At 38.5% G+C, this 144,179-nt stretch overlaps 3 protein-coding genes and 1 non-coding gene across 4 annotated transcripts; 1 reads left to right on the top strand and 3 right to left on the bottom strand.

Annotated features, from left to right (window-relative positions):
* Positions 1-95,512: 95,512 nt before the first annotated feature.
* Positions 95,513-96,376, bottom strand: LOC121982678 (dehydration-responsive element-binding protein 1F-like). The gene has a single exon (XM_042535796.1). It carries the CDS (start codon positions 96,294-96,296, stop codon positions 95,646-95,648), a length of 651 nt encoding a protein of 216 aa, XP_042391730.1. The 5' UTR covers positions 96,297-96,376; the 3' UTR covers positions 95,513-95,645.
* Positions 96,377-98,795: 2,419 nt separating this feature from the next.
* Positions 98,796-99,678, bottom strand: LOC121982677 (dehydration-responsive element-binding protein 1F-like). Its single transcript, XM_042535795.1, has one exon. The coding sequence runs from the start codon at positions 99,642-99,644 to the stop codon at positions 99,006-99,008; it is 639 nt and encodes a 212-aa protein (XP_042391729.1). The 5' UTR covers positions 99,645-99,678; the 3' UTR covers positions 98,796-99,005.
* Positions 99,679-104,166: 4,488 nt separating this feature from the next.
* On the bottom strand, positions 104,167-108,455 carry LOC121980302 (serine/threonine-protein kinase D6PK-like). The gene is made up of 3 exons (XM_042532288.1): positions 108,220-108,455; positions 105,595-107,485; positions 104,167-105,202 (listed from the first exon to the last, which is right to left on the bottom strand). Exons 2-3 carry the CDS (start codon positions 107,337-107,339, stop codon positions 104,344-104,346), a joined length of 2,604 nt encoding a protein of 867 aa, XP_042388222.1. The 5' UTR covers positions 107,340-107,485; positions 108,220-108,455; the 3' UTR covers positions 104,167-104,343.
* Positions 108,456-133,615: 25,160 nt separating this feature from the next.
* On the top strand, positions 133,616-133,721 carry LOC121983608. The gene has a single exon (XR_006112638.1). It is a non-coding gene; the product is annotated as a small nucleolar RNA R71 (small nucleolar RNA).
* The last annotated feature ends 10,458 nt before the right edge of the window (positions 133,722-144,179 follow it).

Raw genomic sequence — 144,179 nt, 5'->3', positions numbered from 1 at the left:
CTACGACCTGTTTGTGAACATATATGGAGCGAGATATATATAAGTAGTAGTTAGGAACAATAAAATAAATTGAAAATAAAAGTGCACGGGAATCGAAGCCGCGACCTGGAATTTAGTTAAAGCTGGGCTGACCAAGTGTGCTAGCAATCGTTTGTTATTAAAGAAGGAGAAAAATTCCATTTAAGCTATAGTTGGAAACGAAAATAAAGTATAAGATTTAAATCCTTTTCCTAAAACCTAAAATTTCTCCTGAAATTCCCTTTCTCCCTCACGAACGACGTCGGCGCCAATCCTACCCGAGCGAAGGAAAACGAAGCCCTAGCTTCGTCTCCGGCGGCCGACCGAAGGGGATTTCCGCGAGCTCTTCTCGTCAAGAAGGACCCGTGAACACGAAGAGAGGCCACGATTTCAAGAGACCCGAACCCTAGAAGTCTTCCTTCTTCGGCTGTGAGTTCAAGAACACGATGTAAGTGCTTACTCACCTACAGTAGGATAGCTCCGAGGTTTAAATTTTGTTCCTCTTCTCGTTTCCGAAGCTTTGCATTGTTTTCCTTTTTGTTTCATTGTCGTAGCACAGGACATGAGGATTAGTTGTGGTAGCAAATCATTTTTTCTTGTGTTCCGGATCATGTATTGCTGAGTAGTTGCAATTTGGGTTCCTTTTTGTTTAGTTGTCGTGTAAGTCATTGATAAGGGTTTGCTGCCGTGAGTTTCAAAGGAAGGAAGTGATTAGATTAAGCATGTAGGATTGTGTTTTAATTCCTTCTTATAACATGTTCTAATGCTTTGTTCGGTTTTGGATTGTTGCTAACAGTGAAGCAAGAGTTGAGTTGAATTTTGAGCATGTGTGCTGTTTTCATGGATCACTGCTGTTAACAGTGATGATCTATATGCATGTAACACCTTAGTATTTGTCTTTCCTTCTTGCGGCCATGGGTAGAAATATAAGTCTAAATGGGTATGTAGTAAGGTTGTTTTGTGCCTATTAGACCTTTCCTATTTAGAACTTATGAGTATGATTAATTCATTTCCGTGAAGTTGGTTCAGCACCTTGTAAATGCTGTTTCTGTTGGCAGAAGTTGTGTTCCGATGCTGTTGCAGTGTGAATCTGGAGGAAAGGGAAATATGTATCATGTTGATTATTTTGATCGGTCGGATTAAGATTGGTTTTAGTTCTCAAATGTTGTTTCCAGAAAATTTCCGAATTGATCTTGTTATGAGTATGTTCTTGTGCCGGTTTTGGGTTTTTGTTTGGTATTCTTTGATTGGCTCAAATTTCTGGACAGAATTAGGTAAGTTGATTTCTGATTTCTATCTTGTGTTGGTTCTTCAAGATAGTTTATAGTTTTGGGAGACAAGTAGTGATAATCCTTTGATCTCCACAGTATGCTTAGCTTGATTCCCTCTGCATGCCCTAGTAGTTGTATTTGTTTTACTTTCATAGTTTGATCTCCACAGCATGTTTAGCATTACTTTCACAACATGTTTAAGTTGTTTTATTCTTTGCAGCATAGCCTAAGGAGCATGGTTGTGCTATGAAACCTTAGAATTTGTAGATAGAAGGGATGGTAAAGTGCCCCATTTAAATCTGTTTAGGGGTTTATGAGAAGTTCTAAGCAAAGCAAGTTCAAGGTCATGATAGGATCCCAAATTTCAGTATTTGAGGATTAAAAGCACACCAAGTGTTTGAATAAATGTCAAGTCATTTTATTATAAGAAGTATAAGTATTTAAGCAAGTTTTTTTTATAGAAGTTTAAGTTCCAATAAGTAGATATTTTTGTGCCATTGTGATCTACGGTTTCTTGTTGATGAGAGATGATAAGGTTTAATTAGTAGAGATTAATTCCAGGCCACTTAGTATTTAGTAATTTAAGTTAGTTAATTAACAAGGTTTTGAGGTTGTTAAGCATTTGTGTAATATGTAACAGATTTATTGAAGTAATACCTCTGAGTTAAAAGATCGAACGACAAAGTATTAAAGATAGATTGAATTACTTAGTGTCATCTAAAGCTTGATTGATTAACTAGTTAGTTAGTCTAAGTAAAAGGAGTATTGGAGTATTAATCCGTTTAACAAGTATTAGATGAATTTATTGGGATTAATAATTCGATTAAAAATAAACTAGGAGATTGTTGGCATACTCACTGTAGATGCACCACTATGGTTTGGTAGTAAATATGTAACATGGCTTCCTCTGTAAGGAAATATCGAAAAGGATGACATGGATTACATGTTTTCTGTAGATATACCTAATATGTTTTGTCATTTATATGGTGGGTTAAGTAGTAGATGATGGGTTAAGAATAGAACAACCCTTCCTTTGTGCATTTCTGTAGATACGGACAGCTTCACTTGGAGCATAGAACAACCCTTCTCCTTGTGAAATTCTGCAGACATGAATAGCTCCATTCGGAGCTTAGAACATCCACTTCTTTTACAGATTTTATTAAGTGTATAATGCGGATTTGGTTAAGTGTATAATGCAGATTTAGTTAAGTGTATAATGCAGATTTGATTAAGATCACAAGTGCAGATTTTATAAGTTTAATATGCTGATTTTTGTTAAATTTAGTATAGTGCAGATTTTTGATATTAGATGAGTGGGGAAACTGAGATAATTGAAATCAATTTGGAAGTTTTAATATAGTTTAGATCTCCTCATAGTGCAGTTTTAAAAGATTATAGTGAAGTTTGATTAAGTCTTTTGAGTGCAGATTTTTATTAGGAAGAGCTGTGCAGATTTTAATAAGTAGATTTTTATGAGTATAGCATGCAGATTTTTTTTTATATGTATAGTATGCAGATTTTAATAAGCAGATTTGTATAAGTATTGTTTGCAGAATTTAAAGTGCAGATTTCATTGTGTTATTAGCTGGACATAAGTAGTTTCCTCTGTAGAATATTAAGTGCAGATTTAGTTTAGTTCTTTAGCAAATGCAGTTTTCATTTATGCTATTAGTATAGCACGAGCAGTATTTCTCATTTGCTATTAGAATAACATGAGCAGTATTGATTCCTATTTTTAGTCCTTTACTACTAGATACACATGAGCAGTTTCCTTTAGTTTTCATTTGCTATTTTAACAAGCATGAACAACCATGTATTCTAGTGGAAAAATAAGAATCCTATTAAATACTTTTAGAAGTATTAACAAGTAAAAGAAAGAAAAAGAAAAGAAAGAGAAAAGCCAAGGCCTTAAGTAAATTCCAAAGTCAAGACTTTAGGGATTTTGGCACACAAAGTGTCTATTAAAATGTCAAGGTAATTAAAGAAGAAGTAATTAAGTATTTTACTTTTAAATGGCATGTACCGGACACAAGGTCCATTGGGTGGGCTCCTAGATCGCCCCTAGGCACAAGATCGCCTAGAAGTACCTTAGTAGTTTCGGGATTAGCTACCTCGACTCATATTAAGGATGCGCGCAAATTGGTACAATGCCGGCCCAAGAGAAGTTGATTATTATTTTGAAGTATTATAAGTATAAGTTTTTGAACAAGTAAAACGAGTTTTACATAAACATAAAGTATTAAAGATTAAGTTAGAACAAATGAAATAAGTTTCATATAGTTTTGAAAATCAGTAAGTTTAGTTCTTTATTCTATCATGTTTATCTAGTGGATGAGTAGTTTTCATGTTTACCTATTAGATGAGTAACATGATTAGCTATTAGAATTATATGAGTAGATTCCTTAGCTTTTCTTAGCTATTAGTTTGACATGAGCAATTATGTTTATGCTTTATTTCTTTTTAGAGCATATAGTTTCTAGTTCTTTCTGTATACATGCATATTCGTGTTTTTGTGAGTTAGATAGCGCTTACTAAGTAAATTTTGCTTATAGACTGCACTTCCTCTTACTGCAGATATAGGAAAGGAAAAGATATAGAAAGGAAGGCGACAAGGAGGTGGTCAAAGGATGTGTGATGCCAGGACTATGGAAGCCTTGGGATTAAGAAAGAAGTTTTCTTTTAGTTTCTATTGTCTTTTGCTATGTTAGAAGTATTTGAGATAGTACATGATATTTTGATGTGATTAGGACATAGTAGATGAATTGTGATATAGTGTGATGAGTTGTGGTATTGTTTTCTTTATTTTGGATTTATTATACTGCGTGGTTGATTGATATGTGTTCCAGCCGCTTGTGGCTGAGTATATATTGCATGTATTGTTGAATATGGTCACCGGTACAGGGGAGACTCTGTCGAAATTTTTCGGTAGGGTTTCCATGTGATTTTTAATCATACCGGTTAAGTAGAGTTAGTAGTTAAGTAACGGTCATCCTTAGAGAGTAGTAGTAGTAAGAAGGGTGGTCGTTACAATATGTGTTATAGCGACAATAATGGTAGTAGTAGAATAGATCCCTACTTCTCCACTATGTGACACCCTTGAGATTATAAATTAATTTCAATTTTATCCTAATTGACCATTTAGCTATTTACTAAAAATTTTAATTAATGACTGCTTCTTTAGCATGTATCCTATGGCTATATATGATTCGGTTTATGGAGCATAACTAAGAAAGTCACTGATTAGAATGAATAGATTCTAGCTAAAAAGGAAGATTAAATAGATTTATATCTTTTGATATTATTCATTGGTCAACCCATTTTTGTTATGTAAAGAAATGATTGTGAATATTTGAATATGGAATATGATCTTGACATAATAGTCATTATAAGGGATTAGAGATATTTATATTGATGTAAATGAAGATTATTTAATCTAGGTAAATAGCAAAACATGAATATCTCCAAGATAATGGTTGTGAACTACCTGGAGATTGGATGTTTCCTGGATAATAGATATGTAACACTAGGAGAAAGGCTATGTGCTATTATGAGAGTGACTAAGTGTCATTATGAGAGTAGCTAAGTAAGGTGTAACAACTTTCTTAGCCTAGATTGCTCAGTGTGCTTATTGTCACATGAACCATTTTCTCTTAGTATGGATTGGATGTTCTGAAATGGTCGTTGTGACTAAATTCATATATGGTATTTGTGGCTTGACTTGGATGAGTGGGAGATGTTAGACGTGGAAGAAGTAGGAGGTGTGGGCAGTTATAAAAACTCCCCACATACCTCACTTGTTTCTTTATTTATGTTGTGTCCAAGTGCAAGAGGGCATGAGAGATATGATCCTATTTATCTTCAAAAGAGGAGCATCCAAGTGCAATTTTGGATTTGGTTTGTGACCATTAAAGAGCTCTTCATTTTTGCAATTGCTCTTCCGATGGCAGCACAAATCTTCCGATAGTGAGCACAAAGAACGGAATTCATCTTCCCAGATCACAGTAAGTGTTTACAGTTTGGTTTTTATCAATTCATGCATTTTATCAAATACTTAGATCAACCAAGCTTGCTCAATATATCATCGTTTATTATTGTTCACCTAGTGAATTTACCACTTATCAAGTTGTCATAGACTATATCTTCCTAGAAATTTTTTAACCCTCAAATATTTTGTGCCTTCATTCACTTATCACCTATGAGCTCACCTTGTTTTCTATGAAATGATTGATGTGATGTCCGCAAGTATATGGGTATCATCATGTAATAAAATATCAATCTCACAAGGATTGTTAATTAAACACTAGTTAACTTCAGACAATGAATTATCTAAACAATTGAAAGGTGGTTCACAAACGCTAGAAGAGAGAATAAAGAGAGGGAGATAAGGTTGAGAGAAAGAGATAGAAGAATTGATCTTGAGAGGGGTTGAGCTTAAGAGGATGTGAAAAATAGTTTGGGAAGTGATTCTAGGATTTTAGTTTTACTATGATGCTAGTTAATGTCCCTATGCATTATTCATCTCCTTACTGTAGGATCGAAATAGTGCGATAGAGGGGGGGGGGTGAATATCATGCTTTTAAAAATAATTCTTTTACTTGTTAAAATCAAAGTCGTGCAGCGGAAAATAGAAAACACAATTCAACTACTTGGTGCAAAGCCTAGGTCGACTCCTAATCCAAGGCCCGCAATCCTTGATCGCACTGATGGGCAATCCACTAAAACTCTTCTTTCCGAAAAATCTCAAAAAGAAGCAGTGCATATAAATGAGTAAGATAGTAACAACCTACTATCTTACTAATAGATAAGTACAATTACAAGCCAGTAAAATTATACCGACTTAAGAATGAGTATGCAACTTGTCGGCACTTCTTGGAGCAGTAGCTTGCGTGTGAAGAGTAGTTGTAGTATGGATAGTATCTTGCGTAGGGATAAACTTCGAACCAATCAGATTTTGTTACCCATCCTCGGACCTCGAGCTCACTTTTATAAGTCGTTGACATTCAGTCGACCGATTCTTGGATTCGGTCGACCGAACCAGCTCCCTTCCAACTTCACTGAGATTTGATGTTGATTCGATCTTCAGCATTTAATGACAATTAAGTGTTCGGTCGACTGATCCCCTTGTTGGATCGACCGAACAGAGATCATTCCCTGTTCGTTGAGATTTGGAATTCATGGCCATTAAGTGATGATTGTTCGGTCGACCGATCCCCTGGTTCGGCCGACTGATCAATTGTTCTTCCTTCTTTGCTTTTGCTCTATCTAAACTATGCTGAGTCATCAGGGCCCTCTGGTTCGGTCAATCGATCAAGCTTTGATCAGACCCTACTTTGTTTTGGTCTGAACTGATACCTGCTCTGAGTTGGCCTTGTTCGGTCAATCGATCATCGGGTTCGGTTGATCGATCAAGCCGAACTTGTAAAACAGTGTTAGGCAATAATCCTACAAAACAAATATTATATTAGCACAGTAATAATATATTTAATGCATGAGTAATAATAATAGATAATTCAATTGTCTTGATCTTAACTTAGAAACCTTCTTGGTTTCTTCAATTGGATCAGCAATCTTAGATTGTTCCTTTCAGGAACACGACCTCACTGTCGCTCCTCTAGTTGTTTACCTCAACCTACCTGCCAAACATTGATCTTCCATATCTGTTTGGACTTTCCCTACTTAGTGTCTGATCGCCTGATCCACTAAGACTTTTCCTGCAATACTACACTAGCCAACAGCTATAATATTAATACATAATACTATGGTAAACCTAAACTTAGATTTATAGAGATCCGTTGGTCTAGTAGACCGTGTGTCCGATCAACCTTGCTTGGAGTTCACTCCTCCAAGACTTCTTGCTACCTAAGGTTATCTCCGACTAGGATTTTCATCATCTAGCTTCACTCACCATAGCCTAAGGTTACCAACCCCTAGGGTTTTCTCAACTTGGCTTCACTCACCAAGACTCAGTATTCAGCTACCCAGGCATCAGGTCCTCCGGACCTATCAAATACACTTGGCTTCCACCTTCTACCGAGATTTTCCTTGCCTCAGTATTCAGCTACCCAGGGATCAGGTCCCCATACCTATCGAATCCACCTGGCTTCCACGATCTACCGAGATTTCCCTTGCTTAGCTTGCAACTAGTGCGTCCCTTATCTAACCACAGTTAGGACTAGTCACTTGGTTGACTTCCCACCCTTGCCTAGTCACGACTAGGACTTCCCATGATCAAGCTCCATTAAACTTACTTAAACATATTTGTCGGACATTAAAACCTTGGAGGTCGATTGCACCAATAATCCTCCCCTTTTTGATGTTTGACAAATATGGTTAAGTTAGGTCTATTCATAAGATTTAGATTTCTAACTTAAAACCTTCTTCTCCCCCTTTTGTCATTCATAAAAAAAAAATCCTTCATAAATATCATTGATTTCTATGGTATTCCCTAAGCTTTGCACCAACAATGAAGTAATATCTCCCTCTTGAAAGCCACTAATAAGATGTATTTAGGGTTTTCAAAATGAGTATATTTTGAAAAAGCATTGGTTTAAAAACTTTGCAATATCATTTTCAAACATTTGAAACCAATATTCAAAAAATATTTCCACATTGATTTTAAAAATATTTTCAAGGAACTTTTAAAGAACTAATTAAAAATTTTCAAGAATATTTCTCAAAAAGATATTCAAGGCTTGAAGTATTTTTGTAAAACCAAAATTAATGCATTCAAAAATTTTCAAGTTATTTTATAAAAGTTAATTTCAAAAATATTTGATAAGTATTAAGAGTTCTCAAAGATAAATTTTAAAAAGATTTGTAAAGAATTTTTATCATCCATCCTTTTCAAGGAGTTTTTTTAGAATATTTTTCAAAACATGACGATTTTGAAGAAAGTATTTAAAAAACAGAATGCTTAAACTCAAAACTTTTCAAACCCTTTTTGAAGATATATTTTCAAAAATATTTTAAATTGAAAAATATGACTTTCAGTATAGTCTCCCCCTTAACCAGACACTCTTTTTAAATATTCTTCTTACTCACAAGGAAGACATTCCTATATGTGTCTAAGGGTCATGATTGACTTAAAGATCTAAAGACTTAGGTGAGGAACAACAATAATTTATATAGTTAATACACCCAATCAATCATCAATCAAAGTTTTAAAAAATATTTTTAATAAAATATATTTATAGGTGATCAAAAACATTTTCAAACAAAATATTTCAAATTTGAATTTTCTTAGTATTTCATCCATTCTAAATTTTCAAAAATGGTAATCCTATAATTATGTGAAATGACATTAAAAATTTGGTTTGAATTTTAGTTTAACTTTGATTATTTTAAGTTAAATTTGGGTTGATTATTAAGATTAATTAAATTGATATTAATGGTAACATTATTATTATTATAGTATAAATTAATTGAATAATGTTTTATTAATTTATTAGATTAAGATTAATTAACTAATTAATCAAGGATTAATTTAAAGTTAATTAAGTAACTTTTTTTTAAAAAAAAATAATGATTATTAATTGAGTTAATGTAATTTTAATCATGATGGTAAATTTATATAGGTTGATTTTTAGATTAATGATTGAGTTAACTTAATTTGGAATAATTCAAAGTTAGTTTCAATAGATTTATTAATTAGTATTTTGAGTTCTATTTAGTATGATTATTTTATATTTTAATTTATTTTTAATTAATTAAAAAAAATTAATTTATAATTGTTAGATTAATTATTGCTTATTTCAATTAAAGTTGATTATTATTTTATTTGTTGATTAAAGTTTCATAATTAATAGTTATGGTTTAATTGATCATGAATTATTATTAATTAAGGATTAATTTAATTAGTTTCTTAGGAATTAATTAGATTAATTTTAGTTAAATTTGTTTAATGTTAAAGTACTTAATTTGTTGATTAAAGTTAATATTTCAAGTTGAAATTCATTAAGAATTATTTAATTGTATTAAGTGAAATTGTAAACTTAAGGATTAATTTAATTAAGTTAAACTTATTAATTATTGATTTAAGATTAGTTAAGGTTAAAGTATTTTATTTATTGATTAATGTCATTAAAGATTAATTATGTCTTTTAAGGTAAATTAGTTAATGATTAGGGTTAATCAATTAATTTAGTTTTAATTTAAAGTTGATTTAGTTTGCTTTTAAATTACACTTGAGTTAATTTAAGTTTAACTTAAGTTTAAATTAAGTTTATTTTAATTTTAGTTTAAATTAAGTTTAGTTTTATTAAATTAATTTGAGTTTTATTGAAGTTTGAATTAATTTAAAATTGTAATTAATTTTAGATTTTAAGTTATGTTTTTATATTTAAATTTAATTAGGTTTTTCATAATTAGGTTTAATGTTTGAATTAAAATTTTAAAATAATTTTTTATTTAAGTTCTAAAATAATTTTTCTTTAATTAATTTTTAAAATAATTTTAATTAAGTTTAAATATTTTTTATTAAGTGTTAAAATAATTTTAATTAAGTTTTAAAATAATTTTTTAATTAAGTTTTAAAATAATTTTAATTAAGTCTTAAAATAATTTTGATTAAGTTTAGTTAAGTTTAAAAAAAATATTTAAATTTAATTGAATAAGTATTTTGAAAAAGGTTATTGAACTCATGTTAGATTTAAACTTAGCTTTGGGTTAATCAAGCAAACTTCCTAAGGATATGTTTTCAGTTCAATGGCGAGGTATATAGCCTTCTTGTGTATCAACGGTGGACTACTTGTTGAATACTTTCCAAAATAGTTCTACCCAAAAAACTTAATATTAAGTTTTGATCTAACTAGTCCATGTTTGACTGGGTAGATTCAGTCAGATCCATTAAGTTTAGTGCACCAGGTAGAATACATAGGATTTAACCTAGATATGCCTTCGACAAAGTTTCCTTGATGTACTATCATCCCAATCCATTCCAATACTAAGTTATTAGGATTTGGTAAACCTTTTATAACTAACCGTTCTAAACTAACATTATAAAGAGAAAATACATAACATGGTATATAACAGATAAATATGCATGATCATGGCAAGTCAATCAATTCAAAGAATTCATATTATTATTATTATTATTATTATTATAGTTGTCTTATTATTGTTTATTATTATTATTATTGTAGTTATTTTATTATTATTGTTTTATTATTATTATTATTAGTTATTTTATTATTGTTATTATTATTTACTTTTATTATTATTATTATTATTATTATTATTTATTTCATAATTAAAGGGCACATGATTATAATTAGGTCTGTGGAAGTTTTGTTTTATATTTAGTTTTGATTTATAACTTAAATCTAGATTTCATGAGTTGATAAAATTATTAATAATATTTTCTAGTTTATCAATTTTATTTTTCAAAATATTATTTTATTTTTTTAGTTTTCTAAAATTTGATTTTGTATTTAATTTATAGTTTAGTTTCTTATTTTTGTTTTCTAAGTTTTTAGTTAAATTTTGTTTATTGTTAATTAATTTTAGACAATTATTATTTTGATTTAAATTCAAATTATCTTGAGTAAATAGATCTGGGTCTTGATTAATGTTTGGGTTGATTTGATCAAATTTAGTTATGTTTAAATTAGTTAAATTTTTATTAATTAAATTATTTTTGTTAGCTAATGTTGGATTTTCATACTTTTTTAAATTCATAGTACAATTTAAATAAGAAAAAACTAAATCATACAAACTTTCATGTAATTTAAATTTATTTACCTTAATTGCTCCCCCTGTATCATTGGATCTTCTTTCCAAACATTGAGATTTGTAAAGACCCATTCTTTTGCATTTGAAGCATTCGATATGGTCTTTCCTTTTCCGGACACTAGGTATCGGTTCCTCCTTTGCCTCTGGTTTTGCGGATCAGTTCTTTGGGCATTTAATTTTTGTGAACCTTAAATTTAGAATTGACAATTTTACCTTCTGAATCCTCCTTAGGATTCTCCCCCTTGACCATTGTCGTCTGTAACGACCACCCTTCTTACTACTCAACTACTTTCTAAGAGTGACCGTTACTTAAATTGTCACGCCCCCAAAGGAGTCCCTGCCAGACAAAAATCCGACAGCATCTCCCCTGTACCGGTGACAATATGAAACATCACTACAAACAAAATACATCAGCCACATGCGGCTGGAATATTTATATACACAACCACGCAGTTATAATAACAGCCCACACGGCTGGAATGAAACAATCACAACCACGCAGTTATATATAAAACAGCCCACACGGCTGTACCAAAAACCAACACAGCGGAAAAACGAAAACGGAAAGCCCAATACAACACAATCAACACACTGCTAGCCGGCTAGGCTTTATACAACAACCACAACAACAAATACAACAACACACCATATACAACAAATATCGAATACGAATAAAGATATACCAAAACCCGAAACGATCGTCGGATGTGACGTAGGACCCGGCAGACAAGATACTCCGAGCGACACTCCAACCATCTACCTGAAAACATAAAGATATATATGCGGTGGTGAGTATAGGTAACTCAGCGGGTAATAGACAAGATAGTGCATGGTCCATAAACAACATGGAGATCACAAATATACAGTCTCAGTAGGGAATAAAGAACATGACCATACTATCATAATCGCTGCACCTAAACATAACTGACATAATAACCTGACATATAAACTGTACAAACCACAACTAACATAATGACAGATACATACCCTATCTGGAATCAACACCTGGTACAACGGTCAGTAAACTCACCGGATCTGCAACAGACATACCCCTGACACCTGTGCAATATAAATACGACTGCATATACATGTAAAATAAATGACATGTATGCAGTATGACAACCATATGCAACAATCATATCGCAAACAAATGCAACATACCACAAACACATGCAACTAGTATCTAGTAGGCATGTATGCAAATATAACCCCCAGATGCACCGTGCATCATATGCAAAAGTGCATGCATGCTCCATGGTCACCCCCGCCACCTCTCCGAACACCACGACCCCTGTATGGCCGAGAGGCTTGGGTCTGTGACGACTGTACTACCCTCCAGCCCACTATATAGTGGTCGAGGCGGACAGTCCGCTAATAGCTATCTAGCTAAATAGCATCAGGGTCCCTGACTGCTCACAACGCCGGATCTCACTAAACCTCGTGACCGGGTGGCATGACAGGACAAGCGGCAACTGCTCCAGCTACCACTACCCATGAGTGGCCGAGTGTGCGGCGCTAAACCAAACCAACTGACGACTCTCTCACCACAAGGGAGACAATGGTCATCAGATGCAATGAATGATGAACATGATATATATATATAAAATCATCATCCATGCAATAACTCCAAACCTCATAAATACCTCCAACATGAGTATAATCATCATGATACCTCCACGTATCCCACCAAACATATGTACACACTACACATGTATAATCAACCAAAAATCTCCAATAATCCCACCAGACACATGTACACAAAAGATAAGTACAATCAACATATATCCTCCAATAACAATACAACAGACATGTGTATATACTCTAAACATACAATCAACACAACTCCTCCAAAAGTATATGACAAATACGCATGTACACACCACATGTAAATGCACGGTCAACTAGATGACTCCTATAACACATACCCATCTATGTACAGTCCACATCATATACCCAATCAGCATGGGAATACCAACAACCCGACAATCCCTACAAGTCATACTCTACACGTGTAATCACAACAGAGTAGATATCAAGAGTGGAGACTATATATGAATTAAAATAGATCATCACAAGGGTCAAGCATAAGTATCATGCAGGAAGAACAGCAACCGATCATGATATAAGATAAAGCAGCCTAATTCATCCAATACTATCCATGCACTAAGTACAAGAAAATCTACATAGAGGCCAAGGAAGAAATACCCGCCTTTATCTATCGATCATGATAAAATAAATCCCACATCGTGATGAACATCCCACATCAAAGTCCTGCATAAATCAATACATATATTTCATTTAGCTAAATTCATATGAATTAAATAGCTAAATAAAAGTCCTAATCCAATTAGGATCACTCCAACCAATTCTAATATCTGATTAATCTTCCAATTAATCCTCAATCCAACTTCTCTTAAATCCAAACTCATCATAAATCCACAACAACCTAACATCATCATCTACAACTAACCAAACTACCACATCTGATAATCCAACTAACAACCAATCTAATGATCCTAAGAATGATCACATAACAATCTACATCAACCGATCATCATATCCACAAATTTCCACCCGATACAAACCCTAATCAATCCAACACATACCAATAACGATCATATATCCATCTACATAAATCATCCACCAAATAACCATTACAAATCAACTCCAAAATTTACCCAAATCTAGAGACTTCAATGTTGACTCATCCAAAGAAGCATGCTACTGGAAACTCCTGGCCAAAACTGCAACAAATCCTTCTACATGCTTTCATGTGCTCTAAACCAGACATAACCTAAGAACCATTAACAATACCGATAAAATAGAGCAATAATAGGAAAAATCTAAAGGTACATCGCCAAAGGAAACTCACCTTGAGGCATGGCCACAAATCAAGAGCTCCCACCCCCTACTAACATCTGCTCACAACCACCAAGAACTCCTACACCAATTCTTCCCAAGATCAGTCCAGGAAACAATTACACAGCATTGAATTTGCTGGAACCTTAACAAACAAGACCACAATTACCTCAATTGAACCCTTACCTTTTCACCCGAGAGCTACCCAAGACCGAAGCTATAAGAATTGGAGAAGGATAGTGGCTGGCACAGGGGAAAATCCACCATACCGATCCAACTCCTCCTAGTCCAGCACAGATAGCAAGCATCACAAAGGGGAAACTGATCTTTGAAGTTGCAAATTCCGGATGAAGCTTACCATGAATCGGTTGCTTCTCAGTGATGTCGCTCCCTTCAATCCGGCTGATGTAGAACAACTGGTCATTCTCCAGCAACCAGATCCCAGAGGAGGAACAAGGAGGTCAACCGGCTAGGGAGGCGACGCGACCCCAAATCCCTCACCGTGCCCTAAAGCCGATCCCCTGTCGATCGGGAGCAAGAAACGACCAATCAAGAGATCGCTCCACCGGAGACAACTTGGTCAGCGTCAACCCTTCAAGATTCCGGCGACGGTCGTCAGGCAGCGCGGTGAGAATAGGATCGTCAAGGAAGAATCTCTCCGTCAGTGTCGGGTTCATCCGCACGAGAGAGGAAGAGAAGCAGGGAAAGGAAAACTCTATGCCTCGGGAGGGAGAGGGATGAGGGAGGCTCGGCCGAGGTTACACCGGCGGGCGGTGGCGTGCTCGGCGTCGCTGAGAAGAAATCGCCGGAGAGGGCAGTGCGTGAGGGAGAAGAGGAGAAAGGCTCGGGGTTGAGGAGAATGAGTCGAAAATTAGGGATTATAAACTTAGGTTTAGGTAATTAAAACCTAAGTTAATTCCTCAATCAAATCCCACTTTAATTGGGCATTCCAAACAGGCTTTATCCGTGCCCGCTGTTCGATCCCCTCAAAACCCTCCGTACGAGCTCCGGGAAATTCCCAGAAAATTTCTAAAAATTCCTGAAAAATCCAATAAGATTTTCCGTCCAATAACATTTATTATTTAATTTTACGGTATCTTACATAACTACTAACTCTACTTAACCGGTACAATTAAAAACCACGAGGAATCCCTACCGAAAAATTTCGGCAGAGTCTCCCCTGTACCGGTGACCATAATCATTAATACATAACATAATATACACATCCACAGGCGGCTGGAACATTTATCAAACAACCACATAGTTTATAAGACACAACAACTAAAAAAAAATAAACTATTCTAGCAATAACAAATGAATAAAACTCCAACAATGGAAAATAACCAAACTAACAATGCGGAATGAAAATACAATCTCAAAAGACATAAACCATAAGGTACAACTCAACTATTTCTATCCACTAAACATGAAAACTCAAAACTTCCCAGGTCTCTCCATAGTCCTGGCATCACACATCCTTCATACACCTCCTTGTAGCCTTCCTTTCTATATCTTTTCCTTTCCTGTATCTGCATTAAGAGGAAATGCGAACTATAAGAAAAATTTGCTTAGTAAGCGCTATCTAACTCACAAAAACACGAATATGCATGTATACAGAAAGAATTAGAAACTATATGCTCTAAAAAGAAGTGAAGCATAAACATAACTGCTCATGTCAAATTAATAGCAAAGAAAAGCTAAGGAATCTACTATGTAATTCTAATAGCTAATCATGCTACTCATCTAATAGGTAAACATGAAAAACTACTCATCTACTAGATAAATATGATAGAATAAAGAACTAAACTTACTGATTTTTAGAACTATATAAAACTTATTTCATTTGTTCTAAACTTAATCTTTAATACTTTATGTTTATGTAAAACTCGTTTTACTTATTCAAAAACTTATACTTATAATACTTCAAAATAATAATCAACTTCTTCTTGGGCCCAGGCATAGTATCATCTTATGCGCGTTCCCTAATAGGTTGGGGTAGCGAGCCACCAATCCTAAAAGTGCAGACCTCGGTCTACTAGGGCCAAGACCTCGAAATTGGACACCTGGATTTGTTTAACGACAACCTCGGAAGTCGGGTACTAGCCTCTTCTTAAAAGTAAAATACTTATAATCTTAATTACTTCTTCTTTAAATGTCTTGGCATTTTAATAAGCACCTTGTGTGTCAAAAATCCCTAAACTCTTAACTTTGGGATTTACTTAAGGCCTCGGCCTTTTTCTTTCTTTTCTTTATTTTTCTTATACTTGTTAATACTTCTAAAAGAATGCTTCTTTAAAAAGAAACTGAAATGTTTAAGTAAATTCTAACTTTAAAATGCTTAAACCAAAAATCTGCCTACTATGCTAATAAAATTCTGCATATTAAGCTTAATAAATTATGTTCTAAGATTGGAGTTCTGCATGCAACACTTATCAAAATCTACAAACAATACTCATAAAAATCTTGCGTACAATACTTATAAAAATCTGCACTATATTAAATTGCATGTTTTAATCTAGAACTGCAATGCTAAACAAAACTAAAACTGTAAAACGTAAAATTGCATACTTAAGAACTAAAACTAAACTGTCTGTTTATAACACATGCACCCAAACTAAGGCATAAAACTCATGACATGCCAATTCAAATTTGCATACATAAAAACATAATGCACAACAAACCCGAATGCATTTATACTAGCATAAACATGCACGAAAACAAAACATGCAACTTAATCATGTTCAGGGAATTAATAAGGAAAACCACAAATTGCATGCTAAAAGGAACAGAAGCTGCTCCTGTTCGGAACTCATGGGAATTCAACTTGCTGAATTGTAGCATAGGAAGTCAAGCTTGCTAAATTGAAACCTAAGGAATCAAACTTGCTGAATTGAAACCATAGAGTAACCTCAACCTGATCAACTCTAAGATAATAATTAAATCCGAACCCTATAAAATCCGAATCAAAGAACCACAAGCTAAACAAGCAGACAACCAAACAAAGATTTGCTACTGAAAACCTAGGAAAACATGGCTGATCTTCATAATATACCATTCTACAAGATCAAACTACATGCTTTAAAGGAAACTAAACTCTTCCTTGTTCCTTGCCCAACAACAGGAATCCACATCTCTACTTACCATAATTCAACCAACCAGTGATGTAAGGAAGACTTCAAATCAAAAGCTATAATACTAATTCCAAAGCTTGAAGGAATCAAGAGAATTGCTACTAGAAACCAAAAATCTTCATTGTTCTTCACGCTAGGTACCACAGAAATCAAAAGAGAACAGAAATGTTGTAGGGCAAACATGCTGCGGCAGAACTTTAAAAGCCTCACTCCTTACAGGAAATAAAGGCTGGACTAAAATTCAAGAACTACTCTCATTCCTCTAGAAATCCCACTTCTATACAGCCTTCCGAAGACAAAGAAAGGAATCAAAAACTCCTAACAAACTCAAATTTCTGTACAGCATGTTCCAAAGCAAAGGAGGAGAAAACAAAGCTTGGAACTACTCTACTGCAGGTGAGGAAGCACTTACCGATGTTCCTTGGACTCACAGCGGAAGAGGGGTAGCTAGGGCTTTGGGAAAACTCAAATCTCCGACCTCTCCTTGCGTCCACAGCTTCCCTTCGACGAGAGGATCCGAAATGGTGAAGAACTCTCGACGTTAGCCCCTCGCCGGCCGCCGGAGGTGAAAAACCCTAGCTCCGGCTTGCTTCCGCCCGAGCTCTGCCGTCGCGAGCGAGAGAGAAGAAAAGAGGGAGGAAAGGACTTAGGGTTCTCGGGCAAAATCCAATATCAACTTATCCCTCTTATAACCTAGCCTTTCTGTTATGGTTTAAGACCTAGTCATTATAAATTTGTTTATAAAACGCTTGCAGAACAGTTGGCTAGCTGCGTTTCCGCTGAACCCCTAGTCGTGGGTTCAAATCCTCTGCCGAGCCTTTTTTATTCCCCTTTTATTTTAAATACGCCTAACTACTGCTTAAATATAATTCATCCTCTATTTGATCAGTAATGACCATTGGCCCACTTGGTTAGTCGGGTTTTGACCGAGTCAGAGGTTGCAAGTTCGAACCTCGGCTTGGACATTTTTTGTCAAAACTTCCTTCGTCTAGTAAAAATATCAAACGACCTCCAAAAATTGCATAAAAATACTCTAAAAATTTCTAAAAATCTCTAGAATATTTCTAAAGTATTTCTAAATATTTTTAAGGACTTTTAGAACTCCTAATGAGGAAAATTGGGTCGTTACAATCCCCCATACCTTATAAAAAGTTCGTCCTCGAACTTAGAATAATTCTATAGTACGTTCTCTGTAACGACCCGCCTTCTACTAACGAAGCTGTAAGGCCGATCGTCACATTATGCTGTGCTAACTAATCCATGACCATCATTAAGTCTAATTGTGGAAGTTGTACTAATTAAAATTTTTGCTAAACTATTATCATTTCTTGGTTCTACATGTGCTAAGGGTTGTAATCTAAGCTATTCATGTCATTATTACCTCCCCTTATGGTCAAGGAACTTAACTATGGGTTTCTAGCTAATATCAGGCCTCCCAATCGATCCACGGATCGATTGGAATGGTCGAATCGATCCAGTGATCGATTCAGCAGGCTACTGTGCTCGGCCGATATTCTGGATCGATCGGCTGATCGATCCCAGGGCCTTCTGTTCGCGACAAAGAGCGTTCGGATCGATCGGCTGATCGATCTAGAGGCCTACTGTTCGCGAGACGAATTACCCAGTCGATCCTTCGATCGATTGAAAACCCTCGAATCGATCAGCTGATCGATTCGAGTTTCTAATTTCATGCCAATGGTCTAATTTCAGCACTTGCTCGTGCCAAGACTACTTATTGTTGGAACCCCGAGGTGTTTTGATGTGATCAAACAAGTTAAGCTAGGTCCTGCGTAGTTTAACCCTTGTGTCTAAGTGTGCAGGAACTTAGGAACACAGGAAGTCGAGCGGAAGACGCGGCTAGCGAGAAGGACGGCACGGGAGAGAGCCGACGGGCTCGGTGCGTCCGAGGGACGAGGTGTCCGCGGAAGAGTACACCGGTGGACGAGAAGAACGTGCGCGGCGTTCGAGGGACGAGAAACCGGGAAGGAAGGCTGCTCGAGGAGAAGGCCGGAACTTGGGTTCGGGTGAGCCCTATTCCGGATGGCCGAGATCACCCAAGCTAGCGAGACTGGAGCGAACAAGACCTGGACCGAGGAGAACTGAACCGGAGCAAAGAGCCCGGGCCAAAAGTCAACTGTGTTGACTTTGGGCTCCGGGGCGCCCGGAACAGTCCGGGGCGCCCGGAACCCTTCCGGGCGCCCGAAAGTTGATTTTCGAGCAGATCGAGCTTTGACTCGATCTGAACGTTGGGGGATAAAATTTATCCCCCCCAGGGTGCCCGGAACCCTTCCAAGCGCCCCGACCAAGGCTATAAATATAGCCTTGGTCTAGAAGCAAGATCATTCAATCAAGAACAACTACTTGTAATCCAGTGCTTTCATTTGTTATTTCTTTCTGTGCTTTCAATGCTGTAAGAGGCTACTCCGCCCAGAGGAGAATCAATTAGTGCGCCTTCTTTGCCTTGGATTAGCAATCCTCTGATTGCAAACCAAGTAATTCCTCTGTGTCTATTTTCTGTTTTAATTAGTCTCTGCCCTTTTAATTACAAGTTCTTTTAAGTTAGTTGAATATCCGAGAAGGGTTTTTTGGTTTTATCTTGTAGGGCAATTCACCCCTCCCCTCTTGCCGGCCTCTAAAGGGACCTACAAGTGGTATCAGAGAGAGGACGCTTCAGGAGGACTAACCGCCGATCGAAGCAACAAGATGACCGGACCAAGTATCGTCCCACCAAAATTCGAGGGGAACTTCGCAGACTGGAAGCGTCGTATGGAGGTATTCCTATAAACAGATTTTGAAATTCGGTTTATTATGAAATATGGTTTTATAGCTCCAGTAGATAAAGATGGAAAAGAAAAAGAAGAGAGCGATTGGACAAAGAAGGAGCAGAATGAGTCGGTAGCAAACAGCCGTGCGGAACATCACCTGCTGAGTGTGTTACATCGGAAACTATGTATCCGCTAAAGAACTTTGGGAGAAGTTCTTGGAACTCCACGAAGGCACGTCCGAAGCAAAGCTCGCTAGAAGGGACATCCTCCGTAACAAACTGATGAACATCCGTCTGGAAAAAGGTGAGAAAGTAGCCAGTCTACACGCGAAGGTAAAAGAACTAATTACTAGTCTCGAGAACCTCGGAGAAAAGGTATCAAATCGGGATACAATACGCTACGCGCTCAACGCATTTCCTCGAACTCCGGAGTGGACTTCAATCATCGACGCCTACTACATCTCAAAAGATTTGGAGGTAAGTACATTAGAGGAATGTTTTTCTACCCTTGAATTACACGAAACTAGATGTGCAGAGACATCAAAGGACACAACCCAGACTATGGCGCTAAACGCAACCAACAAGGATGAACCCGAGTCAGACTCCGAAGACGACAAAGAAGCATACATGGTAAGAAACTTTAAAAAGTTTTTTAGATCTAATAAATTTAAAATGCAGAATCAAAAAGGTAGAAGAAAGGTGCGGTGCTACCAGTGTCAGAAGGAGGGACACCTAAGGGAAGACTGCCCAGAACTCAAGAAGGTCAAAATGAAGACACCCAAGAAACACAACCTAAAAGCAACTTGGGACGACACTTCTTCATCCGAATCAGAAGCTCAAGAATATGCTGGGATAGCGCTGATGGCAAGTTACGAAGGGCAAAGCTCGTCAGAACCTAGCATCGATGAAGGGGGAGCGACCTCAGATGAGAGCAGCGAAGCAGGGGGAGATTCAGACTTCAAGTCTGATATGGTAAGTGAGGTATGCCTCTTACCCCCTGATCAACTTTACTCTGGCATTAAGGCAATGACTAAATCCATGTATAGATTAGAAAATGAAAATACCAAATTAAAAAATGAAATTCTGGAAACAAAAAGAATTTTAGCAAAATCATGTCTAATAGAGGATTTTGATAAATTGAAAATTCACAATGAAAAACTAAAAGAAGAAATAGAAAGATTGAAAAAATATAAAAGTTCAAATATTTCTACTTTTAGAAATTATAGAGGTTTAAATTGGTATTATAGATTTCATCAAAGTCAAATTAGAAATATATCAAAAATCTATGTACCTAGGAAATACTTGGTTAACCCTTTAGGTAGGAACCTCTACTGGGTTCCAAAAACCTGTTTAATTTAACTTAGCATTTTCAGCAAGGAAATTAAAACGACTAATTTCATTATGAGGCTTTGTCTAAGGAAGTGGTTGTTGCTCCAATAACCAAGAAGGCCTAGTGCCTCGCCACGACCTGGAAGCCAAGTATCGAAATGAAAAGTTTAATTGACTAACTGAAAAAGCATTAATTTAATTTACCTAATGCTTTAAAAGAGTTATTCAATTTATATATTTAAAATTAATTTATAATAATTTTTTTTGGAAATTAAATTTTTTTTAATTGACTTAGAAAATTTCTGAAAATTATTGACTTAGAAATTTTTTGAAAATTGACTTAGAAATTCTTTTTGGAAATTGACTTAAATCTTTTTAAATTAACTTAGATATTTAGGAATTTTTCTATGAATATTGTCTTAGATATTCTCTTTTGAAACATTGCCTTAGAAATAAATATTAATTGCCTTAGAAATTTTTTTTTTCACTTAAATTTTTTTTTACCTTAGTCTTGTTTAGAGAACCCCTATTTTTTATGTGATCAAAGGGGGAGAAGTATGTTAAGTCTAGGGGGAAGTATACACTTATTAAATTGAAATATCTTTGGACTTAATTACAAATAAATTATTTTTACTGCATCTGTATTACCCTAGCTTAACTTGGGTTGCTCACATCAAAAAGGGGGAGATTGTTGGAACCCCGAGGTGTTTTGATGTGATCAAACAAGTTAAGCTAGGTCCTGCGTAGTTTAACCCTTGTGTCTAAGTGTGCAGGAACTTAGGAACACAGGAAGTCGAGCGGAAGACGCGGCTAACGAGAAGGACGGCACGGGAGAGAGCCGACGGGCTCGGTACGTCCGAGGGACGAGGTGTCCGCGGAAGAGTACACCGGTGGACGAGAAGAACGTGCGCGGCGTTCGAGGGACGAGAAACCGGGAAGGAAGGCTGCTCGAGGAGAAGGCCTGAACTTGGGTTCGGGTGAGCCCTATTCCGGATGGCCGAGATCACCCAAGCTAGTGAGACCGAGGAGAACTGAACCGGAGCAAAGAGCCCGGGCCAAAAGTCAACTGTGTTGACTTTGGGCTCCGGGGCGCCCGGAACAGTCCGGGGCGCCCGGAGCAGCCCGGGGCGCCCGGAACCCTTCCGGGCGCCCGGAAGTTGATTTTCGAGCAGATCGAGCTTTGACTCGATCTGAACGTTGGGGGATAAAATTTATCCCCCCCAGGGCGCCCGGAACCCTTCCAGGCGCCCCGACCAAGGCTATAAATATAGCCTTGGTCAAGAAGCAAGATCATTCAATCAAGAACAACTACTTGTAATCCAGTGCTTTCATTTGTTATTTCTTTCTGTGCTTTCAACGCTGTAAGAGGCTACTCCGCCCAGAGGAGAATCAATTAGTGCGCCTTCTTTGCCTTGGATTAGCAATCCTCTGATTGCAAACCAAGTAATTCCTCTGTGTCTATTTTCTATTTTAATTAGTCTCTGCCTTTTTAATTACAAGTTCTTTTAAGTTAGTTGAATATCCGAGAAGGGTTTTTTGGTTTTATCTTGTAGGGCAATTCACCCCTCCCCTCTTGCCGGCCTCTAAAGGGACCTACACTTATAACATTTCTAAACTAAATGTCAAACATTCTAACATCACAAAAATAGTATTCTAAACATGATAGGGTGCATGATTAACGAGTTCATAACATTTAACATGCTAAGGTGTAAAATAACAAAATGCTAAAAGGTTCTAATGCTTAAACAAGCTTGCTGAAATTCCCTAAGATCTTTATTCCAAGTTTCATCCGCACACATCTTCATCGCATTGCCCTCCAGCCTCCGCTAGTCCATCTTTCCTTTACCTTTATCTGCAGTATAAGGAAAAAGTATCTGTAAACTTTCGCTTAGTAAGAAACCATCTACCTCACAAAAACATGCATTCGATGCAATATGCTTTTAAAAACATGCTATTTAAAACATGTACTGATTGAACTAAAACATGGCATGCTATCATACAATACATAGCAATCAAAAGCTAGTCATGGCATACTATCATCTAAAGCATGTGTAACATGAACTGAACATAGAGCTATCATACATAATCATAAGAGTGAGCTGAGCTGAAGCATGAACTGAGCTAAACTAAACTAAGCTAGTACTGACTTTAAACCGTATACACAACTGATTTGTGAGAGTTTAAAAACTATACATGTAATAGATGAAAATATATAATCATGCTGCTAATGGGCCCGGCAACTGTACATGCTATGCACGCATCCCTAACTAGATCCGGGTTTGCAAGTCCCGAATTTAGTAGGGCTACTAGGTTATCTGAACCTAGGGACGACTGTGGGAGCCCAACCCAATGGATATCTAATCCAGTACAGTGCCACTGAAAAGTAAAATACTAAACATAAGCTAATAAATTCTTGTCTTGCTTTTACTAGGTTGTCTAAACCTAGAACTAGGTTATCTAAACCTAGAGGCGACTGTGGGAGCCCACCCATTGGACATCTAGTCCTATAAAAGCTGGAGCAAGACTAAATAAGATATAAAATGCTTCTATTGCATTTATCTAAGTTACTAAAATGCCTAAGTTGTATTTTTCTGTGCTAAACATTTAATCGAACACTTGGTATGCGCTAATTCGCATCCTTTGTGTCGATAGTCTACATATTACTAAACTAAGACATGGAATTCACATGAAAGCTACTTATACTGCAGGTGAGGGGTTCCTTACCTCTTGTTCAGATTTTCTTATGATTCTAATCGCTAGATTTCCGGAGGAGACGATCCTTTCGACGATCTTCTCGCGTCTATGCGTTCCTCTTGCGGAGGGGAGCGTCCTCGTGTCGAAGTCGTCGTCGGAAAGTGCCCTTGGGCGGAACCCTAGCCTTCCTTGTGGTTGGCGCCGAGAGAGGAAGAAAAGAGAGGTGGGCGGCGGTGAGGTTTTGAGGAGAGGAAAAATCACGATCCCAAATAACCCTTCACTTAATTATTTCTTTTTTATATTAAGTGGAAATTTCCGGCCCAACTTGAATATAAATTTAATTGTCTCCCTTTCCTTTCAGCACGGCCCTGCTAGGTTCACTTGGTTACCATGGTTCACCATAAGTCGTAGGACCCAATAGGTCTCGGGTTCAATTCCCACGTAGGCTATTTTACGGTCCTATTTATTTTTGCTACTTCCGCTACTCTAAAAATTCCATAAAAATATTCTAAAATTCCAGAAAAATCATAGAATATTTCTAAAAATAATTTTGAGAATTTTCGAGCGTTACAATCCCCCATACCTTATAAAAAGTTCATCCTCGAACTTAGAATAACTCTGGGTACTTTTGTCTCATACTAGCTTCTGTCTCCCAAGTTGCCTCTTCTGCTGTGTGACTGTGTCAAATGACTTTGACTAATGGTACTTCCTTGTTCCGCAATTTCTTAACTGCTCGGTCTATTATCTGAATAGGCCGACTATCATAGCTGAGGTCTTCGCGGATCTGTACCGACTGGGGCTCAATCACCTGGGTGGCATCTGGGATATGCTTCTTCAGCATAGAGACATGAAATACATTGTGAACAGCTGACATTTCCTGAGGTAGCTCTAGCTCATATGCTACCTTGCCAACTCTTCTGCTGATAAGGTATGGTCCCACATATCTGGGACTTAGCTTGCCCTTCTTCCCAAAACGCATTACTCCCTTCATGGGAGCTACTCTAAGGAACACTGACTCCCCCACTGAAAACTCTAAAGGTCTGCGCCGTGTATCAGCATAGCTTTTCTGGCGGATCTGCTGTATGGCTGCTGTGGTATCTGCCACTAGATCTGTCTGAAGTTCTAATTCTTTCTGTTCACCACTCTCATACGAGCAAATTGGAGATCTACACCTCCGCCCATACAGAGCCTCATAAGGTGTCATACCGATAGTGGCCTGATAGCTGTTGTTGTATGCAAATTCTGCTAGACTCAGATATTTGCACCAACTTCCTTTGAAATCTAGGGCACATGCTCGGAGCATATCTTCGAGTACCTGATTTACTCGCTCCGTTTGACCATCTGTCTGAGGATGGAAAGCTGTGCTGAACTTTAACTTCGTGCCCAAAGCTGACTGTACACACTCCCAGAAGTGTGATGTGAACCTACCGTCTCTGTCTGAAATAATGGTTCGGGGGACTCCATGTAATATAACGATCTCCTTGAGATACAACTGAGCTAGCTGTTCCATGGAGTAAGATATCCTTATGGCTAAGAAGTGGCCTGCTTTAGTCAATCTGTCGACTATTACCCAGATGGTGTCAAAACCATTTGTGGTTCTGGGTAATCCCACTATGAAATCCATAGAAATGTCTTCCCACTTCCATTCTGGGATCTGAATAGGCTGCAAAACTCCTCCTGGTCTCTGATGTTCTGCCTTAACCCTCTGACAGGTTAGACAGGTGCTGACATATCTAGCGATGTCTCTCTTGATCCCAGACCACCAAAAACGTTTCTTCAAGTCCTGATACATTTTGGTGGAGCCAGGATGCATCGCATAGGGAGTCTTGTGAGCCTCATCTAAAATCTTTCTTCGTAGTTCCTCCTGATCTGGAACACATAATCTATCACCAAAGTACAACACCCCACTAGTGGACACTCTGAATTCTCCACTTTCTGTTTCTGCTAATCCTTGCTTGATTTTCTGAATTTCAGGATCCTGCTCCTGAGCTGTCTGGAGATCACCAAGCAAGGTAGACTCTAATATCATAGTAGAGAGCTGTCCAACAATGAGTTCGAGACCGAAATCTGTGATCTCTTTCTGTAGGGGTGGTGACATGGCTGCTAGGGATAGTAAGGTAGCACTGGACTTTCTGCTAAGTGTGTCTGCTACCTTATTTGCTTTTCCTGGGTGGTAGAGGATGTCTATATCATAGTCTTTGACCAGCTCTAGCCATCTGCGCTGTTGCATATTCAGATCCTTCTGAGTGAAGAAGTACTTCAGACTCTGATAATCTGTATACACTCTGCACTGAGCTCCATACAAGTAATGTCTCCAATTTTGAGAGCGAAGACTACTGCTGCAAGCTCGAGGTCATTAGTAGGATAATTCCTCTCTTAGTCCTTGAGTTGTCTAGAGGCGTAGGCGATCACCTTGCCATTTTGCATCAATACTGCTCCTAGTCCCAATTTAGAGGCATCACTATATATATCAAAGCTGTCTGTGTTTTCTGGTAGAGTCAGAATAGGTGCGCTGGTCAATCTCCTTTTCAGCTCCCTGAAACTGTTCTCACAGTCCTCTGTCCACTGAAACTTTCTGTTCTTTCTAGTAAGAGCTGTCAGTGGGGAGGCTATCCTGGAGAAGTCCTCTACGAATTTTCTGTAATAACCTGCTAATCCCAGAAAGCTTCTGATCTCACTGGCGTTCTTGGGTCTTTTCCAGTTACTCACAGCTTCTATCTTACTGGGGTTTACCATGATACCATCCTTTGAGATGATGTGACCCAGGAAGGACACCTGATCTAACCAAAATTCGCATTTCGTGAACTTGGCGTATAGCTGGTTCTGCTTAAGGGTCTGCAATACTATTTTCAGGTGCTCTACGTGTTCTTTCTGAGTTCCTAAATAGATTAGGATGTCATCGATGAATACGATAACGAACTTATCTAAGTATTCTCTGAATACCCTGTTCATGAGGTCCATGAAAGTAGCTGGAGCATTTGTCACGCCAAAGGGCATGACTACGAACTCATAATGTCCGTATCTGGTTCTAAATGTTGTCTTGGGTATGTCCCCTTCTTTGACCTTCACCTGATGATAACCTGATCTGAGGTCTATCTTAGAGAACACTGCTGCTCCCTTTAGCTGATCGAACAGGTCATCTATTCTGGGAAGAGGATACCTGTTCTTGATCGTAACTTGATTCAGTGCCCGGTAATCTATACACAGGCGCATGCTCCCGTCCTTCTTCTTCACGAACAATACAGGCGCTCCCCATGGTGAGTGACTAGGGCGTATGAATCCTTTGTCAAGCAGCTCCTGTAGTTGCTCATGAAGTTCCTTCAGTTCTGCTGGGGCCATACGGTACGGCGCTTTGGAAATAAGATTTGTACCGGGAATGAGTTCTATCTCAAATTCAATCTCCCTGTCTGGTGCTAGACCTGGTAAATCCTCAGGGAAGACTGCTGGGTAGTCACATACGACTCGGACCTCTGCTAGCTGTTGGTCCTTGCCCTGACTGGTACTGACTACATGTGCTAAAAATCTCGTACATCCTGAATCCATTAATCTCTATGCCTTCATAGCTGAGAGAAATTTCTTGGGCTTTCTCTTTGGTTCTCCGATGTACTCAAACTGCACTTCTGCTTCAGGTTGGAATATGACTTTCTGTTTACGGCACTCTATGGAAGCACCGTATCTGATCAGGAAGTCCATCCCAAAGATAACATCGTAGTCAGTCATATTTAGCACTATCAGATCACAAAAGAGTTCTCTGTCTGCTATAATGACTGGCACTGCTCTGAGCCAGTGCGTGGATGCCATAATTTCTCCTGAAGGTAACGTCATCAGAAACTGGAGGTATTGCTAACTTCTCAGCAAATGCCCTGGATATATATGAATGGGTTGCCCCAGTATCGAATAAGACGTTGTACTTTGCTGTAAAATACTAATCTGACCTGTAACAACTGTCAAGGCATTTGCTACGTCCTCTCTGGTCAGTGAGTAGATCCGTGCATTCGTCATAGCTGGAGGGGCTTCTAGTCTGCCCTGGCTGATGTGTGGACCATCTAAGGCGGCCTGCATCTGATACAACTGTGCTGGCTTGGCTTCGTACTAGATCGGCTGTGGTGGAGGAAAGCTGGTCTTGTTCGGACACTGCTTGCCCATATGCCCTTCCTGTCCGCATTCAAAGCATCCTCGTGTGCCCTTACGACAAACTCCAGGATGGAATTTCCCACAAGTAGCACATTTTGGATAGCTGGGATGTTTACTAGCTAGTCCTCCTTTTGGGTAACTCCCTGGTTTGCGCTTGTTGTTGGAGTTCCCTTTCCAGATAGAGCCATGGGAGTTGTGACCCTGCTGTTTCTGAGTACCTGAGCCTCCTTGACCTTTAGATTCTGAGAGGACTTGCTTCTGCTGCTTTATACTGTTCTGGTAGTGCTCGGTGGTCAAAGCACTGCTGACTAGTTCTTCGGTGGTTTGTGGCCTGTGAACGCCGCCAGCCACGTTCACTGCTATTTCCGGCCTCAGCATCTTGAGCATCAACCGGACTCGTTCTTTTTTTGTGCTGACTAGTTCAGGGCATAGACGAGCCAATCTGTTGAATTTCTTCACGGCTTCCTCCACTGAAAGGTTGCCCTGGCGAAACTCAGTGAACTCGTCGTAGTGGCGGTTTGTGACCCGCATGTGAAAGAACTCCTCGAAGAATTCTTTCTCGAAGTCAGCCCATGTCATCTGATTTACTGGGCGCTTCGCTCTAATTCTCTCCCACCACATGCGTGCATCTCCTGTCAAGCAGAAGGAGGCGCACTTCACCTTTTCATCCTCTGGCCAGTCCAGAAGCTCCATCGTACTTTCCAGTGTTTTGAACCAGGCTTGAGCATCCCATGGTTCGCTGGTGCCTGAGAAATTCTCTGGCTTGACTCTCTGCCACTGGATCAGATAGGCTTCCCTCTGTGTTCTTGCTTCTGGGGCTACTGGTACTGTAGGCTGGACTGGTGGAACCTCTAAAACTACTGGTGTCGCTAAGTTTGGTTCCGGGGTGACTGTGGGGATATTCTGCTGACTAGCCTTCAAGGTGGCTATCTCCTGTTGCTGTTCAGCTAGCTGCTGCTGTAACTGGGCCACTAATGTTGTAAGGTCTGGGGGAGGCACTGAACTGTCTGCCTCGTGCTAGGGCTCAGTAGCTGGGGCCCTTCTAGCTGGGCGTCCTCGTGCCATTTCTAAAGACATAGAGGATATACATAACTAAGGCAATCATGTTTATATAACTACTATCACTATCATGTTAGGTACTATCATCAATCAACATGCTACATTATCTATAAACATGAAAGAAAGAACATAATAAAGAGAGAGACGTTTCTTACTTGGAAGCTGCAGGTTCAATGCTGATGTGTGTGTAGGAAGTATGGAAACTGCTCTGATACACTCTGTAACGACCCGCCTTCTACTAACGAAGTTATAAGGCCGATCGTCACATTATGCTGTGCTAACTAATCCATGACCATCATTAAGTCTAATTGCGGAAGCTGTACTAATTAAAATTTTTGCTAAACTATTATCATTTCTTGGTTCTACATGTGCTAAGGGGTGTAATCTAAGCTATTCATGTCATTATTACCTCCCCTTATGGTCAAGGAACTTGACTACGGGTTTCTAGCTAATATCAGGCCTCCCAATCGATCCACGGATCGATTGGAAAGGTCGAATCGATCCAGTGATCGATTCAGCAGGCTACTGTGCTCGGTCGATATTCTGGATCGATCGGTTGATCGATCCAGACTGGTCAATCGATCCATTGATCGATCCCAGGGCCTTCTGTTCGCGACAGAGAGCGTTCGGATCGATCGGCTGATCGATCCAGAGGCTTACTGTTCACGAGACGAATTGCCCAGTCGATCCTTCGATCGATTGGAAACCCTCGAATCGATCAGCTGATCGATTCGAGTTTCTGATTTCATGCCAATGGTCTGATTTCAGCACTTGCTCGTGCCAAGACTACTTATAACATTTCTAAACTAAATGCCAAACATTCTAACATCACAAAAATATTATTCTAAACATGATAGGGTGCATGATTAACGAGTTCATAACATTTAACATGCTAAGGTGTAAAATAACAAAATGCTAAAAGGTTCTAGTGCTTAAACAAGCTTGCTGAGATTCCCTAAGATCTTTATTCCAAGTTCCATCCACACACATCTTCATCGCATAGCCCTCCAGCCTCCGCTAGTCCATCTTTCCTTTACCTTTATCTGCAGTATAAGGAAAAAGTATCTGTAAGCTTTCGCTTAGTAAGAAACCATCTACCTCACAAAAACATGCATTCGATGCAATATGCTTTTAAAAACATGCTATTTAAAACATGTACTGATTGAACTAAAATATGGCATGCTATCATACAATACATAACAATCAAAAGCTAGTCATGGCATACTATCATCTAAAGCATGTGTAACATGAACTGAACATAGAGCTATCATACATAATCATAAGAGTGAGCTGAGCTGAAGCATGAACTGAGCTAAACTAAACTAAGCTAGTACTGACTTTAAACCATATACACAACTGATTTGTGAGAGTTTAAAAACTATACATGTAATAGATGAAAATATATAATCATGCTGCTAATGGGCCTGGTAACTGTACGTGCTATGCGCGCATCCCTAACTAGACCCAGGTTTGCAAGTCTCGAATTTAGTAGGGCTACTAGGTTATCTGAACCTAGGGACGATTGTGGGAGCCCAACCCAATGGATATCTAATCCAGTACAGTGCCACTGAAAAGTAAAATACTGAACATAAGCTAATAAATTCTTGTCTTGCTTTTACTAGGTTGTCTAAACCTATAACTAGGTTATCTAAACCTAGAGGCGACTGTGGGAGCCCACCCATTGGACATCTAGTCCTGTAAAAGCTGGAGCAAGACTAAATAAGATATAAAATGCTTCTATTTCATTTATCTAAGTTACTAAAATGCCTAAGTTGCATTTTTCTGTGCTAAACATTTAATCGAACACTTGGTATGCGCTAATTCGCATCCTTTGTGTCGATAGTCTACATATTACTAAACTAAGACATGGAATTCACATGAAAGCTACTTATACTGCAGGTGAGGGGTTCCTTACCTCCTGTTCATATTTTCTTACGATTCTAATCGCTAGATTTCCGGAGGAGACGATCTTTTCGACGATCTTCTCGCGTCTATGCGTTCCTCTCACGGAGGGGAGCATCCTCGTGTCGAAGTCGTCGCCGGAAAGTGCCCTTGGGTGGAACCCTAGCCTTCCTTGTGGTTGGCGCCGAGAGAGGAAGAAAAGAGAGGTGGGCGGCGGTGAGGTTTTGAGGAGAGGAAAAATCACGATCCCAAATAACCCTTCACTTAATTATTTCTTTTTTATATTAAGTGGAAATTTCCGGCCCAACTTGAATATAAATTTAATTGTCTCTCTTTCCTTTCAGCACGGCCCTGCTGGGTTCACTTGGTTAACATGGTTCACCATAAGTCGTAGGACCCAATAGGTCTCGGGTTCAATTCCCGCGTAGGCTATTTTACGGTCCTATTTATTTTTGCTACTTCCGCTACTCTAAAAATTTCATAAAAATATTCTAAAATTCCAGAAAAATCATAAAATATTTCTAAAAATAATTTTGAGAATTTTCGGACGTTACATTCTCTACCTTGTACATGCATTAGTTAGCGTCCATAATCTAATGTACTAAGAAAAATCCTATCAAAGGTATCTTAGGACCTCCTAACCTACATACAATGAACATAAGCATAAGCAGTGACATAAGCATGACAGCATAAATGTAAGCATGGTAGATGAACTAAACATAATAATAGACTCGATCACAAGCATGTCCATATGCATAGGCAAAAACATAACATGAACATAACGTAGGCCTAAACATAAACGCAAATATAACATAACATGACTTGAACATACTTGCATGCATACTTATATACATACTACTGTGGTGGCCTAGTTGCACTTAGTAGTACCGTAACATAAGTTGTTGATCAGACAACTACTCTAGCGCTAGGTTGGTAGGGGTCCGAACTTAGGACCGGAGTTCCCCTTTATTCTGGCGCGCTCACTGGGCTTAGGTCCCCGGATCATACCACCATCCCAGAACATATCTTGTTTGATTCTGGCACGCTCACTGGGCTTAGGTCCCCAGATCATACCACCATCCCAGAACACATCTTGTTTGATTCTGGCGCGCTCACCGGGCTTAGGTCCCCGGATTATACCACCATCCCAGAACATAAATTGGCAAGATCCCTACTGTCTTGTCCTCTATCTTGACATCAAGTTATGCTAAGAAAAGACTTGATATCTTCTCTATCCTTTCTAAACATACTTATGTATATGAATAAAAGAGAAACAAAACTTCTATCTTACTAAAGTGCATATAAGCAATTACTCCATACTGCAAATAATAAAGAAAGCATAAAAGGAAAAACTTAAATACTTTCTTACTTGAAGACGGCAAGGTTGGTGCTGATGTGTCATGCTGGAGAATGGGAACTGCTCTGATACCAACTGTAATGACCACCCTTTTTACTACTCTACTACTTTCTAAGAGTGATCGTTACTTAACTACTAACTCTACTTAACCGGTACAATTAAAAACCACGAGGAATCTCTACCAAAAAATTTCAGCAGAGTCTCCCCTGTACCGGTGACCATAATCATTAATACATAACATAATATACACAGCCACAGGCGGCTGGAACATTTATCAAACAACCACGCAGTTTATAAGACACAACAACTAAAAAAAATAAACTATTCTAGCAATAACAAATGAATAAAACTCCAACAATGGAAAATAACCAAACTAACAATGCGGAATGAAAATACAATCTCAAAAGACATAAACCATAAGGTACAACTCAACTATTTCTATCCACTAAACATAAAAACCCAAAACTTCCCAGGTCTCTCCATAGTCCTGGCATCACACATCCTTCGTACACCTCCTTGTCGCCTTCCTTTCTATATCTTTTCCTTTCCTATAAAATACCAAAAATAGGCGAGTATTAATAAGAGAATTTTTCGAAATTTTTGGGAATTTTTGGGGAATTTTTCGGAGCTCGTACGAACGAGTTAACGGGGACAAAAACGGGGCCCGGAAAAGCATGTTTAGGCTACCCAGTTTTAATAAGGAAAAGTTTTATTTTCTTTTCCTTTTCCTTTTCTTTTTATTTTTCTTTATATTTTTCTTTATTTTCTCTCTTCCTCGCCGTTTCTTCTCTCCCTCACACACCCGAGCCGCAGTTTCTTCTCCTTGCGCCCGAAGCCTTCTCCTCTTTGCCCTAACCGCCGGCCATGGTAGTTTTCCCCGCCTCCATTGTTGTTATATTTTCAGGTTGAGGATGTCCGGAGCAGTTCCAGTCGCTAGTCCCCATTGCACGTAGTGCTAGTCCTCTGCTGATCACGAGTTGTTGTTTTAGTTTCTCTTTTGACTATGTTTAGACTTGGTTTGTTTGATACTTGGATATTGTATGGATTCTTATCGTAAATGGATTTTGGTATGATTTGGATATGTTTTACTCCATGCCTGCCTGGACGGCAGAAGAGGTGAGTTTGTCGGATTTTGAGCTTTACGAGTGTAGTTGAGTAGGGTTGTTTTCGAGTCATCGTAATACTGTTCTATTTGTGTACTATTAAACTGCGTGGTTGTGTCAACCAGAGGCTGAAATTGATATTAACTGCATGGTGATTGTTTTATTATTGTTGTTATTCCAGCCGCATGTGGCTGAGGTATATAGTGATTGTAGAAAGTTTCAGATTGTCCCCCGTACAGGGGAGGTGTTGCCGAAATTTCTTCGGACAGGGACTCCTTCGGGGCGTGACAATTTAGTGGTATCAGAGCTTAAGTTTTACGATCGTTGTTTTCGTATTTTCGATATTTAGGATAACCTGATACCAATTTATATGGTATCAGAGCGCCAAAGTTTGGCGATACTTGTTTGATTTTCGTGTGTTGGATTTTCGAGATTTATCTGATACCAATTTATTGATATCAGAGCAGGGTGTGATACCTGCTTTTAGTATTCTGGATATATTGTGTTAGCCCAAGTTTGCGAGTCAAATTGGGTAGTTATTTTGGTTGCACGGATTTTCTATTACGTTTATGTTTTGGACTTTCATTTCGGATTAATATGGATTTCCGCCGATGTTTCTCGTTCGGAATTTTGAGGTCAAAATGTTGGGGACTGGACAGCGACGGAACATCTCCAGATGGTAAATAGGTATGATGTGTTATTTTATCGTTGATACTTATAGTAATATCTGGTATATAATAAGTGATATACACGTGTTGGACATGTGTTTGGGGCTCTCGTTTGAGATTTACCATTTATTTTGCTTTTAGAGATTTTGCAAATTTCTTTGCAATGCAGACCATATACTGTTTTAGTTTGTCCTATATCTGCGTATAGGACTTATATATATGGTCATATTAATGTTATAGCCTGCAATGCCTAGGCAACGTGTTAAACCATTTGAATAGAATAACAATATTTTACCAATGAAGGCAAGTGTGTTAAATTTCCTAGTACTATTGGGATACAAACAATCGAACAAACCTATGATTCAATTTTGCCAATCTTTAAGAAGTGCCCTCAACCAACTTGTTTATCTTCCTTTTATATTAGACCATCTACATTTTCAGTTAGATGAATATCCACCTATGGCCACAGAATATGTGGCCGCCTAGCCCTTGGTCACATAGGTTGTTGATAGATGAATATAAGGGTTCACATATGCAACAAATGATGTGATCCCTACTGCAAACGTTTAAGAAACAGTTTTGAAACCATGTTCCTTGGTTTTGAATATCATAGATATATTGTTTTTCTTTCCAAGTTGATTTGGAAATTTGCAATTTTCTTTTATACAGACCACCTATTGATTCTATCTCCTTGCATTTTCTACTGAAGGAAAATGCAAGTCCTAGTCTGATCCTATGTTCGAAAACAAGTCTGACAACCTTGCTTGTACAGTTCAAGCTTAGGTGATTAGCACAATTATTTCTTGCTTTGATGGAGCTGAGGAATCTAGCTGAGTCATGTTGTTCAAGAGCTTCACTGTAAGCTCCTGCCATTCACGGCAATGTATCTCAATGGATGCAATCTTAGCAATGACTTGAAAAAAAAAATGTGCCATGCTACAGGAACTAATGATCCAAGTGGTTGTACTAAGGACTCTTTCACTTGAGATTTGATAGACAAATCCACACTAACCCAACGCTGAGTAAGTTAACCCTGCCCGGTAGGCAATAACTATTATAGACTGGTCGATCAATAGTCCTTGACCTCTGCCCCCTTTTGCTAAACCAAAAGAATGAAACATTAATATCCCTATAGTGCAACATTATGAACACTAGGCGTTGTAAATGGAAAATGGGAGGCAATTGTCACCGTTGCTTTGATTTCATGCAGGTCTGCAATAACTCTTTTACGCTTGCACATTGGTGTTTCTCCAACACAAATAAGTTAAAGCATTTTCAAAAGAGATAATCAACAAACCACTTATAGATATAGCTCTACAACTTTCTTTGATATCAACCAACAATATGAAAACTGTAACCATAGATAATTGACGAGGTATCATGACTCGTGAAAATATGTGCATTTCTGAGGGAGATAAGTAGACTACCTACTCTTAGACTACAGCGACTGAAAATTTCTCTACCGTCCGGTGATACCTTGGACGTCACCGAAGAGGTCAGAGGTTGCCCGTTAGACTTTGGCAACATGATACTTACGGTAGATCTTCTAGTATTGGAGATGGTCGAGTTTGATATCATTCTTGGCATGGACTGGCTGTCAGTATATCATGCTACCGTTGATTGCCAGATGAGGGTGGTCACCTTCCGGCCTCTAAACCAACCCTCGTGGGATTTCACTGGCATCAGAGATGACGGCATATCGATCATTTCGGCGATTCAGGCTTAGAAGCTGTTGTCACATGGCTGTCAGGTTTTCTGTTATCTTTGATTAGTACTGAAGACAGCAGTAGTTTGCAGCTCTCCGATGTTCCTGTAGTCCGGGAGTACCCAGATGTATTTCCAAAGGAGCTGCCAGGTTTGCCTCCCAGAAGGCAAGTCGAGTTCGCGATTGAGCTGATTCTGGGGACCGCACCGGCATCGAAAGCTCCTTATCGTATGGCACCAAAAGAGTTGAACGAGCTGAAGGTTCAACTCCGGGAGCTTCTGGATAGGGGATTTATTCACCCTAGTGTTTCTCCATGGGGTTCTCCAGTGTTATTTGTCAAGAAAAAAGACGGCACCATGAGGTTATGTATTGATTACAAACAGCTTAATGCAGTGACCGTCAGAAATAAATATCCATTACCACGGATCGAGGATTTGTTTGATCAGCTCAGAGGTACATCAGTGTATTCTAAGATTGATCTGCGATCCGGATATCATCAGCTGAGAGTCAGAGACTCATATATTCAGAAGACAGCTTTCCGTACCAGATATGGTCATTATGAGTTTTTGGTAATGCCATTTGGACTTACCAATGCTCCAGCGGTGTTTATGGACTTGATGAACCGCATCTTTCTGGAGTATTTGGATCAGTTTGTTATCGTCTTCATTGATGACATATTGGTCTACTCTCGTTCCGAGGAGGAGCACGCACAGCATCTTCGCACAGTTTTGGAGATTCTTCGACGACATCAGCTGTACACGAAGTTCAGCAAGTGTGCGTTCTGGCTATCCTCAGTCGGTTTTCTGGGACACGTGGTCTCTAGCAGAGGTATTTCAGTTGATCCCAGAAGATCAAGGCTGTCACCAGTTGGGAGCAGCCGAAGTCAGTTCAGGAGATCCGCAGTTTTCTGGGATTGGCCGGATATTATCGACGTTTTTGTAAAGCCCGAAAAATTCCCAAATTTATTTTAGAATTATTCTATGATTTTTCTGGAATTATTAGATATTTTTCCGGAATTTTCCGAGTAGCGGGAGTAGCAAAAACAAATAGGTCGCAAAATAGCTTAGGCGGGAATCGAACCCGAGACCTATGGTGTAAGGGATAATGTTAGTAACCAGTTGAACCCAGCAGGGCCGTGCTGAAAGGAAGGAGAACCAAATATATTTATATTAGAGTTGGGTTCATTAAACCACTTAATATAAATAATAAACTTAAGTGGGGTTTGGTTTATTTTGGTTCGGCACCTCTTCACCTCACGACACTTTCTCTTCCAAAACCTCACCGCCGCCTCTCCCTTCTTCTCCTCTTCCTCACGCACGGCACACCAAGGCAAGGGTCCATAGGATCATCTTCCGGCGACGACTCCAACCCGAAAGGGGCTCTTCTCCGCGAGAGGAACGCGAAGACGTAAGCGGTTCGTCGAGCGGACAGTTTTCCGGAAACCCCTAGCGAATAGAATCGTAAGAAAACCTTACGATTGAGGTAAGAAACCCTCACCTGCAGTATAATTGCTCTCGCTTGTTAGTTTTGGCGTTAGTTCAGTAATTTTATAGTTTTCAGTTTTAGGGCATGCTTTTAGTGCACGCCAAGCATTCGGTAGAATGCCCAGTTCAGAAGGATGTACCAATAGGCGTCCTAACAGCATATAAAATGTAATAGAAACATTTTATTCAGTTTATTATTAGTTATTACAGCTATATGGATCAGATATCCATTGGGTGGGCTCCCACAGTAGCCTCTAGGTTCAGATAACCTAGCTCTAGGTTCAGATAACCTAGAACAGCAAAGTAAAATTAAACAGTATTCAGTATTTTACTTTTATTCAGTTGGCATCGTGCTTGGATCAGATATCCATGGGCTGGACTCCCACATCGTCCCTAGGTTCAGATAACCTAGTAACCCTGCTGGATTCGGAACTTGCAATCCCGGGTCTCGTAGGGATGCGCGCACAGTAAGCACAGTTGCCAGGGCCCCAGCAGCATGTTTAGTATTTTCATCTATTATATGTATAGTTTTCAAATTTGAAACCAGTGATGAAAACACTAATTTAGCTTTCAGTTCAGTTTAGGTTCAGTTTACATGATTTGAGTTCATGTACAGATTTAGACATATGCATGACTAGTTCAGTTTCATGCTCAGTTATATGTTATGCCATGTTGCAGTTCCAGTTTATGCTTTGTTTGATATGCCATGCCATGCTTGCATGTTCAGTATGTTTTCAAACAACATGATTTAAAATCATATTTGCATCGTATGCATGATTTAGTGAGGTAGATGGTTTCTTACTAAGCTTTATAGCTTACAGGTACTACTTTTTCTTATACTGCAGATACAGGTAAAGGAAAAGTGGTCTAGCGGAAGCTGGAGGGCGATGCTACGATGGTGTGTGTGTGCAAGGGGTTGGAATAAAGATCCTAGGGATCTAAACAGCTTAAATTTCAGCATTTAGGTTTCAGTTTGCTTAATGTTCACTTTTGAGCTCGTTAAATGTTTTAATCCAATAAAACTATGCACTATTCAGTTTGTCAAGTTTAGAATGCATGTAGGTTCATGTTAGAATGTTTTTCATGTATTTAAAATTCATATCTGTGAGTTGTGGCACGTTTTAGTGCCGGAAAGTCCTGAAATCAGAAACTCTGATTTCATATCAGAGTTGGATCGGTCTGCCGACCGATCCGTTACAGTATCAGGATCCAGGATCGGTCAGCCGACCGATCCAGAGGCATACAGTATACTACTGTATGCTATCTGATCGGTCGTCCGATCGATCCAGCACCGAACAGAGAGTTCGGGACGAAATCAGTGAGCAGCTGGATCGGTCGACAGACCGACCCAGAGGCGAACAGAAACATAAGAAGTGCACTGATCGGTCTACCGACCGATCAGGGTGCTTCTGGATCGGTCGGTAGACCGATCCAGTTGTGAACAGAACGCAGCAGAAGCACGGAGGCTCACTGATCGGTCTCCCGACCGATCCAGAGGGTGCCTCCGTGCCAGTATCAGCTGGAACGATCTGTGAATCGTTCCGAAGGCTCAATCGACTTACGGATCGGTTGAAATGTCTGATTACAGCTAGCAGGACCTTCAAGAGGCATAGATTGTCTCTCCTAGTATGTGTACAACACTTAGGTACTCTTAGAATGTCAAGTTGAGACTTTACAGTAATTAGTTTAGCAAATTTCAAATTTGCTCAGTTTTCCGCACAGCATTTTCAGTAGTTAATGTAGCGATCTGGCTCACAGCCTAGTACCCAGGAGTTGGGCCGTTACAGTTTTGTCGAGGGTTTCTCGCATATTGCTATGCCGCTGACATGCCTTACTAAGAAGGGCGTGAAGTTTATATGGACAGAGGATTGCGAGACCAGCTTTCAGGAGCTGAAGCGGAGATTAGTGTCGGCTCCAGTTTTGGTTTTACCTTCTAGAGAGGATAGATTTGTACTCTACACCAACGCTTCTCTACAGGGTTTGGGTGTTGTTCTGATGCAGCACGACAGAGTAGTCTCTTATGCTTCTCGTCAGCTGAAGGAGCATGAGAAGAACTACCCAGTTCATGACCTGGAGTTAGCCGCCATCATATATGCTTTGAAGATTTGGCGTCATCATCTGTACGACATTACATTTGAGATTCTCACTGATCATAAGAGTCTCAAATACATTTTTACCCAGAAGGAGCTTAATCTCCGATAGAGGAGATGGATGGAGTTCCTGAAGGACTACGATTGTACCATTAGCTACCACCCGGGTAAAGCTAATGTGGTTGTCGAAGCACTCAGCAGGAAGTCCAGAGGGACTTTGGCTTGCCACCGAGTTTCAGTTACAGACTTGGTTCAGGGTTTCTCCGAGTTAGACCTTGAGGAGCATGGATCTACAGAACAGGGTATTCTGGTTACCATGGTTGCTCAGTCGTCGATCAGGACGAGGATCCGAGAGGCCCAGGCTGGTGAGCAGCATTTTCAGTTCATTAGCAGTCAGATAGCTTCCGGGCAGCAGACTGAGTTCACACGAGATGAGGAGGGTATTATATACTTCCGAGGCAGATTATGCGTACCTCAGTCTCATCCGGTTTTACAGGAGCTACTTCAGGAGGCTCATCGCTCTCGATTTGCGATCCATCCAGGCGGGACCCGTATGTATTGAGACTTAAGGCGTTCCTACTGGTGGAACGGCATGAAGAAAGACATCGCGGATTTCGTAGCTAGATGTCTTGTCTGTCAGCAGGTGGAGGTTGAACATCAGAGACCTGCCGGGTTACTTTAGCGGATTCCTATTCCTGAGTGGAAGTGGGATCACATTACCATGGACTTTGTGGTGAGTTTGCCTAGGACACGACGAGGTCATGACGCGATTTAGGTAATCATTGATCGATTAACCAAATCCGCGCACTTCTTAGCGATCCGGGGGACTGATTCCCTGGATCGATTAGCAGATCTGTATTGTCGGTGTTTGAGTGTATACTGAAAGCCTAAGCTTTGTAAACATTCATTATGAATAAAGAATCACATTTGGTCAAATTGTCTACATTTAGTTGTAGTTGTTCAATTAATTTATACTGTAGATAACATAGTATGTGGTGTCACATGCAGAAGATGATGTTGTCAGTACCTTATAAATTATAAACAGTAGCTCACGACCAAAATGGAAAGGAACAAACCATTAGAAGGTCGTAGTGTAATTAGGTATCAGTTTATCTTGACTGTATAATTACACTAGTACACTTAGAGTGTATTGAGTAGGACCATTTGAGGTCGTTTCTTTTATACTGACTTTATAAAGAAACAAAGACCTCGGTTATTATGGAAGTGTGTGCTCTTAATCCTGATATAATAACAAGCACATATATTAGATATTTATTTCTTTAATTTATCAATGGGTGAGATTTAGTTCGATGAATCAATAAGCCCGATAAGTTGGGAAATGGTATCACTTATAGTGTGTGTTGTTGATTATAGAAGGAAACTGTGTCCTAGAGATACTAGGTTGATAATGTCCCCAAGAGGAGCTCATAAGGATTGTCATGTTAAACCCTGCAGGTGGACTTAGTCCGACATGACGATAAGGTTGAGTGGTACTACTCTTGGACTTAGATATTAATTAAATGAGTTGTCAGTAACTCACTTAATTAGTGGACATTCGATATCTTAAACACGGGGAGACTAACACACTCATAATAAGAAGGAGCCCAAAAATGTAATTTGGGATTGGTGCGGTAGTTCAATGATAGTTCTCTAGTGGAATGAATTATCATTGATAAAATTAAGTTGTGTGTTCGGGGCGAACACGGGATGCTTAATTTTATCAGGAGACCAAAACCAATTCCTCCTCTCGGTCCCTATCGTATCCTCTTAGTTATAGAGTTCTATACCAACCTATACCCACCTTCTATACCCACCCAATAGGAGCCGACCAAGCTAGCTTGGGAAACAAGCTAGGGCCGGCCTAGGTATAAGATTGGGTGGCCGGCCCTAGCTTGAACCCAAGCTAGTAGGGCCGGCCAAAATAAATTAAAAAGAATTTTAATTTTAATTTTTATTATGTGGAAGAAATAATTTATTAAAGAGAATTTAAATTAAATTATCTCTCTTGTAAAATTTACAAAAGATTAAAGAAAAAGATTAGATCTCTTTCCTTATTTGTAGATTGGTGAGATATTTTATTTTCTCTTTAAAAATTATTCACATGTTGTAAAATTAAAATTATAGAAATTTCTTTTATTAACCATGTAGAGATTTTTAAAGAGAAATTTTAATTTTAAAATTTCCGGAAACAAATTAGGAAGTTTTAATTGTTGATTGAAACTTGTCCAATTTGTTCTCCAATGATGTGGCCGGCCAATGTAGATTTAATTGGGAAATTTTATTTTTCTCAATTAAATCATGTCAAGGAAATTGAGGAAATTTTATTGTAATTAAATTTCCTAATTTGCCTAGGCCAAGGAATATAAAAGAAGGGGAGACGGTGTCTTCATGAGACACAACATCTATTATTTCTCTCCCTCTTTTGTTCCTTGGTGTGGCCGGCCATCCTCTCCCTCTCTTCCTCTTGTGGTGGCCGAACCTCTCTCTCTCTCTTGGAGCTCTTGTGGTGGCCGGATACTACTTGGAGAAGAAGAAGAAGAAGAAGAAGGAGAGAAAGCTAGCATCTCTTGGAGCTTGGTTAGTATTTTGGTTTTTCTCCTTGGTGAAGTTTTCCTTTGTGGTCGAACCTTGCTTGGAGGAGAAGAAGGTGGTTGGTGGTTTCTCATCTCGGTAGATCGTTGTCCACACAACGTCTGAGGTTAGAAGAGGAATGCGGTAGAAGATCAAGAGGTTTTTCTACAAGGTATAACTAGTAATTTTTATTTCCGCATCATGCTAGTTATTTATGGAAATAATACCAAATACAAGAGGCTTACGTTCTAGAATTTCGAATATGTTTTTCGATGCTGTGTTCTTTTGTTTTTTCTTTTCCTTGTGATTTGATTGTTCTTTTTGGTTAACCTAAAGTTATTTTAGGAAATTAAATATTAGCTTTCTATAAAAGGTTTTGTCTAGTCGGTGGTGGTTGCTCCCATATCCAAGAAGGTCATGTGCCTCGCCACGTCAGTACTGGGAACCGATTATGGAAATTAATATTTAATGGAATTAATAACTTAAGGTGATTTGGGTTGAACGTGTTAAGTTCCGCAGGAGACCCAAGTCAAAACCTAAAAGAACGAATAGATTAAGTTTTGGATCAAACGTGTTAAGTTCCGCAGGCGATCCAAAATTTAATTTAAAAGAACACATGGTAGCTAGGAAAAGGTTCAGACCTTTGTACAAAATTTTTGTACAATGGAACCTATAGGTTTTCTGAGTAGCAACCAACAATTGGTATCAGAGCTAGGGTTTTGCCTCTGTGTATTTGGTATTAGTTTAATTATGCACATGTCATACATAATTTAGGCAGGATAATAGTAGGATATGCTAACTTTGTGGATGCAGGATCCAACTATTATGGCTTTTAGTTATTATGTGTGTGATTGGACCCTTGGACATGTCAAGGGCATTTATATGTGTGTGCATGATTGTATTAAAATACAGCAGGAGCTGTATTTAGTTTTATTAGGATTTTATTTTTGATCTAGATACATGTACATTCCTTTTATGGAATATAGGATCAAAATGTAAAATTCTATTTATGTCGCGGATCGAATCTTGCAAAGCGTGGAACCTTCTAAGGACCAGAGGCGCAGCGGAACTAGGAGCAAGATGGATGCGACAGCGAGACCCGGTGGCGGTGGCCAAATATGGCAGCAGCTTGGGATGACAACACACGGAGGACAACTAGAGAAAAAAGCCATAATAGTTGAAAATTAGATTTTCTATTTATTGCTTTTATATTGTGCTGTGTGTATGTGTTAGTTTACATGCTTAGTAGGCTAGCATAGTTAAAATTCCTCATTTATAAATAACTAAGTGGGAGAGGGATTTTTAAATAAATCCCATGGTCTCCATTACTGGTTTGTAAGTGATGCAAACAAGCTTGCGCGTTGGCTCTGAGTGCCTTCCTCCATAACGGATGAGCTTGTTTGTGGATCACTAGTACAGACTTCCATTTTTGGATGACTATAGGAAATTAATTAAGAGCGTGTGATCTTCCCCAACGGAAGGGGCATAATCTTATTAATGGACTCAGTGTCAAGTAATGGTATACACTTAGACACCCCTAATAGTATCCTCTCCATCGGAGTCACTGCTATTATTTGTGTGACCAAAATATACCAACTATTAATTTTATTTGTCAAAAAGTTAGGTTGACAAGATAATAAAATTAATGGGTTAAAACCCTCCTTTTACAAATGTTGAATTTGTATACGTCCACACTAACGTGGCATACAAAATTCACGGTATTTTGAGGTGTTGGTTAATTTAAAATAGTATTGTTTGAGGAATCAATATTATTCTAAATTTAGAGTTCTGACCAAAAGTTATTTGTGATTCTTAGGATGTCTTTCAACCCACTGTCCATCATACTTCAACAGAATAGACTTACTGGACCAAACTACATAGATTGGAAAAGAAACCTAGACATTGTTCTTACTGCTGAAAGCTATAAATATGTACTGACTGAGCAGTGCCCTGATGCACCTACTGGTGAATCTACCCAAGAGGAGATTGAATATCATAGGAAATGGGTAAAAGCAGATGAGATGGCGCGGTGTTACATTTTGGCTTCAATGTCAAATGTATTGCAACATCAACATCAAGATTTACCAACGATTTATGATATAATCTCAAGGAACTCTTTAGTCATCGATAGAGCTTCTAGGCAAGAAGCCATGAGAAAGATAATGACAGCCACCATGCAAGAGGGTACTCCTGTGAGGGATCATATCCTAAAGATGATGGCTTATCTGAACGAGATACAGATCCTTGGAGGAGAAATTGATGGGGAAACCCAGATCGATATGATCCTCCAAACGCTACCTAGAAGTTTTGAGCAGTTTCGCCTGAACTATAATATGAATAAGAGGGTTTATTCATTAGCGGAACTACTGACAGAACTTCAAGCAGCAGAAGGATTATTTCGTCACAATGCTCAAATTCACTATGCTGAAAATGGTTCTACTTCTAAACCGAAAGGAAAGAAGAAGAAGAAACAAGAGTGTTCAGCAAAGAAAGTGAATAAATCTCAGAGTACGGGATTTAAAGCTGGAATGAAGAAGCCGAAGGGCAAGTGCTTCATCTGTAAGCAGGCAGGACATTGGAAGGCGGACTGTCCTCGTAGAAACCAAAACAAAGGTATATCTCATATTCTAGTTGTTGAAACATGTTTAGCGGTGTTATCTACCAGCACCTGGTGTGTAGATACGGGAGCCACTGATCATGTCTGCAATTCCCTGCAGGGGTTCCAGGAAACCCGACGACTATCTGAAGGAGAGATTACCGTCTACATGGGCAATGCTACTAAGGTGGCAGCTGTTGCAGTGGGAGATGTCTACTTATCTTTTAGTAGAAATAGAAATTTGATTTTAAGAAATTGTCTTTATGTACCCAGTTTTAGAAAGAATTTAATTTCAGTTTCTAAACTGTTTTTAGATGGATATTCAGTTTCTTTCAGTAACGATGTAGTTATTAAAAGAAATAAAGTGATTATCTGTTCTGGTGCATTAGTTGGCAATTTGTATACTTTAAATCCAATTTCTTCCACAAAGAAAAACATGGAAATTTATAACTCATCTTCTAACTCAAATAAGAGAAAAGAACCTTCGGAAATGAACCAAGCATATCTTTGGCATCTAAGGCTTGGTCATATTAACTTAAGTAGGATTCAGAGGCTTATAGCCGATGGACTTTTGAGTTCATTTGAGTTGGAAAATTTTCCAACTTGTGAATCTTGCTTGGAAGGTAAAATGACCAAGAAGCCGTTCAAGGCCAAGGGGTATAGAGCCAAAGAAGTGTTAGAGTTGGTTCACTCTGATTTGTGTGGTCCTATGTTTGTCCAGGCAAGAGGAGGTTTTGAATATTTTGTCTCTTTCATAGACGATTATTCAAGATATGGATACATTTACCTAATGCGCCGCAAGTCCGAGTGCTTTGATAAGTTCAAAGAATACAAGGCTGATGTGGAGAAACGACTAGGTAAAAGTATCAAGACACTACGGTCAGATCGTGGTGGCGAATACCTCTTAGGAGAGTTTAGGAATTACTTATCAGAGGCCGGGATTCAATCCCAATTGTCTGCACCTGGAACACCCCAACAGAATGGTGTAGCAGAACGAAGGAATAGGACTCTTATGGAGATGGTTAGATCAATGATGAGTTATTCAGAATTACCAAATTCGTTTTGGGGATATGCTCTGGAAAGAGCAGTATACGTTCTGAACTTAGTACCTTCTAAATTAGTTTCTTCTACTCCCATAGAATTGTGGAATGGGCGAAAGCCCAGTCTAAGACATATTCAGATTTGGGGTAGTCCAGCACATGTGCTAAAACCAGATGCTGATAAGTTAGAATCCCATACAGAAGTTCGCGTGTTTGTAGGATATCCCAAAGGAACGAAAGGTGGTTTATTTTATAGTCCTAAAGATCAGAAGGTCATTGTTAGCACCAATGCCCAATTTTTAGAAGAAGACTATATAATGGATCACAAGCCCAGTAGCAAAGTTGTTTTAGAAGAACTTAGAGAGGACATGTCTACTTCAGTACCAACAGTACAAGATGAAGTACCACAAGAGACTGCAACACGTGTCACACATGATACACAACCACAGACAGTGCCTCGTCGTAGTGGGAGGGTTGTAAGGCAGCCTGAAAGATTCATGTTTTTGGGAGAGTCTTCGGACTTGATCCCGGGTAAACATGAACCTGATCCACGAACATACGACGAAGCACTCCAAGATATAGATGCAGCATCTTGGCAAAAGGCAATGAATTCTAAAATAGAGTCTATATAGTCTAATAAGGTCTGGGAGCTTGTAGAACCACCTGATGGTGTAAAAGCCGTTGGATGCAAATGGATCTACAAAAGGAAAAGAGGGACAGACGGGAAGGTAGAGACCTTCAAAGCTAGGCTTGTTGCGAAAGGGTACACTCAGAAAGAGGGAATCGATTATGAGGAGACCTTTTCACCGGTAGCCATGCTTAAGTCTATCCGGATACTCTTATCCATTGCTGCTCATATGGATTATGAGATTTGGCAAATGGATGTCAAGACAGCTTTCCTTAATGGAAGTCTTGAAGAGAACATTCATATGAAGCAACCAGAAGGGTTCATTGAAAAAGGCAAAGAGCATCTAGTGTGCAAGCTCAATCGGTCCATTTATGGACTGAAGCAAGCTTCAAGGTCTTGGAACATCCGGTTTAATGAAGTAATCTAGTCGTATGGATTTATTCAGTGTCCGAATGAGTCTTGTGTATACAAGAAGTGTAACGGAAACGTGGTGGTATTTCTTGTACTATACGTAGATGATATTTTGTTAATTGGCAACAATGTCAAGGTATTATCAGACGTAAGGGTATAGTTGTCCAAATAATTTGATATGAAGGACTTAGGAGATTGTGCACACATTCTTGGGATCAAAGTTATAAGGGATCGTAAGAAAAGAATGTTGTATCTGTCACAAGCTTCATATATAGATACAATCCTTGCTCGTTTTAGCATGCAGGATTCCAAGAAAGGTTTCTTACCTTTTAGACATGGAGTAGCTCTATCTAAAGAGATGTCTCCAAAGACGTCAAAAGAGATAGAGGACATGAAAGCAGTTCCTTATGCTTCGGCTGTAGGAAGCCTAATGTATGCAATGCTATGTACGAGACCTGATATCTGTTTTGTCGTGGGCATGGTTAGCAGATATCAGAGTAACCCTGGACAAGGACATTGGACTGCGGTAAAGCATATATTAAAGTACCTGAGAAGGACAAGAGATTATATGCTAGTTTACCAAGCAGACGATCTGCTCCCTGTGGGTTACACGGATTCAGATTTCCAATCAGATATGGATAACAGTAAGTCTACATCAGGCTATGTGTTACTTTAGGAGGTGGAGCCATTTCATGGAGGAGTGTTAAGCAGAAATGCGTTTCGGACTCAACCATGGAAGCTGAGTATGTAGCAGCCTCTGAGGCAGCTAAAGAAGCAGTATGGCTCAGGAACTTTCTAATAGACTTAGATGTGATTCCTGGTTTGCCCAAAATCATCACAATTTATTGTGATAATAGCGGTGCAGTTGTAAACTCGAAGGAACCACGAGCTCATAAGGCAAGTAAACATATAGAGCGCAAGTACCACCTGATACAAGATATCGTGAAGCGAGGAGAAGTTGTCATCGCCAAGATTGCATCAGCAGATAACCTGGCAGATCCTTTCACTAAGGCCCTTCCGGCGAAAGCTTTTGATCGGCATGTGGAGGGAATGGAAATCATATGTATGGTAGAAGATATGGCAGCTTAGTCATTAGTATAAGTCGGAGATTGTTGGAGTGTATACTGAAAGCCTAAGCTTTGTAAACATTCATTATGAATAAAGAATCACATTTGGTCAAATTGTCTACATTTAGTTGTAGTTGTTCAATTAATTTATACTGTAGATAACATAGTATGTGGTGTCACATGCAGAAGATGATGTTGTCAGTACCTTATAAATTATAAACAGTAGCTCATGACCAAAATGGAAAGGAACAAACCATTAGAAGGTCGTAGTGTAATTAGGTATCAGTTTATCTTGACTGTATAATTACACTAGTACACTTAGAGTGTATTGAGTAGGATCATTTGAGGTCGTTTCTTTTATACTGACTTTATAAAGAAACAAAGACCTCGGTTATTATGGAAGTGTGTGCTCTTAATCCTGATATAATAACAAGCACATATATTTGATATTTATTTCTTTAATTTATCAATGGGTGAGATTTAATTCGATGAATCAATAAGCCCGATAAGTTGGGAAATGGTATCACTTATAGTGTGTGTTGTTGATTATAGAAAGAAACTGTGTCCTAGAGATACTAGGTTGATAATGTCCCCAACAGGAGCTCATAAGGATTGTCATGTTAAACCCTGCAGGTGGACTTAGTCCGACATGACGATAAGGTTGAGTGGTACTACTCTTGGACTTAGATATTAATTAAATGAGTTGTCAGTAACTCACTTAATTAGTGGGCATTTGATATCTTAAACACGGGGAGACTAACACACTCATAATAAGAAGGAGCCCAAAAATGTAATTTGGGATTGGTGCGGTAGTTCAATGATAGTTCTCTAGTGGAATGAATTATCATTGATAAAATTAAGTTGTGTGTTCGGGGCAAACACGGGATGCTTAATTTTATCGAGAGACCAAAACCAATTCCTTCTCTCGGTCCCTATCGTAACCTCTTAGTTATAGAGTTCTATACCCACCTATACCCACCTTCTATACCCACCCAATAGGGGTCGGCCAAGCTAGCTTGGGAAACAAGCTAGGGCCGGCCTAGGTATAAGATTGGGTGGCCGGCCCTAGCTTGAACCCAAGCTAGTAGGGCCGGCCAAAATAAATTAAAAAGAATTTTAATTTTAATTTTTATTATGTGGAAAAAATAATTTATTAAAGAGAATTTAAATTAAATTATCTCTCTTGTAAAATTTACAAAAGATTAAAGAAAGAGATTAGATCTCTTTCCTTATTTGTACATTGGTGAGATATTTTATTTTCTCTTTAAAATTATTCACATGTTGTAAAATTAAAATTATAGAAATTTCTTTTATTAACCATGTAGAGATTTTTAAAGAAAAATTTTAATTTAAAATTTCTGGAAACAAATTAGGAAGTTTTAATTGTTGATTGAAACTTGTCCAATTTGTTCTCCAATGATGTGGCCGGCCAATGTAGATTTAATTGGGAAATTTTATTTTTCTCAATTAAATCATGTCAAGGAAATTGAGAAAATTTTATTGTAATTAAATTTCCTAATTTGCCTAGGCCAAGGAATATAAAAGAAGGGGAGAGGGTGCCTTCATGAGACACAACATCTATTATTTATCTCCCTCTTTTGTTCCTTGGTGTGGCCGGCCATCCTCTCCCTCTCTTCCTCTTGTGGTGGCCGAACCTCTCTCTCTCTCTTGGAGCTCTTGTGGTGGCCGGATACTACTTGGAGAAGAAGAAGAAGAAGGAGAGAAAGCTAGCATCTCTTGGAGCTTGGTTAGTATTTTGGTTTTTCTCCTTGGTGAAGTTTTCCTTTGTGGCCGAACCTTGCTTGGAGGAGAAGAAGGTGATTGGTGGTTTCTCATCTCGGTAGATCGTTGCCCACACAACGTCCGAGGTTAGAAGAGGAATACGGTAGAAGATCAAGAGGTTTTTCTACAAGGTATAACTAGTAATTTTTATTTCCGCATCTTGCTAGTTATTTATGGAAATAATACCAAATACAAGAGGCTTACGTTCTAGAATTTCGAATATGTTTTTCGATGCTGTGTTCTTTTGTTTTTTCTTTTCCTTGTGATTTGATTGTTCTTTTTGGTTAACCTAAAGTTATTTTAGGAAATTAAATATTAGCTTTCTATAAAAGGTTTTGTCTAGTCGGTGGTGGTTGCTCCCATATCCAAGAAGGCCATGTGTCTCGCCACGTCAGTACTGGGAACCGATTATGGAAATTAATATTTAATGGAATTAATAACTTAAGGTGATTTGGGTCGAACGTGTTAAGTTCCACAGGAGACCCAAGTCAAAACCTAAAATAACGAATAGATTAAGTTTTGGATCAAACGTGTTAAGTTCCGCAGGCGATCCAAAATTTAATTTAAAAGAACAGATGGTAGCTAAGAAAAGGTTCAGACCTTTGTACAAAATTTTTGTACAATGGAACCTATAGGTTTTCCGAGTAGCAACCAACAGTCGGGAGATCATCAGACTACATGGTGTTCCGCTGAGTATCATTTCGGATAGAGATCCATGGTTCACATCTCGTTTCTGGCAGAGTCTGCAGCAGGCCTTGGGCACACAGCTCCGTTTCAGTACAGCCTTCCATCCACAGACAGATGGACAGTCAGAGCGGATCATTCAGACTTTAGAGGACCTGCTGAGGTCATGTTATATAGATTTCGGAGGCAGTTGGGAGGACCATCTGCCGTTAGTAGAGTTTGCTTACAACAATAGCTTTCATTCGACTATCCAGATGGCACCGTTTGAGGCGTTGTATGGTAGACCTTGTCGGACACCCGTCCTCTGGGATGAGGTTGGAGAGGCCCAGATGTTGGTGTTGGAGCAATCCCAATGGTCCGTGCGACCATGTGTTTTGGTATTTGAGCAAAGGGTTTAAGTTAGGTTCACCCTTGTATTTGATATGTGTATTTGAGTTGTGCAGGTTTGCAGGATACACATGTGACTCAGGTTGATGGCTTCGGGTCTGGTGAAGGATGGAGCATCCGAGGGACCGTGGACAAGGCAGCGAGGACAAGGGCCGAGGGAAGCGACTTCGAGGCATACGCGAAGGATGGCATTGGGGACGAGCCACGGGCTTGAATGCATCCGAGGGACGAGAGCCAAAGGAAGTAGGCTTGAAGGCAAGAGGTCAAAGCTGCAAATGAAGTGTCAAATGAGTCATAAGGGTGAGGGTACGAGTGCACGAGAGATTGTACTCGGAGTAAAATCCTAGTTTTAGGGTTTTACTGTAGCAGCACTGTAGCGCTACTGTAGCAGTACTGTAGCAGTCGACTGGGGCAGTCGACTGGCAGCGAACAGAATGTCTCTGTTCGTATGGAATCGAGCCGTTGGGATGTAACAGTCGAATTTCCACTGAGGGCAGTCGACTGCATGTTTTGGCAGTCGACTGGTATGCGGGGTTTTCAACCCGCAGCCTATATAACCAAGGCTTGGAAGCTTGGTTATCCCTGACGAAATTAGACTTGGTTAAGGTCTAATTAGTAGTCTACAAGTGCTCAAAGATTTCCCTTGTGTCCAAGAGGTCTTGGTGAGTTTGTGGCGAGGTTTCTCCATCCACAAGGAGGTTGAGCTAGCCGGAGTTTGCCGGGGACTAATCCACCGACGGATTGAGGGATCGTCCACCTTACGGACACGCCGTGGAGTAGGAGTAAGTTATCTCCGAACCACGTAAACGAACGTGTAGCTTGGTTTGCATTTCCTTTCTTTGTCTTGTATTTAGTTTAGCTTGTTTGTATTAGTTTGTATTTCCGCTGCGCAAGCTAACTAGTGTAGGAAGCGAGTGATTTGGGGGCGCCATCTATCCAACCCCCCTTCAAGCCGTCCACCGATCTCCCAACAGTTGGGACCTCATAGAGCTCAGCAGGATGCAGAGTTGGTCCATACTATCAGACGGAGGATGTCAGAGGCGCAGGACCGCCAGAAGAGTTATGCTGATCGGAGACGCAGACCACTAGAGTTCTCTGTTGGCGACCATGTATTTCTATGAGTTTCACCCACGAAAGGGGTGAAGAGATTTTGCCTCAGAGGTAAGCTAGCTCCGCGGTACATTGGTCCTTTCGAGATCTTGGAGAGGATCGGAGCGGTAGCTTACCGGCTGGCACTACCACCGTCCCTGGCAGGAGTCCACGATGTATTCCACGTATCTATGCTGCGGAGATATGTGTCTGACCCGACGCATGTGCTGACAGATATTCCAGTTCCAATTCAGCCTGACATTACATATGAGGAGGTTCCGGTAGGGATTCTCGACCGGAAAGAGCGTCAGTTGCGGAACAAGACTATCCGGCTGGTTAAAGTCGGATGACAGCATCATTGGGATGAGGAGGCTACTTGGGAGCTCGAGGATACGATCCGAGCTCGTTATCCCCATCTTTTCACTTGAGGTATGTGATTTAGTTTACCGTTCAGCATTTATACTTTATATCTGTTGTTAGTATTTGCTGATGGTAGATAACGAAATTTGGGGACCAAATTTTTATTAGTGGGGGAGAATGTAAAATATTGGAAATAGGCGAGAATTAATAAGGGAATTTTCCGAAATTTTTAGGAATTTTTCGGGAATTTTTCGGAGCTCGTATGGACGAGTTAACGGGGACAAAAACGGGGCTCGGAAAAGCCTGTTTAGGCTACCCAGTTTTAATAAGGAAAAGTTTTATTTTCTTTTCCTTTTCCTTTTCTTTTTATTTTTCTTTATATTTTTCTTTATTTTCTCTCTTCCTCGTCGTTTCTTCTCTCCCTCACGCACCCTAGCCGCAGTTTCTTCTCCTTGCGCCTGAAGCCTTCTCCTCTTTGCCCTAACCGCCGGCCACGACAGTTTTCCCCGCCTCCATTGTTGTTATATTTTCAGGTTGAGGATGTCTGGAGCAGTTCCAGTCGCTAGTCCCCATTGCACGTAGTGCTAGTCCACTGTTGATCACGAGTTGTTGTTTTAGTTTCTCTTTTGACTATGTTTAGACTTGGTTTATTTGATACTTGGATATTATATGGATTCTTATCGTAAATGGATTTTGGTATGATTTGGATATGTTTTACTCCATGTCTGCCTGATACCATATAAAACAATTACCAATACGATCATTTGAAAAATCTTTAAAAATCATTTTAAAAATCCTTTAAAATCATTTGAAAAATCTTTTAAAAATTCTTTAAAAATCATCATTTAAAAATTCTTTTAAAAATCATTTGAAAAATCTTTTAAAAATCATTTGAAAAATTCTTTAAAAATCATTTAAAAATTCTTTATAAATCATTTGAAATTCTTTTTAAATTCATTTTAAAAATTCTTTAAAAGTCATTTGAAAAATCTTTTTAAAATCATTTGAAAAATCTTTTAAAAAACTATTTTAAAAATAATTTTAAAATTCTTTAAAAATAATTTTAAAAATTCTTTTAAAATCATTTTAAAAATTCTTTTAAAAAATCATTTGAAAAATCTTTTTTAAATCATTTGAAAAATCTTTTAAAAATCATTTTGAAAAATCCTTTTAAAATGATTTTAAAAATTCTTTAAAAATTATTTTAAAAATTCCTTAAAAATTATTTGAAAAATTATTTTAAAAATCGTTTGAAAATTATTACAAAAAATTATTTTAAAATCCTTTGAAAAATTATTTCAAAAACTTATTTTAAAATCCTTTGAAAATTATTTCTAAAACTTATTTAAAAATCCTTTGAAAAATTAGTTCAAAAACTTATTTGAAAAAATTTCACTTAAATCTTTCAAAATGCTTTGAAAAATCTTTTAAAAGTATACTTTGGAAATTATTTAAAAATTTAAAAATTACTTCTCAAACTTAAATTTTAAAATCCTTGAAAAAATTGTGGTTCCAAACTTATGGCAAATTTTCTAACTTAGCTAAACATTTACAAGAAAACTTATTTTAAAAGAGCTAAGTGTTTATGTCTATACTCTTTTTACTCTCTTATTTATTTTGATATATGGCAAAGGGGGAGAGTATAAGGAAATTTAAAAGAAACTAAAGAAAATTTAAAATAAAAAGAAATTATTTTAAGGGGGAGCTTCTATTAAGGGGGAGCTTTAATGTGCTTATGTTTTATTTATGCTTGTGCTAATTTATGCTTATCTTTATTGCATTTTTTTCTTAATTTTAAATTTTGGTTGTCATAATCAAAAAAGAGGAGATTGTTGGTGCAGGAAGCATCCGATGATCGAACTCAAGTTTTGATAATGGCAGAGATATTCAAAGTTAAGTTTAATTGTTATCTAATGTATATGATTGAGTGTTTCAGGAAAGTCCTAGCTGTGGTTAGGCAAGGGGAAAACCCTAGGGGGTGGTACCCTAGGTCATAGGGGGTGGTAACCCTATGCGGAAAGTCTTGGCGGGTCGAAGATTCGGGCAAAAATCATAGGGGGTGGTAACCCTAGGTTAAAATCCTGGTGTCGCGAACCGGGTAGAAGTCTAGATGGGTCGAGGACCAGACATCCAGCATGAAGATCGGAAGCATCGGACGCCGAGCAAAAGTCCAGTCGATCTGGAGGATCGTACTAGCAACAGGTAAATCTCCTGAGAGGAGTAGGTGAGGATGTGTTCCCCGTAGAGGGAACAGTAGGCGTCGGGTCGACCTAGGGTTTCCAGTAGGAAATCCGAAGTCAGACCCGGACAGTCCGATGATTGTCAAACTCTTAATTTATCATGTTTATATCAGTTCTAACTTTGTCTTGCAGGGTACCATATTGTTTTGGACTAACATATCTTGCAAGTACAAAAGGAACAAGTTAAGCCTCGGATGAACAGTGTCCGAGGCGCCTCCATGGAGCTTGGAGGTGCCTCGGGTGTAAGCCGAAGTCAGCTGTCCAGAGGAGCTGGAGGCTCCTTCATTGGGACTGAAGGCGCCTTGGACCAAGGCGTGAAGGCACCTTGAAAAGGCTTGAAGGCACCTTAAACTAGATAAGGTGCGACCAGGTTTGTGCTAATCCACGCGTGCGACTCAACGTCCTGGAGGCGCCTCCAGCACTGTATAAAAGAGGGATTCGAGCAGCATCCAAGAACAACAATTCACAAGTGATCCATCTCCAACGTGCTGCTAACGAAAGCTTCCGATCAAGCTGCGACAAGTTCCCAACAACCCGGTGCTCCGTTTTCTATAATTTAGTTGTCGGTATTACTTTAAAGTTCTTGTGTACTCATTCTATACTTGTACTGAATTTTACGAGATCATAGTTGTTTCCCAATGTAAACGCTCAACTAGCGTGGGCCTTGGAGTAGGAGTCGTCATAGGCTCTGAACCAAGTAAATCACTTGTGTTCGCTTGTTGATTGTTTTATTTCCGCTGCGTTTATTACTCGAGTTTTGCGATTCCGAAATGAGTGAAAGCCACGAGCGCTATTCACCCCCCCCCCCCTCCCCTCTAGCGCTTTCGATCCAACACACATAAAATGCTTTTTCATGAAATTCATTGAGGGCATATATCGTAGATGCCTACAAAATTTTAAAAAATTTATCTAAATTGAAACTAGATGAATTATTCTGCAAACTAGAATTACACGAGCAAACTAATGCCAGAACCGAGAAAGGTATTGCCTTGTTTGCAGGTTCTTCCATGGAAAGGACAAAGACCAACCCTGAACCTGAAGATGAGTTCGACCAAGATTCTGAAGACGAAGAGTACCTGGTGAACCTGGTAAGGAAGATGTTCACCAAGAGGAAGAAGAGCTTCAGCAAAAAGGACCTGCAGAAGATCAACTCCCCATCTGAACCAAAGAACATAACTTGCTTCGGGTGCAATAAGAAAGGTTACTACAAGAACGAGTGCCCAAGATTGAGGAACGACAAGACAAAGACAACTAAGAAGAAAGCTCTCAATGCAACATGGGATGACTTGTCTTCAGAAGAATCGGAGGCCGAAGATCAGAAGCACCAGAGTCACCTCGCGTTGATGGCCCGCGAAGCAGAATCGGAGGACGAATCGGAAGACGGGTCCGAACCCGAATCGAGCCACGAGTTCATACTCATTTTCGAAGGTCCCAAAGAGGTATATTTGAATTTAAATAAGAAATTTTTTAAAATAATTTCTTGTTTAGATAAAAAATTAACTGGAATAGAAAATGAAAATAAATTGCTCCTTAAGGAAAACCAAAACCTCAAGGAACAAATCACAAATTCTAATCCAATTCAAGACCTAACACTTGAGGAGGAAAATTTAACACTAAAAATAATAAATAATAAATTAAAAAATATTTTAGAAAAATTTACAACAAGATCTAAAAATTTAGATCTTATTTTAAATAATCAAAAAGTAGTCTACAATAAAATCGGACTTGGCTACAAGTCAAGTTCAAATAAAACGTTTAAATCATTAATAACCCAACATAAACAACAAAATAAAGCTTTGGTTCCGAAAGTGTGCTTAACCACGCAAGTAAGAATTAACCAATATTACATACCCAAAGATAAAATATACTATGTAAAATCTAATAAATCAAATCAAAAACTAAAACATAAACCTAGACCAACAAAATCAAAATCAAAAAATTTAGAACCTATCAAAAATCAGATTATCATCAAGTTAAATATAATTATAAAAGTAACAAACATAAACATAGAACTAAAACTTAAAAATACAAGCCAATAATTCAAGGGGAGGCTCCAGAATAGCTGACACCTCCAAAAATAATCTACCCGACAAGGTAACTAAAACTAACCTACCCGGCAGGATAATTAGGATTAGAGTAAAAAGGGATAACAGTTTAACTTGACCTATGGTACTAGTGAAGTTTTGGATAATAGTAGGTTAAGGAAGCTTAGTCTATGCATGTCTAGGAAGATATGGCTTCGACATGGTGTATTTGGCTAAGTGGAACTAACTAAAGCTATCCCTTACAAATCCTAACTAGTTAGACCAAGATTTTATACTAAGTTCAGTAGATAAAACTATTTGGAAAACCTCAAACGCATGGTTACTCTAATGATATACAAGTGACTCGCCATAGCCCAGAAGTTTATCCAAAGAATGTCTATTTGTTGAGCCCAAAGCTAAACCTAAATCTAAAACAAAGTTAAACCAAACCCTAAAATTGAACTTAACTTCATCTCACAAAAATTATAGGTTTCCCTGATTGAAAACATAGATCGGGTGAGATGACTAAGGAATTCGAACCGAATCAAATCAAATCGAATCAAATTGAATCAAATCAAATCAAACCGAATCAAATCGAGCCAAATTGAATCGAATCGAACCAAATCGAATCGAATCGAGCCAAATCGAATCGAACTAAATCTAATTAAATTAAATATAATTAAATTAAGTTAAAATTAAATTAAAATTAACATAAAATGAATTAAATTAAATTAAATTAAATATAATTAAGTCTAATTGAATCAGATCTAATTAAACTAAACCAAATCAGATTAAATTTAAATTTAAATTATTTTAAAAATTATTTTAATTTAAAATTTTATTTTAAAATTATCCTAAAAATTTATTTTTAAATTAATTTAAATTAAAAATTTATTTTAAAATAATTTTAACTTAAAAATTATTTCAAACTTAATTTAACTTAAAATCTTATTTTTTAAAAAAAATAATTTAACTTAAAATTTTATTTTAAAATTATTTTAACTAAAAAAATTATTATTTTAAAAATTATTTTAACTTAAAAAATTATTTTAACTTAAAAATTATTTTAACTTAAAAATTATTTTAACTCAAAAAATTATTTTAAAAAAATATATATATTTTAACTTAAAAAAATATTTTAAAAATTATTTTAACTTAAAAAATTATTTGAAAAATTATTTTAATTTAAAAAATTATTTTAACTTAAAAAATATTTTAACTAATAAAAAAAATTATTTTAACCTAAAAAAATTATTTTAACTTAAAAAAATTATTTTAACCTAAAAAAATTATTTTAACCTAAAAAAATATTTTAACTTAAAAAATTATTTTAACTTAAATATATATATATATTAGAAATTATTTTAAAAATTATTGTAACTTAAAAATATATATTTTAGAAATTATTTTAAAAATTATTGTAACTTAAAAAAAAAAAACCCGGTCAAAAACTAGGGGTGAGCGCCCCTGGTATTGCCTTCCGGGGCGCTCGGAAGGCACTCCAGGCACCCTGCCCCGGCAACCATTCTGAGCGTCCGAGTGGCCGGACTGCCCTATATAAGGGGCAGCAAGGGTGCCCCCTCTTCTTGCACATCACCGTTCCATTTCCTGCAAAGGTTCTCTCCGAGCCTTAACGCGAGAGGGATTGATAATTAAAATTTTCCTTCTTTCTTCGATTATTACGCCACTGTTCGTCAACCGAGGTCGTCATTTCTAGTAGTCTTATTTAGGATGCCTCAGTAAATTTTTTTTCCCTTCTCAAGTTTCTAAAATGCTTCATTTTTATATTTTATGTTTAGTTTAGTTTTTTTTTATAATTTAGGAAATGTTATAGATCTGGTGCTGGGCCCTCTACTGCTAGTACCGACCCTAGGTTCCCTACTGACGAAGTTAAGATTAGGTTTGAGTTTACCATTTATATGCCTATCTGGACTAGATGTTTAGATAGATAATTTTTCTTGCGCTCCTGCATTCCAACTGTAGAGGTCATTGACTACTATAGCTTGTAGAACCTTGTTTACTGTACCAGTTCAGTAAACTTTGGTTTGTGTGCTAAATTGTATAACAACTTAGTCAGGGTAGATGATCTTACATATACTACTAGGGTTGCAGGTACTGATATTATGCTATCCCCTACCATCATCCGGACCTCTTTAGGCGTACGACCATCTATGTGCACTTTTCAATGCTATCTTCCTAGGGATCTACCATTTGGTGATCCTTAATCGCACATTACTCTTGATACGATTTATTCATATTTTTTTTAGGAGAGCGAGTACCCACTGTTACTATGTTTAGGTCAGTATCCCTTCGAGTTCATGACTATGTACTCTATAGGGTTTTAGTCTCCTGCATTTTGTCGTTGACCACTCGCGACATCATGATGATGCGTCCATTCTATTCTTTTCTCCTTTATGCCCTTTGCCATAGATTAGATATAGACATTAGCCTACATATCTTTCAGACTATTATCTACTCAGCTGGAGTCACGACCAGCGCACGAGTTCACATGCCATACTGTCACATTTTGACGGCATATATTGCCTCCCTACGTATTGACGTCACCAAAGGTGATATCCGAGTCCTGACTAAGTTTGACATTGTAGGATCTAGGAACTTCTCTTTAGGAGGTATCCAGATAGATGATGCGGGTATCCTATCTTGGCGGAGGGGGGCACAGCACCAGCCTGACCCAGATGTCCAAGAGGAGGAGGCAGAGCAGGATGAGTTCATGGTTGCACTATTCGGCGAGGCTGCTCTGGCCCTGACACCGCCCCTAGCCCGAGCACCACATCCCGCTCCTCGCACTCTAGGCGACCGAGTTGTCAAACTTGAGCTATCTATGACGAGTCTCCGTCAGGAGGTCTCGGATTTTCATTGAGGTATGCGGCAAGAGGTCACCAACTTACGACGGGAGATACGGCAGGAGGTCTCTGACTTACGACGGGACGTGCGACAGGAGATCTCCGACCTTCGACGTGACCTATCCAGCTCCCGAGAGGATGATTGGGCCCGTCATACTGAGCTGATAGAGTTTTTACGCTCCTTGGGGTCTGGACCACCCTCCTCATCATCCCGATAGACTAGATCGTTACTATATGTATTTTATCGTGACTATTGTATTTTGACTTAGTTATATTTCGTCTTAGATATTGACTTATCCTGTTTTGATTTATTTCGACTTAGTTATATCTCGTCTCAGATATTAACTTATCTTGTTCTGATTAATAGACTAGGATTCTTAAATTACAAAAATTATTTTCAAAAATAGTGTTTTTAAATTCTAAGATAAAACTTTCAAAACTTCCCATTTTTAGAATTTCAAAAATCAATTTTAGCCTTAGACTAGGTTAATCCCTTAGAAAGCATGTTCCTATAGGACTAGAATTTGAGCATCTCACCAACACACTAGGACTACCCTTGTTTGTGATTGTTGAACATAGAAAGGGGTGAGATGCATAGGCAGATTACCTTGGCTTAAGATGCTTATTTCAGTGCATCGATATAAGTTTATGCGTTAAATACAAAACACATATCAATCAGGTTAAGTTATTTAGTTTAGTCAAACACTAACTGATTACAGTTGATTTAACCTGACTAAGCAAGTGAAAGTTGTCATCCTTTGATAGACAGTAAGTAACTAAATCGGTTAGACAATTTTTTATGTCAGGTTCAAGGGGAGAATTAATTATTTTTCATACTTATTTTGAAATTAGTTTTTGAAAAATATTTCCTTAAAAATATTTTAAATCCTTTTAAAAAATAACTAAGTTTTTTTTTAAATTGGATCTTACTTAGTTTTGAAAATTAGATTTGAAAATTGGATTTTACAAACTTAGTTTTAAAAATTAGATCTTAAGTGGTTTTTGAAAATTGGATTTTACAAACTAATTTTGAAAATTAATTTTATCAACTGAGTTGAAATTTGGATTTTATAAACTTGGCTTTAATAATCTCACTTTTGTAAAGATGGTATATTTGAAAATTAGCCTTTATAAAACTTATTTTTGAAAATTATGTTTAAAAAGTGTTTTAAATTTGCAAAGCTTATTTTGAAAATTAGGTTAATTTTACAAAGTTTATCTTTAAAAATTACTCTAAAATTTACAAAGTTACCTTTCTAAGTTAACATTTAAAAAAAAAACTTAGCTATTTTTTGAAAAAGCTAAAAGCTAAAGTTTAAAATAAAATGTTCTATGTTTTCTACTTTAGACTCCCCCAAGTCAATCTGACTTTAATTCAAATTCTTTATGTAACACCCCACCCTCCTCACTACTGGTCTGTGAGGGCAGAGCGCTACTGGACTACTAACTTTACTTAATTAGAGTTGTTCACATGTTGATAGTAATTCCTAAAACTCTCGGAGAACTCAAAACATACAATTAACTAGCAGCGGAAGACTAAATGACTCATCTAATACATTCTTAATAAATGACAATCTTAATAAATTCTTATGCTAGGTCCCAAGGCTTCTATAGTCCAGGCATCACACATCCATCTGCACCTCCTTGTCGCCTTCCTTTGCTATAACTTTTCCTTTCCTTTATCTGCAGTAAGAGGAAATGCAACTATAAGCAAAATTGCCTAGTAAGCGCTATCTAACTCACAAAAACACTGCATGCTTCGAATTAAAAGAAGCTAAACTTGCTGACTCTAAACATAAGTGAAGTTTGTTTCATTTGTTTCAAAACTTATACTTTAATACTTCAAAATAATAATCAACTTTCTTCTTGGGCCCGGCAACTGTACTTGCTATGCGCGCATCCTAGCTAGACCCGAGATAGCTGGTCCCCAATCTAGTAGGGTTTACTATTGTAACGACCCGACCCATTTGGCGACCCTCGGGTCGTCGGCCGTGCCGTTACTACTAGGTTATCTAAACCTAGGGACGACTATGGGAGCCCAACCCAAGGACAACTGAGAGTCCAGCACAGTGCCACTGATAAAAGTAAAATACTTGTTATCTTTTAATACTTCTAATATATAATGCCTCGACGTTTTAACGAGCACCTTGTGTGCCAAAATCCCTAAAGTCTTGACTTTGGGATCAACTTAAGGCCTTGGCCTTTTTCTTTTTTTTCTTTATCTTTCTTATACTTGTTAATACCTCTAATAAAAGAATGCTTCTTTAAAAAACTGAAATGTTTAAACAAATTCGAACTTTGAAATGTATAAACAAAAATCTGCATACTATGCTAATCAAAATTCTGCATTCTATGCTACACAATTTCTGCATACTATGCAAACATAAATTCTGCACTATAATACTTAACCAAACTGCACTATAATCTTTTTCTTTAAAAACTGCACTATAAGTTCCACCAAAAATCTGCACTACAGGTTCCACCAAAAATCTACACTATAAATTCCACCAAAAATCTGCACTACAAGTTCCACCAAAAATCTGCACTATAAACTTTAAAGAAATCTGCACCATAAGCTCTTTAAGAAATCTGCACTACAAGCTCTAAAGAAATCTGCATTTTAAGCTCTAAGAAATCTGCACTACAAGCATAATTAAAATCTGCACTATAAACTTAATTAAAATCTGTACTATAGGCTTAATTAAAATCTGCACTATAAGCTTAAATAAAAATCTGCACTATAAGCTTAATTAAAAATCTGCACTATAAGCTTAATTAAAAATCTACACTATAAGCTTAATTAAAATCTGCACTATAAACTTAAATAAAAATCTGCACTATAAGCTTAATTAAAAATCTGCACTATAAGCTTAATTAAAATCTGCACTATAGGCTTAATTAAAATCTGCACTATAAGCTTACATAAAAATCTGCACTATAAACTTAATTAAAATCTGCACTATAGGCTTAATTAAAAATCTGCACCACAAGCTTAATTAAAATCTGTACTATAAGCCTACATAAAAATCTGCACTATAAGCTTAATTAAAATATGCACTAAAGGCTTAATTAAAAATCTGCACTATAATCGCTTCTCATGCTTCGAATTCAAGAAGAACAAAGGTCCGAAACTACTCCTACTGCAGGTGAGAAGCACTTACCTTTGCGTTCTTGGGCTTACAACCGAAAAGAAAACTTCTAGGGTTTGTGGGAATTACAAGCTTCGACCCCTCCTTCGTGCTCACGGTTTCCCCTTGACGAGAGGATCACAACCATGTGAAGATCTCCCGGAAATCTCCCTTGGCCGGCCGCCGGAGAGGAACCCTAGATCCCCCCCTTTTTTCCTTCGCCCAAACAGGAGATGATGTGCCGTCGGGAGAGAAAAGGAGAGGAGAGGTTTAGGTTTTGGAAAATAATCCCTAAGTTCTCCCATTTTATAACTTAATATTTCTGTTAACTATCTTAAATAAATTCGCTACCTTTTCTAAACAGACAAATCCAACATCAACTTATCCCTTTTATAATCCAATATTCTGTTAACTATCTTAAATAAATTCGCTACTTTTTCTAAACAGACAAATCCAACATCAACTTATCCCTTTTATAATCCAATATTCTGTTAACTATCTTAAATAAATTTTGCTACTTTTTCTAAATAGAACCGCTTGCTTGACCACTTGGTCAGCCGGATTTTCTTAAGGCTTGGTTCGGCCGGAGGTTGCAGGTTCGAATCTCAGCTAATTTTCTTTATTTTTTGCAACTTGTTTCTTTTGGTAAAAATACCAAACGAATTCCAAAAATTGCATAAAAATACTCTAAAAACTTCTAAAAATCTCTAGAATTTTTCTAAAGCATTTCTAAATATTTTTAAGTACTATTAGGACTTGAAATGAGGAAATTTGAGTAGTTACACTTTATTGCATTTTCTTTTACTTCTTTAATCGATTATTTTTTCTGTGTTGTTTTTGATGAATGTCAAAGGGGAAGGGTTAGGTGGTTTAAGTTAGTTAAAACAAAGTTAAAACAATGAAATACCAAATATAAAACAAGACTAACTTAAAAATCTTATATTTGTTTGTTTTACTTGCATATTTTTCACTAACTTAACATAAATTGTCATTGCATAAAAAGGGGGAGATTGTTGGTGCGGTTAACACTAACAGTCTAACTCAAGTTTTGATGAGTGACAAAGTAGGTTAAGTTAGTTTCGTTGTGATCGGCGCTTTGACCAAGTATGAAGGAGAAGCCCAGACAGGTCGACGGGTTGACCGGATTTCTGGTACGAAGCCCAGCTAGGTCGACGGGCCGACCAGATAGTTAGTACGAAATTCAAACGAGTCGAAGGGCTAACCACGTCTGGCACGAAATCCAGACGGGTCGAAGGGCTGATCGGACGTCTGGCATAATGTACAAACGGGTCGAAGGGCTTACCGGACATTTGGCAGGTAAGTCACTGGAGGGGAGTAACTGTGAGGGCGCGTTCCCGGGAAGGGAACTTAGGCATCATCCAACTTAGAACCATTTCGGAACTCTAAGTTGAGATCTTGACTAGATTCCGGTCTCGGTGAAATGAAATCTAATTAATACTCCGCTTGATTATTATAACTGTACTATGTTAACACTTTGTTTTGCAGGGTAGTTTTGCATTTTACCTCGGACTAACGTTTTCTTGCAGGTTGCTAGAAAACAGAGGTCCGGACGCCCTGAATGCAAGTTCTATCCTCATCATCGCTTCGCCACGTGGAGCTTCATGGTTGGCTGAGCTACGTCACACTCCAGGCACCCGGAAGGGATCCGAGCACCCGGAGCCTCCTATATAAGTGTTGGGACCGAAAAGTAGCTAGAGGGGGGGTGAATACCTCTTCGCGTGCTCGTCGTCAGCGTTGCTCATTTCTTCAGAGATATGCAGCGAAAATATAAGAAACAAAAGCATACAACGCTAACAAGGATGGTTTACTTGGTATCCACCTCACAAGAGGTGACTAGTCCAAGGATCCACACCTACTCACGCACCCTCCACTATAAATAACACTCCTTTATGGTAACTACCAAAGGCGGAGAAGCCCTACAACACTCTCAATACAAGAAGAAGAAAGGGAAATACAAGATAAGCAAAAGCTTACAAGATGTACAATAAAAACCCTAACCCTAACTTCTTCTTCTTGTTTTTGATCCGCCTCTTGACTTGGAAAAGCCTCCAAGAATTTTCAAGAACTGGCGATCTGGAGCTTGGAGAGAGCTATGGAGGTCCTGGAGAGTATCTGGAGTGAATCGGTGAAGTTCTGAGCTCTGTCGTAGAAGCGATGCCGAAGGAAATGAACGCCTGCGGCTTAAATCGACGCTAACGATCGAATCCCGATCGATTGGAATGCTCCCAATCGATCGGGGAGGCTTTGGATCGATCCACGGATCGATCCAGAGCGCCTCTGTGCTCTGGAAAAACACCTGGATCGATCCACGGATCGATCCAGCACTTATCGCGCGAAGCAGCAGCGTCCCAATCGATCCACTGATCGATTGGGACCTCTGGATCGATCCACCGATCGATCCAGAGGGGTTCTGTTCGCGGGGACTCACCGGATCGATTGGCGGATCGATTGGGCATGATCCAATCGATCGGCTGATCGATCCAGATCTGTTGGATCGATCTACTGATCGATCCAAATCTGCTGGATCAATCGGCTGATCAATCCAGATCTGCTGGATCTGTAACGACCCAATTTTCCCTATTCTGAGTTTCAAATGTCCATAAAGATATTTGAAATGTTTTTAAAATATTCTAGAGATTTTTAGAAATTTTTAGAGTATTTTTGCGTAATTTTTGGAGGTCGTTTAGCATTTTTACAAAACCAAAGAGGTTTAGGCAAAAAGCGTTGGAAGCGAGGTTTGAACCCGGGACCTCGGGTCAGACTGACCCAAGCCAAAACCGGCCTGACCAACTAAGCTAGGAGATTTCTGTTAACCCTATATAGAGAGAATTAGGGATATAGTATAGTTTGGAATAAAACCCTTATATATAAAAGGGAATTAGGTTTTGGATTTTCCAAAAACCCAACATTTTCTCCCAAAATCTTTCTTCTCCTTCTCCCTCGCGACGGCGCGATTCTTCTCCTCTCGTGGCGGAAACGAAGAAAGCGGGCTTACGGCTTAACTCCGAGGGTTCGGCACACATCCGAGCTTCTCTCGGCAAGGTGAACGCACGGACGAGAAGGGACCGAGATCTTCAAGCTCCATCCGAACCCCTAAATTTCCTCTTCTCGGTTGTAAGTCCAAGAAAGCAAGTAAGTACTACTCACCTGCGGTAGGAGTTGCTCCGAATTTACTTTGGTGTTTCCTTGTTTTCTTGAATTTTGCCGTGAAGAATCTTGGTTTTTTGGTTTGCTGCCGTGAACCCTAAAGAAAGAAGATAAGAGTTAGTTCGGTTTAGGCATGAAGGACAGATTTGATTTAGGTTTTAGTTTTTTTTTTTTTGATTCGGATTAACCTGCACATCCTTTGCTGCCGTGAGTTCCAAGAAGAACATGTATGATAAGTTTTAAGCATGTCTTTAGCTCTTAAATGTTGTATCCATGTATGTCCACCTGCTGCCCTTAAATTCCAGTTCTGAATTCTTTGTTATTCTGGTTAACATGAACATTCATATTATAAGGATTAGGAATTTGCTTGTTTTGCTACCTTATTTAGCATTCCAGTATTTGGTTCCTTGCTAAATCAGTAAACAGGAACAGCCACATGTTCAGCACTACGGTTTGGATTTTTCGTTGTTATTTCTGAGCAGGTTCAGCTAGTTAAGTGTACAGATCAGATTTTCTTATTAATTTAATAAGCATGCATAACCTGTTTTAGCAAATCCTGTTGGAGATTGATTAGTGGAGCAGCAGTAGCATTCACTGCCACTTAATGAGCATGCACAACTTAGTATACTAGTATGTTTAGATAGATTGTTTGTTGCTGTTTTAAGGGCAAGAATGACCTTGTTATAACAATTCAGAGTTAGCTTATTTTGCTACCCTATCCAGCATTTCAATGATTAACTTTGCCTTATTTTACAGCATGTTTAGAAAGTCCAAGTTAGTCTTCTTTTGTTCTATTTTGCAGCATGTTTAGAAAGTCCAAGTTAGCTTTCTTTTGTTATATTTTACAGCATGTTTAGAAAGTCCGAATTAGCTCTCTTTTGCTCTATTTTATAGCATGATTAGCAAGTTTGAATTAGCTCTCTTTTGCTCTATTTTATAGCATGATTAGTAAGTTCAAAGTCGCTTTCCTTTGCTTTGTTTAATAACATGCTTAGAGGGTTCAGATCGGCTTCCCTTGTGTTATTTTCATGTAGCATGCTTGGTTAGTTGTAATCCTACACTTGTTAGATATATCTACAGGATTCTAATAGGCTCTAATAAAGGATTATAAGAAGCATGAGTAAAGAAAAAGACTAAAGTCTAGTTAAAAAGAGATAACAAGTAAATTAAAGTAAGAGGCTAGTACCCGACTTCCGAGGTTGTCGTTAAACAAATCCAGGTGACCAATTCCGAGGTCTTGGCCCTGGTAAGACCGAGGTCTTTATCCTCATAGGGCTGGAGGCTCGCTACCCCAGTCACTATTAGAGAGCGCGCAAAACAAAGATGGTACTAAGCCTGGGCCCAAAGAAGAAAAGAAAAGAAAAGAAAAGAAGAACAAGAAGAAGAAAGTGAAAGAGAAATTAAAAGATTAATTTCTAGTATAAGAAAAGTAAGAAGAACAAGAAGAAGAAAGTGAAAGAGAAATTAAAAGATTAATTTCTGGTATAAAGATATAAGAAAATGAAACAAATTTATGCTTAGAATCAATAAAAGTTTAGTTCTTTAATTCTAAGCTTACAGTAGTTGTTTCTGTTAGGACCAAAAGTAGCTAGAGGGGGGGTGAATAGCTCGTCGCGTTCGCTCGGTGCTCGGCGTTGCTTGTTTCTTCAAGAATATGCAGCGGAAATACAAAGAAACAATCACACAACGCTAACACGGTTGGTTTACTTGGTATCCACCTCACAAGAGGTGACTAATCCAAGGATCCACACCAACACACACACCCTCCACTAAATAAAACTCTCCTTTATGGTAACTACCAAGGGCGGAGAAGCCCTACAAGACTCTCGGTACAAGAAGAAGGAAAGGGAAACAAAATACAAGCACAAAGCTTACAATGAATGCAGAAAACCCTAACCCTAGCTTCTCTTCTTGCCTTTGATCCGCCTCTTGACTCGGAGAGCTTCCAAGAATCTTCAAGAACTGGCGATCACGAGCTTTTTGAGTGCTGTGGAGGAGCTGGCGAGAAATCTGGAGTGAATCGGAGAAGAGATGCTGCAGCCAACGCACGCCTGCAGCTCAAATACGACGCAACGGTCGGATCCCGATCGATTCGAATATTCCCAATCGATCGGGGAGGCTTTGGATCGATCCACGGATCGATCCAGAGCGCCTGGATCGATCCACGGATCGATCCGCTTATCGCGCGAAGCAGCCGCGTCCCAATCGATCCACCGATCGATTGGGACCTCTGGATCGATCCAGAGGCTCTCTGTTCGCTGGGACAGGTCTGGATCGATCCACTGATCGATCCACTGATCGATCCAGCACTTGATTTTTGTCCAAAACCAAGTCCCAAACCTCCCAAACCAACATCCGGTCAACCTTGACCTGTTGGTATGTCATGCCTAGCATCTAGTCACTCCCTTGACCTGCTAGGACTCCCTTACCAAGTGTCCGGTCAATCCCTTTGACCCACTTGGACTTTTCTCTGTGCCAAGTATCCGGTCAATCCCTTTGACCTACTTGGACTTTTCTCTGTGCCAAGTATCCGGTCAATCCCTTTGACCTACTTGGACTTTTCTCTGTGCCAAGTATCCGGTCAATCCCTTTGACCTACTTGGACTTTTCTCTGTGCCAAGTATCCAGTCAATCCTTTGACCTACTTGGACTTCCCAGCACCAGATGTCCGATCATCCTTGATCCATCTGGATTTTCCCTTGCCTGGCTTCACTCACCAGGACTTTCACCTAGCTTCACTCACTAGGGTTTTCCATTTGCCTAGCTTCACTCACTAGGACTTTCACCTGGCTTCACTCACCAGGATTTCCATCTGCCTAGCTTCACTCACTAGGACTTCCTTCTGCCTGGCTTCACTCACCAGGACTTTTCTTCTGCCTGGCTTCACTCACCAGGACTTTTCTTCTGCCTGGCTTCACTCACCAGGACTTTCATACTGCCTAGCTTCACTCACTAGGTCTTTCATTTTGCCTAACATCCCAGTTAGGACTTCCCAGTCAAGTATCCGGTCAACCTTGACCTACTTGACTCTTCTTCAATCAATATCTTATTGTCAAACATCTAAACCCAAACCAAGACTCAGCTTGGTTACCCAGGTCAACCTTGACCTGAGGGATATTGCACCAACAATCTCCCCCTTTTTGATGTTTGACAATACCACAATAACACTTACAATCCCATATGTAAGTTAGGCTAATCCCATAGCCTCCTTCTTCATGCCACTAGGTAATGAAAGCATAAATTAAGCTCTTCATTCTCCCCCTAAGAGGGCAAACTCCCTCTAGGTAATGAAAGCCTAACTTACTCCCTTTCATGAGTCCTTTCATTTTCCCCCTATGACCTTCCCATAGGTAATGAAGGCCTAAGCTTAACCATACATTCTCCCCCTATTGGCACACATCAACCCATCGTTGGACACACATCAACGTATGCTCCAATTCTGGGCACACTTCAACAAATCCATTTGTTGAAGACTCTCCCCCTGAAGAGTTGCTCATCGTGATCACAACTTCACTCATTGTGATCACCCGATAATGAGATCCCATACCCGTCATTATCACCTTAACTTCTCCCTCAATGTTGACAAATACCCAACCTTGAGCATTTTCAACCACTTGAGTTTCCACTTGAAATAATGAGGATATCCACTCCCCATTTCTCCCCATTTCAAGTTTAAATGCTCAACCTTGAGCAAGTTCACAACAGAAGGTTAACCACCTTCCAAGGTTCATGAAAAAATAATTTTCATGTCTTTAAAGAGTCCCTCCCCCTAAAGACATGGTGGTAACTTCTGTCATTGCACCAACAATGACTTGGAATCCCTAAAATATTAGGAAACCCAAATTTAGAAGTTTTGAGGTTCAAATATTCAAAATTTGAAACACACCTCAACCTAAACTTCAACTTAGCCTTCCTTAACCAACCCATCCTTGTTTTCATATAAAAACACCCTTTTTATGGATACAAATGTATTTAAGGGGTTTGGAATGGTTACCTAGACTAAAATAGGTTCAAAGATGCTGAAATCAGGCCTCCCCAGCCAAAACCAGCAACTTGGATCGATTGAAGTTGGGTTCCAATCGATTGAACCTTGCTGAATCGATCCACTGATCGATTCAGACTCCCTGGATCGATCGGCTGATCGATCCAGCGAGCTTCTGCTCGCGGGAATTGTCGTTTGAATCGATCCATGGATCGATTCAGAAACTCCAATCGATCCATGGATCGATCGGATAGTTGCTGAAATTCCATTTCAGTCAACTTCAGAAACCCCTAGAAAATTCTACAAAAATCCAAAAATTATGAAATTTCGTGTAGACATTATTTAGGGCGTTTACTATCACGGAAAAATAGTTTTCTATGAAAATACTTCATATTTTCAAAGATTGACACAAACTTGAAAACTTGCAAAAACTTTAGTGTTTCTCTTCAAGTTTGTGTCTAACTATTCAATGGTGATTACTATCAAAAGATAGCCTTCACCAAGGTTTTCCAAAAACATTTTAAAAACATTTTCAAAACCAATATCCCATCACATTCCTTGGGCTTAATGCACATGACTTGTACATTAGCTTTCCCAATGATGGGAAAACACATAACTATGTGTTTTGATGAACCTAAAACTCAAAAGAATGCACTAAATCAACATCTTGAGTTTTGTTCACCTTCCTAACATCTCACTTGTATCTATTGTGGACAAAACACATACAAGTCATCTTAGAGGTCTTTGTGAGATGTAAAATTTGGTTTTACCCTATTCTAGGGATCATGCATATCTATCTAGGCATTTTAGAGATATTAGACATCCACCCAGGATGTCACTTGTCAATAAGTGTCGTTAAATGCCATTCGTCCTTAATTACAATGAATTAAACTTAATGCATGATTATGTTATGGCATACATCAAAAGAAAATAATTTTCAAAAGAAAATATCCTATTACTACATGATGTATGAATGTCATGACATGGTATTTTTGGATTTTTCATAATAAAACATGAATGCAAAACTAGACATGATGTCATGGCATATTATGGGCAAACAATCATGGCAAGATTTAGCATAAATAAAATATACCTAGATTAACTATCTAAGTATCCTTAAAGTCTTAGCTAAACTTACAACTTAAACCTAGATTGCCCTAAAGTGCTACAAGAGAATGCCAAAGCCTAAATTTGGCATTTCTAATTTCCTTGATTTAATGTATGCCAATTGAAAATAAACATGTCCTCAAATGTTGGCATATTCCATTTTTCCTCAAGAGTAGCACTTTTAAATTTAAGGCCCGGATTGCCTTAAATTGCCTAAGAACATACCAAAATCTCAACTTGATAGTTCTTATGAATTTCCCAATATGTGCCATTTAAGATTACAATCAATTCTTCCACCATTAGGCACATTTTACTCTTTCAAGGAGTAATCAATAGGTCCATTTCATTTTCAAAGGTTAACTAAAACCTTGAAAATGCTCCTTGAGTGTCAATTTCCTCAAAGTTGGGTTAACTACCCTTCTAATCGGAGTTGACACTCTCTAACCCATCTATGGGGTAGAGAAGATGCTCCTAGAAACCCAACACCTATTGGTGCTCCTTGGATGCTCTAGGTACTCACTAGGGATAACTTCCCTAGATACCTTCCTAGTGACCTTGTTGGGTTTCTTAGAAGCCTTGGTCACATTTTCTAGGTCAACTCTAGGGATAACCTCCCTTGTGACCTTGTTTGTGACTTTCTTAGACTTCTTAGAAGTCTTAGTCACATTTATTGCAAAAATACTCTTAGGGATGACTTCCCTAGTATTTTTGGCTTGACCACTAGACCTAGGGTTTGTTCCATAACTATATGGAACTCTATGGTAAGAGGGCACATCCTTCTTAGCCTTTGGTTTGTATCCCAAACCTCTATGGCCATTGGATGACTTTTGTACCCATAAACCTAGGTTATGCTCATTTTGCCCTTTTAGGATATTTTTCATCCTTTTTAGGGTCCTTTCCATTTTATCAAGCCTTGACCTCAAGACTTAATTTTCCATCACTAAGTCCTTAGTTTTTGGTTTTCCATTAAGTTCATGAGCATTTTTGTTTCTAGGCTTGTAGCTGCAATCCTTAGAGTTTTTACCTAGACTTTTACCTACATTCCTAGTCTTAGGTGTAGTAGTTTTAGCATGAAAAGCTATATGTTTTTCTTTAACGCTATCATGCTTTCTATTTTCATGGTAAATAGCATTAAAATGATAGAAATTTGACCTAGCATGCTTTTTACCATTTTGTAAGGGAATAGGCTCAATGAAAGTTACCTTCCTTTTTACCTTAGAGGCTCCCCCTTGACTAGTGCCTCCTTGAGCCGTGACCACCTTCTTCCCCTTGGGGCATTGACTTCGGTAATGCCCCTTTTGATTGCAAGAGAAGCATATGATATGCTCCTTGCTCTTCTTCGTTCCGGGGATGGTCTCCTTGGGTTTCACCTTGCCCTTTTGTGCCACTTGGCCCTTCTTCTTGGTCAATTTAGGGCACTTGCTCTTGTAGTGCCCATGTTCCCTACACTCAAAACAAATTATATGATTTTTATTATTAATTGAAATATTCATACCTTTGCTTGTAGGGGTGGCATCTTTTTCTTTGGATCCAGAGGTAGAAACTTCCTTTTGATAGGACCTTGATTCTCCTCCATTTGATTTTTCTTGACTTGTGGAGGTAGAAGCTTCTTCCTCCTCTTCATCTCTTGACCCGGATGTAGAAGCTTCTCCTTCTTCTTGATCCGGTGTCACCAAGGATTGCTCCCCCTCAATCCTAGAGGTGGAGGCTTCATCATCTTGAATATGAAACAAGGAGTATGCTCCCTCCTTGTTCCCTTCGTTGCATTCCCTTGAAGATGAAGCTTCTTCTTGAACTTCTTCTTCGGAGGTTGAGCATCTCTCAACCTCGGAGTCCTCCTCTTGGTCTTGATCCAATGAGTCGCCCTCTTTGGATTCTCCTTGATCTGGTACAGTGGAGGGGATCTCATGAATTCTTGCCAATTTGCTCCAAAGCTCCTTGGCATCTTCAAACTCTCCAATTTGTTCCAAGATGTTTCTTGGCAATAAATTGACCAAAAGCTTGGTCACTTTGTCATTGGCCTCACATCTTTGGATTTGGTCTTTGCTCCACTTGCTCCTTTTGAGTACTTTGCCCTTGGAATTTGTGGGAGCTTCAAAACCTTCCATGAGAGCAAACCATTGCTCTATCTCCATCATAAGAAAATTTTCGATTCTTGATTTCCAAGAATCAAAACTCGTAGAAGTGTATGGTGGAGCCACCCTTGTGTCAAATCCAAGCCCATCTTGGAATTTCATCTTGAAGTTGAGCTTGATAAAATCTTGAACTTGAAGAATTTGCTCCAACTTCTTCACCCTCTAGCTTTTCTTGTTATACTTGACCCTTCCGGCGATGATTCCGGTGAAGAGCGGCCTTGCTCTGATACCACTTGTTAGGACCAAAAGTAGCTAGAGGGGGGGTGAATAGCTCGTCGCGTTCGCTCGGTGCTCGGCGTTGCTTGTTTCTTCAAGAATATGCAGCGGAAATACAAAGAAACAATCACACAACGCTAACACGGTTGGTTTACTTGGTATCCACCTCACAAGAGGTGACTAATCCAAGGATCCACACCAACACACACACCCTCCACTAAATAAAACTCTCCTTTATGGTAACTACCAAGGGCGGAGAAGCCCTACAAGACTCTCGGTACAAGAAGAAGGAAAGGGAAACAAAATACAAGCACAAAGCTTATAATGAATGCAGAAAACCCTAACCCTAGCTTCTCTTCTTGCCTTTGATCCGCCTCTTGACTCGGAGAGCTTCCAAGAATCTTCAAGAACTGGCGATCACGAGCTTTTTGAGTGCTGTGGAGGAGCTGGCGAGAAATCTGGAGTGAATCGGAGAAGAGATGCTGCAGCCAACGCACGCCTGTAGCTCAAATACGACGCAACGGTCGGATCCCGATCGATTCGAATATTCCCAATCGATCGGGGAGGCTTTGGATCGATCCACGGATCGATCCAGAGCGCCTCTGTGCTCTGGAAAAGCGCCTGGATCGATCCACGGATCGATCCAGAGCGCCTCTGTGCTCTGGAAAAGCGCCTGGATCGATCCACGGATCGATCCAAAGGCTCTCTGTTCGCTGGGACAGGTCTGGATCGATCCACTGATCGATCCAGCACTTGATTTTTGTCCAAAACCAAGTCCCAAACCTCCCAAACCAACATCCGGTCAACCTTGACCTGTTGGTATGTCATGCCTAGCATCTAGTCACTCCCTTGACCTGCTAGGACTCCCTTACCAAGTGTCCGGTCAATCCCTTTGACCCACTTGGACTTTTCTCTGTGCCAAGTATCCGGTCAACCTTTGACCTACTTGGACTTTTCTCTGTGCCAAGTATCCGTCCAATCCTTTGACCTACTTGGACTTTTCTCTGCGTGTCCGGTCAATCCTTCGACCTACTTGGACTTTTCTTTCATGCCAAGTATCCGTCAATCCTTTGACCTACTTGGACTTCCGACTGATGTCCGATCATCCTTGATCCATCTGGATTTTCCTGCCCGGCTTCACTCACTGGACTTTCACCTAGCTTCACTCACTAGGGTTTTCCATTTGCCTAGCTTCACTCACTAGGACTTTCACCTGGCTTCACTCACCAGGATTTCCATCTACCTAGCTTCACTCACTAGGACTTCCTTCTGCCTGGCTTCACTCACCAGGACTTTTCTTCTGCCTGGCTTCACTTACCAGGGCTTTCCTTCTGCCTGGCTTCACTCACCAGGACTTCCATCTGCCTAGCTTCACTCACTAGGTCTTTCATTTTGCCTAACATCCCAGTTAGGACTTCCCAGTCAAGTATCCGGTCAACCTTGACCTACTTGACTCTTCTTCAATCAATATCTTATTGTCAAACATCTAAACCCAAACCAAGACTCAGCTTGGTTACCCAGGTCAACCTTGACCTGAGGGATATTGCACCAACAGTTTCATTACTTTCCTGTCAGTTAGTGAGCATGTTTAGTATTCAGTTTTATTTCTGTATACCATGAGTATATGTAGCTTTGCTTTTAGCATTTCAGTTTTAGTATTGTTGCATTCTTTTTATGCACTTCGAGTTTTTGTGAGATAGATTAGTACTTACTAAGCGTTTTCGCTTATAGATCTTTTGTTTTCTTTCCTCCTACCGCAGATAAAGGAAAAGCTAAGATATGAAAAGGAGGCGACAGGATGGTGGTGGTGATGAAGATGTGTGATGTTTGGACTGTGGAGAGATCCAGAGAGTGCTAGCAAACTTGCAGGACCTAATGATTAGAGTTTATGCTTTAGTTCTTTTCTTTAAATACTGTTATGAAGTTTATGTGATTGTGATTGAGTTTGATTCGTATTGTAGCTTATTTATGTCTTATTCTGGGAGTTGTGTTTAGTTCTTGTTGCTAGTCTAGTCTTTTGGTTATAGTATGAATTTATTACTGCGTGGTTGTGAATAAAATGTGTTCCAGCCGCATGTGGCTGCGTATATATCTTGTGTATTATAGATTTGGTCACCGGTACAGGGGAGACTCTGCCGAAATTTTTCGGTAGGGTTTCCATGTGATATTTAATCATACCGGTTAAGTAGAGTTAGTAGTTAAGTAACGGTCATCCTTAGAGAGTAGTAGTAGTAAGAAGGGTGGGTTGTTACAGGATCAATCGGTGGATCAATCCAGATCTTGGTTTTTGCCCAAAACCAAGTCCAAAGCCCCCTAAACCAACATCTAGTCAACCATGACTTGTTGGTACATAAGACCTAGCATCCGGTCACCCTTGACCAGCTAGGACTCTCTCACCAAGTGTCTGGTCAATCCCTTTGACCCACTTGGACTTTTCTCTTCTTGCCAAGTATCCAGTCAATCCCTCTGACCTACTTGGACTTTTCTCTTTCGTGCCAAGTATCCGGTCAATCCCTTTGACCTACTTGGACTCTCACCAGATGTCTGGTCAACCTTGACCCATCTGGATTTCTCCTGCCTGGCTTCACTCACCAGGACTTTCCCAATTGCCTAGCTTCACTCACTAGGTCTTTCACTTGGCTTCACTCACCAGGATTTTCCTCCTGCCTAGCTTCACTCACTAGGACTTCCTTCTGCCTGGCTTTACTCACCAGGACTTCCTCCTGTCTGGCTTCACTCACCAGGACTTTCACCTAGCTTCACTCACCAGGACTTTCACCTAGCTTCACTCACTAGGATTTCCTTCTGCCTAGCTTCACTCACTAGGACTTTCACCTAGCTTCACTTACTAGGATTTTCCTCACTGCCTAGCTTCACTCACTAGGTCTTTCCTTCTGCCTAACATCCCAGTTAGGACTTCGCAGTCAAGTATCCGGTCATCCTTGACCTACTTGACTCTTCTTCAATCAACCTTGTATTGTCAAACATTGACACTCAAACCAAGACTCAAGCTTGGTCAACCAGGTCAACCTTGACCTGAGGGATGTTGCACCAACAATCTCCCCCTTTTTGATGTTTGACAATACCAACACTATCACTTACAATACCACATGTAAGTTTGGCTAATCCCATAGCCTAAACCTTCTTCATTCCACTAGGTAATGAATACATAAGTTAAGCCCTTCATTCTCCCCCTAAGAGGGCAAACTCCCTCTAGGTAATGAAAGCCTAACTTACTCCCTTTCATTCTCCCCCTATTGGCACACATCAAACCATGCCCCATTTTTGGGCACACATCAACAAATTCACTTGTTGAAAACTCTCCCCCTGAAGAGTTGCTCATCGTTGTTCACAACTTCACTCGTTGTGATCAACACGATAATGAAGGTCTCATACCCTTCATTATCCTTAACCCTACATTCTCCCATTAATGTAGTCAAATGTCCATCCTTGAGCATTTTTAACTTAACCACTTGAACAATGAGGATATCCACTCCCCATTAAAGTTCAAACGCTCAACCTTGAGCATGTTCTGAAAAGAAGGTTAACCAACCTTCCAAGGTTCATGAAAAATAGTTTTCATGTCTTTAAAGAGTCCCTCCCCCTAAAGACATGGTGGTAACTTCTATCATTGCACCAACAATGACTTGGAATCCCTAAACCTTTAGGAAATCCAAATTTAGAAGTTTTGAGGTTCAAAAATTCAATATTGAAACCAACCTCAACCTAAACTTCAATTTAGTCTTCCTTAACCAATCCATCCTTGTTTTCAATATGAAAATACCCTTTTTATGTATACACGTGTATTTTGAGGGGTTAGGAATGGTTACCTAGACTAAAATAGTTTCAATATGCTGAAAATAAGCTTTCCCAGTCAAAATCAGCATCTTCGATCGATTGGAGTTGGGTTCCAATCAATTGAACCCTGATGAATCGATCCACTGATCGATTCAGTCTTCTTGGATCGATCGACTGATCGATCCAGCGAGCTTCTGCTCGCTAGAATTGCCTTCTGAATCGATCCACTGATCGATTCAGACACTCCAATCGATCCATGGATCGATCGGAGCTCTGATAGTTGCTGAATTTCAAATTCAGCCGACTTCAGAAAACCCTAGAAAATTCTACAAAAATCCAAAAATCATAAAATTTCGTGTAGACATTATTTAGGGCATACTTTATCATGGAAAAATAGTTTTCTATGAAAATACATCATATTTTCAAAGATTAACACAAGCTTGAAAACTTGCTAAAACTTTAGCGTTTTCTTCAAGTTTGTGTCTAACTATTTAATGGTGATTACTATCAAAAGATAGCCTTCACCAAGGTTTTCCAAAAGCCTTTTAAAATAATTTTCAAAACCAATATCCCATCACATTCCTTGGGCTTAATGCACATGACTTATACATTAGCTTTCCCAATGATGGGAAAACACATAACTATGTGTTTTGATGAACCTAAAACTCAAAAGAATGCACTAAATCAACATCTTGAGTTTTATTCATCTTCCTAACATCTCACTTGTATCTAATGTGCACTAAAACACATACAAGTCATTTTATGTGTCTTTGTGAGATGTAAAATTTGATTTTGCCCTAATTTAGGGATCATGCATATCTATCTGGGCATTTTGAGTGGTAAACATCCACCAAGGATGTTACTTGTTGATTCACTTGTTAAACAACTGCCACTTGTTTATTCCACTTGTTAAGCAAATGCCGCTTGTTGAACTAATGCCATTTGTTCTTAATTTAAAGAAAATAAAATAATGCATGATAATGTTATGGCATACATCAAAAAGAAATAACGTTCAAAAGAAAGATTCCTATAACTACATGATGTATGTATGACATGACATGGTATTTTTGTATTTTTCATAATAAAAGAATGAATGCAAAATACAAACCTAAATATGATGTCATGCATATCATGGGCAAACAATCATGGCAAGATTTAGCATAAATAAAGTATACCTAGATTACCTATCTAAGTATCTTTAAACCTTAGCTAAACTTAAAAATTAAACCTAGATCACCCTAAATGCTTCAAGAAAATGCCAAAACATAAATTGGCATTTCTAATTCTCTTGATTAACTTATGCCAATTGAAATCGAGTTTATTCCTCAAATATTGGCATATTTCACAAGAGTACCATTTTAAATTAAGGCTTAGATTTACCTTAAATTACTAAGCAAATACCAAAATCCCAACTTGGTAGTTCCTATGATTCTCCCAATTTATGTCACTTAAAATATCATCCAATTTATCAAATTGTGACATATTTTACTCTTCCCAAGAGTAAACATAAGTCCATTTCATTTTCAAAGGTTAATAATAACCTTGAAAATGCTCCTTGAGTGTCAATTTCTTCAAAGTTGGGTTAACTACCCTTCTTCTTAGAGTTGACACTCTCTAACCCTTCTATGGGGTAGAGAAGATGCTCCTAGGAACCCAAAACCTATTGGTGCTCCTTGGATGCTCTAGGTATTCACTAGGGATAACTTCCCTAGATACCTTCCTAGTGACCTTGTTTGGCTTCTTAGAAGCCTTGGTCACTTTTTCTAGGTCAACTCTAGGGATAGCCTCCCTTGTGACCTTGTTAGTGACTTTCTTAGACTTCTTAGGAGTCTTAGTCACATTTGTTGTTGCAAAGATACTTCTAGGGATGACTTCCCTTGTATCCTTGACTTGACTTCTAGACTTAGGGTTGGTTCCATAGCTATATGGAACCCTATGGTAAGTAGGTACATCCTTTTTGATTTTAGGTTTGTATCCCAAACCTCTATGGCCCTTGGATGACCCTTGTTATCCTAAACCTAGATTTTGCTCATTTTGCCCTTTAAGGATATTTTCCATCCTTTTTAGGGTCTTTTCTAGTTTGTCAAGTCTTGACCTCAAGACTTGATTTTCTATCATTAAATCCTTAGATTTTGATTTTTCATTACACCCATGAGCATTTTTGTTTCTAGGCTTATAACTATGGTCCTTAGTGTGATTGCCTAGATTTTTATCTATCTTCCTAATCCTAGGTGTGGTAGTCTTAGCATGATAAACTACATGATTTTCTTTAATTTTATCATGCCTCCTATTTTCATGGTAAATAGCATTAAAATGATATAAACTTAAATTAGCATGCTTTTTACCATTATGCAAGCGAATAGGCTCAATGAAAGTTATCTTTCTTTTTACCTTAGAGGCTCCCCTTTGAATTGAGCTTCCTCCTTGAGCCTTGACCATCTTCTTCCCCTTGGGGCATTGACTTCGGTAATGCCCCTTTGATTGCAAGAGAAGCATATAATATGCTCCTTGCTCTTCTTTGTATTAGGGATGGTCTCCTTGGGCTTCACCTTGCCCTTTTGTGCCACTTGGCCCTACTTCTTGGCCAATTTAGGGCATTTACTTTTGTAATGCCCATGTTCCCTACATTCAAAGCATATGATATGATTTTTATCATTAATTGAAATGTTTATACCTTTGCTTGTAGGGGTGGCATCTTCTCCTTTTGATCCGGAGGTAGAAGCTTCCTCTTGATCCGAAGATATTCCTCCATTCGATTTTGCTTGACTTGCGGAGGTGGAAGCTTCTTCATCCTCATCTTCTCTTGACCCGGATGTGGAGTATTCTTCTTGCTCTTGATCTGGTGTCAATGAAGATTGCTCCCCCTCAATCCTAGAGGTGGAGGCTTCACCTTCTTCTTCATCCTCTTGTACATGAAACAAGGAATATGCTCCTTCCTTGCTCTTTTTATTGCACTCCTTTGAGGATGAAGCTTCTTGGACTTCCTCTTCTTCGGAAGTTGAGCATCTCTCAACTTCGGAGTCCTCCTCTTGATCTTGCTCCAATGAGTCGCCCTCTTTGGATTCCTCTTGATTCGGTACAGTGGAGGGTTCTTCATGGATTGTTGCCAATTTGCTCCAAAGCTCCTTGGCATCGTTGAATTCTCCGATTTGAGCCAAAATGTGGCTAGGCAATAAGTTGACCAAAAGCTTAGTCACTTTATCATTTGCCTCGCTCCTTTGAATTTGCTCCAAGCTCCATTTGCTTTTCTTGAGAAGCTTGCCCTTGGAGTTTGTTGGAGCTTTAAAGCCTTCCATTAGAGCAAATCATTGCTCTATCTCCATCATAAGAAAATTTTTTATTCTTGATTTCCAAGAATCGAAGCTTGTGGATGTGTACGGTGGAGCTACCCTTGTGTCAAATCCAAGTCCATCTTGGAATTGCATCTTGAAGTTGAGCTTCTTGAAATCTTTGACTTTTGATGAATTTGCTTCAAATTCTTCACCCTCTAGCTTTGCTTGTTTTGTTTGTCCCTTCCGGCGATGATTCCGGTGAAGATCAACCTCGCTCTGATACCACTTGTTGGGACCGAAAAGTAGCTAGAGGGGGGGTGAATAGCTCTTCGCGTGCTCGTCGTCGGCATTGCTCGTTTCTTCAGAGATATGCAACGGAAATATAAGAAACAAAAGCATACAACGCTAACAAAGATGGTTTACTTGGTATCCACCTCACAAGAGGTGACTAGTCCAAGGATCCACACCTACTCACGCACCCTCCACTATAAATAACACTCCTTTATGGTAACTATCAAAGGCGGAGAAGCCCTACAACACTCTCAATACAAGAAGAAGAAAGGGAAATACAAGATAAGCAAAAGCTTACAAGATGTACAATAAAAACCCTAACTCTAACTTCTTCTTCTTGTTTTTGATCCGCCTCTTGACTTGGAAAAGCCTCCAAGAATCTTCAAGAACTGGCGATCTGGAGCTTGGAGAGAGCTATGGAGGTCCTGGAGAGTATCTGGAGTGAATCGGTGAAGTTCTGAGCTCTGTCGTAGAAGCGATGCCGAAGGAAATGAACGCCTGCGGCTTAAATCGACGCTAACGGTCGAATCCCGATCGATTGGAATGCTCCCAATCGATCGGGGAGGCTTTGGATCGATCCACGGATCGATCCAAAGCACCTCTGTGCTCTGGAAAAACGCCTGGATCGATTCACGGATCGATCCAGCGCTTATCGCGCGAAGCAGCAGCGTCCCAATCGATCCACTGATCGATTGGGACCTCTGGATCGATCCACCGATCGATCCAGAGGGGTTCTGTTCGCGGGGACTCACTGGATCGATCGGCGGATCGATTGGGCATGATCCAATCGATCGGCTGATCGATCCAGATATGCTGGATCGATCCACTGATCGATCCAAATCTGCTGGATCAATCGGCTGATCAATCCAGATCTGCTGGATCAATCAGTGGATCAATCCAGATCTTGGTTTTTGCCCAAAACCAAGTCCAAAGCCCCCTAAACCAACATCTAGTCAACCATGACTTGTTGGTACATAAGACCTAGCATCCGGTCACCCTTGACCAGCTAGGACTCTCTCACCAAGTGTCTGGTCAATCCCTTTGACCCACTTGGACTTTTCTCTTCTTGCCAAGTATCCAGTCAATCCCTCTGACCTACTTGGACTTTTCTCTTTCGTGCCAAGTATCCGGTCAATCCCTTTGACCTACTTGGACTCTCACCAGATGTCTGGTCAACCTTGACCCATCTGGATTTCTCTTGCCTGGCTTCACTCACCAGGACTTTCCCAATTGCCTAGCTTCACTCACTAGGTCTTTCACTTGGCTTCACTCACCAGGATTTTCCTCCTGCCTAGCTTCACTCACTAGGACTTCCTTCTGCCTGGCTTCACTCACCAGGACTTCCTCCTGTCTGGCTTCACTCACCAAGACTTTCTGCCTAGCTTCACTCACTAGGACTTTCACCTACCTTCACTTACTAGGATTTTCCTCACTGCCTAGCTTCACTCACTAGGTCTTTCCTTCTGCCTAACATCCCAGTTAGGACTTCGCAGTCAAGTATCCGGTCATCCTTGACCTACTTGACTCTTTTTCAATCGACCTTGTATTGTCAAACATCGACACTCAAACCAAGACTCAAGTTTGGTCAACCAGGTCAACCTTGACCTGAGGGATGTTGCACCAATAATAAGGAGGGTGAGCCCTTGAGCAAAGAACAACTCACAACAAGATCTTCCAACTCTTGCTCTGCTGTGATGTGCTTCTGCGACGCTGAATTTTCTCCGACAACGCGTTGTCTTTTTCTTTTATTAATTATTGTCGGCACTTCATTTCTTTTAGCATTCCTGTACTTTCCCTTTGTAATGACTTTTTTCGAATTGTTAGTGGATTGTCCAACGAAAGCACTCAACGAGTGCGGGCTTTAAAGTAGGAGTCGACGAAGACTCCGAACCAAATAAAAAATTACTTGTGTTAGTATTGTTCTATTTTCGATTTTATCTTTTCGCTGCGTACTCGATTTTCTATAATAATTTTCTAAATCGCTATTCACCCCATAAGAATCCATTCGAAGAGTTAATTGAGACAATAGTTGATGCAACTCACGCTCTCCGCTCATTTGGTATTAAAGACTAATCATCCATAGAGACATTGCACAATTTTTCATTTCTATTTTGAAAGATAGTGAGAAGAATTTCAAATTTTGAAGATTAAAGTTGAAGACCTTCTGTTTTATTGGAAGAGTAAGCTGTTTGGTCCGTGCAATAATTAAATTAAACAATAAAATACTGTGAAAAAAACATTCATGCAAATTCTAATTACATGTTTAGTATAGAAAGATATCTCTTAATATGTAAAATTTTTATATATCTAGGAAGTCGGATCAATCTCAGCACGACGTCTTTTACAATATCCACATAAATATAGTCATATCGTCAGACTCACTAGCATATATATATATATATGACTAGCTATCATGCATATAAAATTAAACTCTAACCATTAAGATTATCTTATCAGTTAAAATATTATCAAGTCTTATTTAATAAAACTTGATATTATCTAATAACATTAGGTTCGACTTATTTAAAAAATTCAAATAAATATTAAATTAATCATTAATTTGATAAGTTTAAGTACTAATTAGATTAATTCAATAATCCAATTAGATCCCAATAACCAATAAAATTTAATTAGATTAACCCATAATCTTTTTCAACGTGGATTTTGATTGCATTCCCAATATAAGTAATTTCTCGTCCAACAATCAACATTCCAAACTTTTTATTTCATTAAAAGAAAGTACCCTATAATATACTATAGTTAGAATTTGAATAATAAATTCTTAATTAATCTACTAAATGTCTTGACCGCTACATCACATCACAAAGGTGATGAAGGCTTGACATCATATGTTAAATTTTTCGAAGCAATTAATTTTAAAAATGATCGATCCAATTTTATAAAAAAAAATTATTAATCATCAAAATTAGAATTAATAAAAAAATACTTATAAACGTCCATTCAATCCCATATTTTTAGATTCATTTCTCATTTAAGAGAAAGATCTTCTACGATGCATCATAATTAAAATTAAAATTTTAATTATTTTTTTTTTATCCGATTGAAGGATCAAAATGAAGCTTCCTTTTCAACGACGGCATCGACGTGGTCGGCCTCTTAAACAATTTAAAATTTTGAGCTGGGCGGTGTGTCTGTATGAATGCGGGCTACAGGTGCCGCCGCCTCCACGCCCGACTCGTTGAGAGCAGCCCACGTCTGGTCAGCGGCCCAGCTAATTAGGAGCGGCCCCTGGAACATGGGGCCGCCGCCGCTACGCGCCAGTGGTTGAGGTGCCGTACGACGCACCGCCACGTATGGTCCGCATGAGACGATCAACATTGTTAGCTACGAATTTAATGCCCGAGGACGGAGTTGAGAGATAGAAGGAGTCGGCGCCGCTGCCACTTTCTCAGCGCGGCCGTCGGCCACCTTGTTCCGTAGCTGACGAGAGCGACTGATCGCTGCTGTTCGCCTGAAGACAACGCCGACCGTCGTCCGGCGACTACTCGAGGGAATCTTTCAGCTTCCTCTCAATTATTATTATTATTTTTTTTATATATATAATCTAGATATTGAACGGATCGATCCACCGACATTTTTTTACTGACCGTGGCAGATTCCTCTTAATTAGCGTACAGAACGAACAAGAGTAGACCTAAATTAAAAAATATTAAATATAATTTTTTAAAATATATATAAATTTAAAATTTTATCAAAAAATCGTGCAATATGTTTTTATCAAAATTATTGTCGCTCAAGTTCATTTATATTTTTTAAAAATCAAACGACTCAATAATAATTACATAATACTTTTAGTTCAAAATTATTATATAATTATTTTTATATTAAAAATTTAAATACATAGATGCACTTTTAAGTTTAATTATACTTTTTAATGATCAAATAATTCTAAAATTATTGTGTAATAGTTTTGATCATTCATGTACTTGATATTTTGATTAAAACTAGTCTTTTTATGTAATAATTTTGACCAATATAATTTGAATCGATATACAAATGGTCAAAGTTATTACATTGTTATTTTGAATTGTTTGATCACTTTTTAGAATGCATTTCATATATTTAAATTTTAAGTATATATATTTATGTAGAAATTTCAACCGATTGAAATTGTTCTACTTTTGTAAAACTAGTATTTTATATAACAATTTTGATCAATTAAAATTGCTATACAAATAGTAAAAATTGTTGTATAAATTATTTTAAACTATTTAGTCACTTTTAAATATAATTAGACTGCAATGAAGTCGTAGAGTGCGTTTAAATTTGAATTTTAAATAAAAATTATTTTGTAGCCGTTTTAATTCAAATGGCTCCTTTTAAAGTTAATTGGACACTTTGTGTATAAAATAATTTAAAATATCATATATATTTTTAATTTAAAATTTATATATCGTTTTATTCTCTATTATTTTATTAAATATATATCTGTCGTATTTTACTTAAAATTATTATGCGAGTTTGGTTAGACATATGTGTGGATCAGATGGCTGGCCTAAATTTATGGTTTTTTTATTCCAATAAACGGTTAAAGGAGAGAAAAATGTCCACACCAAAAACATATTTGTAGGGGAAGATAAGAAGAATGTGAAAAAAAAAATAGACAATAGAAATAAACAAGTAGACAAAAAAGAGAATAATGAATTATCTCGACTATGACCATTAAGTGAATTTTGATGGATGTATGTTTCCAGAAAAAAAACTCTTGTAGGTCCTATGCGATCGATAAAAAGGGATGAATTATCTTGAAAAAATTAATAGTATCCTACTCAAAACTTACAGCTTTGATTACAACAAACACTTTAATAAAATAAATTAAAATGCATTAAAAAAAAGTACGAGACAAAAAGATTTACTTGATTTACAATCATAGAGATTACTAATATAAGGCAAATGAAGCTCAACTAATCAAACTTCTTCTTTGACACAAGTTGAGGCGGAGAAACCTCGAACAAAATGCTGAATGCATAGACAAATGGAGAATAGAGTAAAAGAATTCAAATACAGAAAGTGTTGCTCGAAACCACTGTGACCAGGGCTCTATTTATAGTTTGCTGATTGAATCTGACCGTTTGCTTATATAGCATGATCTGGGCACTCGGACCCTCTCCAAGCGCCCCCAATGTGGCAAAACTCTATCTCCATGCAACGGCCAAGTGATAAAGCTTTATCCATCTCCGGGAGCCCGGACCGTTGCTGACGTTGACCCAAAGTTGATCCACAACGTTGAGGTGCCCTTTGGGTACCCTGGTTGTCCGTGCGCCCGGACCAGCTGGTCCGAGCGCTCAGATCAGTCAGCCTTGTGCTGATTGGTCTAGTGCCTTTTCTGGTCGCTTGGGTGATCTCGGTCATCCGTCACCCGAACTAATCTTCTGGCCTTCTCCTCGAATAATCTTTCACTCCGACTTCTCACCTCTCGAAAACTCCACACGCTCCCTTCTCATCCACCGCCAACGTACTCTTCTGCAGTACTTCATCCTTGGGACACACCGAGCCCATCGACTCTTTTCCATGCCATCCTTCGCGCTAGCTACGTCTTTCACTCGATTTCTTGTACTCCTAAGTTCCTACACACTTAAACATAAGGATCAGACACAACAGGACTTAACCTGAATTGGTTAATTACATCAAAATTACCACGGGGTAATTATAATCTTCTCCTTTTTGATATGAGCAACCCAAGTTAAGTTAGGGAAAAATAAAATAAAAAGGGGTAAAATAACAAGTAATTGATTTTTTTTAAAAAAAAATTGACCATGCTCGTTCTCCTCTCTTGTCGTGTGCCAATCGTGCTAGCCTTGCCTTCGGCCGGTCGGCTGCCCACTGATCGCCCCGCCTCCTTGCCTCCGGCTGTCCGCCACCTACCAGCAGCCAAAATCCTGGTCGAAATTCGGCCGCGATCACGGTCGCTAGCGTGGTGGCTGGATCGCGACCGGATTTCGGTTGGATTCCGGTTGCAATCCAGTTAAGAACCGGCCTGGGTCTAGCAGCTACCGGATTCCGGCTGTAATGGCGCCGGATTCCGGTCGCGATCAAGCTTCTGCAAGATATGCAGTTCACACGCTAGTCGCTAGCGTGGTGGCCGGATCACGATCGGATTTCGGCCAGATTCCGATTGCAATCCGGTCACGAACCTGTCGGAGTCTGCCTGTGACTGGATTCCGACCGCAATCACGCTGAATTCCGACCGCGATCAAGGTTCGATGAGATATACAGTTCAGCGATCAGCGAGAGTAGCATCTATCCCCCTAGGGTTCACCTTCCCTACAGGTTATAGTTGGGGTGGGACTAGACGGTCGAAGGTCACCGACGGTGGATAGGTGGTCGGCTGTCGGGCGAGTGGTCGGCTGCCGGGCGAGGAGGCGCGGTTAGCACGACGAGCAGCTTCGGTGAGAACGAAGAAACAAACCAGATAAAAAGTTATATTTAAAAATTTTTTAAAAATGACATGGAGGTAGTCCATAGCAATCCGTAAGACTAATGGTCCGTTGCATAACATTTCTCTCTCTCTCTCTCTATATATATATATACCTCCCCTACACTTAATCAATAATTCTTCTCCTTTGATCATATTAAAAATAGGGGTATTCTTTGAAAATAAATTTGAAATAAATTCTAAGGGATACAAAAATAGTGACTAACATTCAAGAAAATTATGAAATTTAAATTTAGAAAATCTGAATTTTTACAATTTATAAACTAGTTTTAGAAAAAATAATTTTAAAATTATTGAAATATTTTGAAAATTTTTGTAATGGTTAAATAGACATATCCAAAATAATAATAAAATTTTCAAAAAAATAAAATTAATATAAGCAGTAAAAAAAATTATTTTCTATAGAAAGAAGTATATTTTTTAAAAAATACTTAAAAATAATTTCTAAGTTCAAAAAATCATGAAAATTTTATGATAATGTAAAATAGCAAGTATTTTTTGTAGAAAAAAATAAATTTTCAAAAATTGAATGTTCAAAAAATTTTAATATTAAAAATTAGTATTTTGATAATTCAATAGCGGTCAAAAAATTTTAAAAATATTTTTAGAGAATATGACATTTTATTATAGAAAAATAAAATTTTTAAAAATAACTCTACAAAATAATTTAAAATTAGAAAATATAATATTTTATTTTAAAAAATCATTAAAAAATAATACAACGATAAAAAAAATTTATAATTTTTTCTACAAATAAGTAATGAAATTCTATTTCTCAAAAAAATTAATATATAATTAATTTTGAACTAAAATTATATGAAATAATTTATTTAAAAATATTAGACAATTTTAAGTAAAAAATATTAAATCAAATTTTAAAAAATAAAACATGTATAAAGATTTTAATCCGAGCATGATTTTGAAACTCAATATAGAAATAAATTTTTATGATAATTTTTTAATTTGGCTCTTATGATATCTAAAATTTTAATTTAGTCCTTGATAATTTTTAAAATTTGAAATAGTAAAATTTAAATATGCAGAATTCTTCAAATTTTCTATTTGTTCTTTCAATTTTTCATTTTCAATTTTTATCTTATTGAAATCTTCTAATCGACAATATTTTGCTAAAGTTCCTTTTAGCTCTTTGTTTTCCTTTAATAATTTTTATTATCATTTTTTAATTGACAAGAATTTTTAGATAGCATTTTAATAAACTTGTATAATTGGTCAGGAGGTAGAAATCGTACTTGACTTACCTTGTCGATCTCGTTATTTGATACTCCCCCTGTAGTGCTACTTCCTTGTAACGTTGCTTTCCCTTCATCGATGTTATCAATCCTCATTTCGGATGAGTTTGCTTCATCATCTTCTTGGTGACTTGTCATCAGCGCAAATCCGACGTAGGCTTCAATCTCCGACTCTAATGACGATGTTTAGTCCCACATCGACTATAGGTTTTTATGTTTTTTCTGGGTCAGTCTTTTGTCCTTGTCTTTGTTCTTCAGTTTTGGGTAGTTGTCTTTGAGATGCCCTTCTTCATTGCAATGATAGCATCTCACTTTTCTTTTTCTTCTTTTGTCCTGCACTTGATTGAATTTATTGGATCTAGATTTCTTTAAAATTTTCTTTCCACAAATGTCATTTCATCATCATCGAGGGATGTTTTAGAATCTAGTTCGTCAATTTTTACCTTTAAGGTAATGCTCTGTTTCGGCTCCTTTAGATCTACACATTTAGATTCATGAATTTTAAAGGTAGAAAATAATTCTTCTAAATTACTGATCTCTAGGTCCCTAGAGATGTAGTATGCATCTACTAAGGTTGACCATTCTGGTGTTCTTGGATAAGCATTAAGTGCATACCTCAGCAAATCTCGGTTAGTTACCTTTCTCCGAGATTCGTGAGTTTGATGACTAGATCCTTTAGCTTGGTGTGCAGTTGAGGGACCGTTTCACCTTCCTTCAGCTAAAGATTTGTCAATTGGTTCCAGTAGATCTCTTCTTGCCAGCTTAGCTTCGGGGGATCCTTCCAAAGCTCTAGGAAATTTTTCCAGGGGTCTTTTGCAGACTTGTAAACTCCGATCCTATTGACCTCTTGTGGTGACAGCGCACTCAGCAGATGGAATTCTACTTTTCCATTGGCCACAAATTTTGCTTGTTTCTTATTTGTCTATATTTTCTCTTTCGTTAGCTTGTCGTCGTTGTCGATAGATACTGCAAAATTATTTTTCAAAATTAGAAAGATATCAAAATCAGTTTTAAAATATACCTCTATTTTCTTTTCTAATAAGTAAAGTCTCCCTCAAACTTAGGCAGGTGGATACTTGTTCTGGCCATCAACTTTTGTGCTTCGGTCGACGATCAGTTCTTCTAAAGTAGTTGGGCTCTGATACCAATTGTAGGTCTTGTGCGGCCAGTAAGAGGGGAGTGAATTGTTCTGAAAAAATTAACAATACCCTTCTGGAAACTTACAGCTTTGATTATAACAAATACTTTAATAAAATAAACCAAAATGCATAAAAGAAGTGCGAGACAAAAAGATTTACTTGGTTTACAATCGGGGAGGTTGATAATCCAAGGCAAATTAAGCTCAACTAATTAAACTCCTTCTTCGACACAAGACAGAGGCGGAGAAGCCTCGAACAGAATGTTGAATACACAGACAAATGAAGAATAGAGTGAAAGAATTCGAATACAGAAAGTGTTTTTCGAAACCATTGTGACTAGGGCTCTATTTATATCCTACTGGTTGAACCTAACTGTTTGCTGACATGGCACGATTAGGGGGCTCATGTTAAGATATATACTAAAAGTCTAGCTTTTTGTATGAGCATTTATTGAATGAACATTTATTTTATAATAAGAATCGCATTGGTCAAATGTCTGCATTTATGTTAAATGTAGTTATCCATTTAATTTATATTATAGATGACATGGTATGTGGTGTCACACAGAAGATCATGTTATCAGTTCCTTATAAATTATAGATAGTAGCTCACAACCAAGATGGATTGGGACAAACCATTGGAATGGTTATAGTATAATTTGGTACTAGTTTATCTTGACTGTAAAATTATACTAGTACACTATGTGTGTATTGAACAGGACCATTTGAGGTTATTCCTTTTATACTGACTGCATAAAAGAACATAACCTCTGTTATTATGGATGTGCGTACTCTTAATCCCGATATAATAACAAGCACGTATACTTAGTATTTATTTCTTAAATTTATCAAAGGGTGTGATTTAGTTTGTTAAATCAATAGGCACGATAAGTTGAAAAATGATATTATTTATATGGTGTGTTGTTGATTATAGAATGAAACTGTGTCCTAGTAATCTAGGTTGATGATGTCTCCTTGAGGAGCTCATAAGGATTGTCATGTAAACATTGCAGGTGGACCTAGTCCAGCATTACGATAAAGTTGAGTGGTACTACTTTTGGAGCTAGATATTAATTAAGTAAGTTGTCAGTAACTTATTTAATTAATGGACATTCAATATCTTAAACACGGGGAGATTAACACACTCATAATAAGAAGGAGCTCATAATGTAATTTGGGATTGGTGCGGTAGTTCAATAATAACTCTTTAATGGTATGAGTTATTATTGATGAACTTGAGTTGGGTGTTCGGGTCGAACACAGGAAGCTCAAGCTCATCGGGAGACCAAAATCAATTCCTTTTCTCGGTCCCTATTGTAGCCTCTATAAAGTTTTGTATCCACAAAGTCCACTTCTTACCCAAGTAATGGGTCGGACACATCCTTGTTTGGTGCAAGGGGGTCAGCCAAGTATTAGCTTGGAGCACAAGTAGTGGTCGGCCAAGCCTTGCTTGGGCACCAAGCAAGGGGTCGACCATAGCACGATAGAAAAGGAGATTTTATTTAAAATAAAATTTTGATAAAATCTTTCCTTTTTTGAAACCATCAACATGGTTTTAAAAGAAAGTTTTTAATTTTAAAATCTTTCCTTTTATAGCTATCTACAAAGGATTAAAAGAGAGATTTTAATTTTATTAAAATCTTTCCTTATTTGTAGTGTTTAAAAGAGAGATTTTAATTTTGATTAAACTTTTCTTTTTTATAACCATGGTTTAAAAGAAAAATTTTAATTTTAATCTTTCCTTTTTTGTAGTCATCTACAATGTTTAAAAGAGAGATTAATTTTTAAAACGTTCCTTTTGTAACCACCATAATAGGAAATTTAAAAAAGAGAGATTTTAATTGTTATTAAAATTTCCTTTTATGTCATGACAAAGGATTATAAAAGAGAGATAGAGGGTGCCTTATGGGATACACACATCTCTTAATTCTCTTGCTCCATAAGGGTCGGCTCCTCTTCTTCCTATTCTATTCCTTGGTGGTTTGCACTCTCTCTTTTTCCTTTCCTTCTTTTTTCCTTTTGCTTCCTTAGGGCCAGCGGCACATCAAGTGGCACCTTCTTGTGGTCGGTTGCTTGGAGAGGAAGAAGAAGAGAAGGAAGTTTCCTATTTTGACTTTTCTTGGTGGCCGAATTTCTTGGAGGAGAAGAAGTAGTTCGGGTGGATTTCATCTTGGTAGATCGTCGTCCACACGACGTCCAAGAGGAGGAGAGGAATACAACAGAAGATCAAGAGGTCTTTGTTTACAAAGAAAGGTATAACTAATTAATTGTTTTCGCTTCAAATTAATTAGTTTGTGTTATTTGTATGGATCCTGAAATACCAACACAAGAGGCTAGCGATTTTATGTTTCATTTTTTGTGTTTCGATTTAGTATTTTGATCTTATGCTTCTATTGAGGTCTTTGTAGTTAAACCTAGGGTTACTGTAAGAAGTTTAAATATCCAATTTCTTTGAAAGGATTTGTTTAGGAAGTGGTGGATGATCTCATACCCAAGAAGGTCAAGTGTCTCGCCATGTTTAACATGAAAGTCAATCTTTGAAATAGATATTTAATCAACTTCTGTAACATGGGATGAACTTGGATTAATAATGTTAAGTATCGTTTGCAATCCAAGTTTTAACTACTGAAGAACACATGAGTTGAACTTGAAGTAAAAAATGTTAAGTTTTGTTTCCAATTTAAGTGTAACTCATGAGGAACACATAGGTTGTTAGGAAAGTTCTGTGCTTATACAAATTTTTATACAGGGGAAGTAGAACGGAATTCCGAGCAGTAACCAATAGCTCGGACCCTCACCGGGGTGCCCCCAATGTGACAAAACTCTATCTCCATATAACAGCTATGCAAATGCCAAGTGATAAAGTTTTATCCATCTCTCAGGGCCTGGACCATCTCCAGGCGCCCAGAGCATTACTAACATGGACCCAAAGTTGATTTGCAGCATCAATGCGCCCTTTGGGCATCCTGGTGGTCCGGACGCCCTGACCAACTGGTCCGGGCGCCCGGATCAGTCATCCTTGTGTTAACTGGTCTGATGCCTTTTCTAGTCACTTGGGTGATCTCGACCATCGAAAATTGGGTTCACTCGAACCCATCTTCTGTCCTTCTTCTCGAGTAATCTTCTGCTCTGGCTTCTCGTCTCCCAGAAATACCGTGTGCTTCCATCTCGTCCACTTACTCTTCCGCAACACCTCGTCTCTCAGACGCACCGAGTCTGTCGACTCTTTTCCATGACATCATTCTCGCTAGCTGTGTCTTTTGCTCAACTTCTTATGCTCCTAAGTTTATACACACTTAGACACAAGGATCGACACAACAAGACCTAACTTGACTTGGTTGATCACATCAAAATTATCACAAGATACTTACACTCTTCACACCCCTTAATCACTTAATGGTCAGTTATAAGTAGACCATGTAATTTACCTCCCTTCACATAACCTTGGAACAAATTGTGAAGGACGATTGAGGTGAACGTAATCACTTTTTTGCAACAATGATGGCCAAGGACCTCCTCATAGCTATTGCGGAGGCTATTGTAGCCTCCTCACTATGTGGTGTTCGGAAAGACCTTGCATGGTGACACCTTGAGGAGGCTCCAATCTCATGGTGACCTTGCAACAACACTGCGATATAGTGATAGAGCCAGAAATTATAATCTATCAAGACTGATATTGTTTGAAAGCGGAGAAGATGAGGGCGTGACTGTGGGGTTGACTAAATGGTGACTCTGTGCAATCCTACAATATAAAAGTCGTCAGTGTGGAGCAGAGAAGGGGTTCCTAGCATTGGCCCTCTAACTCTTAAGTTAGTTTCTGACGTTATGGAGAATAGTAAGAATGTTGTAGCAAAAAACGTGTCGAATAGCAAAGTTGAGCATGCTCCCTTTGTAATGGAAACCCCCTTTTATAGTATTACTATAGTGTTTATGCACGTATTTCAAAGCATATGCATGTTTTCCCAAGCATCCTAGGAAAAGACAAGTCAAAAGCTATCTCTAGAGCCTCTCCTTAAGCGAGTACATAAATCCTTGATGTGGCATACTGGAAGCTTCCAAAGGACAATCTAGTTGCTGGACATGCTTCGTTGTCAGTGGCACATGCTTCCAAAGGATATGATGAGATGCGCAGTTGGGTCCCACTATAGGCCGACCGAATGCCGACCAGAGGCCGCTCGGCCAGTACATCCCCTTTCAGTCATACTGAATAGAGCTATCTTCCTTGATTCGACCTTTCTGTTGTTGGAGGGTTGCCTTCATCCGACCGGTCATGGCGTCCGGCTAGGATGAGGGGGTGATTTAAGCCTTAGCTCTTACCACAGTCACAGGTTCCTCGTGACCTTTCTGCGCAGGAAGAAAGGCTAAAGGAGCTTTCGAAGGGGCTTGAAGGCGCCTTGGATAGCTGATGGAAGGCGCCTTCTATGGAACTTGAAGGCGCCTTGGGGCGGATAAGCAGCAAAGACACAGGAGTTTATTGATGTTGCGGATTCGGCGAGCTGGAGACGCCTTCTATGGAGGTTGAAGGCACCTTCAACAGCCTATATAAGGCTGGTCCGAGTAGATGCCAAGAGACAACAAAAACTTGCAATCCTTCTTCCGTGTGCTGCTCAAAGGACAATCCGACAAAATCGTAACTCGACACTGACAACTGAAAGCCTTCATTTCTTCTTCCTTATTTGTCGGTATACTTTTAATTAGTGCATTAATATTGTAATTTAAAGTTGTAATTTTCCGGAGCTTATAGTGATTGCCGACCAAAAGCGATCAACGATCGTGGACCTTGGAGTAGGAGTTAACACATGCTCCAAACAAAGTAACCAAAAGTGTTAGCATTGCTTCCGTGTCTTTACTTTTCCGTTGCGTATTTAATTAAAGTTTTTCGAAATAAATGAATTAGCCACGAGCGCTATTCACCCCTCCCCCTCTAGCGTTTTTCGATCCTATAGTTTGTAGTGAGGTGGCAGTTGATCGTCCAAGATCTCTTGAGAGAACTGCCTATTGATTCACTTGGGAGAGTCGTCGAGTCGGAGTGCTTTGCCTTTCCGCCCATCCCGGACGGGTGCGCCATCTAAATAGTACCCTTGTGTCTTTTCTGCTCGATCTTGCTCTTCCGAGGGTGTGCGGAGTAATGGGTGGTAGTAGGGGACTGGCGTGTTTTGAGCATCTCAGAAGGTGCTGGTTGTCCTATTGTTTGGCTTGCGAATGGCAGCGTTTCAACTCGGGCTCTGGGATTAACTTGTTGTCCTGTCATCGACGTCGTGGCGTCGTTCACTTGGCAATTGACTGTTGTCTGCTGTTGCTCCACTATTTTCGCAGCTCGGGCTTATATCAACATCTCCAAGTCTTCTTATGTTAGCATTATCGTGGTAAGTCGTCCAGTATCCTATATCTTCACGTTTCAAATTCAAGTAGAGTTCCCACAAACGACGTCAAATATGATTCTGTCCGAAAGCGGAGAAGATGGCAAGCTAAGGACGTGATTGTGGGGTTGACTAAACGACAACTTCGTACGGTCCTGCAACACAAAAGGCATCAGTGCTGAGTCGAGAAGGGGTTCCCAGCGTTGCCCCTCCGAGGCTCAAGTCAGTTCCCGGTGTTGTGGAGAATAGTAAGAATGTTGTAGCAAACAACATGTCGAATAACAAAGTTGAGCATACCCCCGCTTGTAGATGGGAACCCCCCCCCCCCCTTTTCATAGTGTTATTATAGTGTTTATGCATGCATTTCAAAGTGTATGCATGTTTTCTCAAGCGTCATAGGAAAAGACAAGTCAAAAAGTATCTCTAGCAACTTTCCTTAAGCGAGCACACAAATCCCTAATATGACAGACTGGAAGCTTCTAAAAGACAGTCTGACTGCTGGACATGTTTTGTTGTCAGTGCCACAACCTTTCTGTTGTCGGAGGGCTGCCTTCATCCGACCGGCCATGGTGTCCAACCAGGATGAGGGGCATGATTCACAGTCACAGGCTCCTCGCAGCCAGCGGTTCAAACAACTATGTTTGACCAACCGTGTATCCTATTCGACCCACTATGCTCGGCCGAGGGACCTGCACTTTGACTATTTTTACTTTAATCTCCACATCTGTCGTTCTTTCCTATTTTGACCATCTTCTGTGGGGCCCTTTTCATTATAGTATCAAAGATTAATCGATTGATAATAGAAGTTATATATATAATGCTCGAGTTTATCATGGAATTTAATTTAAGGATTTAGACTAATCGGTTGATAATAGAAATTATATATATAATGCTCGTGTTTATCATGGAATTTAATTTAAGGATTTAGAATGTATTGGATGAACAATGGACTTAAAGTTAAATATTTAAAGAAATTCTTAAATATATGAATTTTTTTTCTTAAACTGGGTGTAGTGTTCTTGTCAAATTGAATGCATAAATAAATATGTTAAAATTGATCTACCAACAATTTTATAATTTATCTTTTAATTATATTTTTAAACAAGTAAATAGAAAGGGGGAAAAGAAGCAATTTTTACTCTTGCAATTAAGGACTTTAATGAGATATAAAAGGGGATGTTATTTTAATTTTTCATACTCTAAATAAAAGTTAAGGATATCGTTTCTTCACCCTTAAAATTTATCCAACTGGTTAACTCTTCTTTGTAATTTACTAATCCACACTTTCAACCCAACAATTTAACTAATCCACGCTCCAGAGGGAGATGCCTTCGCCGGCCATGTAACCATCCTCCTCCAGCCCGACAGTCTCCCAATCAATAGCCCTGTGCATCGCCGGCGGAGTCACCAGAAGCCCCCTGGCCATGTCCTCCAGCAACCCCGGGAGATTGAACACCGCCTCTTCGTCCAAGAACACCTCCGGCGGAGCCGCTGCCCGCGCCGATACCGACGACGATGCCGGAGCGCGGTCGACCACGTCGACTTCTGCCGTCATCTTGGCAGCCTCGACGGCTGCGCGGCGGACTTCCTCGGGGGCGGCGGAGCGCGCCCGGGGCAGCGCCTCGGCGGAATCAGGGAAGTTGAGGTGGGCGGAGGCGGCGCCGCGGAGGGCGATGGCGGCGACGTCGTGGGCCCGGGCGGCCATCTCCGGGGTGGGGAAGGTGCCGAGCCAGATTCGGCTCTTCTTCCCTGGCTCCCGCACCTCCGACACCCACTTCCGGCCTCCTCCGCGCGACCGCACGCCGTGGTACACCGGGTGGCGCGTCTCCCGAAACTTCTTCCGCCCGGCCTTTCGCTTCGGCGAAGGCATGAAAGGCAGCCGCGAGGAGGAGGATAAAGAAGAAGAGGAGGAAAAAGAAGAAGAGGAGGAGGAAGAGCAGTCATTGACGTCCATGAATTGAGCACGAACGGGAGTAGCTCTGGTCTGGTCGGATCGAGGAGAAGAGTGCGGCCGGGGATTAGATATATATATATATGGGCGCGAGGCGTTCCACAGAATGTGTACGAGACATTTGTATGCGTCGGAGTCGGCCGCGGGGGCGACGCGCGAGGGACGAGACCAGGTCAGAACGACGGAAGATGGAGCGGAGCAAGGAGCAGGAACAGCGGAGAAAGTAGAAAGTTGAAAATGGTAAAAGGTATCCAAAAAAACGTTTTGAATAAATTAAGAATGACATTTCGGCGTCCTTGATAAGGACAGTGACACTCGAACGGTCCCAAGGGACGCTGTGTGACTGATCGATGGCATCACCGCTGCCGCCGCCACAGCTGGGGACCAAAACCAGGGAAATCATAGAAAATGAGAATATTGTGCGCCAGGACGCCACGTGTACCTTCTTTATTTTTATCGATGCTGACCAAGATTAATTTAATTTATTTCGCTGAATGACAGATTTTTTTTTTTTTTTTTTTTTTTTTTTTTTGAGGTAGGAGATTTGGACAAATATTTTCATAATTTATTCTTTTCAAAGAGTATGGGTTCGTTCCGGAGGAATTAGGGATATAATCGAGTCAAGTCAAGTTGAATTTTTGGATATTTGAGTTTCGATCATTTATAATCGAACCGAGCTCGAGCTTTATTTAACAAATATATTCATGGCTCACGAGTTTATTCGAATTTTTATCGAGCCTAAACCAATTTAATAAATATAAATTATAAATTTAAATATTTATTAAAAATCAAATTATATATTTTTAAAAAATTATAATATTCTTGTTAAAATTTATAATTTTATTCTAATAAATAAATTTAATATATTTTTCTATGTTTATTATAAGTAAAGTGTAAAATCTATAAATTCAATATCAAAATTATTATTATTTTTATTTAAAAATTAATTTGTGAGATTAACGAACATGTTCACATGCTAACGAGCAGAATATTGTGAAGTTTAAGCTTAGTTTGTTTATCTTAATGAGCCTCATTAAACGAGCTCAAACGAACTTTTATTTAATCGAGATTCAAATAGCTCATGAGCGACTTGACTCATTTACACTCATAGGAGGGATGTTACGATTTTATGTCCTTGATCTATCAAGAATTTCATTGCCTAGTACTATTCTGTTTAACTTATCTACTAAGACTTTTCAGATATATCAATCTACACATTTGATCTATTCATTAGATTACAACAGGACTTATTTTGAATCTTTGACGATATCAAAATATAAACATGATTCTAGTACTCCTTGTATTAATAATATTTTCTTTTTTGACGTTTGACAATCTAATTCAAAGTTAAGTTAAATAATTATAATTTTTCTTTTTCTTAAAATATTTTCCAGTAAATTAAACTCTTCCCCTAAATTAATATTCCTAAGATTTTTTAAAAATGTTAAAAAAATTTAGCACGTAAGTTTTAATCCTATTTCTCTCCCTCTGACACTAAAACAAATTGGTGTCATTTCGTACTTTTCAAAGCAAAATTTTGAGACGAACAAGAATTTTTCAAGAGTTTTATCATGATAAAAAAATGCATTTCTTAAAAAATATTTGTAAGATCATAAAAACTTTAGGATCATAATGCATTTTTTTCAAAAAAAAAAATCATAATGTATTTTAAAAAATATATTTTAAGTTAAAAATGCATTTTGAAAAATATGTTTAAGATAAAAATATATTTTCCAAAATATTTCGTGAAGCGATACTATAAAGTCAAAATTATTCTCAAGACAAAAATGCAATTTTCAAAAGAAAATTCAAGTCATAAATGCATTAAAAATATTTTTAATACAAAAATATATTTTCAAGAATACTTTTAAGATCATAATGCATTCAAAAATATTTTCTAAGGTAATAATGTATATACAAGAATATTTTGAAGATGGGTTTTAAAAATATGCTAAGTAAAAGTGTGTGCTCACGACAGGCCAAGATCGCAACAAGGATTAGCTTATGAATCATTACAGCTAGCTATGACTATCAAGCGAATCACAAAGGCCATTAAAATATATATATATATATTATAAATTTATTAAAAAATAAATGGTTAGAGACTCGTTGAATGATAACTTTTATTATATATATAATTTTATCGTTAAATAAATTATATTCTTTTTTTCATACCATTTAAATAATTTTTATCATATAAATTATTGATAATTTTTATAAATTCAATATTAAATGAAAGACCATGGATTAATTAAGAATCTTAAATAAGATTAATAAATTTAATAAGTTAAACGTGTATTGGTCTCACGTCAAATAATTTAAAATAAATATATTATAAAATTAACTTAAATATGAAACTAGGATATTCTCATATTAAAAACTTGAAACAAGTAGCTTTAAAAATTAATTAGTTTCTAAGAATTCTACATAATTTAAGATAAATAGATTAAAAACTTAATTTAAATAGAAAGTAAATCAGATCTAGTCGTCACCTCTGGCGTAAAGTCAGGTTCGATTGTTAAATAAGTAAATAGGAAAAAAAACATTTTAACTCTTGCATGTTGCAATTCATGCTTTAGGACTTTAATGAGATCTACAAAGATGGTGTTGTTTTAGTTTTTTTCTTCATCTAAACAAAAAATTAAGGATTATCTTTTTCGTTTAATTCTTCTTTATCATTTACTCATCCATACTTCCAACTCAACAATTTAACTAATCAACGGTCCAAAGGGAGATGCCGTCGCCGGCCATGTAACCGTCCTCCTCCGGTTCGAGAGTCTCCCAATCAATCGCCCTGTGCATTGCCGGCGGCGTCACCAGAAGCCCCCTGGCCATGTCCTCCATCAACCCCGGGAGATTGAACACCGCCTCTTCGTCCACGAACACCTCCGGCCGAGCCGCTGTCCACGTCGCTCCCGGCAACGATGCCGGAGCGCGGTCGACCATCATGTTGGCAGCCTCGACGGCTGCGCGGCGGACGTCCTCGGGGGCGGCGGAGCGCGCCCGGGGCAGCGCCTCGGCGGAATCGGGGAAGTTGAGGTGGGCGGAGGCGGCGCCGCGGAGGGCAATGGCGGCGACGTCGTGGGCCCGGGCGGCCATTTCCGGCCTGGGGAAGGTGCCGAGCCAGATTCGTCTCTTCTTCCCCGGCTCCCGCGCCTCCGACACCCACTTCCGGCCGCCTCCGCGCGACCGCACGCCGTGGTACACCGGGTGGCGCGTCTCCCGGAACTTCTTCCGCCCGGACTTTCGCTTCGGCGAAGGCGTGAAAGGCAGCCGAATGGAGGAGGAGGAGGAGGAGGAGGAGGAGGAGGAAAAAGAAGAAGAGGAGGAGGAGCAGTCGTCGACGTCCATGAGCACGATCAGGGGTAGGTCTGGTGGAGTAGCAGAGTGCGGGGATTATTTATAGGCGCGAGGCGTTCGACCGAATGTGTACGCGGCGGAGGCGGCCGCGGGGGGGACGCGCGAGGGACGAGACTGGCCAGGTTAAACCTTTTGTTCGAGCAAAAGGTTCCCATTCGAGAACAACGAAGAGTGGAAAAAGGTTTCCAAAAACAAAAGCATAAAAAAAACGTTGTGAATAATAAATTAAGAATGGAATTGGTGGCGTGGATAAGGTTGGCGACCGAAGACGGGACGTGAACGAACCGTCCCACGGGACACTGAGTGACTGATCGATGCCCCTGTCTGCCGCCATCACCATGTCGACTTCTGGAATCATCCTGTGGGCCCAAAAACCAGGTGTCAGACTGTGATTCGCTCTTCGCCCATTCGCGGTCTCGCCAGGCTTTTCATATCTGATTCTATCTACTGTTCAAAAATGTCAGCCATATTTCTAAAAAAAAAGAAGAAAATAATAAGAAAAAAAAAAACAGAATATTGTGCGAAGGCTGTTCTTAATTTCAATCCGTGCCGGCCAAGACTATTTCCAAAGTAATTGTAAATTTCCAAATAATTAAAAATCTGATTCCGCTTGCTTGTCGAATAAATCCAAAATATAGTTAATCATAATAACAATTGCTCTTTACCTTCTCCTTCTCCCCGTGACACAGTCTTATCTCGATTCTCGTCAACATTAATTGTGATGAATAATCTTAATAAATTATAATTTGACTCAATATTACATTTAGACGTCGTCTGATTTAGAAATTTAGGAATGAGAGAATGAATTTATTTATAAATTTTATATTTAGTTGATGAGAATAAAATCAAAATTTTAAAATGAAATAAAAAATGGTTAAGTATGGATAAAATCCACCTCATTCCTTTCATTTTAATGGAATAGGAATGAGAAATAAATTTTGGACGGAAATATCTTTAATATATTTATTCATTTTTTCTTTCATTTCACACTCTCTTTCCTTTTCTCTCTCCTTGTTCTATCATCACATTTTATCTTTCAACATACTTTTATTATCCTGATATTTTCTCTCTCATCAATCTTTCTTATTATACTCTCTCTCCACATTTTCTCTGATAACACTTTCTTTCTATTCATTTTCTCCCATCACACTCTTTCTCCTCATATTTCCCTATCACGCTTTTTCTCTCTTTATTTTTTCCCATCACACTTTCTCTCTCATCATATTTTCTCTCTCCTTAATCTTTCATTTTCTCTCATCACACTTTCTCATCATATTTTTTCTCTTCTCAATTTCTCTTATCACGTTCCCTCTCATTTTCTCTGAGTATATTTTTTCTCTCTTCATTTTTTCCCATCACACTTTCTCTCTCATATTCAACTTTCTCTCATCTAATTTTTTTCTCTTATTTTCCTTTAAGAGTAAAAAAGAAAATTTAAATTCATTCTAATTGAAAATATTCAACTAACCAAATATTATTTTTAAAATGATGATACCCAAGCTCATATTCATTTCTATATATTCCACAATATACTCATTTCCATTTCGATTTCTAATAGAGAACCAAATGCTATCTTAATGTATATAGTAGTTAATATCAATACGAGTATAATATAACTAAATTTAAAAATTTATCTGTTTTACAGGAATAAATTTAATTTGAAGATTCATTTAATATTCAATATCATGAAATCCAAAACGTGATAGATCTTTGGCTTCTTTACCACTTCGATCATAATCTTTCTTCTACGCTAATTTCATAGTTGATGAGTTTTTTAATTCTTTAAATACCTTGGCAGCCGGCGGCAATTTGCTGAAGCTAAATGATAACAGCATCATGTGAATCGTTCATTTTCTAACTGATGACATCCCTGATGACATCATCTTTCTTAGAGCTGCATTTTTCCCAAGCGTATTTAAAAAATAATAACGGCTTGTCGGTAGCCGATCGAAGCACAGCCATCCTAGCCATTAATAGCAAATATTAGTTAAAGAAAATAATTAATCATAAATATTCTTAATACTTACATATAATCTATAAATATGTGGCTGGGTAAACCTGTAAGTCTATTGGCAAGTGTCATTTAGTTTGTTTATGTAGATCAATCAAAAAGGTGACAGGATGAAGGAGGGTAATTTCTTTGAATACGATGGAGGATTATTGAAATCCGATTAAATCATATAGTTGAGTACGAGTATTTATATCAGGGTCGGTCCTAATTTTTCGGGGTCCTTGGGCGAAAAGGAAAAATGGACCCAAAAAAATTATACTAACGTACAATTTGAATATAATTTAATAGAAAAATTTAAAATTAATATATTTTATTTAAAATATGATAAATTTCATACAAAATATATTTCTCAAGATTCTTCAAAAGTACAACATCGTGCAAAATATGTTTCCTGCGTTTCTCCAAAAAATGTAATACTTACAAATAAAAAAAATCAGTATGAAATAATCATTGAAAAAATCTATATCTTCTAGTATTTTGAGAAGCAAAATCATCAATAAAGTTTTCAAAATTAAATTTTTCTAACACTTCATTTTCGACATATAAAATTGTTAAGTCATTTATATTCAAATCATTATCTTCTCTCAATTCTTCCTGCTTATTCGTTGCATGATTAGGATCATCATTTTCTCTCAATTCTTTCTGTTCATTAATTGCATTATCATTTAGTTCTTCTTAATTACTCGATTGATGTTCATTTGTTGTATGATCATTTACTTTTTCTTGACTTTCTTCTGGTAATTCATCAATTGAATATTCAATTGAGAAGCTAACTTTAAAAAACTTACAAAGAACATCTTTGTAAGTTTTAATAATCTGTTTCACTCTTTTTCTTTTGTTTCTTTTCTGGCTTCAAGATTGATATTTCTTTGAAAAAATGTTTGTACTACAAATTTCAAGTGTAAAAATAAAACACACAAAACCAGCAACAAAGCTAACAATGAAACAACAAACACAAGTAGTGAAAATAATAGTTGAAAACAATAAAGTCTGGTTTATGCTTGAAGCAATTGATATAATCTATTCTATGATGATTAAAATTGGGATGATTTATTTTAACTCTTTCAAATCTGTAAGAAAAATCATAAAATATTAACTCCAATACAATATTAAAAATCAATATTGAATATTAACAATAAGAAAAAATATAGATAAGTAGGTAATTTACGTTGTAAGTTTATATATTGATGAAACTAAAATTTCAATTGTAGAATAAACTTTTCTAATTTAATTAAAAGAGATTCAAAGGAGAAAATTAGCGTTCATGATTAATACTTTACTTTTTAGAGTCTTATGACTTAAATAAATTAATGAAGAAAAAGTTGTACAAACAATAAAATCATGGAAAGAGTAAAAATGATCGTTTATCTTCTTTTTTCCTTTGTTTTATTTTTAGATTTTTATCTTGAATTTTAATAGAAAATATATTTTTTGAACTTTATTAAAACAATTCATATATATATATATATATATATATATATATATATATATATATATATATATATATATATATATATATTTTGACCTTTATTAAAATAATCTAATAATTTTTTTGATTTTTATTAAAACAATCTAATTATATATAATATATATTATATATACATGTCAAATTTGGAATCCCAAAAAATCGAAAGCTCTTGACCGTCATCTTCGATGACATGCCTTAGGACCGGTCCTGATTCATACCTAACTTGAATACTCAATTAATATAGAGCATAAGACTTTGATTTTTGTTGTGTTAAATTTTAATTTATTCGATTTGACAGAATAATAAATTTTAAAATCAATATCGAATAGAATTATTCAAAATAATTATTTTTTTAAAAATAACATTCTAAAATAATCAAACGGTAAATTAAGTCAGTTAAGTTAATTAGATTTAACTAAACTTTATCTATTGCCGTCCCTAGGCTGGATTCTTCACGACCATGGCTGAAAAGCCTTCCAGTTTGTGATGCCAAATGGGTTATATGTGCATAAGTTGTTCGGTAAAATAATCATAGCCAAATATCCAGATTATCATTTTTGCAGTGAAGGAAATATGACAAGCAATCTGGCAAGCCACAAAACAAACGAACGCTACATTGATGTTGAATAGAACAGTTTAGGGATTTCAATGAAATTTCACCTATATCCGTCAGCCAAGAGCAAGAAGATATTGTCAGCTGGTAATCATCAGCAGTCAATCTTGAGGCCATTAGACAATCGACGGCAAAAGAACTACACATTTCCAGATATTATGTCAATGAATAAAATTACAAAACAATTCTCAAACCCTCCAAAATACAGAAGTCTCTACTCTATAATCATGTGCACAACAGATGAACTTAGTGAGCATGAGCTTAATGTGATCAAACCACAAACAAAAATAGACATGAAAATGTTACATCCTTGATAAAGGCGAACTTGAAGCATAAAGAATATATAGAGAGAATCCACTTAGCATGCCAACAGGTATTTAAATCCCAAACATACCTGCCTAGCTTTATCTGGATTGGGTGAACAATTGGAAATGCCGAGAGAAGATACAAGAGGTTATTTATTCTGAATCATATTCATGTTATTAACAAGGCACGGAAATTTAAGCCTACATTTACAAATAATATATGGTCACAACAAGTAGGATATAAGGGACAACAAAGACCAAGACCATTACGGTCTCTCATAGAGTACAGATCGCTAAAAGAGCTCAAATTCCACATCCTTAACATTTGTCCTAAAATCAAGACATTTACCTTCTTTTTTCTTGCGAGACACCATAGGGGTGCCAATGTCATGATTTATTGGTGTCTCAGGAGGCGCAGCACATCGTATTAGGGCCCAATTTAATCCCTCAAAGAAGGGCTGCTGCTTAATCTCAGCAGCACCTCTGACTGCTCCCAATCTATGTTCTGGCTCTTTCACTAGAAGCCCCCTGATCAGATCCCTAGCGGGAGAGCTGACACACGGGTTCTCAGGAAATTTCAAGCTCTGAGAAATCACATTCATCAACGTTTCATCATTTCCAGATCCCTTGAAGGGTGTTCTACCAAAAATAAGTTCATATAATAGGATCCCATAGGTCCACCAATCCACAGCACTTCCATGTCCATCCCCTCTAATGATCTCAGGAGCCAAGTATTCATGGGTCCCCACAAAGGAGTTGGAGCGTGCATCAGTGGGCTCCACCACAAGCTGGGGAAGTGGAATGACCTGCCCATTGACTTCAATTTTTTGCTTCCTTGCTTTACCTTCCGAAGAAGAAACCAAACGTGGTGTGAAACAAGAAACTGGAACCCACGATGGTTGAAGACAAAGTGGGTCAATGCAGCTATTTTCAGCACAAGGTCCCAAGTGTTTCTTGGATGACTCTTGTGTGCCTAATGATGATGATCTGAGAAGGGTTGGGCTTACTGAGCATCTGAGAGACAAGTCAAAATCAGAGAGCATTATATGGCCATCTTCACGAACCAAAATGTTCTCCGGTTTGAGGTCCCGGTATATAACACCCTGCATATGTAGGTACTCCAATGCAAGGAGGACTTCTGCAGCATAAAACCTGAAGAAGCATAGTTAAGAGTTAGTTTGTAACTTCAATCAACATAGTAACAGGCCATCATCTAAATTGAACTCTCTACAAGCAAAAATTGAACACAATCTTCTAACAGTCTGCTGAAATGTACAATTGGGGCTGCAACTCCGATACAGCACTCTCTCAAGTTGTTCATTCTTGTAATAAGCAATAAATTGGCATGGTGAACCAACAGCAATTGGAAGTTTCATATGTTTGACCTATGAGATGCTGAAACAATGAAAATTTCCATTTCCATTTTCAACTTTCAATGCTAGAGTAATATAATTTGTCTATCATAGATTGGATGGAACTTGAAAGATGGAGTTTAACAGCAAGCTTGCTAAGGTGCTACAGATGGAAAATAATTTGTCATATACCTAGCAGCTGGCTCACAAAAACTCCTTCCAGGTTGCGTCTGTCGAAGGACATGTAGATCACCACCTGGGCAATACTCCATGACTAGACATGAAAGATTATCTGTTGTAAAATGAGCATAGAGGGTTGGAAGGAAGGGATGATCTAGCATTTGCAATATCTCTCTTTCGGTTTGTGCTCTCAGCATCTTTTTCCTACTGACCAGAAATTCAATATCCATGACCTTCAATGCGAACAAACATTCCGAATCAACTAACTCCACAAGATAAACCGTTCCTATATCTCCACAACCAAGTCTTTTGAGAAGCTTAAAATTCTTTAAACCTAAACTTCCTTGTTGGATTAAGTTGTGCCGGATTGCTATCCATCTTGCATCCTTTGACATATGAGGCCTACATCCTTTCCCACTAGCAGTGCTCAGATGACTCTCCTCACTCATGCTGGTATTGCTACTATAATCCCCAATGCTGCTTTTTGAACTGTGAGAACATTCTCCCTTTTCTCTAGATCTAGAGAATTCACTTGATTTTGCACTGATGGCCCTGCTGGCGCCATGGATATTTGAGATAGAAAGCTTTTTGCTTTCTGCACTAACTGTAAATGCATGTTTCATAGTGCAAGATGCAGGAGTGACAGGTTCTTTAGAAAATGAATTGGTGATAGGTATGCCGCATGGAGAAGTAACATGTTCCTTTGGATGACAAGATTTGGTAGTAGGCGTAATACATGAAGGTGTAGTAAGCTCCTTAGAACGGGATGGCTTGGCAGCAGATAGAGTTGCACCACTTTTCTTAACACCACTATGTTTGATGGATGCATTTGGTACTGATGCTGATTCAGACTTTCCTTTATTTCTAACATCCTTGTTCCTATGTACTGGCTTGTTTAAATGTGCGTTTACACCAGTCTCGCTTGAAGCAGCAACTGTTTTTGAGCAAGATACAGTTGCTTTTGAAAATGATTTCCCTTTCTTTTCCATCTTAGCTGTAGCTGATTGACTATTACATGACTCTTCTGATGTGGGTTTAATGATGTCCTGGATTCTGATCTTAGTTAACTTGGGTGTAGGCACAGCAGAGAGAGGAGAAGAAACAGTGCTCTGAGTAGACGATTCTGCATTTTGACGTTGATCAAACACAGTTCTCTTTTTTAAGAAATCTGATGTGACTTTCTCAGGCATGATGGATATCTCAACTAAATTTCTCTTATCTCCATTTAGAGAAAGAATGGAGTCACTTGATTGAACCACCACAGATGCATAAAGCCTTTTAATAGTCCCGACCTCAGAAGTCCTTGATAAGCAAATTGGTTTTGACATTCTCTTCATAGCAGCCATCTCTGATGCCTGGGTAATGCATAGCTTTCTCAAAGCTTGTTTTAAAGTGACAGATTCAGATATGCCTATGCCTATGCCTGATGGTCTAGATTCTCCAACCTTGACTGGTTTCTTCATAGCATTCTTCCGCACCAGACCAACAGCTGGATGACTCGGAGGACCAAGAACCCCGGATGAAGTCCTGTGATCAATTGCCCCCAATAGCTTATCAGCATTGTAACTGACATCCACATGCTTACCATCTTGCAGATTTGGTTTGATTTTAACTCGTAATGTCTTTGATCCGCCAAAGTAATTTTCCAAATTTGGCATATCATCTCCTTCGACAATCTCGGAAATGCCACTAGTTGAGTCCATTGATAAGTAATGACTAAATTGAATCGGAGAATCTGCTCCAATGGCACTAGACATCAAATGACTATCCCATCTATTAAAGGACCATCAAATGGAAATGTAGTAGTAAAATAAGAAACAAAGGTTGCCTTCATTCCAGTAGGAGACTTATTATTTAAAGATCTCTTGCTGATGCTTTCCCAAAATCACTACCGACCATTATCCTGCAAGAATATTAAAATTAATAAAATGAACACTAATCACTCAATCAAACTTTACATAATCCCTATATCATTAGGTGTCCATATCAAAACAAAACAACTACTTTTATCTTAAGAAAAATCCAATAATCAACCGATTAATTCGAGAATCAATATTTTAAGATGTCTTCAGAAAAACCTCCAGCAACATTTTTCCCAAACTAATTTATATGAGCATGAACATAATGAGCACTCAACAAACCTAAAAGAATAATCCACCCAAAAGAACTTTCATAATGCCAGAAGAAAAGCTTCAAGTTTTTCTCGATATATTAGTCCGAGTACAGCTAAAAAAAACTAGAAAACACAGATTCACAAGGTTATTCCCAACTTCCGGAAGAGTAAACACAGCGCAGTGCGACAAGGAGACCAAAAGTAAGATAATTCAGAAATATAGAGGTAAGCTATATTCCTTGTCGATTTCATGAGGAGAAAAACATCGCTTTCCCCTTTCTGCCTTTCAGGGAAAGATCAATCGATGGGAACACGGAACGCGCCATGGAACACAAAAATTCGGAAATAACAAAGAATGATGAGAAAAAACCAGTTCAAATCACCCACTGGCACTCTCATTAAATCGAGTAGAAAACGACGGTAACAGAAAAGACATCTCCCAAACCAAATCTCTCTGTGAAAACTAGTTATTCTCAGGACTCGACTAACATGGGGGGAGGAATAACAAGAATTAGCAGCCGTACCCCGAGCGAATCCACCGCCAATGCCGACGCCGGCCCAGATCGACGAACAAATTTACTGATCTCGCTAGAGGACTACCCAGAGGAGACCAGAATCGCGACGAGAGACTGCGGATGGGGCGATGGAGGTTAGGGTTAGGGTTTTGGAAGCGCAGAGAGAGGAGGAGGAGGACGAGGAGAAAGCGGCAGCAGGAGCAGAGCAGGAGTGAAACGTGCACATATCACTGGACGATAGAAAAAAGAACAAGATACAATTACGGTTTTTTTTTAAAACAAAAGAATATTAAAAATAACTATTACAGAATGAACGTGGTGGTTAACAAAAAGGCCACAGGCCCTATTTTTTTTTCAAAACACTCCTCGAATTTCTAACTTCACTCCCTCGTTTGTCGTTTCACGTTTTAAAAAAATAATTATTAAGTTGTAATATGAATTCGTTAGAGTCATGTGTCACTCTAAAAGCAGAAGATATTAAATTATTTTATTAATATTTGATAAAAAAAACATATACATATTTTGACAGAATAAATTTGCTTCATTTGAAAATGCTAATCTGATCTCAAGTCAACAACACAACCATTGTCAACCGTCGATGTGGACAACATTTGAAAGCACGAGGGCCCACTTGTTGAGTTGGGTTCCATTCCCACCGTTAGTAGTAATGACTATTATTAGTGAAGCTCGATGGGTCGGCAACTTTATACTGCAAGCGTGCTCGACGAAACCTTCTAGTTGCCTAAATGAAACTCATTTTGCTCGAGGCAATGCTAGAGCAACAGGATGTCTTTGTAATTTGTAGGTGTTTAATAATTGAGTCTTGGTAAATTAACAGATAATTTTTTTAATAAATGATTAATTTAAAAATATTTTTTGATTTATTTTGATGATTGATAAAACTTTTTTATAAAATTAAATTGGTCATTTTCAAAATTAGTTAACATAAAATAGATATCCGGTGCTCATTAAAAAAATTCAACTTGTTAGACTAACATAAAATGCAACAAGTGATCCAATGCAAAATTTATGTTGGATATAGTGGATCCGCTAAAAGGAATGAATAACCTTATAAATATAAATTAACAATTTCTCTTACTTTCTTCTTAGTAAAGACACACATTAATTAATAAAAAATAACATAAAATAGAAATAAGAGACTTAAGATTTACTTAGTTATAATTTGAATAATTGTTAATTCAAGATAAATAAATGCGCAATAGCAAACTCCTTCTTCGACAACATTCGAAGGCGAAGAATTCCTTTACAACAGTTGGAAGCTCAAAACGTGATTACAAAAATGAATACAGAATATGTTATTGAACTAAGAGGACAAGACCTCTATTCATAGTATTCTGGTTGAAATGACCATTTGTTAACGTGACAGACAGGAGATGTCTCAGTTTCATCAGAGGTGCCTCAGTTACAACGGAGACGCCTCAATCTGGCTGAAATATTATCCGCTTCTCCAATGCTCAACTGACCTAATGGTATTGGAGGCACCTTCGATCTTCGGAGGCATCTTGAGTGTGTTGAATTGGATTCTCGACTCCTGTTCATCTGAGGCGCCTCTAATCAACTAAGGCGTTTCAAGTCTTCAAATTAGCAAGGCACCTCCAGTGCATAGGAGGCTCCTAGAATAGTCACGTATAGATTTGACCATCCCTCTTCCGCTTGCTTGGGTGATGGTTCGATCATTCAAAGTTGATCTCACCCGAACCCAACTCTGACATTCTCTTCAAGAAGACTTCCTCCCGATTTCTCGCCCCTCGAATGCACTGTGCGTCCTTCTCACTCTACCGATGTATTCTTCCACAACTCCTCGCCACTCAGATACATTAAGTCCGTCGCCCCCCTTCTGGTGCTATCCTTCTTGCTCATTATGTCTTCCGCTCGATTTCTTGTACCCCGAAGTGAACTGGCTAGAGAGGGATGAATAACCTTGCAAATATAAATTAACAATTTCTCTTCTTTTCTACTTTGCAAGGACATACATTAATTAATAAACAAACATAAAATAAAAATAAGGGACTCGAGATTTACTTGGTTACAAACTGGGTGTTTATTAATCCAAGATAAATAAACGCGCACTAACAAACTCCTTATACTACAACAGTCGGAGGCGGAGAAGTCCCTTACAACAGTTGAAAGCTCAAAACATGATTACAGAAATGAATACATAATATGTTATTGAACTAAGAGGACAAAACCTCTATTCATAGTGTTATGGTCGAAATGATCGTTTGTTAACGTGACAGACAGGAGGCGCCTCAGTTCCATTGGAGGCGCCTTAGTTACAACGGAGACGCCTCATTCCAGCTGAAATATTATCCACTTCTCCAATGTTCGACTGCCCTAATAGTATTGGAGGCACCTTCGATCTTTGGAGGCGCCTTGAGTGTGTTGAACTGGATTCTCGACTCCTGTTCATCTGAAGTGCCTCCAATCAACTAAGGCACCTCAAGTCTTCGAAGCAACAGGGTGCCTCTAGTCCATAGGAGGCTCCTAGAATAGTCAAGTATAGATTTGATCATTCCCTCTTCCGCTCGCCTGAGTGATGGTTTGGCCGTTCGGAGTTGAACTCACCTGAACCCAACTCTGACCTTCTTCTTAAGCAGACTTACTCCCGACTTCTCGTCCCTCAGATGCATTGCGTCTGTTCTTCTCTCTCCACTAGTGTACTCTTTTGCAACTCCTTGTGTTATAAAAATACAATTTGTTGTCGGAGATTTTGGGGAGTTGTTGAATTTTAAAATTACACAGAATTTAAATTCAACTTACAATAGAAATGACTTAAGCGGATGATCTCAGGCTACCAGTAGGGGCTGATTTCTGTTACGTATAAAAAAGCAGATTGAGTCACCGAGCGGGCAGATCAACCGAGCACCAGGTCTGTGTTGCAGAGCGACTTGAGCAGGTCTGCAAAGTGACAGAGTAGATCTTGACAGAGTAGTCTTGATAGAGCAGTCTTGATAGACCAGGTCTTGACAGAGCAGTCTTGACAGACCAGGTCTTGACAAAGCAGTTTTGATAAACCAGGTCTTGACAGACCAGGTCTTGACAGAGCAGGTCTTGACAGAGCAGTCTTGACAGACTAGGTCTTGACAGAGAAGTCTTGACAGAGCAGTCTAAAGGCAGACTGGGAGAGCAGACAGGCTGACCGGGCGAATGAAGAGACCGACCGGGAAAATTGACCGAGGCCTGTGAGAGTCACAGTTTCCTTGAAACAAATTCACCCGCACCTCCGGCTGTGCTTCGAGGCTTACTCGGGTGGTCTATTTCCCAAGGTTCCAGGAAACCCAACAACTATATGAAAGGGAAAACACCGTCTACATGGACACTACTGCAAAAGTAGCAGCTGTTGCAGTGGGAGATGTTTATCCTCTGATAGGAATAAAATATGGATTTTGAGAAATTGTTTTTATATACCAAGTTTAGAAAGAACTTGATTTCGATTTCTAAACTATCAAAGAACTTGATATTCTATTTTTTTATAATAAAGTTGTTATCAAGAATAATAGGGAAGTTATCTGTTCTGGTACGTTGGTTGACAATTTATAATCAAATAACTCCCACGATGCAACAAATGAAAATTAATAACACATCTTCTAACTCTAATAAGAGAAAGCAACCTTCGAAAATGAACCAATCATATCTTTGGCATCTAAAGCTAGGTCATATTGACTTGAGTAGGATTTAAAGGATAATAGCCAGTGAACTTTTGGGTTCATTGGTGGTGGAAAACTTTCCAACCTGCAAGTCTTACTTGGAAGGAAAAATAACCAAGAGGCTTTTTAAGTCTAAGGGGTATAGAACCAAAGAAGTGTTGGAATTGGTTCATTCTGATTTGTGTGGACCTATGACTATCCAGGAAAGAGGTGGTTTCAAATATTTCGTCTCTTTTATAGACGACTATTCGAGATACGGATATATTTACTTGATGCGCCGTAAGTCTAAGTGCTTTGATGAGTTCAAAGAGTACAAGGCTGATGTGGAGAAATGTCAAGGTAAAAGTATCAAGACACTACGGTGAGATCGTAGTGGCAAGTACCTCTTAGGAGAGACTTATCAGAAGTCGGGATTCAATCTCAACTGACTACACCTAGTACACCCCAACAAAATGGTGTAGTATAACGAAGGAATATGACTCTTATGGGAATAGTTAGATCAATGATGTGTTATTCAGAATTACCAAATTCCTTTTGAGGATGTACTCTGGAAATGGAAGTGAACATAGTACCTTCTAAAGTCAGAACCCTCTACTCCCATAGAATTATAGAATGGGCGTAAGCCTAGTCTGAACCATATTCGGATTTAGGGTAGTCTAGCACATGTGCTGAAGGGAGACACTGATAAGTTGGACAGGAGTTCACTTGTTTGTGGGTTATCCTAGAGAAATGAAAGGAGATTTATAGTCCTAAAAATCAGAAGGTCATTGTAAGCACCAATGCTCGATTTTTAGAAGAGGACTATGTAATGAATCATAAGCCCATAAGTAAATTTGTTCTTAAGGAAATAATAAAGGGCATGTCTAATCTAATACCAACTGCACAAGATGAAATATCACAAGAAACTGCAACACGTATCACAAATGATACACAATTGCACAAAGTGCCTCGTAGTAGTGGGAGGGTTATTATACAACCTGAAAGATTCATGTTTTGGGAGAGTCTTTGGACTTGATCCCTGGTGAACATGAACCTGATCCCCGGACATATGACGAAGCACTCCAAGATAAAGATGCAGCATCTTGGCAAAGAGCAATGAATACTGAAATAGAATCTATGTATTCCAATAAAGTCTGGGAGCTTGTAGAACCACCAAATGGTGTAAAAGCCATTAGGTGTAAATAGATCTATAATAGGAAAAGAGGGATAGACGGGAAGGTGGAAACTTTTAAAACAAGGCTTATTGAAAAAGAAAACTTTTTAACCAGTAGTCATGCTTAAGTCTATCCGGATTCTTTTATCTATTGCTGCTCATATGGATTATGAGATTTGGCAAATGGATGTCAAGACAGCTTTCCTTAATGGAAGTCTTGACGAAAGCATCCATATGAAGCAACCGGAGGGGTTCATTACGAAGGGAAAAGAGCATCGGTCTGTTTATGAACTGAAGCAAAGCTTCAAGATCTTGGAATATCCGGTTTAATGAAGTAATCCAGACCTATGGATTTATTCAGTGTACGGATGAGTCTTGTGTATATAAGAAGTGTGATGGAAATGTGATGGTATTTCTTGTACTATACGTAGATGACATATTTGGTAGTTGGAAACAATATCAAAATGTTGTCGGAAGTAAGGGTATGGTTGTCCAAACTATTCGATATGAAGGACTTGGAAGAATGCACATATTCTTGGGATCAAAGTAATAAGGGATCGCAAGAAAGGAATATTATGATTATCCCAAGCTTCATATATCGATACGATCCTAGCTCGTTTTAGCATGCAAGACTCCAAGAAAGGTTTTCTACCTTTTAGACATGGAGTAATTTTATCTAAAGAGATGTCTCCGAAGACATCAAAGGAGATAGAGGACATGAAGACAGTTCATTATGCTTCGGCTATCGGAAGCCTAATGTATGCTATGCACGAGACCGGATATCTGCTTTATCATGGGCATTGTTAGCAGATATCAAAAGTAACCCTGGACAAGGACATTGGACTGCTGTTAAGCATATATTAAAGTACCTGAGAAGGACTAGAGATTATATGTTGGTTTATCAAGCAGATAATTTACTCCCTGAAGGTTACACGAATTTTGACTTCCAATAAGATAGGGACAATAATAAGTTGACCTCGAGGTTTTGTGTTTACTTTAGGAAGTGAAGTCATAACAATGGAAGAGTGTTAAGCATAGGTGCTTTTAAGATTCCGCCATAGAAGCTGAATGGATCAGAAACTTCATGATGGACTTAGACATGATTTCTAGTTTGCCAAAAAAAAATTATTACAATTTATTGTAATAATAGTGGTGCAGTAGCAAACTCGAAGAAACCATAAGTCCATAAGGCAAGTAAACACAATAGAGCGCAAGTACCACCCAATACGAGACATCATATAATGAGGAGAAGTTGTTTCTGCCTAGATTGCATCATGAGATAACTTGGGAGATCCTTTCACTAGGGCCCTTAAGGCAAGAGCTTTTGAAGGGCATGTTGAAGGGATGAGACTCAGATGTATGACAGGATATATTGCAGCATAGTCTTTTAGTATAAGTGGGAGATTGTTGGAATGTATACTAAAAGTCTAGCTTTTTGTATAAACATTTACTTAGAAATAAGAATCATATTGGTCAAATATCTACATTTATAAGTTAAGTATAGTTGTTTGATTAATTTATATTGTAGATAACATGGTGTGTGGTGTCACACACAGAAGATCATGTTATCAATTCCTTATAAATTATAAACAGTAGCTCACGACTGAGATGGAAAGGAGCAAACCATTGGAATAGTCGTAGTGTAATTAGGTCTTAGTTTATCTTGACTAATAAATTACACTAGTACACTCTGAGTGTATTGAGCAGAATCATTTAAGGTAAGTTCTTTTTATACTTACTTAATAAAAGAACAAGACCTTAGTTATTATGGAAGTGTGTGCTCTTAATCCTAATATAATAACAAGCACATATATTTAGTATTTATTTCTTTGACTTATCAAAGGGTGAGATTTAGCTCAATAAATCAATAGACCCGATAAGTTGGGAAATGGTATTACTTATAGTGTGTGTTATTGATTATAGAAGGAAACTGTGTCCTAGTAATCTAGGTTGATAATGCCCCCAAGAGGAACTCATAAGGATTGTCATGTTAAACCCTACAGGTGGACTTAGTCCGACACGACAATAAGGTTGAGTGGTACTACTCTTAGACTAAGATATTAATTAAATAGAGTTGTCAGTACCTCAATTAATTAGTGGACATCCGACATCTTAAACACAGGGAGATTAGTGCACTCATGATAAGAAGGAGCCCAAAATATAATTTGGGATTGATGCGGTAGTTCAATAATAATTCTTTAGTGGAATGAATTATTATTGCTGAAATTAAGTTGGGTGTTCGGGGCGAACATGCGAAGCTTAATTTCATCGGGAGACCAAAACCAATTCCTCCTCTCAGTCCCTATCGTAGCCTTTTATTAATAAAGTATTATACCCACCTATACCTACCTTTATATCCATTCTAAGGTGGCCGGCCAAGCAAGCTTGGAACCCAAGCTTGGGCCGACCAAGCAAATAGGATGAGCCAAGTTGTGTGGTCGGCCCTAGCTTGAATCCAAGCTTGGTGTGGATGGCCACATTAAATTAAAAAGAATTTTATTTTTTAAATCTTTCTTATGTGGATACCATGGTTTTAAAAGAGAGTTTAAAATTTAAATATTTCCTTTTATAGCTTTCTACAAAAGATTAAGTAAAAGGTTTGATATCTTTCCTTATTTGTAGTTAAAAGGAAGATTTTAATTTTTGATAAAAACTTTCCTTTTATGAAACCATCCTCATGATTTTAAAAGAGAGTTTTAAAATTAAAATTTTTCCTTTTATAGTTTCTACAAAAGATTAAAAAAAGATTTGATATCTTTCCTTATTTGTAGATTGAAAGAAAGATTTTAATTTTTGATAAAATTTTCCTTTTATGAAACCATGTTCATGATTTTAAAAGAGAGTTTTAAAATTAATTTTTTTCTATTATAATTTCTACAAAAGATTAAGAAAAAATTTGATATCTTTCCTTATTTGTAGATTGAGAGGAATATTTTAATTTTAAAGATAACTTTCCTTTTTGGAAATCATCCACATATTTTAATAGAGAGATTTTAATTTATAAAATTTCCTTTTATAACCAACCATGAAGGTAAAAATTAATAGAGAAATTTTTATTTTAAAAATTTTTGGAAACAAATTAGGAAGTTTTAATTCTTGTGATTAAAACTTTCCTTGCTTGGAGAATTAGAGGTCGTCGGCCACTTTAATAAAAGAAAAGGAAATTATTTTTTATCAATTAAAATTTCCTTTTCATGGCAAAGAAAATAAGGAAGTTTTTATTAAAACTTTCCTTATTTGCCAAGACCAAAGATTATAAAAGAGAGGGAGGGGGTGCCTATTAGGATGTATACTAAAAGTCTAGCTTTTGGTATAAACATTTATCTAGAAATAAGAATCACATTGGTCAAATGTCTACATTTATGATAAATGTAGTTGTTCAGTTAATTTATATTGTAGATAACATAGTATGTGGTGTCACACACAGAAGATCATGTTATCGGTTCTTTATAAATTATAAATAGTTGCTCATGACTAAGATGGAAAGGAACAAACCATTGGAATAATAGTAGTGTAATTAGGTATTAGTTTATCTTGACTAATAAATTACACTAGTACACTCTAAGTGTATTGAGTAGGACTATTTTAGATAAGTTCTTTTTATACTGACTTGATAAAAGAACTAGATCTTAGTTATTATGGAAGTGTGTGCTCTTAATCCTAATATAATAACAAACACATATATTTAGTATTTATTTCTTTGACTTATCAATGGGTGATATTTAGCTCGATAAATCAATAATCCCGATAAGTTGGGAAATGATATTACTTATAGTGTGTGTTGTTGATTATAGAAGGGGGTGCCTGTTAGGATGTATACTAAAAGCCTAGCTTTTGGTATAAACATTTATCTAGAAATAAGAATCACATTGGTCAAATGTCTACATTTATGATAAATGTAGTTGTTCAGTTAATTTATATTGTAGATAACATGGTATGTGGTGTCACACACAGAAGATCATGTTATCGGTTCTTTATAAATTATAAACAGTTGCTCATGACTAAGATGGAAAGGAACAAACCATTGGAATAGTCGTAGTGTAATTAGGTATTAGTTTATCTTGACTAATAAATTACACTAGTACACTCTAAGTGTATTGAGTAGGACTATTTTAGGTAAGTTTTTTTATACTGACTTGATAAAAGAACTAGACCTTAGTTATTATGGAAGTGTGTGCTCTTAATCCTAATATAATAACAAACACATATATTTAGTATTTATTTCTTTGACTTATCAATGGGTGAGATTTAGTTCGATAAATCAATAAGCCTGATAAGTTGGGAAATGATATTACTTATAGTGTGTGTTGTTGATTATAGAAGGAAACTGTGTCATAGAAATATAGGTTGAGAATGACCCCAAGAGGAGCTCATAAGGATTGTCATGTTAAACCCTGTAGGTGGACTTAGTCCGACATGATGATAAGGTTGAGTGGTACTACTCTTGGACTAAGATATTAATTAAGTGAGTTATCAGTAACTCATTTAATTAGTGGACATTCGTTATCTTAAACACAGGGAGATTAACACACTCATAATAAGAAGGAGCCCAAAATGTAATTTGGGATTGGTGCGGTAGTTCAATAATAGTTCTTTAGTGGAATGAATTATTATTGATGAAATTAAGTTATGTGTTCGAGGCGAACACGGGATGCTTAATTTCATCGGGAGACCAAAACCAATTCCTCCTCTCGGTCCCTATCGTAGCCTCTTGTATATAGAGATTTATACCCACCACATACCCACCTTCTTACCCAACCTATAGGGGCTGGCCAAGCCAAGCTTGAAGCTCAAGCTTAGGGCCGGCCAAGCCTAAAGGTTGAGCCTTAAGGTGGCCGGCCAATTGCTTGGAGCCCAAGCTTAGGTGGTCGGCCACATCATATTAAAAAGGATTTTATTTATAAATTTTTTCTTATGTGGATTCCATGGTTTTAAAAGAGAATTTAAAATTTAAATCTTTCCTTTTATAACGTTCTACAAAAGATTAAGAAAAGATTAGAAATCTTTCCTTATTTGTAGATTGAAAGATGGATTTTAATTTTAAAGAAACTTTCCTTTTTTAACCATGTTCATGATTTAAAAGAGAGTTTAAAAATTAAATATTCTCTTTTATAAGTTTCTACAAAAGATTAAGAAATGATTTGATATCTTTCCTTATTTGTAAATTGAAAGAGATTTTAATTTTTAGAGATAACTTTCTTTTTATCCACATGTTTAAAAGAAAGTTTTAATTTATAAAATTTACTTTTTATAATCCACCATGAAGGGAAAAATTATTGGAGAATTTTTTTATAAATTTCCGGAAACAAATTAGGAAGTTTTAATTCTTGTGTTAATTAAAACTCTCCTTGTTTTATTTTTAAAAGTGGCCGACCATTACAAATTGAGAAGAGAAAATTGTTTTTAATTAAATATATTTTCCTTTTCATGGCAAAAGAATTAAGGAAGTTTTTATTAAAATTTCCTTATTTGCCAAAACCAAGAATTATAAAAGAGGGGGTAGAGGTGCCTTCATGGGTAAAATTCTATTATTTTTCTCCTCTCTTTTTCTCCTTGGGTGTGGTCGGCCCCTCCTCTTTCTCTCTTCTTCATCTTGTGGCTGAACCTCATCTCATCCTTGGAGTCCTTGTGGTGGCCGGATCTTGCTTGGAGAAGAAGGAGAGAAAAGGAGGCGATATTTCTAGCATCCCTTGGAGCTTGGTGGTGGCCGAACCTCATCATCTTTGGAGGAGCTTTTGGTGGCCAAAACCTAGAAGGAAGAAGAAGGTTCTTGGTAGTTCTCATCTTTGCCCACACAACGTCCGGGATAAGAAGAGGAATACGGTAGAAGATCAAGAGGTTATTTGCTTACAAAGAAAGGTATAACTAATAATTGTTTTTCGCATCATACTAGTTTTCTTTGTATAGTTATTTTTGGAAATACCAAACACAAGAGGCATATGATTCTAGAGTTTTTGGATTTGGTTTGAAGTTGTGTTTCTTTTATTTTATTTTTTGAATTTGTGATTCGATTGTTCTTTTTGGTTAACCTAGAGTTATTTAAGGAAATTAAATATTAGCTTTTCTTAAAAGGCTTTGTCTAGGCGGTGGTGGTTGCTCCCATATCCAAGAAGGCCATGCAGTCCTGGAAGCCAATTTTGGAAATTAATATTTAATGGAATTAATAACATAGGTGGATTTGAATCAATAGTGTTAAGTTTCGCTTGTGATTCAAATCTAAACCATTAAGAACAGATAAGTTAAATTTGGAATCAATGATGTTAAGTTCCGTCTGCGATTCCTAATTTAACTTCTAAAGAACACAATAGGTTATTTAAGGAAAGGTTCGACACTTGTACAAAAATTTTGTATAGTGGAGCCGGTACAATTTTCCTTGGACTAACCAACAGTGCCTTCACAAAAAGTGAACTCTCTTCTATTCTCTCCTCTCTTCCTTGGTGTGGCCTACCCTCTTATTCTCCCTTTTCCTTTTTCTTTCTTCTCCTTGGCCGAACCTCATCATCTCTTGGAGCTTGGAAGTGTTGGTTGCGACTCGAAAAACCTAACGGTTCCTTTGTACAAAACTTTTGTACAAGATCTTAACCTTTCCTAGCTACCATGTGTTCTTTTAAATTAAACTTGGATCGCCTGCAGAACTTAACACGTTTGATCCCAAGTTTAACTTATATATTCTTTTAGGTTTAGATTTGGATCTCCTGCGGAACTTAACACTTCAATCCAAATCACTTAGGTCACAAAGTTGATTAAATATTAGTTTCCAAATTTGGCTTCCAGGACTGCATGGCGAGGCACATGACCTTCTTGGATATGGGAGCAACCACCACCACCTAGACAAAGCCTTTTAAGGAATGTTAATATTTAATTTTCTTAAATGACTCTAGGTTAACCAAAAAGAATAATCGAAGCACAAGTTCGAAAAGAAAACAAAAGAACACGACATCGAAAACTAATTCGAAATCTAGAATCACATGCCTCTTGTATTTGGTATTATTACAAAGAAATAAAACTAGTATGATGTCGAAAATAATTACTAGTTATACCTTTCTTTGTGAACTTTCAATGACCTCTTGATCTTCTATCGTATTCCTCTTCTAACCTCAGACATTGTGTGGGCAATGATCTTCCGAGATGACAACCACCAAGGCACCTTCTTCTTCCTTCCTTCAAGTTTCGGCCAAGCAAAAACTTCCAAAGGATGAAGAACTTTTTCCACCAACCAAGCTCCAAGGGATGCAAGAAACAAGCCTCCTTTCTCTCCTTTTCTCCAAGCTAGACCCGGCTACTTCTATGTCTCCAAGAGGTGATGAAGTCTCGGCCACAAGAAGAAGAAGAGAGAAGAGGAAGGGGAAACTCTAGGGGCCGACCACACCTAGGAAGAAAAGAGAGGAAGAAAAAGAATAGAGTTGTTCACCATGAAGGCACCTCTACCCCCTCTTTTATAATCCTTGGTCTTGGCAAATAAGGAAATTTAAATAAAAATTTCCTTAATTCCTTTGCCATGAAAAAGAAAAATTATTTTAATTAAAATATTTTTCTTTTTTTTTCAATTACAATGGCCCGACCACCTCTTTCCCCAAAACAAGGAGAGTTTTAATTAAAACAAAAATTAAAATTTTCTAATTTATTTCCAGAAATTTATAAAAAAAATTTCCAATAATTTTAATCCCTTCATGATTGGTTAATAAAAAGGAAATTTTATAAATTAAAATCTTTCTTTTAAACATGTGGATAATTTTCAAAAAGGAAAGTTATCTCTAAATATTAAAGTCTCCTTTCAATCTACAAATAAGGAAAGATATTAAATCTTTTTTTAATCTTTTGTAGAAACTAATAAAAGAGAATTTTTAATTTTTAAACTTTCTTTTAAATTATGAACATGATTAAAAGGAAAGTTTTTACCAAAATTAAAATCAACCTTTTAATCTACAAATAAGGAAAGAGATTTAGCTCTTCTCTTAATCTTTTGTAGAATTTTATAAAAGGAAAGATTTAAATTTTTAAACTCTCTTTTAAATCATATTATCCACATAATAAAAATTTTTAAAAATTAAAATTCCTTTTTATTTTAATAGGGCCGGCCACCCAAGCTTGAGTTCAAGCTAGGGCCAAGCTTGAGTTCAAGCTAGGGCCGACCACATGAATTCACCCATGAACCAAGCCATGGCCGGCCCTAGCTTGGTCGGCCCCTATAGAATGGGTAAGAAGGTGGGTATAGTACTCTATAATTAAGAGGCTACAATAGGGACCGAGAGGAGGAATTGGTTTTGGTCTCCTGATAAAATTAAGTATCCCGTGTTCGCCCCGAACACACAACTTAATTTTATCAATAATAATTCATTCCACTAGAGAAATATTATTGAACTACCGCACCAATCCCAAATTACATTTTTGGGCTCCTTCTTATTATGAGTGTGTTAGTCTCCCTGTGTTTAAGATGTCGAATGTCCACTAATTAAGTGAGTTACTGACAACTCATTTAATTAATATCTTAGTCCAAGAGTAGTACCACTCAACCTTATCGTCATGTCAGACTAAGTCCACCTGTAGGGTTTAACATGACAATCCTTATGAGCTCCTCTTGGGGGCATTCTCAACCTAGATTACTAGGACACAATTTCCTTCTATAATCAACAACACACACTATAAGTGATATCATTTCCCAACTTATCAAGCTTATTGATTTATCGAACTAAATCTCACCCATTGATAAATTAAAGAAATAAATATCAAATATATGTGCTTGTTATTATATTAGGATTAAGAGCACACACTTCCATAATAACTAAGGTCTTTGTTCCTTTATAAAGTCAGTATAAAAGAAACGACCTCTAATGGTCCTACTCAATACACTCTAAGTGTACTAGTGTAATTATATAGTTAAGATAAACTAATACCTAATTACACTACGACCTTCCAATGGTTTGTTCCTTTCCATCTTGGTCGTGAGCTACTGTTTATAATTTATAAGGTACTGATAACATGATCCTCTGTGTGTGACACCACACACCATGTTATCTACAATATAAATTAATTGAACAACTACATTTATCATAAATATAGACATTTGACCAATGTGATTCTTATTTCTAGATAAATGTTTATACCAAAAGCTAGACTTTTAGTATACATCCTAACAGGAAAGTGGCAGGTGTTAGGACCAAAAGTAGCTAGAAGGGGGGGGGGTGAATAGCTCGTCGCGTTCGCTCGTTGCTCGGCGTTGCTCGGCGTTGCTTGTTTCTTCAAGAATATGCAGCGGAAAATATAGAAACAAATACAACAACGCTAACACGGTTGGTTTACTTGGTATCCACCTCACAAGAGGTGACTAATCCAAGGATCCACACCAACACACACACCCTCCACTAAATAAAACTCTCCTTTATGGTAACTACCAAGGGAGGAGAAGCCCTACAAGACTCTCGGTACAAGAAGAAGGAAAGGGAAACAAAATACAAGCGCAAAGCTTACAATGAATGCAGAAAACCCTAACCCTAGCTTCTCTTCTTGCCTTTGATCCACCTCTTGACTCGGAGAGCTTCCAAGAACCTTCAAGAACTGGCGATCACGAGCTTTGAGAGTGCTGTGGAGGAGCTGGCGAAGATCTGAGATGAAACCGTGAAGAGATGCCGCAGCCATCACATGCCTGCAGCTATAAACGACGCCAACGGTCGGATCCCGATCGATTCGAATATTCCCAATCGATCGGGGAGGCTTTGGATCGATCCACGGATCGATCCAGAGCGCCTGGATCGATCCACGGATCGATCCAGCGCTTATCGCGCGAAGCAGCCGCGTCCCAATCGATCCACTGATCGATTGGGACCTCTGGATCGATCCAGAGGCTCTCTGTTCGCTGGGACAGGTCTGGATCGATCCACTGATCGATCCAGAGCCTGGATCGATCCACTGATCGATCCAGCACTTGATTTTTGTCCAAAACCAAGTCCCAAACCTCCCAAACCAACATCCGGTCAACCTTGACCTGTTGGTATGTCATGCCTAGCATCTAGTCACTCCCTTGACCTGCTAGGACTCCCTTACCAAGTGTCCGGTCAATCCCTTTGACCCACTTGGACTTTTCTCTGTGCCAAGTATCCGGTCAATCCCTTTGACCTACTTGGACTTTTCTTTCATGCCAAGTATCCAGTCAATCCTTTGACCTACTTGGACTTTTCTTTCATGCCAAGTATCCAGTCAATCCTTTGACCTACTTGGACTTCCCAACACCAGATGTCCAATCATCCTTGATCCATCTGGATTTTCCCTTGCCTGGCTTCACTCACCAGGACTTTCACCTAGCTTCACTCACTAGGGTTTTCCATCTGCCTAGCTTCACTCACTAGGACTTTCACCTGGCTTCACTCACCAGGATTTCCATCTGCCTAGCTTCACTCACTAGGACTTTCACCTGGCTTCACTCACTAGGATTTTCATCTGCCTAGCTTCACTCACTAGGACTTTCACCTGGCTTCACTCACCAGGATTTCCATCTGCCTGGCTTCACTCACCAGGACTTTTCTTCTGCCTGGCTTCACTTACCAGGACTTTCCTTCTGCCTGGCTTCACTTACCAGAACTTTCCTTCTGCCTGGCTTCACTCACCAGGACTTTCATACTGCCTAGCTTCACTCACTAGGTCTTTCATTTTGCCTAACATCCCAGTTAGGACTTCCCAGTCAAGTATCCGGTCAACCTTGACCTACTTGACTCTTCTTCAATCAATATCTTATTGTCAAACATCTAAACCCAAACCAAGACTCAGCTTGGTTACCCAGGTCAACCTTGAACTGAGGGATATTGCACCAACAATCTCCCCCTTTTTGATGTTTGACAATACCACAATAACACTTACAATCCCATATGTAAGTTAGGCTAATCCCATAGCCTCCTTCTTCATGCCACTAGGTAATGAAAGTATAAATTAAGCTCTTCATTCTCCCCCTAAGAGGGCAAACTCCCTCTAGGTAATGAAAGCCTAACTTACTCCCTTTCATGAGTCCTTTCATTCTCCCCCTATGACCTTCCCATAGGTAATGAAGGCCTAAGCTTAACCATACATTCTCCCCCTATTGGCACACATCAACCCATCGTTGGACACACATCAACCTATGCTCCAATTCTGGGCACACGTCAACAAATCCATTTGTTGAAGACTCTCCCCCTGAAGAGTTGCTCATCGTTGTTCACAACATCACTCGTTGTGATCAACACGATAAAGAAGGTCCCATACCCTTCATTTATCCTTAACTTCTCCCTCAATATAGACAAATACCCAACCTTGAGCATTATCTAACCACTTGAGTTCCCACTTGAAATAATGCGGATATCCACTCCCCATTTCAAGTTCAAAAGCTCATACATGAGCATTTTCTTTAAAGAAGGTTAACCACCTTCCAAGGTTCATGAAAAGTAATTTTCATGTCTTTAAAGAGTCCCTCCCCCTAAAGGCACGGTGGTAACTTCTGTCATTGCACCAACAATGACTTGGAATCCCTAAAACATTAGGAAACCCAAATTTAGAAGTTTTGAGGTTTAAATGTTCAATATTTGAAACAACCTCAACCTAAACTTCTACTTAGTCTTCGTTAACCAATCTATCCTTGTTTTCAACATGAAAACACCCTTTGTATGTATACAAATGTATTTTAGGGGTTTGGAATGGTTACCTAGACTCAAAGAGGTTCAAAGATGCTGAAATCAAGCCTTCCCAGCCAAAATCAGCAACTTGGATCGATTGGAGTTGGGTTCCAATCGATTGAACCTTTCTGAATCGATCCACTGATCGATTCAGACTACCTGGATCGATCGGCTGATCGATCCAGCGAGCTTCTGTTCGCGAGAGGCTTGCCTTCTGAATCGATCCACGGATCGATTCGGGCACTCCAATCGATCCATGGATCGATCGGAGCTCTGATAGTTGCTGAAATTCCATTTCAGTCAACTTCAGAAACCCCTAGAAAATTCTATAAAAATCCAAAAATCATGAAATTTAGTGTAGACATTATTTAGGGCATACTTAATCATGGAAAAATAGATTTCTATGAAAATACATCATATTTTCAAAGATTGACACAAACTTGAAAACTTGCAAAAACTTTAGTGTTTTTCTTCAAGTTTGTGTCTAACTATTCAATGGTGATTACTATCAAAAGATAGCCTTCACCAAGGTTTTCCAAAAACATTTTAAAAACATTTTCAAAACCAATATCCCATCATGTTCCTTGGGCATAATGCACATGACTTGTACATTAGCTTTCCCAATGATGGGAAAACACATAACTATGTGTTTTGATGAACCTAAAACTCAAAAGAATGCACTAAATCAGCATGTTGAGTTTTGTTCATCATCCTAATATCTCACTTGTATCTATTGTGGACAAAACACATACAAGTCATCTTAGAGGTCTTTGTGAGATGTAAAATTTGGTTTTGCCCTATTCTAGGGATCATGCATATCTATCTAGGCATTTTAGAGATATTAGACATCCACCTAGGATGTCACTTGTCAATAAGTGTCGTTAAATGCCATTCGTCCTTAATTACAAGGAATTAAACTTAATGCATGATTATGTTATGGCATACATCAAAAGAAAATAATTTTCAAAAGAAAATATCCTATTACTACATGATGTATGAATGTCATGACATGGTATTTTTGGATTTTTCATAATAAAACATGAATGCAAAACTAGACATGATGTCATGGCATATGATGGGCAAACAATCATGGCAAGATTTAGCATAAATAAAATATACCTAGATTAACTATCTAAGTATCCTTAAAGTCTTAGCTAAACTTACATCTTAAACCTAGATTGCCCTAAAGTGCTACAAGAGAATGCCAAAGCCTAAATTGGCATTTCTAATTTCCTTGATTTAATGTATGCCAATTGAAAATAAACATGTCCTCAAATGTTGGCATATTCCATTTTTCCTCAAGAGTGATTACATAAATCAAGGCCCGGATTGCCTTAAATTTCCAAGAGAATACCAAAATCCCAACTTGGTATTTCTCAAGGTTTTCCCAATTTGTGCCATTTTAAGATAAAATCAAAATTTCACCATTAGACACATTTTACTCTTTCAAGGAGTAATCAATAATTCCATTTCATTTTCAAAGGTTAACTAAAACCTTGAAAATGCTCCTTGAGTGTCAATTTCCTCAAAGTTGGGTTAACTACCCTTCTAATCGGAGTTGACACTCTCTAACCCATCTATGGGGTAGAGAAGATGCTCCTAGGAACCCAACACCTATTGGTGCTCCTTGGATTCTCTAGGTACTCACTAGGGATAACTTTCCTAGATACCTTCCTATTGACCTTGTTGGGCTTCTTAGAAGCCTTGGTCACATTTTCTAGGTCAACTCTAGGGATAGCCTCCCTTGTGACCTTGTTAGTGACTTTCTTAGACTTCTTAGAAGTCTTAGTCACTTTGGTTGCAAAGATACTCTTAGGGATGACTTCCCTAGTATTCTTGGCTTGACCACTAGACCTAGGGTTTGTTCCATAACTATATGGAACTCTATGGTAAGAGGGCACATCCTTCTTAGCCTTTGGTTTGTATCCCAAACCTCTATGGCCATTAGATGACCTTTGTGCTCCTAGACCTAGGCTATGCTCATTTTGCCCTTTTAGGATATTTTCCATCCTTTTTAGGGTCCTTTCCATTTTATCAAGCCTTGACCTTAAGACTTGATTTTCTATCACTAAGTCCTTAGTTTTAGATTTTTCATTTGATTCATGAGCATATTTGTTCTTGGGCTTGTATCTAAAATCTTTAGAGTTATTGCCCAAGTGTCTATCTACCTTCCTAACCTTAGGTTGGGTAGTTTTGGCATGTAGGGCCACATGTTTTTCCTTAAAGCCCTCATGCTTTCTATTCTTATGGTAAATTGCATTAAAATGATAAAAGTTAGAACTATCATGCTTTTACCATAATGTAAAGGGGTAGGCTCAATAAATGTTACCTTCTTCTTTACCTTGGAGGCTCCCCTTGCCTAGTGCATCCTTGAGCCTTGACCACCTTCTTCCCCTTGGGGCATTGACTTCGGTAATGCCCCTTTTGATTGCAAGAGAAGCATATAATATGCTCCTTGCTCTTCTTTGTGTTGGGGATGATCTCCTTGGGCTTCGCCTTGCCCTTTTGTGCCACTTGACCCTTCTTCTTGGCCAATTTAGGGCACTTGCTCTTGTAGTGTCCATGTTCCCTACACTCAAAGCATATAATATGATTTTTATTTTTAATTGAAATATTTATACCTTTGCTTGTAGGGGTGGCATCTTTTCCTTTGGATCCGGAGGTAGAAGCTTCCTCTTGATCCGATCTTGATTCTCCTCCATTTGATTTTTCTTGACTCGTGGAGGTAGAAGCTTCTTCAATCTCTTCATCTCTTGACCCGGATGTAGAAGCTTCTCCTTCTTCTTGATCCGGTGTCACCAAGGATTGCTCCCCCTCAATCCTAGAGGTGGAGGCTTCATCATCTTGAATATGAAACAAGGAGTATGCTCCCTCCTTGTTCCCTTCGTTGCATTCCCTTGAAGATGAAGCTTCTTCTTGAACTTCTTCTTGGAGGTTGAGCATCTCTCAACCTCGGAGTCCTCCTCTTGGTCTTGATCCAATGAGTCACCCTCTTTGGATTCTCCTTGATCTGGTACAGTGGAGGGGATCTCATGAATTCTTGCCAATTTGCTCCAAAGCTCCTTGGCATCTTCAAACTCTCCAATTTGTTCCAAGATGTTGCTTGGCAATAAATTGACCAAAAGCTTGGTCACTTTGTCATTGGCCTCACATCTTTGGATTTGGTCTTTGCTCCACTTGCTCCTTTTGAGTACTTTGCCCTTGGAATTTGTGGGAGCTTCAAAACCTTCCATGAGAGCAAACCATTGCTCTATCTCCATCATAAGAAAATTTTCGATTCTTGATTTCCAAGAATCAAGCTTGTAGATGAATATGGTGGAGCCACCCTTGTGTCAAATCCAAGTCCATCTTGGAATTGCATCTTGAAGTTGAGCTTGATAAAATCTTGAACTTGAAGAATTTGCTCCAACTTCTTCACCCCTCTAGCTTTTCTTGTTATGCTTGACCCTTCCGGCGATGATTCCGGTGAAGAGCGGCCTTGCTCTGATACCACTTGTTAGGACCAAAAGTAGCTAGAGGGGGGGTGAATAGCTCGTCGCGTTCGCTCGTTGCTCGGCGTTGCTCGGCGTTGCTTGTTTCTTCAAGAATATGCAGCGGAAAATACAGAAACAAATACAACAACGCTAACACGGTTGGTTTACTTGGTATCCACCTCACAAGAGGTGACTAATCCAAGGATCTACACCAACACACACACCCTCCACTAAATAAAACTCTCCTTTATGGTAACTACCAAGGGCGGAGAAGCCCTACAAGACTCTCGGTACAAGAAGAAGGAAAGGGAAACAAAATACAAGCGCAAAACTTACAATGAATGCAGAAAACCCTAACCCTAGCTTCTCTTCTTGCCTTTGATCTGCCTCTTGACTCGGAGAGCTTCCAAGAACCTTCAAGAACTGGCGATCACGAGCTTTGAGAGTGCTGTGGAGGAGCTGGCGAAGATCTGAGATGAAACCGTGAAGAGATGTCGCAGCCATCACACGCCTGCAGCTATAAACGACGCCAACGGTCGGATCCCGATCGATTCGAATATTCCCAATCGATCGGGGAGGCTTTGGATCGATCCACGGATCGATCCAGAGCGCCTCTGTGCTCTGGAAAAGCGCCTGGATCGATCCACGGATCGATCCACGGATCGATCCAGCGCTTATCGCGCGAAGCAGCCGCGTCCCAATCGATCCACTGATCGATCCGGACCTCTGGATCGATCCAGAGGCTCTCTGTTCGCTGGGACAGGTCTGGATCGATCCACTGATCGATCCAGCACTTGATTTTTGTCCAAAACCAAGTCCCAAACCTCCCAAACCAACATCCGGTCAACCTTGACCTGTTGGTATGTCATGCCTAGCATCTAGTCACTCCCTTGACCTGCTAGGACTCCCTTACCAAGTGTCCGGTCAATCCCTTTGACCCACTTGGACTTTTCTCTGTGCCAAGTATCTGGTCAATCCCTTTGACCTACTTGGACTTTTCTCTGTGCCAAGTATCCGGTCAATCCCTTTGACCTACTTGGACTTTTCTTTCATGCCAAGTATCCAGTCAATCCTTTGACCTACTTGGACTTCCCAACACCAGATGTCCAATCATCCTTGATCCATCTGGATTTTCCCTTGCCTGGCTTCACTCACCAGGACTTTCACCTAGCTTCACTCACTAGGGTTTTCCATCTGCCTAGCTTCACTCACTAGGACTTTCACCTGACTTCACTCACCGGGATTTCCATCTGCCTAGCTTCACTCACTAGGACTTTCACCTGGCTTCACTCACCAGGATTTCCATCTGCCTAGCTTCACTCACTAGGACTTTCACCTGGCTTCACTCACCAGGATTTCCATCTGCCTGGCTTCACTCACCAGGACTTTTCTTCTGCCTGGCTTCACTTACCAGGACTTTCCTTCTGCCTGGCTTCACTCACCAGGACTTTCCTTCTGCCTGGCTTCACTCACCAAGACTTTCATACTGCCTAGCTTCACTCACTAGGTCTTTCATTTTGCCTAACATCCCAGTTAGGACTTCCCAGTCAAGTATCCGGTCAACCTTGACCTACTTGACTCTTCTTCAATCAATATCTTATTGTCAAACATCTAAACCCAAACCAAGACTCAGCTTGGTTACCCAGGTCAACCTTGACCTGAGGGATATTGCACCAACAGCAGGATCTTGCTAGGAGAAGAAGGAGGAAAAGGAGGCTTTGTTTCTAGCATCCCTTGGAGCTTGGTGGTGGTGGCCAAGACTTGCTATCTCTTGGATAAATTTGCTTGGTCGAAACTTGGAATAAGGAAGAAGAAGGGCTTGGGTGGTTCTCATCTTGGAAGATTGTCGCCCACACGACGTCCGAGATAAGAAGAGGAATATGGTAGAAGATCAAGAGGTTGTTGCATACAAAGAAAGGTATAACTAGTAATTATTTTCCGTATCATACTAGTTTTTCTTTGTATGAATTCTAAACACAAGAGGCTAGAGATTCTAGATTTTTGGATTTGTAATTCGAAGTTGTGTTTCTTTTATTTTATTTTATTTGTCGATCTTGTGATTCGATTATTCTTTTTGGTTAAACCTAAGGTTATATAAGGAAATTAAATATTGAATTTCGTTAAGAGGCTTTGTCGAGGCAGTGGTGGATGTTCTCATACCCAAGTAGGTCGTGTGTCTCACCATGTTTGACTTGGGAACCGATTTTTGAAATTAATATTTAATTAAATTTGTAACCTTGGTGGATTTGGATCTATAATGTTAAGTATCATTTGTGATCCAAGTCTAATCCACTAAGAATAGATAAGTTAAATTTGGAATCAATAATGTTAAGTTCTGTTTGCGATTCCAAATTTAATTTCTAAGGAACATAATAGGTTGTTAGGAAAGGTTCAGGACTTGTACAAAATTTTTGTACAGGGGAACCGGTACGATATTCCTAGGACCAACCAACAGTTTGGAGGGCTGCGAGTGTCCAGATGTCGAGGGCTCAATGTATGGCTCTGTATCTCCGGATATGGAAGGGACATTTTTGGGGTCTAAATCAGTAATTACCCAATTAGCTGGGTTACGAACTGTAGTTTGATCAAGACAAGGAAGGGGTAAAGGAAAACCATTCCTCCTAGGAAATGCAAAACCATTCTCATCCCGAATAATTATTTTCATAGCAAGATAAGCATCCATATCGATCATATCATTGCCTTGAGTAACTTCCAACCCATCTAAATCAAGCTCCATGTTAATGGCTATTTGAGTAATCAAACCACCAAGAACTATTGATCCCGAAGATGCCCTTGTAGCTCTCACTAAGGTTTGCAAAAAATGAAAGCCAGAATCAAAATCAACCTTATGTAACATAGCCCATAGAGAATAAAGTTCTACTTTCTTAACGACTCCATCACTTTCCCCTCTACCAAAAATAGTTTTGCTCATGACTTGATGTAGATATCTAAAAATAGGGTTTTGCATGTGAGAAACCTTGGCTCTAGAGGGCTCATAGGGTTGATCTAATCCGGTAATCGAACTCCAAAAATTGTTCCAATTAAACCTAGAATCAAACCTCTGAGAGCTACCAGAAGACAATCCAAAATAAGTGTTACAGTCACTAAATGTCCAATGAAATTCTTGATTCATTAATCTAAAAGTTATCTTGCCAACATAATCATCCTCATTGGCAAAATAGATATCTAGTGAACTTAGAAACTCCAAAACAAGGCGAGGATAAGTAGGTAGATGTGTGTACAAAATATCACTCCAATCCAAGAACTCAATCATCCAATATATATCATCTCTAATTCCCATCATATCTAAAACGGTTGGATCCATATACCTAGTACACACGATCTTTCTATTGACAAGAATTGCAAATCTAGTTATTTGATCATCATTTCTAAACACGATATTGAATTCGTTGTCATTACCTTCGCCGCGTGAGGTCCTCTTTCCTTTGCCTTTCACCGGTTGTTTCCCTTTATCTTTGGTTGGCTCCTTCCCTTTGTATCCACTAGATCCACCACCCCCCTTACAAAGTCTCTTCAGAAGGTTGGACATATTGTCAAGTTTGAGTGGGGAAGGGTACTGTTTGTGATTAGAGAAGCTAGATCTTGAAGAAAGAGTTCTTGAAGAATAGGATCTTAGGGTTATGAAAGTGGAGATCTTGAGTCTAGGAGAAAAGAAAAATCTAGATCTAGATGAAGTTTGTGGAAAAGAAAGAGTTTTAGACCTAGATCTGAGAAGATTTGGAGAAAAGGTTGAAGAAGAAAGGAGTTTTGGAGAGAAGAGGGTGTTGAGATGAGGGGGGTGTGTGGTGGACATGGCTTAAATATGGTCGTATATAGGAGACACGACCTGAACAGTTTCTCCACACGGGTCGTACAGATCTACACGACCCCTCCCTTCTTCCTCTCGGGTTGACTCACACGGCCGTGCCAATTGGCACGGCCGTAACCTTCTTCTTCTCGACTATCCTTGCACGGTCGTGTCTAGGACACAGCCTCACTTGTTTCTTCCTCTGAAATTAGCACACGACCATGTCGAATGACACGACTAGTGCATGCTTCGGTACTAGTTTCTTCACACGGTCGTGTGTGAGAGATGGCCAAGAAGCTTTCCTCCTCTGGAGTCTTCACATGGCTGTGTCTGAGACACGACCATGCACCTTTTCTTCTCTGGAGACTCTACATGGTCGTGTCATGTAGACACAGCTAGAGCATCACCCTCCTCTGCAGCATATGCCTGATCATGTACAACACACAGCCATGCTCTGTTTTGCTCCACTTGATGATTTTTCTCCTTTCTTGCTTCTCCAATACTTCCATGCCCATGAAGCAGTCATGGTCAGCTCATGGAAGCGAAATTTCAACCTGAAAACCAAGCAAAAAGACAAAGTAAAAACACTACTAATAAAAATATAGAAACATAAAATGCACTAACTAAAAGAACCCTTGGGTTGCCTCCCAAGAAGCGCTTGTTTAGGGTCTTTAGCTCGACCAATCTAATCATTCTTCTCTTTTCCTCACCCTTGGAGGGCAGACATATTTGTCATTTTTGTTGGGAGGAATTCTCCCAACATCTTCCACCATAATATTTTCTTCATTTGGTGACCTCCCATGAGGATGAAAATTCCACTCCTCAAGTTTATAAATACTTGCCCTGCTACAAGCATTCAAAAGAGAAGAGACATGGTTAGAGGCATTGGATAAATCATATTCCAACCGTTCCTTACCAATTACCAAAGAAAGTTTATGATTTTTAACATCTATAATAGATCCCGCTGTAGCAAGGAATGGTCTTCCCAATATGATAGGAATTTTTGGGTCCTCCTCCATGTCTAACACCACAAAATCTGTGGGAATTATACTCCCACCTACCTCTATCGGCACATCTTCAACAATACCCATAGGGTACCTGCAGGAATGATCAACAAGTTGTAGTGTCATGGTAGTAAGTTTAAAGTTTTTGAGACCTAATTTATTACAAATAGAATAAGGAATGAGGCTAACACTTGCCCCCAAATCACAAAAAGCTTTCTCGATAAATTCAGTTCCTATATTGCAAGGAATATAGAAGCTCCCTGGATCCTTCAACTTTGGGGAAGTATTCTTCTCAATGGACATGAGTCATTAGAATGTTCAGAACTTCCACATACTTCACAAGAAGAAACAATGGCATTGACCGTATTTGAAATAGCTCCCATGTTTTCAAATCTCTTTGTAAGAGCATCCAGTTTTGCAGCCAATAAAGTAACTGCATCAACATCAAATTTCCCTGATGCTTTTATTGTTGGGTTCATACAAGAATAGCCACCACTTCTTTTATTAGCCCATTGATGGTGATTTTGTGCTACACTCTCAATTATTTCTTCGACTTCATCCAAGCTCTTGTTCATAAGTGCCCCTCCAGCAGCTGAATCAAAGGACACCTTTATATGGTAATTGATGCCATTATAAAATTTATGTAACACTAACCACCTCTCCAAAACATGGTGTGGGCATTGTCTGAGCATACTATTATATCTATCCCAAGCTTCAAATAGAGATTCTGAATCAGCTTGTTTGAAACTTGCAATAAGATTCCTCATATGGGTCGTTTTACTTGGAGAATAGAATTTGTCAAGAAATTATTGCTCACATTGCTCCCATGTGGTGATGCTATTTGGAGCCAAAGAGTTTAACCATTGCTTAGCTCTATCTCTTAAAAAAAACCCAAACAATAGTAAGCGCACAACTTCGGAAGGAACACCATTCATCTTCATTGTACCGCATATCTCATAGAAGACCTCCAAGTGTTGATTTGGGTCTTCATGTGGTCCTCCACCAAACTGATTTTGCTGCACCATAGAAATAATTGCAGGTTTGATCTCAAAATTGTTTGCTTTAACTGAAGGTCTTGAAATACTAGATAGAAACCCCTAGTGTAAGGTGCTGTATGATCCTTTAGTGGTCTATTAGCCATGATAGAACGTTCTTGTTCTTCTAAATGTCTTTGCAGAATTTTTCTTCTATGAAATGGTCTATCTATCTCAGGGTCTAGAGGAAGAAGTTCTCCTCCAAAGTTAGATCTTCACATACACAAGAATAAGATTGCAAAATGATAGTTGTTCAAAATAAAAAAAAAGAATAATGAAATTGAATCAAAGACAAGAAAAACAGAGAAAAATTAGATTAAAATGTTAGAAGATTAAAAGTGTAGAATTAGAATTACAACAAGCAAGAAGTAGAAAAGAATACAAGAAAAAGTTATGAAAATAGAATTCTAAAAATTAGATTCAACTATGAAAATGAAAAGAAAAGAAAAGTTATGTTTAGTCTAACTCAATTGATAATCCCTAATGTTATAGCGCAGTCCCCTCGACAACGGCGCCAAAAATTTGTTGACTCTCCGCAAGTGTACAGAAATGTCGTAAGTAATAATAAAAGATATCGTATCGACAGGGACTGGAATAAGCACTAAAGATGTCTCAACACGAATTAGCTAAACAACTAATCAATTGGTTTTCAAAAGCTAAATGCAACTATGCAAAGTAAAACGTAGAAATGAAAGAATAAGAAACAAGAATAAGGGCAATGGTAAAGGTATGTTCTAGGAGTTTTGGTTTCTTTGTAATGTTATTCAATGTAATGATCTACCAAATCTTATTCCTCAATTGATCATCATTTGTAGAAGGTTACCGGTTCTCTCTTGCAATAGACAACCGACCTAGGACTGAAATCTATACCTAAATGTGATCAATTAGGGATGAATCTATGTTGTCCTTACACGGGCTTGCCTATCACGTGCGTCCCTCAGATAATTAACATAGAATTCATCACCCCTCAACCGCATCAAGATATCATATATAATCTATACAATCTATCCTACCCTCTTGAAATACCTAATTTTCCTTTCAAGATTACCTCTCAAATGTCCTTACATGGGCATGTTCCTGTCACGAACGTCCCTCAGAAAATCGAATGGGAAGCAATCCATACAAGATCCACAAGATATTTAAACATTCAATCAAGCATGATAAATGAGCCCTAATTACAACAATCCACACAAGAAAGAATAGATACAAACAGGGAAAAATCATAGAAATATGAAATGGGCAAATACACAAGAGTTTTACATCAAATCTCCATTACAAATACTCCCTCCATCCTAGAACAAGTGATTTAATCCATAGAACAAGGAAAGAAACCCAAAGATAAAGAGAACACAAGCATCTTGATCCCAAATCCGAGATAGAAAGGGAAGAAAAGCTTATCTACGATGAAGAACCGTTTTCGGATTTAATCCTCGTTCCCCGAAGTCGAAACGATGAAGATCTGCCCTTAGATCGCCGGAAATCCCTCCAAGAAGGTGGAGGAACGCCCCAAATCTTGATTCCCCCCAAAAGGGAGAAGATCCCCTTTCAATTCATGAAGGAGACCTTATATAGAGGGGAGGTTTGGGCGCCACACAGCCCCGAGGCATGACCGTGTGAGGTTCACACGGCCAAGGCCACTCCCTTCTCTGCCTTCCTTACATGGTTGTGTGTAATACACGACCGTGGCACACACTGCTTTTGCTTCCCTTGCACGGCCATGTAGATCTACACGACCTGCACTGCCTCTACCTCTACCTCTGGAAACCTCGCATGGTCGTGTGGTGCACACGGCCAGAGTCTTCTTGGTCTCTGGAAACCTTGCACGCCCGTGTTGATCTACACGCCCATGTAAGGCTTCAGCTCTGGATGGCTTGCATGGTTGTGTAGTGTACACAGCCATGGTCTTTCTGGCTTCAAATCTTAGCACGGTCGTGTGAGGTTCACACGGCCGTGGCAACTTCCACCTCTGCTGTAGCCACACGACCTGGGCTCTCCACACGGCCTGGGCAACCCCCCATGGTAGAGCTGTGTGAGGTTAAGGAATGGCGCTTTCCTCTCTAGATTCACTTGTAGATTTGGCCTCAAACATGAATCCTTCACCAAATTCGACCCCTGTGTATAGAAAATGCACAAAAGCAGATCTCCGAACAAAAAGACTAGGAAATATAGAAGTACGAAAATACGTAGACAAAGCATGTGCAAAGTATGTGAATGTGTGCCCAAATATGCATAAAAGGTGTATATAATCTACGCACATCAATGAGCAACTAATTAAAAGAAGAGGCAAACAGATTTGACTTGGTTACAACCTAGGCGGTTGTTAATCCAAAACGGTTGCAAAGCTCTACTAGAAAAATCTCCTTCTCTATAGACGGAGAAGCCTCTTACACTCTTTGAAAAGCTTAGAAAAGACTAGGAAATGATTACAGTAGTTGTTCACTCATTGTTGTTGATTTCCTAGGTCTAGGGGTCTTTTTATAGCCCCTGGAAAATCTTATCTGAAGCTTGAAGGCACCTCCAAAGGGCTTGGAAGGTGCCTCCAAAGGGCTTGGAAGGCGCCTCCAGCGTGGCAAGTGGATAAATCTTTATCCACTTGCAAACGGCTAGTTTGACTGGCCGAAGGCGCCTTCTATAGCCTTGGAAGGCGCCTTCGCATTATTCATAGAAGGCGTCTTCCACCCATGGAAGACGCCTTCCACAGAAGGGACGGAGGCGCCTCCAGCAGCACTTGCAGCTCCATTTCACTCCTTTGCTGCTGCGATCTCTTGGGTGATTTCGGCCACCAGAATAGGGCTCACCCGAACATAATTTCTAGCTTTCTCCTCGAGCAGGCTTCCGCTCCAGCTTCTTGTCCCTCAAACGATGCATACACTCTTCTCATCCACCGGTGTACTCTTCTGTAGCCCTTTTATCCCTCGGATACACCGAGCCTATCGGCTCCCTTCCCATGCTATCCTTCTCACTAGCTGCGTCTTCCGCTCGACTTTCTATGCTCCTAAGCTCCTACACACTTAGACACAGGGATCAAAATCAAACAGGACCCAACCTAACTTGGTTGATCACATCAAAACAACCACGGGGTCCAACAATCTCCCCCTTTTTGATGTGCATCAACCCAAGTTCAAGTTAGGGTAATAATAGACAAGCAGTAATAAACTTTAAGTATAAAGTTTACAATAAAAGAAATTGCAACACTAAGTATAAAATAAACTGATTTGAATTCAAAATTTGAAAAAAAAAAAAATCTAACTCCCCCTACTCCCCCTCAACTTGTACCTATTTCTCCCCCTTTGATCACATCAAAAAATAGGATAAAAATATAGAAATTTAAGTTTTAGGCAAAAACTTGATTTAACAAAACAAGTAAAAAAATTTCTAAGTTATGGAGTTTTTCAAAAATTGACAAACATTAAAAGCATTATCTTAATTAATTTCACAAGCTTATCAGTTTATTAATTAAATATTTAATTCAATAATCGGCTTACAGGTTGTGATGAGGCACTAGGCCTTCTTGGTTATTGGATCATCAACCACTTCTAGACAAATCCTTTTAAAGAATTTAAGCATTTAATCTTTTCTAAAAGCCTTAGAAAAAATGTTTAATCTAAGTAAGACTTTGGAACCCAATATAGGTTCCTTCTTATTGAGTTAACTAAGAATTTAGGGGGCACATATTCTCTGGGAATTTTTCTAAATTGACCTTGGTGATGTCTAATATACTAATTTATTCTACCATAAATTCTAAGTTTTGACTTTTAAAAGTTATTTGGTTTCAAGCATGCATGGTCATTTTTCAATTTTTTGATTTCTATTTTCAATTTTCCATTTTTCTAATTTTATATTATCATACAATTCTAGAGGGCATGTCTTTGCTAGGTTCAATTTCAACTCAACATTTTTATTTTCTAGTTTAACTAGATCTTTAGTAAGACTTTTAATAAAATTAAAGGACTGCTTGGGAGATAGAGCACGTACCTCACTTACCTCAATTTCTGATGCTCCCCCTTCATCGCTGCTTTCTTTCAATGATCCTCCCACTTCATCTATGCTCATCTCTGAGCTGGTCTCATCTTCTTCTTGATGGATTGGCGTTAGGGCTAGTCCAGCATATGCTTTGATCTCATATTCGGAGGATGACGACTCATCCCACGTGGCTTTGAGATTATGTTTGGGCTGAGTTGACTTCTTATTCTTTTCCTTGCCTTTGTTCTTCAGTTTCGAATAGTCATCTTTGATTTTCCCTTCTTCATTACAATTATAGCATCGGACGACCCTTTTATTTCGATACTGCTTTCTCATCTGTGATTTAAATTTATTAGATTTACTAAATTTATTGAACTTCCTTACCATTAGCGCTGCTTTGTTTTCATCAATTGATTCTTCAGAGGCTGAATCGTTAGTTCTTGCCTTTAGGACAACGTTCTGACTCGGTCCTTTTCTTTGTCCTATGCATCAAGATTCTTAATTTGAAAGTAAATAAAAGACTTTCTAAAGTACTTATCTCGATATCTTTGGATATATAGTAGGAGTCTACTATAGTTGTCCATTCGGGTGTTTTGGGAATGCATTTAAAGCATACCTTTGTGCGTCCGGATTTGTTATCCTTTCTCTAAGGTTTGTTAGTCTGGTGATCAGCTCTTTGATTCTTCCGTGTAGTTGTGATACTGACTCTCCTTCCATCCGGAGGTTCGTCAGTTGATTCCGGAGCACGTCCCGTCTCGCAAGCTTTGTTTCGGAAGTATTTTCGTGTAGTTCCGAGAACTTCTTCCAAAGTTCCTTTGCTGATTTGTAATCTTCGATTCAATTTACTTCATGGGGTGGAAGAACGTTGAGCAGATGGAATTCCTCTCTACCGTTTGCCATGAAGTCAGCTTGTTCCTTCTTCGTCCACTGATATTCTTCTTTGTCTTTTGGAATTGTAAAACCATATTTCATTATTAACAAAATTTCAAAATCTATTTTGAAGAATACCTCCACCCGACGTTTCCATTGTGCGAACTCTCCCTCGAATTTTGGTGGGTGAATACTTGCACCGACCATCGTCTTGATCTTGATGCTTCAGTCAGCGGTTAGTCCTTCTGAGGCAGTTGGGCTCTGATACCACTTGTTGGCGCAGCGGGGACGATAAGAGGATGCAACATCTGTAAAAAAAAAACTTTATCTATTTTTCCAACTAAGATTAGTAGCACTATCACAATAATTATAATCTTAAAAAATGAACAACTAATAAAAAGAAGAGGTAAATAGATTTGACTTAGTTGCAACCTAGGTGGTTGTTAATCTAAGGTGGTTGCAAAGCTCTACTAGAAAAATCTCCTTCTCTGTAGTCGGAGAAGCCTCTTACACTATTTGAAAAGCTTAGAAAGTACTAGGAAATGATTACAGTAGTTGTTCACTAGTTGTTGTTGATTTTCTAGGTCCAAGGGTCTTTTTATAGCCCCTGGGAAATCTTATCTGAAGTTTAAAGGCGCCTCTAAAGGGCTTGGAAGACGCCTCTAGTGTGGCAAGTGGATAAAGCTTTATCCACTTGCAAATGGCTAGTTTGACTGGCTGAAGGTGCCTTCCATAGCCTTGGAAGGTGCCTTCGCACTGTTGATCGAAGGTGCCTTCCATCCATGGAACGTGGCTTCCACAGAAGGCATGGGGATGCTTCAATAGACTTTGAAGGCGCCTTCAGTAGACTTGCAGCTCCATTTCGCTCATTTGCTACTACGATCTCCTGGGTGCTTTCGGCCACCGGAATAGGGCTCACTCGAACCCAATTTTCGGTCTTCTCCTCGAGCAGGCTTCCGCTCTGGCTTCTTGTCCCTCGAACTTCATGTACATTCTTCTCATCCATCGGTGTACTCTTCCGCAGCCCTTTCATCCTTCGGATGCACTGAGCCCGTCGGCTCCCTTCTCATGACATCCTTCTCGTTAGCTACATCTTCCGCTCAATTTCCTATGCTCCTAAGCTCCTGCACACTTAGACACAAGGATCAAAACCAAACAGGACCCAACCTAACTTGGTTGATCACATCAAAACAACCATGAGGTCCAACAGATGTTGGTTATGGTAACTAGTTCATGAAAGTGACTCGTTGTAAGACTTCATATGGTTCTCTACATATATATATAGATATGTCTATGAAGTTCTTATTGCAGCACGAGTGCAAGTTTCCTTCGACTTAAGGTATACAAGTCATATTGGTCATAGAGACTTATATTTTGACATCTTAAGCAAGCATCTCATTGAGGTGTAGACCCAAGATGATTGGGTATAAGTTAAAGTGCCCAAAAGTATTTGGATAGCCCACATAGGATTCACCGCTCCTTACGAGAAGACGTATACCCTATGGTCACTCGTTAGGATTATTACTCAAAGCATTTTGCAAAAGCATCACATGTTAAGAGTGTGAGATTCTTGTACACATGTACAAGTAATTTGAATCTGCAGAACGAGAAAATATTACTTGGGCTAGGTGTGAGGTAGTTAACTTAGTGGGGACAAAATACATAGACCATGTCCTAAACTAAGTGGGTATAAGACAAGTGAAAAGAACAAGACACGACTTGTAGGACTGTTGGGCCGGCTAGAAGGGGGGGGGGGGTTAGATAGCCTGCAAACACAAAAACAAAACCAACCCTTCTCGAACTCTTAAACTAACACTTATAAAATAAAGTAAGAAGAAAGTAAATCATAAAAGAGAGGCACACGATATTTACTTGGTTACAACCGGGGAGGTTGTTAATTCAAGGCAAATGTAGTACTAAATACTCCTTCAGGTGGAGAAGCCTCGTACAACAATGAAGCGCAGAAACAGAAGCTTAACTCTAAACTAAAGCACACAAGTGTTGGAATTATAATTTGTGAGTTCGTTGAAAAGTTTCTGGACCAAGGCTATATTTATAGCCTTGGTTGAGGCGCCCTGGGGGGATAAAATTTTATCCCCAACGTTCAGATCGAGTCAAATCTTGATCTGGTCAAATATCGACTTCCGAGCGCCCCGGTACATTCCGGGTGCCCCGGAGGGGTCCGGGCGCCTCGGAGGGGTCCGGCCGCCCCGGAGGGGTCCGGGCACCCCAAAGGGAAAAGTCAGCCCCATTGACTTTTTCCAGCCCCGGGTCTTCTGCTCCGGCTCCGTTAGCTTGGGTGATCTCTACCATCCGGAAAAGGGCACACCCGAACCCAAGTTCCAGTCTTCTCGAGCAGGCTTCCGCTTCGGCTTCTCATCCCTCGAAATCGCTGCGTGTTTCCTTCTCATCCGCCAGCATACTCATCCGCAGTCTTCGTCCCTCGGTCGCACCCCGTGCTAATCGTCTCACTACCTGCGTCTCTTGCTCCTCGAGCAATCTTCCGCTCCGGCTTTCGTCCCTCAGAACCACCGCACGCTTCCTTCTCGTCCGCCAATGTACTCTTCCGCATCGCCTCATCCCTCGGACGTACCGCGTGCTGTCCTTCTCGCTAGCTACGTCTTCCGCTCGAGTACCTATGCTCCTAAACTCCTGCACACTTAGACACAAGGCATCCCGGATCCTCTGGACCGCTTTTTTGCGGTCCAAGGGAGATGGTCCCTTGATGTGGATTGGTGGGGATGAATGGTCCCCACCTATTTTATGAATAGGGACCATTCATTTCACCAATCTATGCTAAGGGACCATCCCCTGGACCGCAAAAAGCGGTCCAGAGGATCTGCCCTCGACACAAGGTAAAAAACACACAGGACCTAACTTAAATTGTTGATCACACCAAAACAATCTTGGGGTTTCAACAATCTCTCCCTTTTTGATGTGATCAATCCAAGTTAAGCTAGGGTAAAAATAGACATGAAAATTAAACAATTTATATTGCAATAACGTGTAACAAGATAGAAAAATTATTTTTTTTTAAAAAAATTTCGGTTTTCAATTTTTTACCTTTTCTACCTCCCCCTAGACTTATACTTTTTCTTCTCCCCCTTTGATCACATAAAAAAAATTAGGGTTGCAAGAAAAATCTAAGGGTTGACACTTAGAAAAAAATCTATTTCAATGATTTTTTGGAAAACATTTCTAAGCCAAGGAAAAATTTTAAGTTAAAAATAACTTTTGAAAAATTTCTAAGTTTTTGCAATCAAAATTACCCTCTTTTTTTTTTTTTTTAACAATTGCTAAGTTTTCGTCATCAGAATTAAGAACTTTCTAAGCAGAAAACTTTATGCAAGAAAAATATTTTTGAGAAAATTTAGAAGAGAATCAAAAACTTTCTAAGCATTTATTATATATTTTTTTAATTCTAATGCTATTATCAGAAAGTTTTAAATTTCCATTTTACTTTATTATAACTTCTCAAATCACACTTTTTCATATTTAAAGCGACCAATATTAAACATGCAAAAAATTGTATCATGTTAATTTCTATTATTAGTTTATCGAGTTCTTTAATTGACAAGCTATTTCTTTTAACTTAATATTTTTTGTTATATCTTGAATTTCTAATTCACAAAAATATTTTGATAATATAAATTCTAACTTGATAAAATTTTTCGACAATATAATTTGTAAGACATCTTTCGACAATGTTTCTACTTTGTAAAATTCATTCGAAAAAATATTTTGTAATTCACAGAAATATTTCATCATAAATTCTAATTTGTAAAAATCTGTTGATAGTAAAATTTCTAATTCAAAAAACTCTTTCGATGATATTTTGTTTGAATCACTCAATTGATCAGAAGTTGAAGTCCATATCTGACTTACCTTCTTGGTCGTTGATTCTCCCCCTGTTGAATTACTTTCTTCCGAAGATTCACCCCCTTTATTGATGCTCATTGAAGAAGAGATTTCTGTGTCCTTGGGATGAAATTCAGCTGTTGGGGCTGTCGCGACACTTACCTCGGTTTCAGACTCTTCTGACGATGGATCGGTTTGGATTCAACTTTGGCTTGTTCTTCGTAGAGCTTTAAAAACTTTTCCCAAAGTTCTTTTGTGCTTTTATATTCGCCAACTCTATCGAGATCTTCATTTGGTATTACGCTTAGAATGTGAAATTCTGCCCGGGCGTTTGCCATATACTCGTTACATTGCTTCTCATTCCAGAGGCGTTTATCAAGTTCTTCTCCATTCGTTGTCTTTGGTGCTTCAAACCAGATTTCATTGTTAAACAAATACCAAAATTAGTGTTTAGATATACCTCCATTTGTTTCTTCCATAAATAAAACTCCCCCTTGAATGATGGTGGATAGATGCTATCTCCGGCCATCGTTTTGTTGCTTCAGACGGCGGTTAGTCCTTCTGAGGCGTCTCAGCTCTGATACCACTTGTAGGACCGTTGGGTCGGCTAGAAGGGGGGGTTGGATAGTCTGCAAACACAAAAACAAAACTAACCCTTCTCAAACTCTTAAACTAACACTTATAAAATAAAGTAAGAAGAAAGTAAATCATAAAAATGAGGCACACGATATTTACTTAGTTATGACCGGGGAGGTTGTTAATCCAAGGCAAATGTAGTACTAAATACTCCTTCAGGCGGAGAAGCCTCGTACAGCAGTGAAGCGCAGAAACAGAAGCTTAACTCTAAACTAAAGCACACAAGTGTTGGAATTACAATTCGTGAGTTCGTTGAAAAGCTTCTGTATCAAGGTTATATTTATAGCCTTGGTCGGGGCGCCCCGAAGGGTTCCAGGTACCCTGGGGGGATAAAACTTTATACCCAATGTTCAGATCGAGTCAAATCTTGATCTGGTCAAATATCAACTTCCGGGCGCCCCGGTACGTTCTGGGCGCCCCGGAGGGGTCCAGGCGCCCTGGTACGTTCCGGGTGCACCGGAGGGCTCCGGGCGCCCCTGTCAGCTCCGGGCGCCCCAGAGGGAAAAGTCAACCCCGTTGACTTTTTCCATCCCCGGGTCTTCTGCTCCGGCTCCGTTCGCTTGGGTGATCTCTGCCATCCGGAAAAGGGCTCACCCGAACCCAAGTTCCGGTCTTCTCGAGCAGGCTTCCACTCCGACTTCTCATCCCTCGGAATCGCTGCGTGCTTTCTTCTCGTCAGCCAACGTACTCATCCGCAGTCTTCATCCCTTGGTCGCACCCCGTGCTGACCTTCTCGCTAGCTACATCTCTTGCTTCCCGAGAAATCTTCTGCTCCAGCTTTCGTCCCTCGGAACCACCGCACGCTTCCTTCTCTTCCGCTGGTGTACTCTTCCACAGCGCTTCATCCCTCGGACGCACCGCATGCC

This window comes from Zingiber officinale, chromosome 5A (genome assembly GCF_018446385.1).
Source record: "Zingiber officinale cultivar Zhangliang chromosome 5A, Zo_v1.1, whole genome shotgun sequence".
Lineage (NCBI taxonomy): Eukaryota > Viridiplantae > Streptophyta > Magnoliopsida > Zingiberales > Zingiberaceae > Zingiber > Zingiber officinale.
This window is presented reverse-complemented; position numbering and strand designations above follow the sequence as displayed.

Excerpts from the sequence above, each read along its gene's own strand:
- LOC121982678 (XM_042535796.1), bottom strand. The coding sequence starts at position 96,296 with ATGGACGTCAATGACTGCTCTTCCTCCTCCTCTTCTTCTTTTTCCTCC.
- LOC121982677 (XM_042535795.1), bottom strand. The coding sequence starts at position 99,644 with ATGGACGTCGACGACTGCTCCTCCTCCTCTTCTTCTTTTTCCTCCTCC.
- LOC121980302 (XM_042532288.1), bottom strand. The coding sequence starts at position 107,339 with ATGTCTAGTGCCATTGGAGCAGATTCTCCGATTCAATTTAGTCATTAC. Across the intron at positions 105,203-105,594 it reads TTTTGTGAGCCAGCTGCTAG|GTTTTATGCTGCAGAAGTCC; the intron begins GTATATGACAAA and ends ATGCTTCTTCAG.